Source organism: Lagenorhynchus albirostris, chromosome 21 (genome assembly GCF_949774975.1).
Source record: "Lagenorhynchus albirostris chromosome 21, mLagAlb1.1, whole genome shotgun sequence".
Classification (NCBI taxonomy): Eukaryota; Metazoa; Chordata; class Mammalia; order Artiodactyla; family Delphinidae; genus Lagenorhynchus; species Lagenorhynchus albirostris.
Genome location: NC_083115.1, coordinates 13,391,802 through 13,535,980, shown reverse-complemented (window position 1 = coordinate 13,535,980; position 144,179 = coordinate 13,391,802). Strand labels below are relative to the sequence as shown.

General features: G+C 43.1%; 1 protein-coding gene and 1 non-coding gene across 9 annotated transcripts; one reads left to right on the top strand and one right to left on the bottom strand.

Moving 5' to 3' along the window:
* Positions 1 to 25,566: 25,566 nt before the first annotated feature.
* MFHAS1 (multifunctional ROCO family signaling regulator 1) lies at positions 25,567 to 142,197 on the bottom strand. 8 transcript variants are annotated; one of them, XR_009538259.1, is made up of 6 exons: positions 139,051 to 142,197; positions 45,854 to 45,925; positions 44,508 to 44,634; positions 32,956 to 33,065; positions 28,103 to 28,301; positions 25,567 to 25,999 (listed from the first exon to the last, which is right to left on the bottom strand). XR_009538259.1 is itself a non-coding variant. In XM_060136448.1 (4 exons), exons 1-4 carry the CDS (start codon positions 142,046 to 142,048, stop codon positions 42,279 to 42,281), a joined length of 3,273 nt encoding a protein of 1,090 aa, XP_059992431.1. In that variant the 5' UTR covers positions 142,049 to 142,197; the 3' UTR covers positions 42,040 to 42,278. The 8 variants fall into 8 exon arrangements, 5 of the variants coding, with proteins under 5 accessions (XP_059992431.1, XP_059992432.1, XP_059992433.1 ...); XR_009538258.1 differs by lacking the exon at positions 32,956 to 33,065; XR_009538260.1 differs by lacking the exons at positions 32,956 to 33,065; positions 45,854 to 45,925.
* LOC132512833 (small nucleolar RNA SNORA1) lies at positions 126,652 to 126,786 on the top strand. The gene has a single exon (XR_009538353.1). It is a non-coding gene; the product is annotated as a small nucleolar RNA SNORA1 (small nucleolar RNA).
* Positions 142,198 to 144,179: the final 1,982 nt, after the last annotated feature.

The following is a 144,179-nucleotide window of genomic DNA, read 5'->3' as shown; positions in this document are numbered from 1 at the left end:
TGGTTACCAAATAGCGATTTTCTAATTCCACCATCCCTCATTTGTTAGTTTGTGTTCTACTATAAGGGATCACTTTCTTTCCTCCCCACTTATTTATTTATCCACTTATTTATATCAGTGTAAGATATAAATACTATAAGATATAAGATACTCATAGATTCTCATTTGAGTCTGATTTATAATCTGTTGCTGTCTTGATTTATTTTGATGCTCAGATTGTCCCACAGGTGGTCGGGGGAGCCCCTTTGATATGGCTCTTTTGACAAGTCCCCATCATCCTTTGATCACACCCTTATCTGCATAGCAAGATGCTCCACCAGCCCTGGAACTAGCCAGTTCTCCAAGGAAGTAGTTGCTTTTAGTGGAGGATGATATTTAGACACCAGATCTGGGCACTAAATGCATTCATTGTTACTGGGATGTCATTGCTCTCCAACGTTCTCGGCAAACAGAGCAGGGATATATGTGTATGTCCTGAGGTTCGTGTTGATTTCTATATTTATATATGTAAAACCATATGTTTATGCTAACAGCTTCAATTCCAATTCAACACCACAGGGCACATCCTAGCCTCGTGCTTTGTGTATTTGTAGTTCCATTCTCTGATAGTAAAAGCCTGGATCCCTTTATTTGCTCAATCCAAGAATATACATAAAGTCGTTTCAGAATTGCTAGCGTACACCACTATGGAAAACAAACTTACTAACTGCAATAATTGTTTATAGTTTTCGTCTTTAGCCTAAGGGTATAAAATCAGACTACTGTGTTCAAAAATTACTTGACTGGTTCCCCAAGCTCTCTTTCACTATGGTGGTTATTTTAATTACTAATAGGATTATTTGCTTCTCTTCATATTCTATTTGCAGTTTTTATTCCATATCCTCATTGATTCTGATTATTAATTAATCATTTGTTTACTTATTCACTAAGTATGTGAAACAAATGTGGTTCTAAAAATCAAAACTGTACAAAAAGCTTACTTTAAAAAGTGTCACTTCCTTCATCCATTCTACCCTGTTCCCATCCATCTGCCCTGAAGGTTACCAATCTCAATTATTTATAGTCTATCCTTCTGGGATTCCTTTTGCAAAAATAAGCATATACAAGTATATTTTCTTATTTCCCCCACTTTTTTGTGACATGGAAAATAATGTATGATATTCATTTGCACACTGATTTTTTTTTTTCTGTTCAGCAGTGTGTCTTGGACACTCTCAGTTCAGAGAGACCCTCATTCTTTTTCACAGGTGCAAGGTACTACACTGTATAAATATACCATAGTTGATTCAACTTCTTGTGTACAGGCATTTAGGTTATTTCCAATACTTTGAAATTACAAACAATTCTGCGATAAATATATGTATATGTATGTTCATTTTGCTGGAGTTCTATCTTCAGGGAAAATTCTTAGAAGTGGAATTGTTGGATCAAAAAATAGTTTTAAATAGATGTGCAATTATTAGATATTGCCAAAATCCCCTCCAAAGGTGGTGTACCAGTTTCCATTCCCACCAGCAAAGCATGAGAATATCTATTTCCCACAATTTCTTTAATAGAATGTGTTGCCATGCTTTTTAGTTGTCACCAATCTGATAAGTGAGAAATGGCATCTCAGTGAAGTTGTAATTTGCATTTCCCTAATTGAGTGGGACTGAACATTTTTCACATGTTTAGGCTATTTTTAGATTTCTTTTTTTATTATTAACTATGTTAGTATCATTTTCTATCTAGTTTTTGGTCTTCCTTCCCTTAATTTTAAAGAGTTCTTTATGTATTAGGGACATTATCCATTTATCTGTGATAAATATTGCAAATATTTTCGCTCAGGTTTTTTCATTTGTTCTTTGGGGTTTTTTTCTGGCTGCACCACACAGCATGTGGGATCTTAGTTCCCCAACCAGGGATTGAACCAGCGCCTCTGCATTGGAAGCACAGAGTCTTAACCACTGGACTGCCAGGAAGTCCCCTTTCTCCCAGTTTATCAGGTGTATTTTGATTTTATTCATTTCTTTGGCAAAAGATTTTTATCAAACGATTTTTATCAATCTTTTCTTTTTCTTTCTTTTCTTTTTTGCTTCTGGATTTTCAATCTTAGACAACCTTCCTCATATACATGTTATAATAGAATTCACCTGCTTTCTAATAGTACTTCAATGATTTAAGTTTACAAAATCAAGATAATGAATTTTTTATCCCTTTTCAAAAAGTTAACATTATATATGAAGACTTTCCTGTGTTGATTAAAAATTCTTTGAAAATGTGGTTTTTAAATGCTGCATTTTCTTTGAATGGATTGATTATAATTGCTTGATTTATTTCTTACTGTTGGACATAGCCTCTAATATTTTTGATAATGTAAATAATGCTGTAATATATATCCCTGTATGTAAATGTTTGAACAAATCTCTTATTATTTCCTTAGAATAAACATCTAGAAAAAGATAATGGACAATTTTATGCCAGTTGATATGTGAATGAATAAATTATGGTTATATTCATAAATAGAATATTACTCAGCAAAAAAAAGAAATTAACTAGACACATGCAACAACATGGATAAGTCTCACAATCATTATGTTGAGTGAATAAGCAGAGACCAAAAAAAGGATGTACTGCATTATTTAATGTGTATGAAATTCTAAAAAATGTAAATTAATCTATGGTGACAGAAAGCACAGCAGCATTTACTTGGGGGTGGAGATGGAAAGAGGAATAGATCATAAAGGGACACAAAGAAACATTTGGGGGTCATTTGCTTGATTGTGATGATAGTTTTATGGGTGTATATGTGTATCAAACTTCTCAAACTGTTCACTTAAAATATGTGCAGTTTATGGTATATCAATCATACCCCAATAAATTTGTAAAACCAAAAAGATACAAGGCCAAGGGGACCAGGGGGAAAAAAGGTAATAGGCACCTTTAAGGCACTTAATACTTACTGCCAGTTGCCCACAAAGTCTTATACTTTATATAGTACAGTTGGCCCTCCATATCTGTGGATGAAGAATCTGAAGATATGGAGAGCAAACTATACTGCACTGTTTTATATAAGGGACTTGAGTATCTGCAGATTTTGGTATGGCAAGGGTACTGGAACCAATTCCCCGAGGATGCCAAGGGACAGGTGTGTATGTGTACATCCACTAAACCACACTCATTAGCAGGAATTTTGCATCTTTAAAAATCTTTGCTAGTTGGGTATGCACAATCATAATGTGCATTTCATAAATAATGTAGTCCAAAATTTTCATATGTGTATTTGCTATTTGCATTTCTCCTTTTGTGAATTGTCCAGGTTGTTCAATAATTTTGCTAAATTTAATTGATTTTTACAGTTTCTTTTTATTGTGTACCATCGCTTCATGTATGTTGCAAATATTTTTTTAAATTTGTCTTTCACTTATTTTGTCTATGGTATTTTTAGATGGACAGAACTTTTAAAAGATATACATAATAATCAAATGTGGTGATTTCCTTTATGGCTCTTAGAAAATCCAACCCTATTCTGAAATCAAGTAAATATTCACTGTTTTCCCAGTGTTTGTTTCATTTTAGTTTTTACGTTTAACCTCCTTATTCCTCTTTGGAATTTATTTAGGTGTGTATTGAAAAAAATCTTTTTTTTTTTCTGACAAGTAGTAAAACATATTTCCAGGACCATTTTGGTGGTATTTCTAAAGAACAAATGCCATTTCAAAACAAAGATTTTTATTTATATTGTCCTGGTTTTCCTATCTGTAAACTGGGTATAATAATTTCCACCTCATCTTCCGCTCACCAGGCTAGTTCTTACATGCAAGATAAGCACTTTTAAAAGAGAATCATGAAACTCTGATGCCCTGAATTAATGTACAAACAAGAGCTTAAGTCAACTCTATCCGTAACCTATCTGGAGGTAAAACGTAAAATGAAGCATTTGGGGAAAAACGTTCTCACGGATGGTATTCTCACTGCCCTAAGTAGTATCCTAAGACATAGAGGAATAGAAATCAGATCAGCTGCAAGACAAGGAAAGGGAAAGAAACAACAAGAACAAGTGGGTAGTAATATTCACCAGGTTAAAAGAGAGATCTACAAATCATTTCACCTGCATGAATTTGACTCCAAAATTTCCCCTCTCTATGCTGTTCTCATATTTGGTCCTTAAACACACACATTTGTTCAAGAGAAAAAATGAGGTAATGACATACTGACTCTCTTACAGACGTTCAGATTTGCAGATATAACCCCTGACACCTAATATGTAAAACTCCAAGTTTATATAAAATATAAATTAGAGAGTATGTATACTACTGCAATATTATATGCTCTATGGATCCTTTTAAAGAGTTAGCTGTCCTGGTACATTTAAACTCTGCCCTAGTTGACAAAATACAATGTTCGTGGGTGCAGAAAATGAAGCTTGTGACATTTCTGTTTGGCTTTTAGCCTGTATATAGCTGAACTTCTACCCAGGGAACACTGTAATCATCTTTTTGACCTTCATCCATAAAGTATTTTGTAAGTGGCCTTACTATTTTAATAATATAGGAAGCCTTTGTAACATTTTATGATCACAGGCTTGGATAAACCATTGGTTACATTATGCACTTATAAAACAGAGTCACTACACAGGGTCACTGCATCCTCAGCAAAGGCTTTACCCAACATGGTCAGTTTTATTAGCATTTCCAGTGTTGTGGGTGTTGTTCCTTGTCTTCCTCCCATGCCCAGAAGAGTCTCTGCAGGCCCTAATTGTACTCATATTATTATCAAAGCCTCCTTCTTAAAGGGCTTGAATTTTAGTGATCTGTCTCACTAGTGGCGAGTTTATGCTTTCATGTGTCTAATGGTGTGCCTTAGTCCGTTCAGGCTGCTATAACAAAATACCATAGACTGGGTGCTTATATAAAATAGAAATTTATTTCTCACAGTTCTGGAGGCTTAGCAGTCCAAGATCAAGGTATTGGTAGATTCCGTGTCTGATGATGGTTGGCTTCCTCATGTGGCAGAGAAAGCAAAGGCACTCTCTGGGGACTCTTTATAAGGGCACTAATCCCATTCATGAGGGCTCCACCCTTATGATCTAATCACTTCCCATTGGCCCCCACCTCCTAATACAATCCCATTTGGGGTTAGGTTTCAACACATGCATTCTGGGGGGACACAAACATTCAGCCTACATCATGGCTTCAACACGGTTTTAAGTACTTTGGGATCCTTTTTATTTTGAGGCCAATTTTTAGCCACCTACAGGTGGAAGCCTATCCTTTTTTGAAAGAGGTAGAATATCTGATTTCATTGGAGCCTGGAAAATGTTTTGGGATGAGGTAGGAGAGAAATGGAATTGGGAGAATTCTGTCCCAGAGAGTAGCAGGAAAAGAGTTAATGGCTGTTGTCAGATCCAGAAAGAGGCAGCATGGTAGGCTAGAGATCTACCTGGTAAGGCTTCAAGGATTCCATGGACTAATTGCAAATCCTGCCTTGCGGGCCTGTCCTCTCCCTTTCCCCCCATCCCAACTTTCAAAGCTTTCAATAGGGACGCACCATCTGATGGAGGTGCAACTCAGAGCTCCCAGAGCACCCTACCTACTATCTCTCTTTCAAGCATTTATAATGCAGTGGTCCTCCAAGGGCGAAGCCCAGGTCAACAGCACCAATATCATCTGGGATCAGACTGAGCGACTCAGAAAGTCTGAAGATAGAGCCCAGCAACCTATGATTTAAGAAGTACCCCCTCAGATGATCCTGATGCATGCTAAATTTTAAGAACTACTGCTGTACTATACAGTTGGCTCTCTGTATCCTCCGGTTCTGCATCCTCAGATTCAACCAACTGCAGATCCAAATCTGTGGATGCAGAACCCTCGGATACAGAGCACAAACTGTGCTGCACCATTTTATTTATTTATTTATATTATTATTGCTTTTTCAGCCATGCTGCATGGCATGCAGGATCTTAGTTCCCCAACCAGGGATTGAACCTGTGGCCCCAGCAGTGGAAGCACAGAGTCTTAACTGCTGGACTGCCAAGGAAGTCCCTGCACCATTTTATATAGGGCACGTGAGCATCCTGAGATTTTGGTATGGCATGGGTCAGGGGGCGATCCTGGAACCAAGCCCCCGTGGATATTGAGGAAGGACTATAATAGTTTGTTAACTTATCTATATTCTCAGCAAGACAGAAAGTTTCTTCAGGACAGGCAAACTTAGTTATAAAAATATTTCTGAATGAATGAATGAAGCAAATGAACTCTTGCAAGTCCTAACTATTTAATAAATGCTTAGTAAATAATTTTGACAGCATTGGGCTTTAGGTGGACCGCTAATGAACCAGACCTAACAAATCACTGAGAAAATCCCTCCCCCTCCCACCCTGTTTCATCTTAGCTGTGAAAACAAAACATTTCTCCACAATCCATTGAGGATGCATTTAAAAAACTTTTTTTTTTTTCTGATGGGAAATGGAATGCAGTTTCATTGCAAAACAATTAGAAAATGCAAAGAAAGTATAAAAAAAAACAAAGATTGATCTCTTACTCCACCACCTTCTGAGTCTTTTCTATGGACTTTTATGCATATCCCTCAATTATCATGTTAAAAATAAAAATAACTCTTTTCCTTACAAACACAACACATACAAACATTGGAAAATACAGGATAGCATCACAGGGAAAATAACAACACCAATAATTTCGTCATTCAGAGATGTTAATACTCTGGGGGATCTTCCTCCAGACTCTGGCTTTGAATGTATTTTAAAACCCCTGTGTATGCTCTATAACCTCCTCTTCCTCTGTGATTCCACCCCCAGCTCCAGCATTTCATATGTGATTTCTTCCTGTGCTGTGTAACTTACAAAGCACATTCAGGGTTATCCCACGAGGCAAACTTCCAGGAAAAGCTCCTATGCTGGACATGGCCCAAAGTCCCAAGGCTTGAATCTGCTCTCTGGTTTACCTTAGCACTACCCTGACTTCTTTTATTTTATTTTATTTTTGAATTTTATTTTATTTTTTATACAGCAGGTTCTTATTAGTTATCCATTTAATACATATTAGTGTATACAGGTCAATTCCAAATTCCCAGTTCATCCCACCACCACCACCACACCCCCAAACGCCACTTTCCCCTCTTGGTGTCCATACGTTTGTTCTCTACATCTCTGTCTCTATTTCTGCCCTGCAAACCAGTTCATCTGTACCACTTTTCTAAGTTCCACATATATGCGTTAATATACGATATTTCTTTTTCTCTTTCAGACTTACTTCATTATGTATGACAGTCTCTAGATCCATCCACATCTCTACAAATGACCCAATTTTGTTCCTTTTTATGGCTGAGTAATATTCTGTTGTGTATATATATGTACCACATCTTCTTTACCCATTTGTCTGTCGATGGGCATTTATGTTGCGTCGATGGGCATTTATGTTGCTTCGATGACCTGGCTATTGTAAACAGTGCTGCAGTGAACATTGGGGTGCATGTGTCTTTTTGAATTACAGTTTTCTCTGGGTACATGCCCAGTAGTGGGATTGCTGGGTCATATGGTAGTTCTATTTTTAGTTTTTTAAGGAACCTCCATACTATTCTCTATAGTGGCTGTATCAACTTACATTCCCACCAACAGTGCAAGAGGGTTCCCTTTTCTCCACACCCTCTCCAGCATGCGTTGTTTGTAGATGTTCTGATGATGCCCATTCTAACTGGTGTGAGGTGATACCTCATTGTAGTTTCCAATTGCATTTCTCTAATAATTAGTGATGTTGAGCAGCTTTTCATGTGCTTCTTGGCCATCTGTATGTCTTCTTTGGAGAAATGTCTATTTAGGTCTTCTGCCCATTTTTGGATTGGGTTGCTTTTTTTTTTCAATATTGATCTGCATGAGCTGTTTATGTAGTTTGGAGATTAATCCTTTGTCCGTCGATTCGTTTGCAAATATCTTCTCCCCTTCTGAGGGTTGTCGTTTCGTCTTGTTTGTAGTTTCCTTTGCTTTGCAAAAGCTTTCAAGTTTCATTAGGTCCCATTTGTTTATTTGTTTTTATTTCCACTACTCCAGGAGGTGGATCAAAAAAGATCTTGCTGTGATTTATGTCAAAGAGTGTTCCTCCTATATTTTCCTCTAAGAGTTTTATAGTGTCCGGTCTTACATTTAGGTCTCTAATCCATTTTGAGTTTATTTTTATGTGTGGTGTTAGGGAGTGTTCTAATTTCGTTCTTTTACATGTAGCTGGCCAGTTTTCCCAGCACCACTTATTGAAGAGACTGTCTTTTCTCCATTGTATATCCTTGCCTCGTTTGTCATAGATTACTTGACCATAGGTGAGTGGGTTTATCTCTGGGCTTTCTATCTTGTTCCATTGATCTATATTTCTGTTTTTGTGCCAGTACCATATTGTCTTGATTACTGTAGCTTTGTAGTATAGTCCGAAGTCAGGGAGTCTCATTCCTCCAGCCCTGTTTTTTTCCCTCAAGACTGCTTTGGCTATTTGGGGTCTTTTGTGTCTCCATACAAATTTTAAGATTTTTTTGTTCTAGTTCTCTAAAAAAATGCCATTGGTAATTTGATAGGGATTGGATTGAATCTGTAGATTGGTTTGGGTAATATAGTCATTTTTACAATATTGATTCTTCCAGTCCAAGAACATGGTATATCTCTCCATCTGTTTGTATCATTTTTAATTTCTTTCAGCAGTGTCTTATAGTTTTCTGCATACAGGTCTTTTGTCTCCCTAGGTAGGTTTATTCCTAGGTATTTTATTCTTTTTGTTGCAGTGGTAAATGGAAGTGTTTCCTTAATTTCTCTTTCAGATTTTTCATCATTAGTGTATAGGAATGCAAGAGATTTCTGTGTATTAATTTTGTATCCTGCAACTTTACCAAATTCATTGATTAGCTCTAGTAGTTTTCTGGTGGCATCTTTAGGATTCTTTCTGTATAGTATCATGTCATCTGCGGACAGTGACGGTTTTACTTCTTCTTTTCCAATTTGGATTCCTTTTATTTTTCTTCTCTGATTGCTGTGGCTAGGACTTCCAAAACTATGTTGAATAATAGTGGTGAGAGTAGACATCCTTGTCTTGTTCCTGATCTTAGAGGAAATGCTTTCAGTTTTTCACCATTGAGAATGATGTTTGCTGTGTGTTTGTCATATATGGCCTTTATTATGTTGAGATAGGTTCCCTCTCTGCCCACTTTCTAGAGAGTTGTTTTCATAAATGGGTGTTGTCAATAGCTTTTTCTGCATCTATTGAGATGATCATGTGGTTTTTCTTCATCAGTTTGTTAATATGGTGTATCACATTGATTGATTTGCGTATATTGAAGAATCCTTACACCCCTGGGATAAATCCCACTTGATCATGATGTATGATCCTTTTAATGTGTTGTTGGATTCTGTTTGCTGGTATTTTGTTGAGGATTTTTGCCTCTATATTCATCAGTGATATTGGTCTGTAATTTTCTTTTTTTGTAGTATCTTTGTCTGGTGTTGGTATCAGGTTGATGGTGGCCTCGTAGAATGAGTTTGGGAATGTTCCTTCCTCTGCAATATTTTGGAAGAGTTTGAGAAGGATGGGTGTTAGCGCTTCTCTAAATGTTTGATAAAATTCACCTGTGAAGCCATCTAGTCCTGGGCTTTTGTTTATTGGAAGATTTTTAATCAAAGTTTCAATTTTATTACTTATGATTGGTCTGTTCATATTTTCTATTTCTTCCTCGTTCAGCCTTGGAAGGTTATATACCTTTCTAAGAATTTGTCCATTTCTCTCAGGTTGTTCATTTTATTGGCGTAGAGTTGCTTGTAGTAGTCTCTTAGGATGCTTTGTATTTCTGCGGTTTAACTATGTTGTAACTATGGCGATGTTGTAACGTCTCCTTTTTCATTTCTTATTTTGATTTGAGTCCTCATTTTCTTTATGAGTCTGGCTAATGGTTTATCAATTTTGTTTATCTTCTCAAAGAACCAGCATTTATTTTTATTGATTTTTGCTATTGTGTTCTTTGTTCTATTTCATTTATTTCTGCTCTGATCTTTATGACTTCTTTCCTTCTACTAACTTGGGGTTTTGTTTGTTCTTCTTTCTCTGGCTCCTTTAGGTGTAACGTAGGTTGTTTGAGATGTTTGTTGCTTCCTGCGGTAGGATTGTATAGCTATAAACTTCCCTCTTAGAACTGCTTTTGCTGCATCCCATAGGTTTTGGATCATCGTGTTTTCATTGTCATTTGTCTCTAGGTACTTTTTGATTTCCTCTTTGATTTCTTCAGTGATCTCTTGGTTATTTAGAAATGTATTGTTTAGCCTCCATGTGCTTGTGTCTTTTACGTTTTTTTCCCTGTAATTGATTTCTAATCTCATAGTGTTGTGGTCAGAAAAGATGCTTGATATGATTTCAGTTTACTTAAATTTACCAAGGTTTGATTTGTGACTGAGGCTTGGTCACATAGACAAGATGTGATCTGTCCTGGAGAATGTTCCATGTGCACTTGATAAGAAAGCGTAATCTGCTGTTTTTGGATGGAATGCCCTAATAATATGAATTAAATCTATCTGGTCTCTGTGCCATTTAAAGCTTGTATTTCCTTACTAATTTTCTGTTTCAGTGATCTGTCCATTGGTGTAAGTGAGGTGTTAACGTCGCCCACTATTACCGTGTTACTGTCTATTTCCTCTTTTATAGCTGTTAGCAGTTACCTTATGTATTGAGATGCTCCTATGTTGGGTGCATATATATTTATAATTGTTATGTCTTTTTCTGGGATTGATCCTTTGACCATTATGTATTGTCCTTCCTTGTCTCTTGTACTATTCTTTATTTTAAAGTCTATTTTATCCGATATGAGTATTGCTTCTCCAGCTTTCTTTTGATTTCCATTTGCGTGCAATATCTTTTTCCATCCCCTCACTTTCAGTGTGTATGTGTCCCTAAGTCTGAAGTGGGTCTCTTGTAGACAGCATATGTATGGGTCTTGTTTTTGTATCCATTCAGCAAGCCTGTGTCTTTTGGTTGGAGCAGTTAATCCATTCATGTTTAACGTAATTATCATTATGTATGTTCCTGTTACCATTTTCTTAATTGTTTTCTGTTTGTTTTTGTAGGTCCTTTTCTTCTCTTCTGTTTCCCACTTAGAGAAGGTCCTTTAGCATTTGTTGTAGAGCTGGTTTGGTGGTGCTGAATTCTCTTAGCTTTTGCTTGTCTCTAAAGCTTTTGATTTCTCTCTTGAATCTGAGTGAGATCCTTGCTGGGTAGAGTAATCTTGGTTGTAGGTTCTTCCCTTTCATCACTTTAAGTATATCATCCACTCCCTTCTGGCTTGTAGAGTTTCTGCTGAGAAATCAGCTGTTAACCTTATGGGAGTCCCCTTGTATGGTATTTGTTGTTTTTCCCTTGCTGCTTTTAATAATTTTTCTTTGTCTTTAATTTTTGCCAATTTGATTACTATGTGTCTCGGTGTGTTTCTCTTTGGGTTTATCCTGTATGGGACTCTCTGTGCTTCCTGGACTTGGGTGGCTAGTTCCTTTCCCATGTTAGGGGAGTTTTGACTGTAATCTCTTTAAATATTTTCTCGGGTCCTTTCTCTCTCTTCTCCTCTTGGGACCCCTATAATGCGAATGTTGTTGTGTTTAATGTTGTCCCAGAGGTCTCTTAGGCTGTCTTCATTTCTTTTCATCCTTTTCTCTTTTTTCTGTTCCGCAGCAGTAAGTTCCACCATTGTGTCTTCCAGGTCACTTATCCGTTCTTCTGCCTTAGTTATTCTGCTGTTGATTCCTTCTAGTGTATTTTTTGTTTCAGTTACTGTATTGTTCATCTCTGTTTGTTTGTTCTTTAATTCTTCTAGGTCTTTATTAAACATTTCTTGCATCTTCTCGATCTTTGCCTCCATTCTTTTTCCAAGGACCTGCATCATCTTCACTATCATTATTCTGAATTCTTTTTCTGGAAGGTTGCTTATCTCTACTTCATTTAGTTGTTTTTCTGGGTTTTATCATGTTCCTTCATCTGGTACATAGCTCTCTGCCTTTTCATCTTGTCTATCTTTCTGTGAATGTGGTTTTTGTTCCACAGGCTGCAGGATTGTAGTTCTTCTTGCTTTTGCTATGTGCCCTCCAGTGGTTGAGGCTATCTAAGAGGCTTGTGCAAGTTTTAATGGGAGGGACTGGTGGTGGGTAGAGCTGGGTGTTGCTCTGGTGGGCAGAGCTCAGTAAAACTTTAATCCGCTTGTCTGATGGGTGGGGCTGAGTTCCCTCCCTTTTGGTTGTTTGGCCTGAGGCAACCCAGCACTTTAGGCTACAGGCTCTTTGGTCAGGCTAATGGCGGACTCAGGGAGGGCTTACGCCAAGGAGTACTTCCCAGAACTTCTGCTGCCAGTGTCCTTGTCTCTTGATGAGCCACAGGTGCCCTGCCTCTGCAGGAGACCCTCCAACACTAGCAGGGAGGTCTGGTTCAGTCTCCCCTGGGGTCACTGCTCCTTCCCCTGTGTCCCGATGTGCACACTACTTTGTGTGTGCCCTCCAAGAGTGGAGTCTCTGTTTCCCCCAGTCCTATCGAAGTCCTGCAATCAAATCCCACTAGCCTTCAAAGTCTGATTCTCTAGGAATTCCTCCTCCCATTGCCAGACCCCCAGGTTGGGAAGCCTGACGTGGGGCTCAGAACCTTCACTCCAGTGGGTGGACTTCTGTGGTATAAGTGTTTTCCAGTTTGTGAGTCACCCACCCTGCAGTTACAGGATTTTATTTTATTGTGATTGCGCCCCTCCTGTCATCTCACTGCAGCTTCTCCTTTGTCTTTGGATGTGGGGTACCTTTTTTGGTGAGTTCCAGTGCCTTCCTGTCGATGATTGTTCAGCAGTTAGTTGTGATTCTGGTGCTCTTGCAAGAGGGAGTGAGAGCTCGTCCTTCTACTCCACCATCTTGAACCAATCTCCTACCCTGACTTCTTTTAGGATGATTTAATTTAGGGGACAAAATGCTGGAACCTTCCTGTAGTTCCAGGCTTTCACCAAGTAAAAAGCCTGTTCCAAGAGAAAGTGTGAAGTCGCCAGGGCCTTCCTGGAGGATGGAGATGTGCTGGGTTAGTCTGCGTTCATCTGGCTCTTGGGTGATGCTTAGGGTTTCAGAACTAAGCAGTGGTCCATGGATGCCCATTTTGCCATGTTTCTTCCTGTTGTCTTCAAAATAATGGTTTGAAGATAGATAGGATATCGCCCCCACCCACCCATCTTGGAACTCTCCATCAAACTTGTCAATATGGGCTGTGACATTTATAATCATCACCTGCAGAAGTGAATTCTGTGGCTTTGATTTTCTTGTGTCCATTGCGTCTGCAGGGAGAAAGGCATGGTGGTGATGAACAGGGAAATAAGGTCACCAATGAGGGAAGGGGTTGTCATCTAAGGGACACTCAGTTTTTTGTAATGATATTATAATTTCAAGGTAAAACTTATTGTGGGTAATTTGGAAAGCCGAGTAAAGTGGAAAGGGGGGGGGAACATCATCTGCCCTCCCAAATCTAAAGTAATCTGGTAGCATTTTGTCTTGCATCTTTTTGTCTATTTGTCCTCACAAGTGTTGAAAAAATATTATATATAAAACTTACAGGGCTTACCTGGTGGCGCAGTGGTTGAGAGTCCGTCTGCCGATGCAGGGGACACGTGTTCTTGCCCCGGTCCGGGAAGATCCCACATGCCGCGGAGCGGCTGGGCCCGTGAGCCATGGCCGCTGAGCCTGCGCGTCCGGAGCCTGTGCTCCGCGACGGGAGAGGCCACAACAGTGAGAGGCCTGCATACTGCAAAAAACAAAACAAACAAACAAAAAAACTTACAGCCTCTGTTTTTCACTTAAAATTGTAGCAAAAATTTTTCTATGTTATTATAAAACATTCTTAAGCATCATTTTAATGATATTTACTATCATATATTTCTACTGAATTATTTCCCCATTGTTGCTTTAAATTTTTGCTAGAAACATTCTTATACATAGATCTTTTGCCATATCTTTATGATATTGGGATAGATTGCTGAGAGTGGGATAAAATTTGGACACATTGATGCCTTTTGATAGCTATTCCTAATTGCTCTCCAAAGTGGTCCAGTTTCCACTGCCATGGCCTCAGCATATGTGCAAACTTGAAAAGCACACTGTATGGGAATGTTTATAGCGCCAGATGACACAAGATGTCAAAAATAAGTTGTTTACTGATATGATCCCTCTTAGCAACTTGATTAACATCTGTATTTTACAATCCTCATAATGCAACCCAAGTCTGTTTTGGATCCTGTCTGGGAGTTTGGCCTCAGAAATGCCTCACATTATAGTCCAGTCAGTCCACATTTTCAAAATACAGGTTCCAAGAACAGCGTTCTATAGGGGCCCCAGGTTGTAAACATTTCTGGTGAAGCCAGATTGACTGTTTCCCTTTAGCTGTGTTGAATGCCCTCTCATTTTTACAAGGGATCACCCTTGCACAGAAAATGGATCACTCCTCTAACCTCTCCATTTAAGAACTTGAACATTTAGTTCTTTTCACTTGAATTTAAAAATAACCCAGTGATAAAATCCTGGAAGGCCAGTGATCTCATGAATTGGCTCATTAACTGTCTTTTAGACTCTGTAGCTAAGGAGACGGCGGTTCTGGAGGCCGTTCCCCTAATACCATGTGTGAGTAAGAGGCAAAGTGTCAGCACCCCAGCCAAACCCCATTACCTTAGGCCACCGTGTGGCAGACACACGGTTAGTCACGTGGAGAACCGGGTCAGAACGTGTGCAATGACCCTCGTGTGGATGGGTCAGCTCACTAATTTTGTAGCTGTGGGACAAGAGTCTAATGACCTGGCAAAGACTCAACTCTAACCCTGGAAGGAACTTTAAGCAATTGTTGAGTATGCAGATAAGCAGTTTAAGGCCTAAAGAAGCCCAAGGACATGCCCCAGATCCATGGCTAGTTAGTGCCTCTCTGGGTCTTTAACTAGGCCTCCGATTGCAAGCTCAGGGCTCTTTCTTATGTTGTGTTAGCTGCGTCTCTGGCCTATGTCCATAGAGTCTTGGCAAGGTCAACAGCACTTAGCAGAACTGGTTGAGAGAGAAGCCTGGACACATGAGAAAACCTCCTTTATTATTATTTATGCTGCTGCCACCTGCACGTAGTTAGTGGAATTTCCTGCTGGAGCCCAGATGGAGACAGTCATCCCCTTGCCTTTGTATGCATCTCTCAGGAAGAAATAAAATTCACTTAAGGACTCCCTTCCCCACCCCTTTATTTATAGCAAGCCCCCTGTGCACGAAGGAATAGCTCCAAATCGAGATTCTTTTCCGATGACACGTAAACCAATCTGCAGTGAAACGTGTAAGCAGGGGACTATAATTTCCTGACCCAGCACTATTAAATCTCAGCAATGCCATCACATTAGCTTGTTTGCATGTAATTGTGTAAACACAGTTTTGCCCGTTCAAAGCACTTGGAAGTAGTTCATTATGCCTTCTTCCTGGCTGGGCGATACTGACCATGTGCGAGGGCTGAAAAAATAACTAGCTTGTCTGTGAGCTAGGGATGATTTGGATTCGGAGGAAGGCAGCTGGTCCAAAGTCTCTAGATACATGTCACCAATTATATTGTACTCTAGGAGACAGGGTGACAATGAGGGACTTGTGACCGTATGCTTGGATTGGAAGCTGAGAATCAGCAAAGCGTGTATGTCCTCCTCACTTTCTCTCTCCCTAGCTCCTCACAAGTTGAATTTAGTTTGGTTTAACCAGTATGCATTGGAGAGAGGATTCAGTGATAGGAATCAGGCCCAGTTCCTGTTCTCAACGAGTTCAAGTTGAGAAGATGACAGAGGCGTGTAAATAACTGCAACTCTGAGGCAGAATGGCAGAAGTGCCATGATGGCCACAGAAGGGCTAAGTTGTGTAGAAAAGAGGGGAGTTAATTGTGCCTGAGAGATCCTGGGAGGCTGCAGGGAGGGGGCGGCATTTAGCAGGTGAAGGGATTTCTATGGAGAGGAACCTTGCTAAACAGTGTGAGCCAAAGGCACCTCTCGGGGAGTGTGGGAGTGCAGGGCACAGGGCTGGAGGAGGGTAATGCAGCGTGAGTAGCGAACATAGTGGGCTCTGACCACGAGAAAATAGCTCTGTGCAGAGGCCCAGTCTGCCTTATCTAGTGCCGAACCTCCAGTGCCGCACAGCACCTAGCATGTATTGAGTGCCCAATAATTTTACATTTTTTAAATTGAAGTCTAGTTGATTTACAATGTTGTGTTAGTTTCAGGTGTAAGCAAAGTGATTCAGTTATATATATATATGTATATATATGAAAAAAGAATTTATATAAATTTGTATATATTATAAATAACATTATATAATGTTATTTATAATAGATATTTTATATATATATGTATATACAAATTCTTTTTCAGATTCTTTTCCCTTATAGGTTATTACAAAATATTGAGTATAGTGCCCTGTGCTGTACTGTGGGGTCTTTGTTGGTTTTCTAGAGTGCCCAATAATTGAGTGAAGGAATTCCTAGGAGAGGGATACTGCTGCAGCTGGGTATTTGGGGTGCAAATGCAGGGATCAATTTGAATTACCTCTAGGAATGGGTGGGACTCAGAGGAAGTGTGCCACTTTAGGAATATATTTGGACTGGAACAATGGAGGGGACTCCAGGAACCCCTGTGTCCAGACCCAGTCACAGGGGTGTGGTCCCTGGCATGCTTTTCTGCATTGTTCAGCCAGCTTCCTCTGCTTCAGCCAGCTGTGTGCTCCATCTTAACCTTGGTCTGGAAGTGGCCATAACCACCACCCTGACGAGGCTCTCCATAGCACGACATTCCCTCTGCTCCTGCTGTTGGTTGGCTCAGTCTTCTGCATTTCCAGCAGGACGCTGGTTGGCCTGGACAGTTTTTGCATCCTAGGTGCCCAGTTGCCCATTGCTACTTCAACCAGCGATGCTGGACTGGAAGAGGGGCAGCAGGTGCTGTGGGTACAGGTGTTTCCCTCAGAATTGGGTGTGGTTGCACTGGTTGTCTCAAGCACACCTGTAGAGGGAACAGAGTGACCTGAGATTTATGCCAATTGACCAAGGAATTGGAACTGTATTCAGTAGGCACAGTATTGTGGAAGGGCTTTTGTTAGGGCACAGGCTGCTGGCTCTATATGCTTTCATGTCCTCGGACTCTACCGTGCCACTGGCCGGCTGCCTAACAACTCATTGCCCCCAAATATTTTCCTTTATTTCAGTTCTGTGTCTTCATGAGAAAGACTCATCATTCTATTCTCAATTTGACCCCATCACGCTCTGCCTTTGTTCTCATGGAAGCCCGGGCCCTCGGCTTTTACAACAGCAGATTGCCCTTCATTATGTGGGTGGGCCTCATCTAATCAGGTGAAGGCCTGAGTGGACCAAAAGGCTGACTTTGCCCTGAATAAGACAGAATTCTCCTGATAGATGGCCTTCAAATGGGACATTGGCTCTACAGATTTTGGACTTGCCAGCCTCCATAATCACACAATCCACTTTCTTATAATCTTTCCAATATATGCTACTGGTTCTGTTTCTCTAGAGAACCGTGACCAATACGTTCCTTCAAAAGAAACCCTGTACCCATTAGCAGTTATTTCCTATCCCTCCTCTCTCCAGCCCTAAGCAACCACTGCATATTTGCCTATTCTGGATATTTCATATAAATGGAATCATACCATATGTGGCCTTCTGTCACTGGCTTCTTTTACCCAGCATTAAGTTTCCTCCAAGTGATAACGTGTCAGTACCTTGTTTCTTTTTATTGCCAGATGATATTCCATTGTATGGATATGCCACATCTTAGTTATCCATTCATCAGTAGATGCACATTTGGGTTGTTTCCACTTTTTGGCTATCAGGAGTTGTGCTGCCATAAACATTTGTTGACAAGTTTTGGATGGATGTGTGCTTTTATTTCTCTTGGGTATAAACTTGGAGTAGAGGAGTGGAATGATCCAGTCATAGGTAACTCTATGTTTAACATTTTGAAGAACTGCCAAACTATTTGCCAAAGTGTCTTTACAATTTTACTAGCAATATGTGAGAGTTCCAATTTCTCCACATCTTTGTCAACCCTTGTTATTGTCTATCTTTTTTTTATCATAGCCATCATAGTGGGTGTGAGGCGGTACCTCACTGAGATTTTGATTTGCATTTACTTCATAGCCAGTGATGTTGAGTATCTTTTCATGTACTTATTGACTACTTGCATATGTTCTTTGGAGAAATATCTATTCAAATCCTATCCCCATTTTTAAATTGGGTTATTTATCTTACTGAGTTTTGAGAGTTCTTTATATATTCTGATAGAAGTCCCTTAACAGTTATATGATTTGCAAATATTTTCTCCTATTTTGGGTTGTCTTTTCGCTTTATTGATGGTATTGTTTGCAGCACAAGAGTGCTATTCTATTTTTTGGAAGAATTTGGAAAGGATTAGTATTAGTTCTTTCAAGATTTGGTTTACTTCACTAGTGAAGCCATCTGGTCCTAGTATTTGTGGGAAGGTTTTAAATTACAAATTCAGTCCCTTTTCTTGGATCTAGTCAGATTTCTTATTCCTTCTTGAGATGGTTTTGATAATTTGTGCCTGTAGGAATTTGTCCATTTTGTCTGGGTTATCTAAGTCAGGGGTCCCTAAGCTCCCGGCCGCAGACTGCTACCAGTCTGTGGCCTGTTAGGAACCAGGCCGCACAGCAGGAGGTGAGCAGCGAGTGAGAGAAGCTTCATCTGCCTCTCCCCATCACTCGCATTACCTCCTGAACTACCCCCTACCCCACCCCACCACCAGTCTGTAGAAGAATCGCCTTCCACGAAACCAGTCCCTGGTGCCAAAAAGGTTGGGGACCACTGATCTAAGTTACAGGCATACAGTTGTTCATAGCATTCTCTTACAATCCTTTTTATTTCTATGAGGTCAGTAATGATGTCCTTTTATTCAGGTTTTAGTAATTTGAGTCTTCTCTCAAATTTGAACTTTTCTTGATCAGTCCTGCCAAAGGTTTGTTGATTTCATGAACCTCTCCGAAGTGTCAACTTTTGGTTTTGTTGATTTTTTTTCTGTTTTTCTGTTCTCTTTTTCTGCTCTTTATTATTTCCTCCCTTCTGCTTGTTTTGGGTTTAGTGTGCTTATCTTTTTTCTAGCTTCTGAAGGTGAAGTTTAGGTTATTGATTTGAGATATTTCTTCTTTTGAAAATAGGTATTTACAGCTCTGAATTTCTCTAGCATACTGCTTTAGCTATATCCCATAAATTTCCATATTTTGTGTTTTCAATTTCATTTATCTTAAAGCATTTTCTAATTTCTCTAGTGCTTTCTTCTTTGACCATTGGTTATTTAATCTTTATATTTTTGTGCATGTCTCAAATTTCCTGATGGATTGACCAATGTTCATAATAAAATGTGCCTCTATGTCTTTAGGAGCATTTTGTTTGCTTATTTTAATATCCATCTTGTCTGATATTAGTAGCCACTCCAGCTCTATTGCGGTGGTTGTTCTTTGTTTTGGGTTGTTTGTTTTGGTTTTTTGCCTGGCTTATCTTTTCCCATCCTATTACTGTCCACCTATTTGTATTTTTAAATTAAAATCTGCCTCTTGTAGAAAGCATAATTTTTAATCCAATCAGACAGTCTCTCATTTGGTTGAGTTGCTTAATCCATTCACGTTAGTGTTATTAATGATGTAGGTAGATTTATGTCTACCATATGGATTTTTGTTCTGTGTCTCATAACATTTTGCTCCTCTATTCCTCCTTTTACGGCTTGCTTTTACAGTAAGTGGGTGTTTTCTAGTGTAACATTTTAATTCCTTTAATGGTTTCTTAAATATATTTTTGAATTACTTTCTTAAGGATTGCTGTAAATCTTACAATAAACATGTTAACTTAGCAGAGTCTACCTCAGATTTATACTGGCTTAGTTCCAGTGAAATATAGAAACTTTCCTCCTATATAACTTCATTTCCTCCACCCTTTTCTGTGCTATTATTGTTATACATATTACAAAACAATACATTGTTATAATCATCACTTTAACATGCCTTTTAAAGAAGCAGAGAGAAGAAAGGAGTATACACTATAACTTTTGTTAGAAAAGCTTTCTTATTTACCCTTTTGGCTCACTTTGTTTCTTCCTTTGGATTTCAGTTACCATCTGGTATCATTTCCTTACTTCAGTGCAGCTTAGTCCTACCCACCTCCTTTGTGCTTTTATTATCATTATGTCATGGGACCAACAATACATATTATATATTGTTTTGTGCAATTGTTTTAAACCAGTCAAGAGAAGAAAGGAGAAGATGTATGCAATTATACAGTTTTTATCACTACTTACATAATTTCCTTTATGGGGGGGGTGTTCTTTGATGTCCCTGCTCAGATTTTCCCCCTTATTTTTATCTTTTAGCCTAGTTTCCAAGGGGTTGCTCCAGTTCTGCATAAGTCACTTGTTGGTCAAAAGTTGTGCTTCAGCCCCTTCCTCAGTTAGCTTTTTACCCTTTACTGTTGGGTGTGTGTCTAGCTTGTAGGTTGCTATCACACTTCAGGGAATTTACATTTTTGGCTCCACATTCAGCCAGGGACTAGCAGCTTGGAATTCCCTCTCTGATCACTTCTGAGAGGGCTCCGTCTTGGACATGCAGTCTTCCAGGCTCCCAGGAATAAGTGTGATTTTTAGTTACAAACTTGGCTTCCTAGGAGTAGCCCCCTGGGTTGGAGTAGCTTACTGTTCAGTCAGTATTTTTTCAGAGGTTGTGTTGTGCCAGTGAAGCTTCTGCCGTGTTGGTGGGTCTGTGTTGGTTTGGGAATGCTTTGAAGTCTGTCCCGATCCTGCTCTGATTACTCCTCAGTGGTGCAGCCTGAGCACCCCCAGATTGGGATCCCAGGAGGACGCTTCCTGGGCTCTTTCTCTGGTTCTCTTGAACTTCCGGGCGCTCTGCTGTTTTACTTGCACCGTGGAGCTACCAGCCTCCTTTAATGCTCTCCACCAGATCGCCATTGCTTTTGACAACACGCTTAGGTATGCAGTTCTCTGGGCTCTGTTCCAAAGAAAGCCTCCTCAGGCAGAGCGGTGGAGACCTTCATCTTTATGGCCTGCCTTGCCCCTGGACGAACCCCTGTGCCCTACACTGGAACTGAGGGTGGGGACCCTCTTTTTCTGGGAGTGACACCCCTGCTCTACAAGTGGGCACTGAGGGAGGCAGAAACGGTAGCCCCTTGTCTTCTTGGCCCCTCCTGGGTGGAATCTCCACCCTACTTGAGAGCTGGGGCAGGAGCATTCAAGCCCCCGGTAGCCTTGGCCTGTCCTGCCTGTGGCGGAGCTTCAGCGCTACGAGTGCAAGGAGGCCCTAGTCTCTTGGCCACTCTTGCCTGGAATAGAGCTTCTGCAATAAAGTACTGGGGAGGATGTGAGATGCGGGCAGCCTGTCTCTCCCAAGGTGAAACCATAGCCCCAGATGGGGCATTGACGGGAGAGAGAACCTCCATCTTCTTGGCCACGCCTGTTCAGAAGAGAGGACCCAGGGTAGCGTTTCCAGAACATGGAGCTGTGGGCGGGGAGGGTTTAGGGAGGTCATGGCTCAAAGGTCACAGGTGCTGGCTGAGCTTATACTTCATAGATTTTCTAGAATGACTATTTCTCCATTTGCTGTATGTCCTCAGGACAATTGTCAGAGATTTTTAAAAAAATATATTTATTTATTATTTTTGGCTGTGTTGGGTCTTCGTTGCTGCACGCAGGCTTTCTCTAGTGCGGCGAGCGGGGCTATACTCTTTGTTGCGGTGTGCGGGCTTCTCATTGTGGTGGCTTCTCTTGTTGCGGAGCACAGGCTCTAGGTGCGCGGGCCTCAGTAGTTGTGGTATGTGGGTTCAGTAGTTGTGGCGCACGGGCTCAGTAGTTGTGGCATATGGGCTTAGTTGCTCTGCAGCATGTGGAATCATCCCAGACCAGGGCTCAAACCTGTGTCCCCTGCATTGGCAGGCGGATTCTTAACCACTGCGCCACCAGGGAAGCCCCTTGTCAGAAATTTAAAAATAATTGTTTGTGGTTCTTTTTTTTAAAAAAATAACAATTTTCCCCACTTTGTTTTGCTGGGGAGAATTTCCACTGAGCTCAGCTGCCATCTTGACATACTTTTTGGAGCAGGAGAGAAAAGAAAATGAACGTTACTGGGTTGCCAGGCATTATACATCTACCCCTCAACACTCACTGGGCATGTGGCCTGTACCCAACTTAATTTCATGCCATGATTTCTCAAGGACTGAGTGACTATAAAATGAATCCAAGCAATTTGTTCTGTTTGATGTGTACTAAATCGGTTAGCGAGATTTTGCTTTGATTTCTGATGAGTGAAACATGTGAGTTCACTTTTTCAGTTTGCCTTCAGTAAAATATTCAGAGGAAAAGTGTCATACCTATAAGGGCTTCCGAAAGCACATTAACATTTTCACAAATCAAATTTTCCCCAGTTTCAGAGTTGTATTTGTATGAAAAGTTCGGCTGCACTGAAAGAAACATTTAAGAATGCAGAACTTACTTTCAATTTCAAATTTAAGAAATATTCATTTTCTAATAATCATTCTTCTGTAATCTTTCTGTACAGTTTTCTAGCAGAAATTTTAAAACTGGGGGAAGTAGCTTTAAAAGCTTTTGTGGTGGGGTTGTCCTTCAGACTTCCGGGGAAATTGCCTGGTCCCTCTGTAGCTGGCATTAGGCTGGGTCCCAGATTGGGTCCCTCCATTACGTTACCAAGATGCTCACATACCATCTTGATAATTTTTGCCATATCGTCACCATTTTTTCTATATTTGTGTACCACCTGCACTTATTCACTTAATATTTTTCTTTTTCATACACTTGAAGTATTTCTTTCTCAATGCATTTATTTTTATTTTTTTTGCGTAAATGCATTTATTTTTAAAGCAGCTGTTTTATCACCAGTGCAAATAACCAGTTAGTAAATATGATGAAGACAAACAATGTTAAGAATTCTAGTTAGATACAGTCAAAGACAAAGAACTTGAGACCAGCTTTCCCGGTAAAAAAGAGAACTACGCACATTAATAGAATAACATTAGCTGTATTTGATGACCGGTACTAAGCACTGTCCTAAGTCCTTTACACATAGAGGCTCATTGGATATCCATCACAACTGTATGAGGTAGATGGTTTTCTCCATCCTACACATGAGGACGCTGAGGCACAAGGTAACTAGATGGCATGGTGAGGATTCCAGCGGAGGCAGTCTGGAGGGGTGATCTTCACCACCGTACAATCCCACCTCCTACGAAAGTAAAAGGCCTCCAAAGAAAAGTGATTCTCTATTGGTTGAGCCTACATCTGCCTCACCTACAAGTGCCCCGGGTCTCACTGGCAGTAGACATCCTGTACTTTGGAAATGCTGGTCTCAGAGAATGTCCACAGACATCCCTCCACAGTCCAGCACCTGTGGAAATGCATTCTATGCCCCTTTTGGACACTCACAATTTATCTCAGCATCTAAACGGTTCTGAATCCTGCAGCAAAAATTTAAGCTTTATTTAATGCAGCTTTCTCAAACTTACTAGTTCTCAGAACCCTTTTACAGAGGAACATTTCTTAGTCACTCAGGAGACACGAATGTTTCATGGAGCCGTTTGGGCAATAATGAGTTATTTCTTGTGTATAAAGATGAAGATATTTCTTTCTTGAGCCTAAATACTCAAATAGGGTTTCTGATACCAGGGGAATTTTCTCATGCTGTCAGACCCAGATTTTAAAGGGTCATGTGCTTTCTAAACCTCTTCCAGTAACTCTACATCCCTCCCTACTGGGTGCAGCAGTTCTGGGAGCAGGTTCTGCCAGGTGATGTTCCTCCTTCCCAGCACTGCCGGGTAACTCACGGGCAAGGGAAACCCTGAGCTTTTGAATCCACCACTTGTGGGACACTGTATTCTAAAGCAAACCAGGAATCTACTTCAGAGAGCTCACAATGAAACAGGAGACGTAGCCTTGGGAGGGAAGGATATATGTATGTGATGAATAATGCGTTTCAAAGTGTCACCAGGGACGTCTGCTTGCCTGTGACCTACTTAGCAAGTTTAAAGAACCCCAAGCTTCCTGGTGAAGGGAAACCAAAGAGGCAATTGATGTTCCTTGTGTTCTCTCCAACTCAGGAGGGTTAGTGGTGGCACTGAATCTGAGAACTTTGCTTTACCTGGACACAGCTGTGAGAGCCAGCCCGTCCATGGGGGGCATACCTTTTCTTTCCCTACTTTTTTAAAAACAGTTTTTATTGGAGTATAGTTGATTTACAGTGTTGTGTTAGTTTCAGGTACACAGCAGAGTGAATCAGTTATATACATATATATCCATTCTTCTTCAGATTCTTTTCCCATAAAGGTTATTGCAGAATATTGAGTAGAGTTCCCTGTGCTATATACACAGTAGGTCCTTATTAGTTATCTGTTTTATATATAGTCGTGTGTACATGTCAATCCCAATCTCCTAATCTCTCATTCCCCGCTCCCCTCATTTCCCCTTTGGTAACCATAAGTTTGATTCTGAGATCTGTGAGTCTGTTTCTGTTTTGTAAATAAATTCATTTGTATCATTCTTTATTAGACTGCACATATAAGTGATATCATATGGTATTTGTCTTTCTCTGTCTCACTTCAATTAGTATGATAATCTCTAGGTCCATCCATGTTGCTGCAAGTGGCATTATTTCGATCTTTTTTACGGCTGAGTAATATTCCATCGTCTATAGATACATCTTCTTTATCCATGACTCTGTCGATGGACATTTAGGTTGCTTCCATGTCTTGGCTATTGTAAATAGTGCTGCTATGAACATTGGGATGCTTTGCTACTCTGGAAAATTCTGATCAGCACGTGGTTTCAGCTTTTGCACTGGCAGAGGGAGACATGGATTCAGAGCACACAGTGGCCCCACCTACCTTCTCAGGAGTCTCACAATGAGGCCCCTCCTAGTGGAGGGGGCCCTTTCTTCCGTGTCCCCAATGCCCCAGCGCCTCAGGGCAGGGCTTGTCTGCACCAGGTCCTTCCCCAGAGGCTGTTACCTCTGCAAGAAGCAGCCACATGCTTTTCCTTTCCTTATCCTTATCTCAACAGTCCTTTAGAAACAACAACAAACAAACAAACAAAAAGCTGGGGGTGGGTGGGGCGGGAATCAGTACCCAAGGGTCAGCCCCTTCAGCCAGCAAATACAGACCCCACCCTTCCCCCGGGGCAAAGAAAGGCCAGGAGAAGGGAACTTGCAAACCAATCATAATTTTATAAGCTTTGATAGGAACATAGATCGCTGAAAAAAGGTTCTGATTTAAGAGACGGTCGATATTCAAGACCTGAATCTCCAGCCTGAAGGTGGAGGCAGAGTATGAAACAGATTCATTCGTTTCCTCCCTGGGAGCTCAGTCCACAACCAGAGCTGCCGCCATCTACCTCCTGTGGCTCAAAAGTGCCTTCAGAACTAAAAATGGAATGTAGTGAGTTCCTAACTGATAAAACCGAAACAAACAAAAACAGACAGAAATAACTCAACTCTGGAAATATAACTGCTTAACCATTTCTTTGTGTTTTTATTAAACTTTTTTGTTTTTTTTTTTTAAATTTCTGCCTGGTTATGACAATTAAATAGGAAACCACAATTACAATTCACAAACTGTGGCATGAAAGAGAACACACACCTCATCAGGAATGACACCAAACCCTTTCCATTTTATTCATTCAAGAGAGTCCAGTGCACAAGTGTGAAATACAAGCACTGTCGTTTTTTCTTGCAAGAGGGAAAAACATTTGTTCTGGCAGCGCTTTTACAATTCCAGGAAGTGGTTTTGATACCACAAGATGCAGGAATAGAAACCATAACAAACTTGGAGGGCTTTTGTTTGCGAGGCAGGGACGTCTTGGTTGGAAAAGATTCCCCTTGTGCTTATGAATTGCCTGTCAGCCTCCCCGGCTGAGTCTTCCCAGGTGTTGAAAGAGAAAATGGAATTTCCTGCATAAATGAAGAAAATTCCTATAGAGCAGAATGTTTTCTGTATCTCCGACCCTCCCCCAACCGTGAAGCAAGTTCTCAAGCTTTTCTGGAGCTGCTTTTGGTCACATGACCCTCTATCATGATGACCTTTTTGCTAAAATATATGTGACACCAAACTTTCTTCTTATACTGCTTCTCTAGGGTTCAGATGACAGCACAAAACATCACTTGTCCAAAAATAGCAGATATTAAGAATGTGGGCATCTATGTTCATGACAAGAGCACATACTTTGCAGGGTATGTCACCCAAAGGAGCTTTTTAATTTTCATTTAATATGGTCCCCTGGGGAGTTAGCCTGAAGTCATTTACAAGTCTTTTCCTGGTCAAAGTCGGTTAATTTGACAGTTCAGGAACTGTTTGTGCCGATTGAAAAAACATTTATGCCCAACAATTCAATGGTCCATAAAGCAATTAAATGTTACCATTCAGTTTGCACACACACACACGCACACGCACACACACACACGCACACGCACAGGAGAACTGTGACAAAAGGATTAAGAAGGTGAATCTCGTGACTGTTCCAAAAGAAAATGCAAATTTGAGGTGTCATATTCAAGTATTAAAATGCAGAACTAGTCTGATCCCATTTGATTTTATGATTATAAGAAGTCATACTTGTTTCACTGAGGTTCTGGAGTTAATAAAGTTACCTCCTGGGGCACAAAATAATCTACAAAAATTATTCGCGATTTTTCACAATGCAGCCACTTGCTTGTTACTTCTTTCAAAAATATGTGGGGATGTCGTATACTGTGGCATTCCAAGAGTCAACACTTTATAGAAGAAGTAAAAGAATAATACCAGTTGACTCATTTTTCTTGCCTTACAGGGGTGAGAAACAGTTTTACACATTTTCAGTCAACACGCAGAGGAGGCAGATGTAAACAGAGTCAGGCACACTCTTCAAAGAATGTTGTTACTATTGCAGCAGATGCTGTTTGGCCCCGGTGAGGAGGAGAAGAGAGAGCAGTTTGGTTGGTTGGCTTTTTAAGTTTTACCTCGCAGAGATTTTAAAACCAGGGTTTTACTAGTTCTTGGCAGTAGACCATCCAATCAGAGGCTCTGTATTTATAAAATAACCAATGTGGGCTTATGCTCTCCAGTTAGGCAACTCGCTATCTTTCGGTCTTACACCAGATGTGGAGGCTTTCAGAGTGCTCTACTAAATTTCACAGACTCTTTTCTGGGGGCAGAAAAGAAAGGACTTATTAGCAGAGCTCTTTACATGCTTCAGAACTGACTCCTGGTTATCTGAAGCTATTGCAAAACTCTGCTTTTCCTTGGATTTGTGGATCCCTTAATCCCTGTCCCCCGAAGAATCTTAATCGCCAGGCCTCCGTCAGACTATCACCCAGTAACAACTCACAGTCATCACAAAGCCCGGAGCAAGGAAGACTCTGCCCAACACTAGTGATATGTGGGGGCAAAGAAAAGGAAAAATCCTCCTACGCTGCCCAACAGGTTACAGGCAGGGACCTTTATTTAAAAGGACGGACACCGCCTGACCTGAAATGCATGTTCAAAGTTCTTGCTGATTATCGTCAGACTCTATGAACCAACCCTTAATCCATGGGCAGAGAGATAGGTATCTTTTTTTTAATCTGCAAAGAATTAAAGAATAAACAAAAGGTCCTATACTAAAATAAGAAATCAGCCCCATCTTGGCACAGTTCTCATCAGAATATTGCACCCAGTGTGAACTAACTCTAGAAGCTTCAAACTGTATAAATTTAAATGTATTTGCATATTATAAAAATAAAGATAAACATATACATATTTTACACTAGTTACGGAACAGCAATGAATGGTCAGTCGATCTCTCTTTCACATTTAACAGAACTGAAATCTGAGTGCTCTAAATACTGCCACCTGTACTGGAATTATGGCTTATATGTGCACGGAAAATAAAATCCCTGAGAAGCCATTCGACTTTTTTTTTTTTTCTTCAAGTAGCGCTCTCCTTGGAGGATCACAGTTCTGAGGTTCAGGTTGTAAAACATTTGCTCCACAGTCTCTCTCATCCTCCCCCCCCCCCGCCCCGCCCCGCCTCTCCCCACCTTGTCTAGAGGCTAGGTGTGCTTCCTCCCTGAAAGCACCCTGAACACACATGCACTCAAATTCACAGAACACGCCAGGGAGTGTGGAGGGTTTGCCGGGTACAAAAGATGGTCCAGGTGCGTTCTGATGCTCTTTTCTCCATGGAAATTCCACAGCCATAAAAGTCACTGGTTTCTGTGCTTTTCACCAACGTTCTTCCTATGTGGGTAGATGAGAAGAAAGCACAGAAATGAACAAAGGAAATAGGAAACGATATTCTCAATGATAAGAACAGCAAGTCATACTGGTTTTTTTTTGCACCACTGATTTTCATGTCTACTTCTAGAGCTCCGTATAAAATTGTAAATGCAGGCAACCAATGTTCCTACAAAGGAAAGAGGCTTTTTACTAGAAACCTAGTCAAACATTTCTGTTTATGGCATTAAGATCAGACATAAAGAGAAAACTAGACGAATTAGCTATAACTACCTATTCCATTGTAATTTCACAGCTTAACTAGATTTCTGATTAAGAATCCTGAACTCTACACACCACTGCTTCCTTTCAGGAAACACACATAGACACTAAATAACCCTCTACCAGTAGGAATATATATCAGTACTAAGAAGTGAGAATGAGTGTCTGTCTGGACTAAAGAGCATGATTTTACTTATAGACTGCCAAACTAAAAGCTGGAGTTGGATGAAAATAAAATGAAGAAACTGCTGTATCATCAACTAATTAAACCAAGTGGCATTCAATCCAGACAAAAGGGTTAGACGAAAACATGTCAAATGCGCCCATCCCTTATTTTAGCTTTCCTATAATGACACATGACGTGATATTTTTTAAAGTGTTTTGACAACATTTAATAAAACATACAAAGACATAAAGGGGTTATTACCTGCTTCTCCCACCCTCCACCCCACATCTGTCTTCATGCTGCCTGATTTTTTGGAAACTGATAATTCAGTATCTACCTAAGACATCTCTCTAGCCCACATAAGAACTGGCTGAGCATAATATTAATAACATCACCAAAAATACGCACCTTCCATTTACTAAGTACTTACTATACACTAGGAATCACCTCGTTCACCATGTTGCATTATTTGATTAATCCTAACTCATCACACTCTATCAGGTAAGCTCTGCATTCACCAAGAAAGAAGCTGAGGTTCCAATAGGTTAAATAACTTACCCGAGAGCACACACCAGTGGGCAGCAGGGCCAGGCCTTTAAAGAGGGTTATTTGACTCCGAAGTATGCTTGACAGCTAAAAGCAAGGCTGGAATATTTGGGGCCCTAGGGGTAGTTTCACATTTCTATGGCACTGAGGCATATGGACTTTTGGAAGGCCTATTAATAGAGTAAACTTCCCAGTAGAGAAGGTTTCGAAAACTGCCTCAGACTCAAGTCATCATAAATCTAAGTGTAAAGAGGATGGCAGTGTGAACACTGAACCCAACTAAGCAGTTAACTCTGGTGACGTGTGAGTTCCAGCTTCATGGGGGGGGGGAGGTGCTGCGTTACGCTTTTCTCACTGAATCTAACCTTGAGAAATGCAGGCAGCTGTGTCTGGCTGTCTGCTCCCCTGAGCCGCTAGTAAGACTGAGAAACACAAGGATACGTAATCAAGGGCACCTAGAGGGAATATTCCAGTGTTCAAGGGAGAAAAAGGAAAACTGGTTTGAGCGTTTTTCCACGTGGATATCATTTTTCTTGTGTGGGCGCTTAGGGGAAGAGAAGAGCCATGGAATCACCAACCCTCCCCACCTCTCCCTGCTCTTCCATCTCAAAGTCGCCCTCATCTGTCAAGATCCACCTCAAATGCTACTTCCTGGAGCTTCTCTTGATTGTCCGGCAGAGTTCTTTCTTCTCTGTGTCCACAGGACTTTGTCGATACACCTGTCGCTGCAGGTATCACATTTTAATTGGAATTAGACATTCGCAAGTTTCTCTGGTTGTGTCTTTGGTTCCCATTCTCCCCAAGGAGGCTATTAGATTCTTGCGGATCTCTATTATTTCTCTACCCTCAACAGTTGGCATAATGCATTGTAGAGGGCAAATACTCAACAAAGATCTGCTGAATGAATAAGGAATAAGATGTGATGAAAAAGTCACAGGCAAAAACAGCCAAGCTACTCTGAGATCATTTCGGTAAGGGGGTGGATGAGAAGTATTAAGGAGATGTGAAGGAAAGAGGGTCTGAGTACAGTTAGAAGGACTGGGGGTGGCTTCTCAGAGGAGGTGACACATGTCCTGAGTCTTAGGGAATATGGGCCTTCATCAGGTAGGAGAGAAGGGGTGGCAGCTAGCTGTGGACCGAGAGCCGGCCAGAGGTCAGGTGTGGCTGACCCTCCACAGGAAGGGAGTGTCACAAGTCAGAAGGGTGGCTGGGGTCTGCTGGGGAAGCCTTGTGTGTCATGTCCGGGATTTTGAACTTGCACCATAATCACCAGGAAGCCAGTCAAGGCTTTTCAATAGAAAATTGATGGGGTCTGATGTTGAAAAATCAATTGGTTTCAAGGACAAGAAGACTAGCGAGGAGGAGGCCAGGTGAGACTCAATGACAGGGATCTTGGCAGAGACAGGAGGACCTACAGGAAAGCACGGGCCGAAGAGAAAAGTTCCATGGCCAGATTCGCTCATTCAAGACACACGATGAGGTGGGGTAGCAGGTCGCAGTGGAAGGCTGACTGCGCGTGGGAAGAGGGAGCGGGAAGGGTTGAGTGGGCAGACGCGCGGAGACGGGAGGAGGCACGGGCAGTGAAGAGCTCCGGGGCAGGGGACGAGATGTGCGCTGTGGGGCCACGGCACGTCCAAGGGAGCAGCCGGGCGGGACGATGGAAACAGGCCCGCAGCTGAAGGGAGGGGTCAGCTGGGGGGCTCGCCCCAGAATCCCCTCAGGTTTCGGAGCCTGCTCTTCCTGGGACACAGCAAACGCATTCAGCTTCTTTAGAAGCTCAGGCTGACGGTGAAGCCACACCCTGTTGTATTGACGTTAAGCGGGTCTTTTCTGTCCTCTGATGCTTTGACCTCTGCGGCCTTGCCCACCGTGGAGAGACTGCCCCTCCCAGGGTCAGCCAGTTAGTGCCCACACGTAGTGAACAACTCAGACGCGAGCGTGCTTCTCATGCAAACCAGCGAGTCCGGAGTCCACACGCCTGACCACCCCGTTGACCAGGCTCTCACACTCCAGGCCACTCTCCACCTGCCCTGATCACACCAGGGCCAGGCTCCAGACAACTCGGGACTGTCTTTGTGCCCCAGAGCCCGCAGAAACTACCCAAACTGGCCCATCCTACATGTGTTCCCCTGCCTTGCCCGTACCTTGCCGCAGAGACCACAGCACAGGCCCCTCCCCTCCGCCTCCTGGCCCACAGGTGCTTCCCCACGCAGCCCCGCCCCCCCCAGGGCACGGCGTGCCCCTCCCCGAAGGAACTGTAATAAACTGTCTTTTCTCCGGCAGTCGTTTCCTGATCTGTTGGCCTCATGTATCTCCAATCTTCCATTCCCACGGTATAAGGAGTTTGTCCAGGCACATGGGCACTGGCATCTACAATATGAAAGGAACGATCCCACTCATCTCTTTATCCCAGGAAGATGGGTTTAGGACACTGATGGGTTTAGGAACTCAGGCAACATTGGTTGCCTGCTAAGTAGCTGCAGGTGGCCTCATAAACAGATCTGCATGTACTTCACCTTGACCCCTTCGTGGTGGTGGAGGGGAAGGTGAGCCAGCATGCTCTCCTGCCTACTCAGCACGCACATCTACCTGCCTTGCGCCGGTACCTCAATTAATAAGCAAAACAGTCCTAGGTAAGTCAGTGAGTGGATTTTACTCTAGCATCTATATTTGGATTTTGAAATTTTGTTTTCTATTATTACCTTTATATGTTATGCATGGTGTACATACTAATATTTCTGATAGAAATAACAGCAACTGGATTTATTGAGCGCTACTTAATCTGTGTAAGGAATAATGCTAAATGCTTCCCCTGAAACTGTCTCCAAATGCACAGAACGAGCTCAGGAGATAGTGCTGCTGTGATCTGCACCTGTCACAGCGCTAACACATAGCCGGATTCAAACTCAGAGGGCATAACTGCAGAGCCTGTCAAACTGCCTTGAGAAAATAAATACCAACACTGCTTTTAAAAAGCTGTTTGCTGGGACTTCCCTGGTGGCGCAGTGGTTAAGAATCCGCCTTGCCAATGCAGGGGACACGGGTTCGAGCCCTGGTCCGGGAACATCCCACGTGCTGCGGAGCAACTAAGCTCTTGCACCACAACTACTGAGCCTGTGTTCTAGAGCCCACGAGCCACAACTACTGAGCCCGTTTGCTGCAACTACTGAAGCCCGTGCACCTAGAGCCTGTGCTCTGCAACAAGAGAAGCCACCGCAATGAGAAGCCAGTGCACCACTCGCCACAAGCAGAGAAAAGCCCTCACGCAGCAACAAAGACCCAACGCAGCCAATAAATAAATAAATAGTCAATTAGCTACAAAGTGGGAAACAGGATTTTAAAAAAATGGTTTGCTGTGTTAATCAGCTTGAGCTTTTCCTGATGTTATATTCTTGCGTTACATTAGAATGAGTTTTTTAAAATGACTTTTTTCCAAAAAGGATCTAAGGTGACTGATATATGCATTATAGTAAATTAGGCAAAAGAATTGAGCAGTTTTCTTATTTTTAATTCTCCAATATGTCTTGATTCTGGATAAGTAAAAGATTTGTAATCTTAAAATGTCCTGCTGTATGGAATCTCTCCATCCCAAGCCCATCCTCCCCCTTTTTTCCCCTAAACTCTCCAAGTCCTTAGGAGGCCCTTACCTATTTAAGAAACCCTCTCTGCTTCCCAGAGACTTACCCTTAAAAATTGGTGCTCCTAAAGTCACAGATTGGGTACAGTAAAAATGATGGCATAAGGGAAAGAAGACTATCTTTTCCACTTAATTGTCCAAGAAAGTATGGAGATACCTAAGCAGAGAGGGAACAAATTCCAGTATCAATGTGGCTGCTGGGAGACTAAATAATCAAAGAAACACTATTCCTCCCAGTCGTGAAAGCAACAAGGCAAGGAGCCCTCTTACTCCTTACAAAGAACAAAACAAATCAGTGCAAATCATTGTGATACACCCCACAGGCAACCTCCACATTTAAGCCTCCTTTCCTTCTGAAATTCCATCCCATCCCCACCCTTCATGTTTTACACTTCTGAGATCAGTGAAAAATTCTCCATTGTGATTAAGCCAAATTCATCCATTCCTTAAAAAAAAGGTTTTTTAATCGAGTCCTTACGAATCTGAGTGCAGTTAAACATACTTTGCCTATTTATTTGGTGAGGTAAAGGCCACAGAATCTTCATCCTACTTTTTACAAAAGGCTTAGTTGGTCTTAAATATCCTTATGTCATAACAATGTAACTGCCAAAATTCCTATGCAAAGTAATCACTATGGGTTTGAGAATACTTGCAAACAGTAAGTAGCTGGAATCTTACTTGAATTGGAACGCTATAGTATATACGCAGTAATCCAAGTTTGAAATGCAGTGTGAGCCTTGTCCTTTATTATCGGTAATACTTTCTGGAAAGGAGAAAGCTTTGCCCAGCAATTTTCAAACCAGCCCATTTTTTCTAATTCTGTAACACATGACCTGCCAAAATCAGAATTTGCTTCCTTCTTCAGTTCCACCACTCCACAGACAGGGTAGCACCACAAAAGAAATGGCAACGGCCAGAAGATAAAAATGATACTTTTCTGTTTCCTGCATGTTCAAGGACCAGTCCGTTAAGAAGCCACATGGGAGTGTAAGTTGCATTCCAGTATGTCTTTTAAAAAAATGTTTATATTGGACTGTAGGTGATTTACAGTGTTGGGTTAGTTTCAGGTGTACAGCAAAGTGAAACTGTTATACATATGCATATACTCACCCTGTTTTAGATTCTTTCCCCATACAGACCAATAGAGAGTATTGAATAGAGTTCCCTGTGCTATACAGTAGGTCCTTGTTGGTTATCTATTTTAAATATAGTAGTGTGTATATGTCGACCCCAATCTCCCGATTTATCCCTCCCACCCACCTTTCCCCGTTGGTAACCATAAGTTTGGTTTCTATGTCTGTGAGTCTGTTTCTGTTTCGTAAATAAGTTCATTTGTATCATTTTTTAAAGATTCCACATATAAGCGATATCATGTATTTGTCTTTGTCTGACTTCACTTAATATGATAAACTCCAGGTCCCTCCATGTTGCTGCAAAGGGCATTATTTCATTCTTTTTAATGGCTGAGTAATATTCCATTGTATATATGTAGCACATCTTCTTTATTCATTCATCTGTTGATGGACATTTAGTTTGCTTCCATGGCTTGGCTATAGTATACAGCACTGCAACATTGTGGTGCACGTATCCTTTTGAACCATGGTTTTCTCCAGATATATGCCCAGGAGTGGGATTGCTGGGTCATATGGTAGCTCTTTTTAGTTTTTTAAGGAACCTTCGTACTGTTGTCCATAGTGGCTGTACCAATTTACATTCCTACCAACAGTGCAGGAGGGTTCCCTTTTCTCCACACCTTCTCCAGCATTTATTGTTCGTAGACTTTTTAATGATGGCCATATTCTGACTGGTGTGAGGTGATATCTCATTATAGTTTTGATGTGCATTTCTCTAATAATTAGTGATGTTGAGCATCTTTTCATGTGCCTCTTGGTCATCTGTATGTCTTCTTTGAAGAAATGTCGGTTTAGGTTTTCTGCCCATTTTTTTATTGGGTTGTTGTTTCTTTTGATATTGAGCCACATGAGTTATTTGTAAATTTTGGAAATTAATCACTTGTTGGTCATATCGTTTGCAAATATTTTCTCCCATTCTGTGGGGTTTCTTTTCGTTTTGTTTATGGTTTCCTTTGCTGTGATAAAGCATTTAAGTTTAATTAGGTTCCATTTGTTTATTTTTATTTTCATTACTCTAGGAGGTGGATCCAAAAAGATATTGCTACGATTTATGTCAGAGAGTGTTCTGCCTATGTTTTCCTCTAAGAGTTTTATAGTATCCAGCCTTACATTTAGGTCTTTAATCCATTTTGGGTTTATTTTTGTGTATGGTGTTCGAGAATGTTTTAATTTCATTCTTTTACATGTAGCTGTCCAGTTTTCCCAGCACGACTTATTGAAGAGGCTGTCTTTTCTGCATTGTGTAGTCTTGTCTCTTCTGTCATAGATTAATTGACCATAGGTGTGTGGTTTTATTTCTGGGCTTTCTAGCCTGTTCCATTGATCTGTATTTCTGTTTCAGCACCAGCACCATACTGTTTTGATTACTGTAGCTTTGTAGTATAATCTGAAGTCAGGGAACTGATTCCTCCAGCTCTGTTTTTCTTTCTCAGGATTGCTTTGGCTATTTGGGGCCTTTTGTGTTTCCATACAGTTTGTAAAATTTTTTGTTCTAATTCCGTGAAAAATGCCATTGGTAATTTGATAGGGATTGCATTGAATCTGTAGATTGCTTTGGGTAGTATAGTCATTTTGATAATATTGATTCTTCCAATCCAATAACATGGTATATCTCTCCATCTGTTTGTGTCTTCTTTGATTTCTTTCATCAGTGTCTTATAGTTTTCTGAGTACAGGTCTTTTGCCTCCTTAGGTAGGTTTATTCCTAGGTATTTTATTCTTTTTGATGGGACGATAAATGAGATTTTTCCCTCAATTTCTCTTTCTGATCTTTTGTTGTTAGTGTATAGGAATGCAAGAGATTTCTGTGTATTTCATGCAACTTTACCAAATTCATTGATGAGCTCTAGTAGTTTTCTAGTAGCATCTTTAGGATTTTCTATGTAGTATCATGATGTATCGATCATGGTATATGATCCTTTTAATGCATTGTTGGATTCGGTTTGCTAGTGTTTTGTTGAGGATTTTTGTGTCTATGTTCATCAGTGATATTGGCTTGTAATTTTCTCTTTTTTTGTGGTATCTTTATCTGGTTTTGGTATCAGGGTGATAGTGGCCTCATAGAATGAGTTTGGGAGTGTTCCTTCCTCTGCAAATTTTTGGAAGAGTTTTGGAAGGATAAGTGTTAACTCTTCTCTAAATGTTTGATAGAATTCACCTGTGAGGCCATCAGGTCCTGGACTATTTGTTGGGAGTTTTTCAAGCACAGTTTCAATTTCAGTACTTGTGATTGGTCTGTTCATATTTTCTTTTTCTTCCTGGTTCAGTCTTGGGAGATTCTATCTTTCTAAGAATTTGTCCATTTCTTCCAGGTTGTCCATTTTATTGGCATGTAGTTGCTTGTAGTAGTCTCTTATGATCCTTTGTATTTCTGTGGTGTCAGCTGTAACATCTCCTTTTTCATTTCTAATTTTATTGATTTGAGTTCCTCTGCCTTTTTTTTATCAATTTTGTTTAGGTTTATCAATTTTATCTTTTCAAAGAACGAGCTTTTAGTTTCACTGGTTTTTATTTATTTTTTCCACTGGTTTTTTTTCAATTGTGTTCTTCCTCTCTATTTCATTTATTTCTGCTCTGATTTTTATGATCTCTTTCCTTCTGCTAACTTTGGGTTTTGTTTGTTCTTTCTTTGGCTGCCTTAGGTGTAAGGTTAGGTTGTTTGAGATTTTTCTTGTTTTCTGAGATTGTAAGATTGTAAGATTCTGAGATTGAGTAAGATTGTATTGCAATAAACTTCCCTCTTAGAACTGCTTTTGCTGTGCCCCATAGGTTTTGGATTGTCATGCTTTTGTTGTCATTTGTCTCTAGGTATTTTTTTGATTTTGTCTTTGATTTCTTCAGTGATCCATTGGTTGTTTAGTATCATATTGTTTAGCCTCCACGTATTTGTGCTTTTTACAGTTTTTTCCTTGTAGTTGATTTCTAACCTCATTGTGTTTGGAAAAGATGCTTGATATGATTTCGGTTTTCTTAAATTTACAGAGGCTTGATTTGTGGCCCAGCATATGATCAATCCTCAAGAATGTTCCATGTGCACTGGAAAAGAATGTGTATTCTGCTGCATTTGGATGGATATAAATATCAATAAGTCTATCTGGTCTAATGTGTCATTTAAGGCCTGTGTTTCCTTACTGATTTTCTGTCTGGATGATCTGTCCATGGATGAAAGTGGTGTGTTAAAATCTGCCACTATTATCATGTTACTGTTGATTTCTCCTTTTATGGCTGTTAGTATTTGCCTTATATATTGAGGTGCTCCTATGCTGCGTGCGTTTATATTTACAATTGTTATATCTTCTTTTTGGATTGATCCCTTCATCATTATGTGGTGTCCTTCCTTGTCTCTTGGAACATTTTTATTTTAAAGTCTATTTTGTTTGATATGAGCATTGCTACTCCAGCTTTCTTTTGATTTCCATTTGCCTTTTTCATTCCCCTCACTTTCAGTCTGTATGTGTCCCTAGATCTGAAGTGGGTCACTTGTAGACAGCATATATACAAGTCTTGTTTTTGTATCCATTCAGCCAGTCCATGTCTTTTGGTTGGAGCATTTAGTCTGTTTACGTTTAAGGCAATTATTGATATGTAGGTTCTTATTGCCATTTTATTAATTGTTTTGGGTTTGTTTTTGTAGGTCTTTTTTCTTTCCTCTTTTGTTCTCTTCTCTTGTGATTTGATGACTAACTTTACTGTTGTGTTTGGATTCCTTATTCTTTTTTGTGTGTGCATCTATTGTAGATTTTTGGTTTGTGGTTACTATGAGGTTTTAATACAGCAATCTATATAAAAACAGGATTGTTTTAAGTTGCTGGCCTTTTAATTTCAAATGCATTTCTGATATCCTGCATTTGTATTCTCTTTTCACGACTGCTGGCTTTCATATCATTTTGTGTGTGGATGACTTGCTACCTTTACTGTAATGTTTGCCTTTACCAGTGAGATTTTCCATTTGTAATTTTCTTGTTTCTAGTTGTGGCCTTTTCTTTTCCACTTAGAGAAGTTCCTTTAGCATTTGTTGCAAAGCTGGTCTGGAGGTGCTGAAATCTCTTAGCTTTTGCTTGTCTGTAAAGCTTCTGATTTCTACGTCAAATCTGAATGAGAGCCTTGCTGGATAGAGTATTCCTGGTTGTAGGTTCTTCCCTTTCATCACTTTAAATATATCATGCCATTCCCTTCTGGCCTGCAGTTTCTGCTGAGAAATCAGCTGATTACCTATGGGAATTCCCTTATATGTTTTGTTGCTTTTCCCTTGTTGCTTTTAATTTTTTCTCTTTGTCTTTAATTTTTGTCAGTTTGGTTACTATGTGCCTTTGTGTGTTCCTCCTTGGGTTTATGCTGCCTGGGACTCTCTGTGCTTCCTGGACTTGGGTGACTGTTTCCTTTCCCATGTTAGGGAAGTTTTCAGCTACTATCTCCTTAGATATTTTCTCAGGTCCTTTCTCTCTCTCTTCTCCTTCTGGGACCCCTATAATGTGAGTGTTGGTATGTTTAATGGTGTCCCAGAGTTCTCTTAGATTGTCCTTATTTCTTTCCACTCTTTTTTCTTTATTCTTGTCCACAGCAGTGATTTCCACCATTCTGTCTTCCAGCTCACTTATCCGTTCTTCTGCCTCATTTGTTCTATTGATTCTTTCTAGTGTATTTTTCATTTCAGTTATTGTATTGTTCATCTATGTTTGTTTGTTATTTAGATCTTCTAGCTCTTTGTTAAACATTTCTTGTATCTTCTCGATGTATGCTTCCGTTCTTTTTCCAAGATCTTGGATCATCTTTACCATCATTACTCTGAATTCTTTTTCAGTTAGGTTGCTTATCTCCAATTCACTTAGTTGTTCTTTTGAGGTTTTATCTTGTTCCTTCGTCTGGGACATATTCCTCTGCTGGCTCATTTTGTCTAACTTTCTGTCATTGTGGTTTCCATTCCGTAGGCTGCAGAGTTGTAGTTCTTCTTGGCTTCTGCTGTCTGCCCCCTGGTGGATGAGACTGATCTAAGGGGCTTGTGCAGGCTTCCTGGTGGGAGGGACTAGTTTCTGCCCACTTGTGGGTGGAGCTGGGTCTTGTCCCTCTGGTGGGCAGGGCCCTGTCAAGGGGTGTGTTTAGTGGGCAGCTGTGGGCTCAGGAAGACTTGAGGCAGCCTGTCTGCTGATGGGTGGGGCTGTGTTCCCACCCTGATGCTTGTCTGACCTGAGGCCTCCCAGCACTGGAGCCTACAGGCTGGTGGCTGGGGCCAGGTCTTGGTGAGAAAATGGCAGCCTCCAGGAGGACTTGCACCAATGAGTACTCCCCAGAACTACCGCCACCAGTGTCTTTGTCCCCACAGTGAGCCAAAGTCGTCCCCCCTCCCCCCACCAGTAGGAGACCCTCCAATACCAGCAGATAGGTTTGGCCCAGGCTCTTGTGAGGTCACTGCTTTTTCCCCTGGGTCCTAGTGCACATGAGGCCTTGTGTGCACTCTCCAGGACTGGAGTTTCTGTTTCCCCCAGTCCTGTGGAATTCCTGTGATCAAATGCCACTGGCCTTCAAAGCCAGATGCTCTGGGGGCTCCTCCTCCTGAAACCAGACCCCCGGGCTGGGGAGCCTGATGTGGGGTTCAGAACTCTCACTCCTGTGGGAGAACCTCTATGATACAGTTATGTTCCAGTTGGTGGTTTGCCCACCTGGCAGGTATGGGATTTGATTTTATCGTGATTGCACAGCTCCTACTGTGCTGTTGTGGTTTCTTCTGTCTTTGGATGTAGGATCTTTTTTGGTAGGTTCCATCATTTTTTTATTGATAGTTGTTCAGTAGTTAGTTGTGATTTTGTTGTTTTCATGAGAGGCGGTGAGCTCACGTCCTTCTACTCCGCCATCTTGTCCCCACCCACTGTATGTATCTCCAGTATTTCTTAAGGTAAAACATTTTCATAGCTAACCTTCTGAATCATGTCTTTTAAATGAAAATCAGTAGACAAATTGAGTCAAGTGGCAGTTTTTCAGAATATATATTTTAACTGGTAAAGGAGGAAAATCTCTTTGGAAATGAGAAAGAAATAGTCCATAAGTTATCTACAGATGAAAGGCAAATAGCAAGCTGCAATTTGCCCAAAGAAGTTCACACTTCCCTTCTGAGCTGAAATTTTAAAGTGTCTCAACCTGTAAAGCAACAGGATGAGACAGGAATTCACAAGTAACTTTTTAATGAAAAAAAAAAATCCTTCTATTGTACTTGCTTTGCTTTTCCCACTGAAAGTATATTTTTGCCCTTTATGATCCCTAAAGTCCAAGGCTCAGTATCCCTGTCTATATTAAAGGTCACTTAGGCTGCTGCTCAGAAGTTCTGAAGGATAAATACGTGACAGATGGATGTGTTAATTAACTACATGGTGGGAATCCTTTCACAGTGCATACGGATATCAAATTACCACAGTGTACACTTTAAATATCTTACTTATCTGTCAATTACATCCCAATAAAGCTAAAAAAAGGAAGATCAGTGGGTGCCAAGGGTGAAGAGGGAAGAGGGGAGGGAGGGATAAAGAGGGGGAATGCAGAGGATTTTTTAGGGCAATGAAAATATTGTATAAGATACTGTAATGGTAGATACATGTCATTCTGTATTTGTCCAAACCCATGAAACGTACAACATCAAGTGTGAACCCTAATGTAAAGCGTGGGCTTCGGGTGATAACAAGGTGTCAGTGTAGGTTCATCACCTGTGACAAATGTTCCAGTCTGGTTGGGGAGGCTGTGTGTGGCCAGGGCAGGGGGTAGATGGGGTCTTTCTGCACCTTCTGCTCGATTTTACTGTGAACCTAAAACTGCTCTTAACAACTAAGTCTTTGTTTTTAAAAATTGCTACCTATACTTTAGGTATAGGTAGAGTTCTGAAGGAGGCTGATTTCCCTCCAAGAAACTCCATTTCCCTTCTACTGCTCAGTAAACGGGGCTGGCAGCAGGGGTACACGTCACTCCACTGCCTTCAGACTGCACTGGGCCAAGGATAACAAGTGTTTGTACGAATTTCCTTAAAACTCACAAATCTGTTTAATACCAACACACCAGGGAGCAAAACCATTCCTGAAAGTGGCACTAAAAATTATTTATTTTCTGCATGGGACTAGGTATTGTATTAGACACAGTGACTGCAGGTGGGCATGGGCATGAAATTTCTCTTTGATGAAGATGTTCTAAAATGAGATTGTGGTGATAGCTGCACAACTCTGTAAATATAGGAACCATCACTGACTGGGTAAGTGTGATGGTATGAAAGTATACCAAAGCTTTAAAAAAATGTTTATCAGACAGAATCCATATAGGAACCATCACTGACAAGTGTGATGGTATGAAAGTATACCAAAGCTTTAAAAAAATGTTTATCAGACAGAATCCATATAGGAACCATCACTGACTGGGTAAGTGTGATGGTATGAAAGTATACCAAAGCTTTAAAAAAATGTTTATCATCAGACAGAATCCATATCCTTAAGGAGGTCAGAATTTTTCAAAGCAACCCAGCAAATCTGCTACTAGACGAATTTTCGTCTCATCTCCAAGGCAAATATCCGTGAAAATCAGCCCAGGATTGCCGAAGTATGGAAATGACTCGTATTTCTATCTGATATCAGCCAAGGGACCAAGAAGTCACTCAGTTGATACGTTTCTCCTTGGAGAGCGAGGTGCCGAAGGCCAGGCATTTCATTCACTTCATGTAACCTCTTCCCCGTGGAACGCTGGCAGAGACTTCACCATCATCCAAGGTGAATTAGGAGAATAAGTCACTTTTTTAAAAAAAAAATCACTACTTGCTCTTTATTCTCTGTCTGTAGGTGAATAACACACCTCGAAATTTTAAAAAATGAGAAATAGAGAAGCTTGGAATTCATAAGGAAGATCCAATCAAATAACAGTCATCAATGGTTTTTCCTTATAAAGCTCATAGTAGCACCATTATTTTACACATGGTCAAAGGCAGGCCGTTAATGACAAGTCTCATTTGACCTATAAAGGAGAGTGGTAAACTGGTCAACGAAGAGCTTGGGATGCCTTTTTAAAACCACTGTAAGATCTGGATCAATGACCTAAGAGTAGGGTGATTATTCTGGTTTTCCTGGGATGGCTCTGGTTGCCGCCTATCGTCCTGGCAGAATTATTAAGAATTCTCCTGAAGATGAGACTCACTGGCCTGGGAGCCCTGGAGGGGATCTCAACGAGCGGAATGTCTGGCACACACATGACAATCATCTGAGTGACTCGTTTTCTTAAAGACTAGTGCCTGGCCCTGGAAATTCTGATACACACGTGCCTGATGAAGAAAGTCTGATCTTGACCATCGACCTACATTTTAGAGGAGGAGAGAGCAGTAAAAGGTCACGCCCTAGTGACTTGCCTAAGTTAACTGGGGCTGGAGTTGCAAAACCAGGGCAATAACTCCAGCCTACCAATTTCTACTGTCCGCTGAGACCCTAAGTCTAACTCTCAGAAGCTCTCAGGCTCAGACCCAAGCTGTCTGGACCTAACGACCACCTCCTGGGACAGCTTTCCTCATCGATCCCCAAATCCCACTTCCAATACATTGCCATCCACTTGTAAATTAGAGATTCCACTGGGCTGTGCAGGGCCTGACTGTTTGTTTCCATTTTGTTCTCAAGGATATTCCTTCATTTAGAATTGAGAGTTACCCTCTAAATCTGCCATCCATTGTATGAGACCTTTTCTTAAAAATCCATTTCAAAATAAAACTGTTCACAGAGCTGGGTCAAAAGCAGTTCAGTCCCTAAAGGTATCCCCTCCAGCATCTAGAAGTCTCAGGTCATGTGGCTCTGATTACCCAGGGCTTTAAAGCTGCTTGTTCATTTCAGGTATGATAAACTGGAAGAGAGAGGAGCTGATAGCATTTCTGCAGCTTGGTATAAATGTCGTTCTGTGGCAGTACAACAGAAGCCAGTGAGAAGACACTAACTCTGGCTCGGTGCCACTGTGGTTTCTCGTGCAAGTGGATAGTTTAACTCCAACCTCTATCTCGTCTATTAAATGCCACGTGGCTATGGCAAAACAATAGGTTACCGTCTCTCCTGGCTCAGGAAAATCTACACCCATGCAAAGCCTATTGCACAATTGTTTCCCTCCGTTCCAGACCCTGTTTTTTTATCATATCCCTTTATCCTTACCCTATGTGTAAGAAAGGCACCAGTGTATACCAATTCAGAGAATGGTAACATTTCCGATGTTTGGTATGCTCAGGACAGGGGAATGTTCTGGTTCATATTTAGTTACTGGGTAATCCTAAGAAGCATTTCAAGGTTTCACAATGTCATAGGGTCATATATTAGTGATAAGTTAACCTAAAAAGCATTCTGAATAGAAGAGCATGAGAAAAGACTTTCCCTTGGGTGTTCAGTGACATTTTGCAGCAAAGACGGATTAGGGATGTTCTGTCTAATGAGTCACCCAGTTTGGAGAAAAGGGACAGCTGGCTAATGAATGAGAAATCCCCAGCAGACCCTTGCTCTGCAGACAGCATATCAAGGGCAGGAAAGCTGATACTTGGAGGGTCGGAGACATAAGTTCCTATCACACAAACTCTCAGGAATGCAGCCTGACAGCAAGTTTCTCAAGAGGCCGTAACAGGTCACCATTCTCAAATACGAACTTTCCAACATCCCTATACAAAGCTTAGATATGGAAAAAATATTCTATGTGGTCAACTAGGAAGAAAAATGCTTGAAGTCTCCTTCATGAATACTTTGTTGATATCACCCAGAGGACCAGGGACTACTTACTGCTTTTCAAGATTTGCAGTAGAAAGGTATTTCATCTCAGTCTAAAGTGGCCTGTTCAGTTCTTAACACTACAGAAGAAACCAAACAGACGCGTTTAACCTAAGTTTATCATCTGAGTTTAATGCTAAGCTAACCTTGTATCCAAAAGTTAGTTCACATGGGTACATTCTGTGTCTTTAAGTCCATTTTGGGGAAGGTGGGAAAAAACCACACAGCTTCTGATTGTCGAGGACTGATAGAGAATCAGAGACCCACAAGAAAAAAGGATCTGCTACAGATTTTCTGCCAGCTTTTCTTATTTAATGAGCCCTCGCTGTTTTCTAAAATGAGGGCCCACTTCATGCTACAATGACAGAATTATGACTCTCTATCAAAAAAAAAAATCGCTCTTTTTGGTTGCATATACCTGCAAATATACTAAAAAACAATGAATCATACACTTTAAACAAGTGAGCTGTATAATATGTGAACAAAATCTCAAAAAAGCTGTTTTAAAATGTTCTTTTATCAGCAAAAGTAAAAAAAAAAAAAAACATCACAAATAACAAAAAATGAAAGTTCCTAGTTTGTTGTATAAGCCATAGTTTTGCTGTTGCCCAGATAACTAGGTCTGCCCTGGGGGAGCATTTCCAGGTTTGATGAAAGGTACTTTAACCTGGATTTTTGTTCTCAGGAGTGAGGGACAGGGGCTGCGGGTTCAGAACTCACTTGGAACATGGGCTGATCACAGTCGGTGTGGGTGGGTAAACCAAGGCAACATTCACTCGCTCGCTGCCATTCTTGGGGCAAATGATCTCTGCCACGCCTTCTGGTCTGGGCTGACTCAGCAACTCCCCTGCAGGAGAGAGAAATATGCATTAGTGAGATTTGCCTTCAAAAATGAGGCCACCTTAGAGAGGGGGTAGAGGAAACAGGGAGCAGGGCAGGTAGTGAGGATGACGGGAAGGGTCTGCAGACAGTGGAATCAGAGAACAAATGTGCAACCAGAGCAGAACTGGCTCTGCTCTCACTGGCTCATCTGCATCACTGTGGAGAACATTCTAATGGTGATGGCAGGAAGGCTACCGTTCCGGACAAAGACAGCATCTGCCACTCTTTTCCTCACCTTCCTTTCCCCAGATGGGCTCCAGAGATCTTTATCTAGACGTCACCAGGATCCCTCGAGCCCGAGCCCGGAGAAGCGGGGCTGCCAAGGAGGTGTTCATAATGAGGATGGGGGCAGATGGAATTCACAGCAGCCTTGCAACAAAGCCCCGTATTAATGATCTGGAAATGCAGCTGACTAAAGGTGTGTTATCAAGGTAAACAGGCTGGTTCATGCTGGCAAGAGGATTCCCTGGGTAGGTATGTGTGCGGATTTGTAAAGGACCAACACAATGCTCTCTTATGAGTAATGGGAGCTAGTAAGTCACCCCAAAGGATACCTGCGTACTCTGCCTGCCCCAGATACGATCTCTCCAACCAGATCATCAAATCCCCCAGAGCAGTGATGCCTTCCGTTTCTTGCTTTCCTCCCCACTGTCCGCTTACCCAGTAGCACCCTCTGCCCTTTCTCTGTTTTCATGGCCAGCTCTTGCTCAGAAAATTCAAAAAACAGCTTTTGGTGGACAATGGTGCATTATTGCCTAAATTCCCCTACTTATACCTAGAAAGTAAATAAATGAAACCAAAACATCTGCCAACTGGGGAAAGATGCTACTGGAAATAAAACATCAACAGCCATCACTTGTATTACTGATTTGAAATTCTGGGGACCCCAAAGTATATGCCATTCATGTGAGGATACAAAAAAATCCTTTGACTGAAAATGCCGTGTATCTAAACGTCTCACCTTCAGCGAACTCACATTGATAGAGCCTGCCCTGAGCCAGCACTGAATGGACAGCTTTAAATGTACATCTCCTTTCATCTTTACAATGTTACTATAAGGTTTATCCTCACTTTGCAAATGAGGAAGCTAACGTTCAGGGAGGTTATGTGATGTACCCAGAGTCAAGGCTAGCAAGGGGCAGACTCGGGCTGTGACCTTGGGAACCCATCTCTAGGGCCCTTACCTTTTGCTGCCACCCTCTGATACCCGTCCCCCCAAAGTGGGGACTGCTTCTTTACTCCAGAACACATCTCTCCTAGAAAAGTAATCCAAAAATGCTATTATTCAGTAATGAACTAACCATTGACATCTTTGTACTTTTATGAAAGACAGCTGTTTCCTGGTTTGAACAATTTTATATGGCTTTGCAGAATACAAACCGAATGTAATTTGAGTTCCTTAACCAAACTAATGTAAACACCGAATGACTGCAAAAGTTAATTTAGCATCATTAGCTTGTATCATGGATACATGGGTATCAGAATTCTGCTCCAACACCAGCTAGGAAAAGATCTCAAAATATAAAAAGGCAAATTAAAAACGTAAACATTAAATGCTCTCGAAGTCATAAAATGAACCAAAGTAAGAGCATGTTGCACCAGACTGAGACTTGGAAGTCATCCAGTCCAAATACCACTTTACAAGTCAGAAGGTCTCTGAGTTTAACAGATTTGCTCGGAGTCCCACAGAGAGCTTTAAACCCACCGCCTACCATGGGGCTAGAACTGCACCAAGAGAATGCTCTGAACCACCCAGGCCCGTTAACACCCCCAGTCCGGGACCGCCCTCCACTGCTTCCTCACCTGATACTTTCAGTTTCTACTTTCTGTCCCAAGATTACCCCCAAGGCTTGAACCCAGACTGGGAATCTCTGGCTTCCCCCAAGAACTCTCTCCTGGTGGCAGTTTCACACAGGCCTCTGCTCCTCCTTCCTGCAAGTGCCTGAGGGCCCAGGATAACAAATGTAGATGTCAAGCCGCGACCCCAGGCTCCCGTTCCTGCACCGCTGGCTTCCTTGCTGGGAATAGTGTAGGTTTTGCCAGAGAACCGGAAATAATTTACAGTTGACTATTAAGCATTGGCTATCAATTTCTATTAAACCAAGAGCTTTAGTGCCCCCCACCCTGCCCCAGATGCCCAGAATCACCCAGGTCCAGGGAACTGGTTTTGTGTGGGCCGTACCCCTAGCAGCACTGCCAGCCACTGAAACAGCAGGAAAGTCGAAGGCACTGAGAAATTTCATGCATACGAAAAATTCACTTGGTGCTGTGCAGATGAGCAAGAAACAGAACAGTTCACGAGCTCCAAGACATGCGTGCACTCCGACAAGCTACTGCTTGGGGCCAGATTCTGAGGATTTCGGAAACGTGCCCAGTTGCTAAATTAAGAAAGTAAGAGAAAACAACAAAAAACTATCTTATCAGTAACACAAATAGTGGTTTCTAACGTGTTGGCTACTAAAATAGAAGCTAATTGGCTCCGATTTCCGTAACACAAACTTGATTTTCAAACTAAAGCACAGGCTATTGGTTGAGCACCTAATTAGGGAGATATTACTGTGTGAGGAGCTGCAGGGATACGGGAGTCTAAAGCAAGGCCTGTGATGTGGAGGGCTTCGGCACTGGAGAAAGTCGAGTCCACAAAAAAAAGAACTATGGTACTGTGCAGTGGATGCCCCCTAGGAAGTTATGTGATGCTAGAGAACGACTGATTTCCAGGACTGGAAAAGACCTGGAAATGTGGGGAATTTAGATTTATTACACATCAGTCATCACTAGCAAAAGCTAATAAAAAAGATAAATCCCAAAGTTGGTGGCAGCTGCAAAAAAGATGTTATATTTATAGAAAATGTTACCAATAGAGGAAGGAGAAATATTCACGTGACCTGGTATATTTCCATTTTTAGGAATTCGCTTCAAGGAAGTGGACCTTTCTTACAAAAATTATACAATGATTGCTCATAGCAACACTATTCATAACACAGTGAAAACTTAGTAACCCTCTCAAATATTCAACAAAGGGGAAATGATTAAAACCTATGACACAATTCAGAAGACAGAATTCTCTGTAGTCATTAAAAATTATGAGACCAATATTTCTGTGTAGAAAGTAAATTTGAAAGTATGTTCTCATTAGAAACATAAACTGATAAGGAACACAACTGGATTTGGAGTGAAATGGGTCATTCAAGATTAAATGGTCCTGAGGTTATTTGTTTATTCTTATGCTTGAATCAATTAAAAAAAAAAGGCTAAGAATGCTTCACACTGAAGGGAGATGCCAGCTTTAAATGCTGATGCTTTCTCCTCTGTTGGATATTCTCTATTCATGTGCGGTTTTTACACAGTCTTCCTGAAGTAGCAGAAACTTGGCTGGATGAACAGACCACCGCATCTACTGAGGCTGTATTAGGCCACTACACAGTCTCCCTGTGCCTATGAAAGTTATGAAAAGCTATTCTTACTTGATCACTCTGTCTCAAGATTTCTGGCATTAAAATGCTAGTGAACGCTCATTAGCTGTTTTTCCCCTGTGGAAGAATAGAACACCAAGTTTTATTACGATTTATTTTTAAACTACAGGAGATAAGTGAAATGGCTGGTCTTTTTCTGCTAATCATCAGAATTCACAAATACTGGGCACATTATGCAAAATACTAAAAATGTATCACTCTGACGACCCAAACCACGATATTAAAAGCCTAAAACATGTCTTTTCAGTACAAATAAAACCCACTTCCTGATCCAGGGTAAAGATCTGAGTTATGAACATCCCCCAAAACAGCAAAAGCGGTCTGGAAATTAAAACAAGCAATTATGTAGATTCTATTAAATAAGGAATTATCCAGATTTCTTCAAGGCCTCTTTCAGCTTGAATATTCTGAAGCTCACTCCTCCACCCCGCAAAGTTCACTGCTGTCTTTTAAGTGTGACTCTGGATGAGATGCAATGATACACAAACGCATGTTTCCCACATCCCCTCAGGGCAAAGGCAGCATCCTCAGAACCTGAGGAGCAGGAAGGCTCCCACTTTGCAAGCCCACCGAGTTATCAAAGGCAGCAAAGATGGGAGAACTCCACGGTCCCTTTTATATGAAGACGAACGCCAGACAGAGATAAAAGGACATCTTGTCTTAAAACAAAACAAAGGCCAGAAAGTATATACAAAGGAGAGGTAAACACTGTGAATGTAAGTTAGTGCAGCCACTATGGAAAACAGTATGGAGGTTCCTCAAAAAATTCAGAATAGAACTACCATAGGATCCAGCAATTCCACTCCTGGGTATGTATCTGGGAAAAAATGAAAACACCAATTTAAAAAGATACATGCACCCCAGTGTTTACAGCAGCACTATTTACAATGGCCAAGATATGGAAGCAACCCAAGTGCCCATCAACAGACAACTGGATAATGAAGATGTGGTATATACATATAATGGAATATTACCATTTGCAGCAACATGGATGGACCTAGAGAATATTACGTCTAGTGAAATAAGTCAGAGAGAGAAAAACAAATACTGTATGATACCATTTATATGTGGAATCTAAAAAATAATACAAACAAATGTATATAGCAGAACAGAAACAGACTCACAGAAAACAAACTAGTGGTTACCAAAGGGGAAGAGGGACAGTTTAGGAGTAGGGGATTAACAGATACAAAGTACTATACAGAAAATAGATAAGCAACAAGGATATACTGTATAGCCCAAGGAACTATAGCCATTATCTCATAATAATGTATAATGGAGTATAATCTGCAGAAATGAATCACTGTGCTGTACACCTGAAACTAACATAATACTGTAAATCAAGTACACTTGAATAAAAAATAAGAAAAATGCACCACTGTGCACACTTGAGAGTGTGAGAAAAGGGAGCAGAAGAGATCTCTCAGTACCTACTGGTTCCCACAAAACCGACATTTGCAGACCTGGCCACCTCATGCCGTTTTAGGGGACGGTCCCCACGGCTGAGCTTCAGCACAGCACAGCACAGCACCTCCCTCAGGCCCAGGGCTGGGCAGCTCCAGCTTGGCTGCTGTTCCAAAGAAATAAAATAAATAGACTAGGTTGTACTTTTTGGTAGTCCTGTTTTTTAAAAAAAAATCCATTTTGTGACTATGAATTATGACGTTTTTTTAGAAGAGAAACTGATGTGCAGGAAGTAGCACAGCGAGCCTGTGTCAAGAGCACAAACAGATCTGGTCCTTCCATCTCCGAGACCAGGACTGGGCCCATCTCTGGCCAACATCGTTTTCACAGAGGTAAAAATTATGCACAACTATGGAAGTGTGATCTTCCCAACTTACAAAAGTGTCTTAAAGTACCATTTTATAATAGTCACTTGGAATAAATGGAAACAATTTTAAGTTTAAAAACCAAAGGATATAGGTCATAAAATGTCATTGAATGTGGTATTTTCCAACATATTGAAATAAAAGGTGAAGTTTAAAAGTAAATTTAAAATCAAAATGGATTAAAGGTAATTTGGCTTTGGAATTGTTTTTGGAAATTTTACCATAACCTTTAAGTAAACAGGAGATATCAGTAACTTGGAGCTAGGATAACTTTACTGGCAAAAGACATCCTGGTATAAATTAGATGTGAAACAAAAGAGGAAAATCTTATGTCCTAGGCCTGGGTCTGCCACTGAGTTCACTCACTCATTTAACAGGTACATAACAACCACCAACTAATGTGAGACAGCACCACAGACTCTGAGAGAACAGCAGCGAATAAGGTACACGAAGACCCCTGATTTCGTGGCGCTTACAGTCTAGAAGGAAGATTAGTAAGGAACAAACTACATAACTTATTAAAAACTTGTTACACAGATTATTAAAACAGGCTAATGAGATAGGGAGCGACTGGGTTGCCCAGGATGCTTCTCTGAGGAGGTGACGTTTATGCTGAAAGCTGAACGACAAAGAGAAGCAAGTCATGGGAAGAACATTCCAGGCAGAGGAAACCACTAATGCAAAGTCATGAAAGTAGGAAGATGCTTGGCTGCCCAGAGAAGAATCTAGATCATGGGGTGAAGGGGAAACGGGACAAGACGAAGAGGCAAGACAGTGAGGCCCAGATCATGGACTCTGCAGACAGGGGAAAATGTTTGGTTTTGATTCTAAGTGGTGCGGAGCCATATGGAAGGTTTTGAATGGAGTAATGACATCTGATCTAAGGATCCCTCTGGCTGCTGTGTGGGATGGCAAAATGAAGGCAAGGAAGCCATAAGAAGGCTCACAGAGGAGCCCAGGTGAGAGGTGGGGGAGGCCTGGTCTGGAGAGACTGGCGTTATGTTTCATAGACGGTCAGCAGGACTTGCCAGTGAATTGGATGTGGAGGTAAGATGCAGAGACGAACCAAGGATAACTCCAAACCTTTGGTATGGGAAGAGGGCAGCTGGTGGTACTACTTGCAAGACTAAGCGAGAAGATTGTTAGTGGGAAGGGGAGAAATTAGGAGTTCTGTTTTGGCCAAGTTAGATCTGACTGTTAGACAACAGGGTGATAGATATTAATTGTGGAATTACACATTCAGTTCTGGATTTGCAGGAAAAGGTTAAGACTGGAGGTAGAGATTTGGGAGGAATCAGCAAACACATGATCTGGAAAGGCATACAAGTGAATGACATCACCCAGGAAATTGAGTAGATAAAGAAGAAAAAGAAAACAGACAGCCTGGGGTGCTCCAAGTTTAGAGCACTGAAAGTTTAGAGGCTGAAAAGGAGAAAGGCCAGCCAGGAACTGCCAAGGAGGCAGAAGGAGAACAGGAAGAACGTGGCTTCACAAAGGAAACCAAACTCCTTCAAGAAAAGGGAGTGACCAGCTGTGCTCAACTCTGCTGAGTGGACAAGCAAAGTAACAACGGAGATGGGACCACTGGGCTTGGAGGTGACTGGAGGCTTTGACAGAAGCAGAAAGGTGGGGACGGGTGTGTGACTGAAGAGGGCTGAGGAAAGAATGGAGGCAGAAGTGGGAACCACAGCCAGAGACAGATTTCCACGAAGCGGTGAATTACGTCGTACTTGCCACTTGTACTCTGGGCTGGGTATCCCACACCCGAAAAACACAATTAAGGAGATGGCCTTGTTCCTCTCTGAGTTTTCTCCAGCTCTAAGTCTCCGTGTCTGAACTGCTACAATGAACAGGTGGGTAGATGGAGGAGTGAGTAATAGAATGAGTGAAAGATCACAAGGCTCAGAAGATAAAAAAGAGAAAGGAGGGACTTCCTTGGTGGTCCAGTGGTTAAGAATCTGCCTTCTGGGCTTCCCTGGTGGCGCAGTGGTTGAGAGTCTTCCTGCCAATGTGGGGGACGCGGGTTGGTGCCCTGGTCCGGGAGGATCCCGTGTGCCGCGGGGCAGCTGGGCCTGTGAGCCATGGCTGCTGAGCCTGCACGTCTGGAGCCTGTGCTCCGCAACGGGAGACGCCACAGCAGTGAGAGGCCCGCGTACCACAAAAAAAAAAAAAAAAAAGAATCCGCCTTCCAATGCAGGGGACATGGGTTCGAACCCTGGTCCAGGAAGATCCCACATGCTGTGGAGCAACTAAGCCCATGTGCCACAGCTACTGAGCCCACATGCCATAACTACTGAAACCCGTGTGCCTACAGCCAGTGCTCCACAACGAGAAGCCACCACAATGAGAAGCTCACGCACCACAACAGAGTAGCCCCCACTCACCGCAACTAGAGAAAGCCCGCGTGCAGCAACAAAGATCCAACGCAGCCAAAAAATAAATAAATAATAAAAATAAATTAATTATAAAAAAGAATGTAAAAAAGAGAGAAAGGAGCCCAGCGCAAAGGCCCTGGAGGCCAACGTGATGAACTGCTCTTTTGAAAAGATAAACAGGGGTGTCCACGTCTTTTCCAGAGTGGGTTATGTGGTAAGAAAGCCATCTGTATGGTAGACATTTCCACTAAAAAAAACAACAATGGTGAAATAACATGTGCTTGCTATTGAAAACAGATTTTTATCAAAAGTCAGTCTATGCAATACTTAGCAAATTACCAATGCCATTTTTTACAGAAACTAGAACAAAAAAGTTTACAATTTGTATGGAAGCACAAAAGACCCCGAATAGCCAAAGTCATCTTGAGAAAGAAAAACGGAGCTGGAGGAATCAGGCTCCCTGACTTCAGACTATACTACAAAGCTACAGTCATCAAAACAGTATGGTACTGGCACAAAAACAGAAATATAGATCAGTGGAACAGGACAGAAAGCCCAGAAATAAACCTACACACCTATGATCAACTAATCCATGACAAAGGAGGCAAGAATATACAATGGAGAAAAGACAGTCACTTCAGTAAGTGGTGCTGGGAGAACAGGACAACTACATGTAAAAGAATGAAATTAGAACACTAACACCATATGCAAAAATAAACTCAAAATGGATTAAAGACCTAAATGTAAGGCCGGATACTATAAAACTCTTAGAGGAAAACATAGGCAGAACACTCTCCGACATAAATTGCAGCAAGATTATTTTTGACCCACCTCCTAGAGTAATGAAAATACAAACAAAAATAAACAAATGGGACATAATGAAACTTAAAATCTTTTGCACAGCAAAGGAAACCATAAAACAAAAAGACAATCCACAGAATGGGAGAAAACATTTGCAAATGATGCGGCTGACAAGGGATTCATCTCCAAGATATAAACAGCTCCTGCAGCTCAATACAAAAAAAGAAAAAGAAAAAAAAGCAAAAAATGGGTGGATGATCTAAATAAACATTTCTCCAAAGAAGACATACACAGATGGCCAAAAGCACATGAATTATTAGAGAAATGCAGATGAAAACTACAATGAGATATCACCTCACACCAGTCAGAATGGCCATCATCAAGACGTCTACCAACAATAAAAGCTGGAGAGGGTGTGGAGAAAAGGGAACCCTCCTACACTGTTGGTGGGAATGTAAATTGGTACAACCATTATGGAGAACCGTATGAAGGTTCCTTAAAAGACTTATAGAGCTACCATATGATCCAAAATCCCACTCCTGGGCATATGTCTGGAGAAAACCATAATTCGAAAAGATACATACACCCCAATGTTCATTGCAGCACTATTTACAATAGCCAAGACATGAAAGCAACCTAAATGTCCATTGACAGAGGAGTGGATAACGAAGATATGGTACATATATACAATGGAATATTACTCAGCCATAACAAAGAATGATGACATTTAACATGGATGGACCTAGAGATTGTCATACTGAGTGAAGTAAGTCAGACAGAGAAAGACACATATCATATGATCATTTATATGTGTAATCTAAAAAAATGTTACAGGGCTTCCCTGGTGGCACAGTGGTTGAGAGTCCGCCTGCCGATGCAGGGGACACGGGTTCGTGCCCCGGTCTGGGAAGATCCCACATGCCGCGGAGCGGCTGGGCCCATGAGCCATGGCCGCTGACCCTGCGCGTCCGGAGCCTGTGCTCCGCAACGGGAGAGGCCACAACAGTGAGAGGCCCACGTACCGCAAAAAAAAAAAAAAAAAAAAAAAAGGTACAGAACAGAAATAGAGCCACAGATGTAGAAGACAAACTTATGGTTACCAGGTGGAAGGGGCAGGGAGGGATAAATTGGGAGACTGGGATTGACGTGTACACACGATTATATACAAAATAGATAACTAACAAGGACCTACTGTATAGCACAGGGAACTCTACTCAATACTCTGTAATGACCCACATGGGAAAAGAATCTAAAAAAGAGTGGATAGATGTATATGTATTACTGATTCACTTTGCTGTACAACTGAAACTAACACAACATTGTAAATCAACTATACTCCAATAAAAATTTAAAAAACAAAAAATTAGTCTAAAGCACTTTAATCACAACAATCAATGTATATGAAACTGCTGGTCATAGAGAAACAATACCAATTAGTTTGGTTCTGGAATCAGACAGCCTTAGCTGCAATCCTGGCTAAGATTTACTGGCTGTGTGGATCAGTCAGGGTCTCCTCAGGAGACAGAACCACAGAGTAAGCTTTAATAGAAATAATTATTAACCTATTCCAGTGAATTTACTACCAAGAGGAAAGAAAACTCTAAAGGATAACGCCAAGGCTGAGGGAGAACTGCCCAGGAAGAAGAACCCGGGCGTGGGAGAGCTCTGGGCAAAGCTGAGATTCAGGCCTTGTTGGTTAGATGGGGTGTGGTACAGCCTCTGAGTAGGGGAAAAGCCTGCCGGGCTGCCCAGGCCAGACCAGTCCACAGCTGGCTAAAGCCAGCAGGGCACTGTCCCCTGGGTGCTGACAGAATTCCCCAGGAAGCTGTCTTTGGGGGGAAGGTGGGGATCATGCTGTTGAACTGAGGCTAGATGGGCACCAACTAGAGTCCCTGAAAAGCTACCCCCCACCCCCCGCCCCGGGTTGCTGCCGAATCAATGAGGAAGCCAGCTAGGCCACCCTCGAAACTCTCTGGGGATGTGCCCTGGGGGATACTGCTGAACTCGCCAGGAAATTGGCTGGGGTACCCCTAGATTCTCAGGCATCTTCCTGCTGGGCCACAGGGAGGTCAGCTCGGGTGCCCACAGATACCATCCAGCACTTGGGCCTCACCATATACTCTTAGGGAGCTCTGGGACTCCGAGAGGGGTCCCCCACACTGCAGGGATGCTGTGTTCTCCCTGTGAGCAGTTTGCTTTTGGCTCAATCTGTTCCTCTTGGGAAGAAGTCAAGCTGATAGGGCCACTTAATCGGATACATCCTAAGTTATGAAGTGCAAAGGTAGCTGCAAAAACTTACACCCTCAGACATTGTGACTGTCTTCCAGAACTGTTTTCACTTTTGCCATATAGCCCTGCAGTTCTTCACCGTGTAGGAATCCACTGGGTTCCAGGCAATTTAACAGTGCAGAGGTATTTCTGTCTCCCAGATTTGTTCAATTCTCAAGTCCAGTTTTGATTCTAAAGGCTGGAACTTTGTTTTTTTAAAAAAAAATCACTCAGAAATGCCCTTCTGTGCCTTGAAGCTTTGGGGACAATTTGTAAAGTCTTATCATTAAGAGAGGACAACCTGTAAGCAAAACAGAAGCAGGCCAGTTGGGGTTCTTAGAGATGACCTTGAACCAAGGGTATAACTCAGTACCTATCTTCAGTGAGTCTTCATGGCTTGTCATTAGGCTGCACTGAACAAACGAAATTTCAACACTTCAGCGTCTTCCCAACATCCTCCAAGGTGGTGACAGTGGTGACAGTTACAGGCAGAAGGAAAGACAAAGGCCACACTCTTGATTTCTTCTCTGACTCATTCCATGATGCTAACCTGTGAAGCACTCAGACTTTACTGATGAGTAACTCAGTGGAAGCCAAGCGTCCCCGCAAGCCGGGCACACACGATGGACACTTTGAAATTTTTTCTTTTATGGCAGGTGCCCATCTGGAGCAGACAAGCCTAGCTTTTCCTTGTTTAACCCAATTCCTGACAGAAGATGACTGTCCTCATAGTAATGTTTGCTTTTAATTTCAGAAAGCTTTTTGTTTGTTTGAGGAACAGGAGGTGACTGAACATCTCAGGTATGCTAAACTGAGAATAGTGGCATTTGGTCCAGGGCCCCTCCTGGATGGATCATCACATAGGTCTCTTCTGGATCAAAAGAGCTGGGACCTCAGATCAAGCACTTGGCAAAAGTTCAACCAAGGCGGTGGGGGGGGAACTGCTGACAAAATTTCTTTGTAAATCTTCTTCCCTCACATTACAAGCTTACACTTCCTTTTCCTAATGTCGTTTTTTTCTTTTTTGTGTTTTTATTTGACCACATGCAACCCTCTGTACCATTCTTCCCCACCACTTCCTCATAACTCAGTGCTTTGAAATTCCCCTTCTACAGCCCCCCTATTTCCATCACCTGCGGTGGAACAAAAGTCCCCATCTTCTCCTCCTCCTCCAGGCTGCTTTTCCGCCTGGATTCTCTCCACCTGCTGAAAGAGTCCCAGGGTGCCCAAGGAGTTTCCTTCCCCAAGTGTCCATCACAGAACTGGGATGAGATGCCAGGGAGAAACTTTGGGAAGATTCCCTGCTGAAGTATAAGACCCCAACAGACACAAAATAAACATTCCTGGAGACCAGGATAAACACCCCGAGACAGCAGGTAAACGTGGCTCCTGTGGTGTTTATTAATATGTAGCAGAATTACTCCAGGGAAGTTGCCAGAAACTGGGGTGCCTACACTGGGTTTGCTTTTGGTTCTAAAAGAGTCAAAAATAGCAAAATAATAGATTGCTTTATATCAACGTTCTACACACTGGCTGTTGTCAGCACCTTTATCAGTCCCAGACTAGCCCAGATAATATACAAATCGCGATATCACAAGAACAAGAGAGCCTGTCTTTAGATTCTGTACAAGATTCCTCGAGAATATCTGAAAGCGAATCATGCTATATCCTAGAAATGTAGAACAGTGAGGTACCACTTCAACAAGGTGGTTTTAGGACAAGAAAGCCTTCATATCGATGGTAAGCAGGCTTTAAAAATTCACCACCCTGGACTTCCCTGGTGGTCCAGTGGTTAAGACACAGTGCTTCCAATGCAAGGGGCACGGATTCAATCCCTGGTCAGGGGAACTAAGCTCCCACATGCTGTGCAGCACGGCCAAAAGAATAAAAAAAATTAAAAAAATTAAATTCATCACCCTGAAAGAAGTCAGATGGAGAAAGACAAATACAGTCTGATGTCACTCATATGTGGAATATAAAAAACTAATAATAACTAAATGAACAAACCAAACTAAACAAAAACAGGTAGATGCAAAGAACAGAATAGTGATTCCCAGAGGGGAAGGGATGGGGGGAGGGTAAAAAGGAGGAAATAGATGGTGATGGATAGAAACTGAATTTTTGGTGGTGAGCACACTGTAGGGTGTACAGATGTAGAAATATAATGTACACCTGAAACTTATATAATGTTATAAATCAATGTTACCTCAATAAAACAAGAGTAAAAACTCACTACCCATGAGAAACGGCAAGGGCTTGACCAAAAAGATGTAGACAAATTCATGCAAGTAAAATCAATAACGGGACACACTGTGAAAAGGTCAAGCTTCCGAGGTTAAAGTTTCAGAGGACAGCTAAGGCCTTCCACAACCCTATACTCTTAGTGATGACAAAAGAGATAAAGTGACCGAATCATTCATACACATACAGGTGTCTCACTGGAGTTACGACCTGGAGTTAACTAATCAGTTGCTGGCTCAGCTCAAGCCATTGCATAAACGGCCTTACGAACAAGCACATCCTTCAGCAAAATGCACGTGAAGACTTATACCACCCTCTCCTGACCTTCAGTAGGCCTGACCCGTGTCAAAGCTGACCAGGGACAGAGGGACACGCTGCCCTGCCTGTTCCCGCCACTCAGTCATTCCAGCTCCTCAGACGTGTGTGCCGGCCACTTGGCTCCATCAGCATTGCTAAGGGTTTATATAAATACAAATCCACCCAAGAAAGGAAAAATATTTCCCCTTTTCCGGCTCTGGATAAAGTTCTAGCAGACTTGGCCGACGATTAGACATGCTTCACAGATCAAAGTACGCTAAGGGGGGGCGGGGGGAGGAACAGAGCCCAAACCCAGCGCTGGCCTGCCCCCTTCTCAAGACGCAAGTCAGGATCATCAAAAGCCCCCATGCTGCTGGGCTGGAGTGCTTTCAAAAGGTGACTCTTTATTTGGAGAGCCTGTCACCTCCTTCTTACTGGAAACGGCTCCAGGCTCAGAGGAGTGAGTGAATACAGACAGTTTCATAAAAGCCTTCAGACTAAAACTGTCTCCCTCCAACCTGAGTTCTCCTTTCAACTGAAAAACGGGAGGAACTTTTAGGACCTGAACTGAAATTTGAAACACTGGCCAGGCAGCCTTGTCAAAATCGACCTGGTTTTGAAGGACTAAGGGAGGCACCTGAAGTCCTGAAGGATGATCAGAAACTGTATCTTGGCTTCAGGTCTCAGAACGAAGCTAAGAATTCCTGCGGATCGGTTTTCTTGGAGGAAGGGAGGGGGCAGGAGAAATGAATTCCTCTGGGTGAGGGGTTGCTGAGAGACCCCACAGACTTAGGGTCAGACCCACAGAGCCTTGAGGCTGGAGGCTGGAAGAAAGCTTGAGACGGTTCAGCCGCCTTATTTTGCACATGAATAATATCTCCCACTTGCATAAACAGACACTACTGGGACCGTGTTCCAGCCAGGACCCTCTTCCAACACCAGCTTTTCTTTATCTACTCCCCCCACCCAAGTTTCATTCCCAGAAGATCCAGCCTGGACTTGAGGCCATTTTAAACAAAAAGCATCCCTGGCGTCCTGAAAAATGTTACATTGCACGACCAATGGAAACCGAGCCCTCCTTAGACTCTCCAGCCTCTGCAAAGTTGTAACTGTGAACAAGAAAGAATTCTTATTTAATTATTTAAGTCTATTTTTTCTTATTTTTCAGGTACACCTTCCTGCGGGCAGGTGCAGCTGGCTTTCAAATGAAGCCTCAGTGCAAAGAAAATGTAATCATGAAAAGTGTTGACACCCGTTAGAAAGTATGGGACCCCCAAACAGGACTGGCTTCCTCAGGGGAAAGAACCATTTCTCGGGGTAGCTCAGTCCACTCCCCTGGCCGTGGTCTCAGGTCACCTCCAGTCCTGACTTCCGGCCTGAATATCAACTGAGATCTCATTGCCTATTAAACACTGATTAAACACCAAAATCAAACTCCTGATTCCCACTGGCCTCACGCCCCACCAGGCTACTCCTTTCCCAGGCTTCCCGTGTCTGTGAGTGTCCACTCTGTCCTTCAGTTACTTTGGACAAAACACATGGGGTCATTTTTTATGCCCTTCTTCTCTCACACCACACACTGAATACATCGGCACGTCCCACTGCTCCAGCTTCAAACCCATCGGCATCCGACCACTTCCTCAGCTCCCTGGTCCATGCCACCATCAACCCGGATGTATGGCGGTCTCCTGACCCCACAGTCTATTCCCCACTGAAGCCAGAGCAATTCCCTCCCAGGGCACGTCAGACCATGTCACTCATCTCCTTAGATCCTCTGCCACCTCCTTTGTCACTCACACATCTGCAGGGTCCGGTGTCATCTGCTCCATTCTCCTGCCCCTCCCTCCTTCCTCATCCTGCTCTAGCCCCACTGGCCTCCCACCTCAGGACCCCGTTTTCACCACTTAGGTCCCCATCCCCCTCCCCATACAAGCTTCATTCAAGTCTCTGCTCAGATGTCACCACCTCAGAAAGAACTCCCTGACCACCCCCAACCTCCTGGTCACCCACATCCCATCACCTGCTTTATTTTTCTTATGGTACTTCTGTGCACCTGACATATACTGGTTGATGGTGTGTCTCCTCTACTAGAATGTAAGAGTCACAAGTGTGGGGACTTCTCATGCTCACTGTTGGATCCAAGCATCCAGCACAGTGCCCGGACCATAGCAGGCCTGAGACAGATGGTGAAGAAGAATCGATCGTTTGATGAGTCCATAAGTGGATGGCATATACAAGGCGGCTTCTCGAGCTCCCTCAGGTCTGTGGTTCCAAATCTGACACTGGTGTGGCGCACAGTCAGGCCGTCAGGGCCACAGTCTACACCCTCTTCTTCCCAAGGGCACACGAAGGCCCAGCTGGGCAGGTGTCAGACTTCTCGGCGTATCATTGCTTCTTCCACACGCCAGGCCTGGCACACAACCCAGGAGTGCTCCACTCTGGAACTCACTCTGCTTTTCTGTCCTACCTGGTTCTCGCATCTTTTACAAACTAAAAGTCATGCCAAACTCAAGACCCATTTGGGAAGATTCTAATGCCAACATCTTGAAAGGTATTCTAAATTCTGAGAATTACAAGACTCAGAGACTCTTTAGGAAGACCTGTTAAGTGTAGCTAAAAATGCCCTCTTCTTAACTATCGTTGGAAATGGGTTAGAGAGTGGGGGTGGGGAATAGGGAACAGAGATGCCACAAGTTACTTAGCGCTCTGGGGGTGGGTAGGAGGAGCTGAAATGAGACCTTAGCACCACCCACTTTCCCCAGTCTCAGAGAGTTTGCTCACACACATGCGCTGATCAGCACCCTGCTGGCTTCTCCAGGGAACCCTCTGGAGGTCTCTTCTCTCCGGTCCTGTGTCCTGCAAACTCTGGTCACCCTGGGCTCCTTAATTCAGAGGGTCTGTCTCAGCTCTGCCCTCTGCACCGCAGCCTGGACACTCTCAAGGCACTACGCTGGGCCAATTATGGGACTCACCTCATTTGTTTCCCATATCTCGGGATCATTGTCCTTTGTCACCTGATGCTCAGGGTCTTGAAAATCATTATTTTATATACTTTGCTGGAGTTTTTTCCCAGGTGCAAGAGTAAATACAGTCTCTGTTACTCTATCTTAGCTGAAGTGGAAGTGTTTTTATAAGTCTTAAAGTACTTTTGATATTGTGAATAAAAGAGTTTCTTTCTAAATGATAAGCCCGTCATCAAAGTTAAAAACTTATGTTCCTCCAAAGACAATGAATGAAAAGACACAGACTAGGAGGAAAGATTTGCAAAGCATGTATCTGATAAAAGGGTTTGTATACAGAATATATACAGAACTCTAAAAACTCAGTAAGAAGAAAAAAACCCAATAAAAAGGGGGCAGCAAAAGTTTGAACAGGGCTTCCCTGGTGGTGCAGTGGTTGAGAGTCCGCCTGATGATGCAGGGGACACGGTTCGTACCCCGGTCCGGGAAGATCCCACATGCCGAGGAGCGGCTGGGCCCGTGAGCCATGGCCGCTGAGCCTGCGCGTCCGGAGCCTGTGCTCTGCAACGGAAGAGGCCACGGCAGTGAGAGGCCCGCGTACCACCAAAAAAAAAAAAAAAAAAAAGTTTGAACAGACATTTCTCCAATCAAGGTGTACCAATGGTAAATAAGCACTTGAAAAGATGCTCAACATCATTACTCATTAGGGAAATGCAACCACAACCAGACGAGATACCCTTCACATCTATTAGAGTGTCTAAACGAAAAAGGCTGACCACACCCAGAGTTAGTGAGGACTGGAGGAACTGGAACTCTCAACACTGCTGGTGGCATTTCTTGAAAAGTGGAAACATACACCTGCCATGTGATCCAGCTAGTCACTCTTAAACTTTTACCCAAGAGAAGAGAACGCATAAATCCAATCAAAGATCTATATGTAAATGTTCATAGCAGTTTCATCCGAAGTAGCGAAAATCCAGGAGCAACCCAAATGTCCATTAAAAGGTGAGCAGATGATAAACTGTGGTATATCCATACAATGGAATACAGACCAGCAATAAAAGGGAATGAACCATGGGTATACACAACACAGATGAAGCCAAAAATAACTATGCTGAGGAAACGAAGCCAGACCAGAAAGGAGTGCATACTGTATGATCCCATTATATAGAATTCCAGAAAATGGAAACTGATCTATAGTAAATCAGTGGTTATCTGGGGTGGAGGTGGCAGACAGGAAGGGATCGGAGTGACCCAGAGGAAGCTCCCGAGGGAGGGGGATTTGTTCATTTTCTTGATTGTGGTGATGGCTTTATGGGTAAATACACAGCTCAAAACTTACCAAATTGTGTACTTTCAGACTGTGCGCCAATTACATCTCAACTATATCTCAATTAGAAACAAACCCTATAGTTAACTAAAACCCCAAACTATCAGCAAGAAACACCAACTGGTGTTACAGCATGACCACCCTCCCCACCAAAATGAAATGCTTGACATATTTGGGAAGGATACATTTCATTTACCATATCCCATGACTTCCAAACTGAAAAATTAGGGAATCTCAGATCAAAGCCCTAGAAGGCAGAAATGTCACATAAGCATGCATCTTTTTTGCTGAGATTCTTTTTTCAGCTTTTATTTATGATTATTTCATGTGTGTCTCACGTGATATTTGTAAAACAAAAAAAGTATATTCTGTTAGATGAAACTCAAACTGAAGCTATACTCAATCATATAGAAAGTTCTAATAATAATAATAGTAGATACTATCTAATACCTAATAATAATTGGCAGGTGACACTACCTACCAATGGCTATTAAATTAATAGATCAAAGTGGTTAAACATAGTTGATGGTTATAAACTTTCAGGGCATAGCAGTAATATGGAAACACACCAGCGTCTGCTGCTGAGGGATAGACGTGTAAGAGCTGACACCTATGGCAGGGTAAGTCCAGGTAAACATACTCCCTTCCATCTCTAACCATCTAGAGACCTGTAAGCTTGGCTTCCTCTTCCATCTCAGGGAATTACTGTCTGCCTATTGTAAGCTGAAGAGTATCATCACTTAGAGGTGAGACATAAGCTTCAATTCATCCAACACTATCCCCCAGAACTACCCGGAGAAGACAAGGCTAAGGGCAAGAAGACATGAGGACAATGGCTTCTTTCAGTCTTGAAGCACAAAGTAGTCTAGTGACTGACTCACAACATTAGCTCAAAAGAGCACCATCTAATCTCCATCAAGTGGAAATTGCACCAATTTTGATTAAATGAACAGAAAAAATGAGTAAGTACCATAATAACCTCTACCACTTACGAGAAAATTTACCCTGGCTTTTATGGGAGGAAAAATCTCCTTATTTCTTGAGCTGAGATATTACACCAAATTATATCCAAGCTTTTTAATTGAAGCCCATTTGTATCAGAGGTTATTAGTCTAATGAAGCCATTTGAAACAAAAAGTATAGACAGTTGCCAATCTACAAACATTTGACTTTCAAAAATACTAAATGGCCCTATTCCTCTTAGCAGTGACACTTTTAACAATTCCACCTAAGCAAGCTTCCTGTTGCCCTGTATTTTGGTGTCAGCTCTCATCCTCGCTGCAGCCATGCCCCCGAACCCCACCCCAGCTCACCGATGTAGGAGCTATCGCCCTCCCATTTTCCTCCTCACTGTGGCTCTAGCCTTTATCTAGCCGTACATCCTTCACCTATGCATCCTGCTATGGACTGCAAGTGCCAAGTCATTATGGCCAATACTGTTCCAGAACGTTGTAGGATTACACGGGCTTTGTGCTTCAGTCAGAGCATCACTGCCGAGGAGACACCCAGCCTACCTGAATCACAAGGACTTCTCCAAAGGAAAAATGAGGTTCTGATGCCAGAAGTGGAAGGAATGGATTACGAAGAAAAAGAACAATGGTAAACTATAATCTAGATACACATCAGGTTCCCTGGGGTTGTGATATGGTACAAAGAAAAAAAGATGAGACGCATAGTAGAGGCTGCTAGAGTCTGCTGAGGAAAATGTCCAGGGAAGGAAGAGTTTATTTAGTTATTTTTTTAGAGTCCACATATAAGTGATATCATGCACTATTTGTCTTATTTCACTTGGCATAGTGTCCTCCAGTTTTATCCATGTTGTCTTAAATGATAGGATTGTCTTCTTTTTAAAGGTTGAATAATATTCCATTGTATGTATATGTCTCTGTGTGTGTGTGTGTGTGTGTGTGTGTATATATATATATATACACCATATTTCCTTTATCTATTCATCTACTATGGACACTTAGGTTGTTTCCATACCTTGGCTCTTGTGAATAATGCTACAATGACCATGGGAGTACAGATATCTCTTCAAATAATGATGATGTCTCCTTTGGATATAGACTCAGAGTGGGAGGGAGGAAGAGCTTATGACACAAATTGACCATGTGTAAAAGATGTTGTAGGAATGAAAAACTCCGAACACCTAGGAAGAAAGGGGGAGCATGGAGTATTTGGAAAGGTCATTGTCCAAGGTCATACATAGTTTAAAATTATGACATTTCAGTGAGCCTGTGTGCATGAAGACTTGCTTATATTTCTGGATTTGAATACAGTGCGGAGAAGTGTTGCTAAATTTTCGATCAACATCAAAAAAAGGGTGGAAATGTTTTTTCTTTTATTATGAAACTGGAGGAAAGGCAAGCCTTATAAGTAGCATGCGGCCCACTAGAATTTTCCCTGATGATAGTGCTAATTTAGGAGAAGAAGAAGGATGCAAGGCCATAGAACAATTGTGAAAGCAAGATAAGGCTGCTGAGTCTTCACTCAGTGTATGAGATTAGGTTTTAATGGCATATGATGAAGTGGCCGTGACACAGCCGGCAGAGCTCACTGAGTTGTTGAAAATGGCTCTTGAAGCTACAGGAAATGGACAGTAGACGTAGAAAAAGAACAAGGTAAATCCAAAAGAGTGGGAGGACAAAATTAATCAAGAGAAAGTCAAAAATAGAGAAGAAAAGCAGTCAACTTGACAAATAAAACCAAAAGAAAGACCAGTAAAATAAGCAATATTTGGCAAATATGATAGAGATGGGACTAGCTATAAAACAGAGAGAATTTGTTTTTTTGATTACAAAAGAATACTATGCTAGCTTTATACCAACACACTTGAAAATCTGGACAAAATGGCTGATTACTGATAAGTTTTATGCAGCCAATATTTACTCATATTTTGAGTAGAGAATACAAGTAGCTTTATGAAATTAGAAAATATAATCAAAGATATACACCTTAGAAAGACATCAGTTATTTTCCAATGTATTAAAAAAGCTAGAGTCCTAATACAAAAATCAGATATGGAAAATTTACCCAAAAAGTAACTAGAAGCACATTTCTTTTAAGATCTTAAGTTCTAACTAATATTAGCAAATAGATTCCAGCAACGTATTTTTAAGAAGTCATTATGATCAAGAGGGATTTATCACCATAAAGCAGATATTTTAAAGTAGGGTAAAGTTGTAATGAGGAAAGAAATGTCCTTATCCAATATCAAAACACACTCCAAATTTCAGTAGTTTAAAAAAAATCTAATAAGCTATAACAGTACATCAGTATATTATTAAACCAGAATAGGAACCCATGTATATATGAGAAATAAAATATAGGGTAAATAAAATACAGGCTGTCCTCACTGTGGAACTACAAAAATGATCATACAAGCTGAACTGTGCAAAGTTGATCTTAATGATCGACTGGGAAAATATTATTGTTCTATGACCTTAAAATCTTTCTGACAAAAGCACTAGAAACTTTCTTGTTGGTTATAAAGTTATAGATAGACTTAAAATTTAGTAATCCTTATATTCAGTTAATACAGTGCAACCTAAAACATTAGAAATATTGAGAATTAACATGTTTTATTCCATTGTAAAAAGACTTATGAGACTTCTGGTTTTGAGTCCAGCATGGAAGGAGCTTGGAAGTTGCCACTCTGTCCTAACAGGTAAATATCTGAACTGAAAAATCAACAATTCTTCTTAGATTCATTAGAGAAGTGAGGTCACAGGAAAAATCACTGTGCCCAAAACTGGAGAGGCAGAATAGCAGATACAGAGAATAACAACTTACCGGAACAGAAACCCAAGAGCAGAAATCTCTGTGGAAACCAATAGTGAGGTAGGAAAACCTGAACTGTATTTGACGGATTGCTGGAGGCTTGTGTGGAAAAGTCTGTGACGTCAAAACTCCAGGGAAGCCCCTATCCTTTTACGAGTTTTGTCTCTTGAGCTCTAGCAGGTTGTGACTACCAGGTGAAGGTCAAAGGCAAGTCCCCTTGGAATTCTGGCAGGGGGAGGGTGAAAGGAGCAATTTTGAAAACACCAGAGCATTCTGCTATTCTTCATAAGGCCTGCCCTCAGGAGAAACTGTTTTACCAGAGGCCTAACCTATGGGGTTTTGTCAGAGCCTAACTGACCTGGGGGAAGGGAAATATCCAGCCACTGCGTTTCACCTAAGGTGAGGGAAAATACTGAGAGGCAATTGTGACATTCATAGCTGAGGAGCACATGCTCATTATAGGACTGAGACCTAATCATAAGACTATGCAATGCTTCTGTAACACTACATCACTAAAGGACTATGCACTGCAGTTAATTTCACCAGTCCATCGTGTCTGGATTTTCAAGGAAGAGAAAAGTGAATCATATAAAATGCTTGATTAAAACCAGAAATGGCAGAAAAAGAGTGGAATATAAAAAAGGAACAAAGAACAATGGCAATAAATATGAAACAGTAACAAATATGGTAGATATTAATCCAATGATATCAGTAATCATTTTAAACACCAATGGTATAAATACACCAATTAAAAGACAGAGATTGTCACAGAGGATCGGTAAACAAGATCCAAATATAAGAAATCTACTTTAGATATGAAGGCACATATAGCTTAAAAGTAAAGGGCTGGGGAAAGATACATCATGCTAACACTAATTAAAAGAAAGTTTAAGAAGCTGTATCAATTTCAGACAAAGCAGAGCAAAGAAAATTATCAGGCACAAAAAGGGGCATTCCATAATGAAAAAGGGATCAATTCTCCAAGAAGACATAACAATTCTTAATGCTTATGTGCCTAACAAGAAAGCATCAAAATCCATGAGACAAAAACTGATAGAACTGCAAGGAGAAAGAGATAAATCCACTATCATAGTTGGAGATTTCTACACCCCTCTATCATCAATGGACAAATCCATCAGGCAGAAAATCAGTACAGACATAGCTGAATTCAACAACGCCATCAACCAAATGGATATAATAAATGTCTACAGACTACTTCATCCAACAAGAGTAGAATACACATTGTCTCAACCTCACATGAAGTATACACCAAGAAAGACCACGTTCTAGGCCATAAAACACACTCTAACAAATTTCAAACATCAGAAATCATATAAAGTCTGTTCTCAGACCACAGTGAGGTCAAACTGGAAATCAATAACAAAAACAAAGCTGGAAAATTCCAAAATACTTGAAGATTAAACGGTTCAATTCCAAGCAATACATGGATCTTGCTGTCTATACGTGAACTGAATAACATGCACAGTGACCAAGCACCTACAGACTTTGAAAGAAGGGGCCTGACTGTTCACTGATCATGATACACATCTGTTATATCCAGGGAGATTTGTGGACTTAAGAACTAGCTGTGAAGTTTGTACTTTATGCACTTCCTCAGTTAATATGGCAGTAACTGAAATTTGATTGTTTTGTTGGGGTCCTGGGATTATTTCACTAAATCATGGTAACTGAAATTCATGCATGGGCAAACTGTTCAGAGCAAGGACTGCATGTGCAGCATACATTTGGTAATATTCTATTGCAAGATACAAATACCTAGAAGAATGTAAAATAGGATAAGAAATCATATTCTTGTTATGAGGAAGTCTGTCCCTAAGCAGAACATGAAACTGAGATATCATAAAGAAAAAGAGTTGATTTGACTTCATAAAAATTAAAGAATTCTGCACGACAAAAGGCAATCCAAACATAAAGATAACTGACAAACTAGGAAACATAATACAAACATTTGACCACGGATTTGGCCAACGATGCTTTTCTTCACAATAGTATGAGGAGGGGAAATCTCAGTGAGTCAAACTTCATGAATCAGTAGATGAGAAGTTAGACTAAAGTTCTCATATGGTGTGGATTTAGTTTTATGGAATGCAAAGTACCTTCCAACAGAAAATGTGGAGTACTCCCAGTCTTATCCAGATCCTTGGCAATGCGAGTACAGAAACCTTGAGTAACTGTGTGAAAGATGAGTCTCTTTTCTGTTCTATAAGAGAAGGAGAACAATTGACAGAAGGTCTATTTCTCCAGGGCAGAATTCCAATATTGTCTCTGTACCACTGAGCTTTGCAAAACATCGAAACGCACAGTCTTTAGCAAATCACTTTTTTTTTTTGCGGTACGCGGTCCTCTCACTGCTGTGGCCTCTCCCGTTGCAGAGCACAGGCTCCGGATGCGCAGGCCCAGCGGCCACGGCTCACGGGCCCAGCCGCTCCGCCACATGTGGGATCTTCCCGGACCGGGGCACGAACCGTGTCCCCTGCATCGGCAGGTGGGCTCTCAACCACTGCGCCACCAGGGAAGCCCGCAAATCACTCTTAAACAACCAAGAGGGAAAGAAATGGAAAGGCTAATGAACTTGCCAATTACCTTTGTAGCCCTGACTGCTGAAAATAGCGATGATGGGAAATACGTGATGCCACGTATGTGAAACTTAAAGAGCACAGAGATTCAAATGGAGTAGAGGAGGAAAGAATGCCTCCGATAACCCACCCAAGGTGAATTATTTATAGCCTTAACTGGGAAACGTTGATTAAGAAATGAGAGGATACAGGCAAGAGCAGCTCCTGAAGTTGTGCGTAAATACCGCAAATATTCCTAAGGAGTCCCACGGACAACTGTGTCAGAGAGGAGCCGACAGATGGAGTATAGTAAGCGCAGAGATCATGCCCTTGCCAGCCAGCATACGGAGAGCATTACTGATCCTCAGCAAAGCATTACTGATCCTCAGAAAAATGTACTGTGACTGGGTCTAAAACCTGACTGGAATTTTCCATAGATGTGTGATACTGGAGATGGGTTTGCAGCTGCACTCGCCACATCACCTTTGCAAAGCACGGTAGGTCACAGCCAGAGGAGCAAAGGCTGCTCTGCTCTTTCTCAACCAGAAAAGGATCTTAGAAGTGCCAAGTTCTGTCCCACAAAGGATGGGGATAGAAGATTATGAGTTAGTGGTCAGTACAGTATTTCCGTCTTGAAGCGGGGATATAAAGACTCAGGTGTTGGGTGATGAGTCACAATCTCTCTGAACAGGTGCTTAATCAGGACTGGACAGGATGAATTCAGACCTGGGCATCTGGCATCTGGTACCAGCCCTTTTTCTGGCAGGCTGCCTTTAGACACGTCCCTGACACCTTTGCATCTGTAGCTTTTCGTTGTCGTCTAGTTGTTTAAATATGTAAAATGGTGATAACACTACTTGCTGGCATATTCTATTTTAAAAAAGCCTTCCATTACTCAGTGCATATCAAACAGTAAATGCTTTCTCTTAGTAAACCTGCATAACAATTTTCTGAACTCTTCTGCGCTGGGCAAGATTCATAAATACACCAGACAAACAAAGTGAAAGAGGAGACAGTACATAGTGTTTTATTCAATTGGGTCTTGATACCTAAGTGTGACTCTTAACCAAGGATTATGCAGTAGTTAAGGACACAGATTAAAGTTGTTTAGAGTGTGTCCTGAAGTCTCACTGCCGGAATTTAAATCTCTGCTCTGGAAATTATAGACCTGAGACAAATTACTTCCCTAAACTTCATTTCCTGCATCTGAGAAAGATAATAGCATCTACTTTGTAGTAGACTGAATGATACCATTGCCCCCAAATGTCCACATTCTAATCCCCAGAACCTGTGAATGTCACCTTAAATGGCAGAAGGGACTTTGCCAATGGAATGAAAGTAAGGGTCTTGAGATGGGGAGATTCTCCTGGACTACCTGGATGGACCCAGATGTAACCACTGGTGTTCTCGTAAGAGAGAGGCAGAGGGAGTTTCTACTCCAGAGAGAATGTGATGATGAAGTTGGAGTTGGATTGATGTGGCCAGAAGTCAAGGAATGCTGGCAAGGAAACAGATTCTCGCTTAGAGCCCCTAGGAGGAGGATGGATGGCCTTGTCAACTCCTGGTTCCAGCCCAGGGAAACTGGTTTTGGACCTCTGTCTTCCAGAACCATAAGAAAATAAGTGTGTTGTAAGCAACCACATTTATAGTAATTTGTTACAGCAGCCATAGGGAACTAATGCGTACCTCACAGGAACTATTTCTCCAATTAAAATGTTGGAGAAACTGGAAACACAGTGCCATGTCTGACACACGGTAGGTTTGCTACCATTTGCCATTCTTGGAAACTGAAGCCTTGGTTTTGAGGGATCATGAAAACCGGTACAATGGCTGCCATTTTTCTCCTTGTTTGTCCTGGCTAACAAACCTGGTAGAGAGAGCTCCATCCTTTCCCACAGGACCTCCACCCCTATTACTTAGAGGGAAGAGGTTATGTCTCACTTAAGGCACTTATTCTTTTCCTTTCTACTTTTTTTTCATTAATCTTCATCCAACTGGCCTTTCTAAATTTTAAAGAAAACAAAAGCATTTCTCAATGGATTCAGATACTACCCCAAGTTAATATTCCAACCAAGTTCTTGTTCTTCTGGGTCTCATCACCAGAAATTTCTGAGTCTAAATCCTCTCTAGTTTCTAGGATCACTCATTTTCTCATTTCTCCCTTCTCCTTTTAGTTCAGAGTCTTGTCAACTTAGCCCCTTCCCTAAACACAACTTATAATAAGGTGACACAGCAACGTGATGAAAGTCTAGACGGTCTGGTTTTAATCCTGGGTTTTTGCCACCTACTTACTGTGTGACATTAGACAAGCTATTCAACCTCTCTGGGCCTCAGTTTCCCAAAAAAAAAAGGTGAATATTACGAATAATACCTACCTATAGGGTTGCAATTATGAGGATTGAGTTAATATTTGCTAAGCACTTAGCATAGTACTTGTCTTCTGGGTGCTCAGGAAGGAGGTCCAGAGGCTCAGCGTTGCACTTGAGGGAAGTGAGGACTCCACTGGCCTCCTGGGGCCTGGATGCCAATGGTATATCCCCACTGCTACGGCGGCCCCTCTTCCGATCGTCCTCTCCTTCGGTCTCTGTGTGATCCTCCATCTTTGCCATGCCTCTTCGGGGCTCTTCTTGGACCTTCACCTCACTCTCCTTTGGGCAAGGAAGTGGGAGGTGACTGGATGGTACCGGCTTCCTAACCTTGACTGCCCGCTCAGGTGGTGAACACAGGAGGGTAAATTTGCGCCCCGGTGGAGGAATCTTGATGGTTCTCGAGTGGCGGAACATCATGGAATTATGAGCAGACAGCAAGGGCTTCTTTGGCGAGTCCCTCCAGTTCACCGAGGGAAGCATCCCCAGACGGGAGTACCTGGCCTGCTGGATGGGATCCTGCCTTTTTGGAGCGTGTAAAAGCCAGACGATAAAGGCACTCGATCCCAGTAGGACAGCCCGGGACCAGGGCAGAAGGCAGGCGCTGGAGCAGCGGGGTGGTCCCAGTCAGATGTGGCAGCCTCCCGGGAGGGCAAAACCAGCTGGTGACAGCCCACCAGAGCCCCACGGCGGGGCGGCGGAGCCGGGTACGAAATTGACAAAGTAAATTGCCCACGTAGAACCGGTTGTGCGCTGAGCCATCTTAGAGTGTGAAACTGGGAGAGCTTCTCCCTAGCTTCTAACTCCTCTCGAGGTCTAGCACGCACTGGACGCTGGATGGCTCAGCCTGGCGCTTATGACATGTCCATTGTACACGTCACAAAGGGTGGGGGGGGCACACGCAAGCCCAGCCCGTGTAGAAACCTGGGCAAAGGGCGGGGCCCCAGAGCCCGACCCCTTCTGGACTTTCTAGCGGCTGGGACTTCTTGCTGTGGGTGGCAGGTGTTTGGCACTGGATGGGCCACCATGTGGAGACTGTTTGGGACTGTGGAAGCCTTCTCCTCCAGAGCTCACCCTGCCTGGGCACCGGCTCTGCAGGCCCTTCAGCACCTGGGTATGTATCGGCCAGCCCTTCCCCCGCAGGGGGCTCAGAGTCCAGAGCCTGCTCAGGGCTGAGCACAGGAGCCACCCAGATCTTGCCAGGGTGTGGCCGCCTCCTCCGGGGACCTCCCCAGCTTGTCCGCGAGCCCTGGAGACAGGAGCGCCTTCTCCAGGGCTGCTCAGCTGCCAGCATCACCATGAGCCAGGTGGCGAAGGTTTCTGAGCAGGGGATGCAGAGCCCTGACGCGACTGGATGCTGCACCCCATGATGTCCCTTCCCGGCAGATAGGTTCTTTCTTCACTTCTTTTTCGAAATTTGGTAAAACAGCATTTAAACCTTCGACTGTTCTTCAGGGTATACAGATGGTAGTGGCTTAGCCGGGATTCGCACCAAGCCTGTGTGATTCCAGAGCTCGTGCTCTGGACTGTGGTGCCTCCTTATCATATATGCTTCATGTGTTACCTTTTTTTTTCTTGAAGTCCTTATGGTACTTAGCCCTAAGTGCCATACCTGTAACGAACAGCTACACTGCCCTGTAGGAGGTGTTCATTTGTTCAACGCGTGAATTGGTCATCCACCACACTGGGTTCTAGTCTCAGAAGATAGGTCAGGGACCACCAGCTGTCAGCATAGCACCATCCCACATTTCTAACTGAGGCTTGCAGCCCAGATTTTCCCTTTGGTCTAGTTTGAAGGATCCAGATATGTAAAGATTATATTCTAGATAAATCATGGGCTATCCTGAAAGAAATTCACCAGTGAATTATTCCGTATGGATTAGAAGCCAGTTTCTCTGGCCTTCCTGGAGTATATCCAATAAGGCATCTCATTCATGTCTAGAAAGCAAATATATCATTTATTGCAACTTCATCGTGGAGCAATGTATTAAAGTACGAGCAACACAATGTGGTCATTGTGAGTATGCCAGCTGGGTCCACTCTTTACTACACATATGTAACTCTAGAGATTCTTATGCCCAAGAGAGGAGACATACTCTTGGGTGTCTAGGACAAGGGAAACGTGTTGTTATTCACGAGCTGGAAGCTTCAGCATGACAGGAAAGAACTGAAAAATCCTGGTCTACACATCACTTGACCTTGTTTGAATCTTGTTTCTTTGGCTTGCTTCACTGGAGTGTTTTCTGTCTCCTGGGGCTGACACTGTGTGTTATGTATGAGGCATGTGACATGTAGAAGTTTCAGAACCCAGAATCATATAGATCAGTAAAACTTTATTTATATATTTTAGTTTAAAATCTCTTTAAAGGGCTTCCCTGGTGGCGCAGTGGTTGACATTCCGCCTGTCGATGCAGGGGACACGGGTTCGTGCCCCGGTCCGGGAAGATCCCACATGCCGCAGAGCGGCTGGGCCCGTGAGCCATGGCCGGTGAGCCTGCGCGTCCGGAGCCTGTGCTCCGCAACGGGAGAGGCCACAACAGTGAGAGGTACCACCAAAAAAAAAAAAAAAAAAAAAATCTATTTAAAATAACACTGGGCATAATTCATATATTACAAAACTAGTTTGACCCTCTGCTCATGAGATTCTTTTTAGGGTATGTCAAAGCAAATTTGGACTCCCATCCCCAATAAACTTTGAGGTTGGAGGACACAAAAGGTTTTGCTCAGACCTAAATTCTGTCTGAAAAAAAAAGGGTAAATATTATAAGCCCTTTCTAACCCCACCAGGAGCAGAAATGATTTACAGCTGTGGCATTTCACCATAATTCCTTGATCTCATTTGAGAAGAGTTCAGTAAGAAACAATCTCTTGATTTTTGTTTGTTTTGTTTGTTCCCTGGTTTCTTGTCTTGCTTACCAACAATCCACTGTAACTCATCAGTTAGTATGGCAGCAGGCTGAGTGTTCCCTAGAGCTCATTAAATGGACTTTTTTTCCTAAAATGACTTTTGTCTCCTTGTTTTCAGCCCCTCTTCTTTCCTCTGCCCTTTACTATAACCAGAGCTCAGCAAAAGCTGACTGGCTTTGTGCAGACCCTACTTAGGCTGTGTCGTCTCCTTCAGGGTTAAAGAATTTTTGCCACACAGCCCTTTGTACATTAAGGACCATCCATATAATCCAACAGCAGACTTCCTCTGTACACCCCACAAATCTACTTAAAAGACTCCTGAGACACAAACAGTGACACGTATTCCTAGTTCAACCATGTGACACCAGTCTTCTATACACCTAGTTCATCGTTCAGTGCATCCCTAGATTTTCTGCAATGCTAGAGCTACAGAGATTGCTAAATTTCTGAGAGAGAGAGAAGGAGAAAGATGAAAACATGAGCACTCGGACAAAGTCGGAAAGCTGGCTCTGCCACGTATCCACTGTGTGACCCTGGGGAAGTTACCTAGCCTCTCTGAGCCTCATTTTTTTTCATCTGTGAACTGTGGATAGTAAACGTCAAATACATACCTCATGGGAATGCTACAAGGATTAAATGATATTTGCAACTGACCTAACCCAATGTCTGGCACGTAATAGCAGCTCGCTATATGTTTATTTCTTCCTCACGACTTTATTAATCTGAAACAAAAACCAAGGTTTGAGCAAAAATAACTTCTGGAAAGAGAAGTACCTTAGAGGAGCAGTTGAAAAGGTCCTGACTCTCCTAATGCCTTCCCTAAAATCCCTATTGCTGCCTTTATATTATACCCACCTCCAAGGCAGCACTGTTCTCTAAAGAATATCTAGTACTTTTACACATTTCTGAAGGAAGTGTCAATTTGTCCCTCCTCTCTGGAGAGAAATTTAGCAATCCACTTCACAATACTTATTCTACGGATATACCCATAAATGTCAAAGGATACAGTCGCAGGTATTTACTTCAGCATTGTTTCCGAAGTAGGAGACTGAAAACAACTGAAATGCCTGTTCAGCAGCAGGCTGGTTAAATAAGACCAGTTTATAGAATGGAATATCATACAACCAGTGTAAAAGGAGTCAGACAGCTCTATATGTAGCTGTCCATGTCCAACAAAAAGACCCAACCAGTGTTTACATTACGCTGCTGTTTTTTTTTGCGGGGGCAGGACTCTCTCTTGCCCTATTTTTACAAATGTATGTTTGTAAAAACACAGAGCATCTTGAAAGGACGTGCAGGAATCTGGCAAAACTGGCTGCCTTCAGGAGAGACAGATGGCTGTGGAGAGGAGACTTTCCTTTCCCCATAGAGCCTTATGTACCCTTTGAGTTTTACACCATTTACACAGACTGCCCATTAGGCATAAAACTTAAAATAATCTACCCCCAGTGTAAATTAATTTTTGCCCTGTTTCCCGCCTAGAACGGCTTTCTTGTTTTTTAAAGATTTCTTTAAATGTATTGTTTTGAATTACGAAAGTTACCATGTGCTGGTTTTAATAAGCAAATTAACATAAAATATATAAAGAAGAGGCTATAATCCCTTTCCCCCCTTACCCACCTCCCAAGTATCCAGGGATGGATTGGTGTGGACCCTTCCTTCCCTTTCTCCTGGCTCAGACATGCAGATAAAACACATACACACAGCAGGGATTTCTGGGACTGATTTCTCTTCCACCAGGCAAAATCAAACCATAAGCATGAGTGCAACATTCCTTTCTTTCATCTGACAGTCGTGTTAAGAGTGAGAACTATATTTGTTCCCAATTTCCTTATTCATCACATCTCAACGTCTTTCTCTTCCTTGCCCCTCCCTCACTCCCACAAACAATTTTACACAAACGGACTCATGTCACACATTCATTCTTTTAATGGGGTTCTTTTGTTTTGGCCACCCCCATTTCCTAAACAATCTCACGGCCCCTTGGGGGGTGGGTCTGTGTGCCCACAAGGGACCCTGTGGTCTCCCCAGGCCCAGCCGTGGGGCTGATTCCTGTTCTGGGGGCACCTCCAACTCGGGGGCGCCCTGTGGCAAACCTCAGCCTGCTGGACAGTCGGGGAATCTGGGCCCTGGCCAAGTGTCAAGTGTGATTCCAGACTCCAGCCGAGGCGCCACTTGCATCATGGCATTAAACAATCTAGTAGGAGAAGCTACTGGAAGCTTTCACAAACCCAAAGCACACATTTGATTAAGAAAAAGCAGCACAAGTGACAGAGAAAAGCTCTCCAGCAAGGAAAGGCCTCTAGTTTCAGCATCCTTCCCTAGCTCTCCTCCCTTGAGGAGAGGCGAGAACACGCTGAGTCAGGACAGGACCGGATCTGGGCGTCAGTCACACATGCGTTCACGCTGGCCGCCCATCGAGGTCCGAGGCCACTGCCTGCCTGGCCTTGGGTGTGAGAGGAAGCAGCTGCCAGATGGAGCCGGAATGCACTGCTGGGGGATTAGGGGTTTCCCTTACGGGATGCCTCCAAGGTCCCTGTGGCAGGAGGTCAAATAACGAGGAGGAAGTGGAAATGGAAGGTCACTTACTACTAAGTCTCTCCTCACCGGCACCGCTTGGTTCTTAGATTTCATCACAGCAAATTTCACGGAATGCAGCAAAGTACTTACAACCCTTGTTCAGCAAGGAGGATAGTCCAGGAATGTTCACCTCGCTGCAGACAGGCCGTACAGTTTTCATGTCCATATGAAATCTTTCCTGATGCCAGCGGTTATGAAGAGACAAGTCAATCACCACTCATTATTCAAATTTGATTTACACGAGCTTCACACTTTCTTTAAAAGGGATGGAGGAGCTTTTAAAACTTCTGCAAACCTGGGCTTCCCTGGTGGCGCAGTGGTTGAGAATCTGCCTGCTAATGCAGGGGACATGGGTTCGAGCCCTGGTCTGGGAGGATCCCACATGCCGCAGAGCAACTAGACCCGTGAGCCACAACTACTGAGCCTGTGCTTCTGGAGCCTGTGCTCCGTAACAAGAGAGACCGCGATAGCGAGAGGCCCGCGCACCACGATGAAGAGTGGCCCCCGCTCGCTGCAACTAGAGAAAGACCTCGCACAGGAACGAAGACCCAACACAGCAAAAATAAATAAAATAAAATTAATAAAAATGCTGCAAACCAGCGAGTGATGTTTAAACCTTACTTAGGTGTTTCTACAAGGACTTGATCTAGATCAAAGAAATCCTCCTGGATCCCAAGCATGTGAAGCTGTTGGTAGATACCACAAGGGGCTCAAGTGAGGTTTTTATAAAATCCTATCGATATCAAGCCCGTACTGATAACTCAGAAGCCTTAGGAGTAACATCCAAACTCATGCAAAAGACAGTGCGTTTACTTAGCATCAGAGCGTTTTGACTTATTAAGGATCCACTGAGTAACTTCAGGACAGCCCAGCACGAGGAGAAGGAGGGTGCAGGACGGCCTTTGGAGGCTGCCTGTCAGCCGTGGGTCCCCAGGCAATGGGTTTACCGGTGCTGGGCCCGAGTTTCCACATCCCTGCTGGGGATGATACGTCAAAGGGTCGCTGTGAGGACTGAATGAGGTCACATATGCACAAGTGTTTAGCACGAGGCCGGCTTCCTTCCCCAGAGCTCCTGAGGCCCCCAGGACCCCGGCCCCAGAACTAGACCAGGGCCGGCCACCTGGCCACAGGCAGTCCATTCCTGAGTGAGGCAGCAACACGCCGCCCGGTGAGAAAAGCTGGAGGAGGTGTGTCGGAGGGCTCCCTGGGAACTGGAAAGTGGGGTGAGAGACAGAACTGGTCTGTGGGGAGGGGTGACTGAAGCAGAGTGAGGCGGGCACAGTCACTCAGATCACGTGTGAGCTGCAGAGCAAGCTGGTCTGAGGGCAGAAGGGAAAACGGGGCAAGTCCATAGCGAGAGACGGAGCTGGCACTGAGGGGCGACCACACCTGAGGTGGGGGGCAGAAGATGCGAGGGAACCCAAGAGGGGAGACGGGGGATGGAGGTGGGGAGAGGGGACCAAGTCGGGGGCAGGGGGGGCCGGAGACGGGAGACAGGGTGACGGACGAAGAGAATGACGGGCCGCGGGTACCAACAGACTGGGCGGCGGGATGACGGAGACACAGAGAGAGCCTGGTACACAGGGGCTTCCCTGGATCCTGGGGATGGCTCTACTCTTCACATAATCCTGCCTTTTCCCCCTTAAGTTAGCTCAAGAGCTCTTACCAGAACATAATAATTATATAAGTACTGCGCGCTAACTGACTGCGCCACGGGAGCTCCAGAGCATAATAATTAATAACTGGCTTTTATTGAGAGTATCCATTTTGTGCATTAACTATGTTATTATTTGCCACGAATTATGTAGCTCTAATAAATTATTATAAAAAACACTTTTGAAACCTTGGCTTTAAGATTAACAACATATCCCTCTGGTATCCAGGGAAACACTTTTGCGAAGGCCGGGTGAGCATCCCTGCTGGAAGGGAAGGCGCCAGGAGCCTGGCATCGAGCCCTGGGTTCTGACCCTGGTGCTGTGCTAAGTCCCTGCCAGTTCCTGGCAAACCCCGACTCCTCTGGGCCTCAGGCCTTCAGCTTCAAAAGGAAGAAGCTGAAATGGTTCATCTCCAGGGTCTGTTCAGCTTAAAATAGTCTGTTCCAGCTTAAAATACTGTGAAAATGTATTTTCTACTGAATTTTCTAGGCTTCTCAAGTTAAACGCCTCGCAAATGCAGCATGAAGTAGAACAATCTCTTAAATAAGGCAAACAAACACGTCCCGGGCTCTCCACAGCCACTCTCCATCACCTCCCCAGTTCATCCACCCCCTGCTTCCACACGAGGTACTGAATCCCACCGGCACCAAGAGGAGTGTTATCTGCGAGCTCAGCCTCACGCTTAGCACGGAGCAGAGTGAGGGCTGATGAAATTATACGGCCAGAAAAACGCTCCACCCAGAGATGCGTCTGCCTCCCTGGGCGTCAAAGAGCTCAGCAGTGGCAGGCACAATGGAAAGCTGAGCGCTTGCACGAAAGGCCTGTTACTCTGTCCTCATCACGGCAAATCTCCCTGGCGTGAGAAAACAACGGTAAATCATAGAAAAAGTGGTGAGATTTGATTTTCCATATAAATAAAAGTCCTTTTCATTCCCCACTGAGCCACAATCAGTACAGTGTCCTCCAGGATCTCACAGCTACATGCCACTTGGCCGGACCTAAATATTTCCATCTGTGCGGGCTCTCTGCTCCGACACCACCAGTGTGTCTGCAAGGTGGACACGCTGCCCATCCAGGCTGCCCCATCCTACCCATGCTCTCTGCTTCCGGGAGAAGAAACTGGTAAGCAGGCTGGCAAAGACTCACAAATGAGGCCTCCTCCTGAGGGGCTCGGCAGGGAGCAGAGTGCCCCGAGGCCAGCCTCTGCTCACCTTCAGTCACCCAGGCATCTCCTAGAAACGCGGGCCTGAGAGTCCCTCCCAGGGCACGCCTGGGTGCCTGGCAGTCGCTGCCCACTCCGGCTCAGAAAGTTGGCCCTCATCGAGCCCCAGGAAAGATCGAGTCTCCCTTAAACTGGAAGACTGCAGGCCATTTCAGAGTCCTTCGGCCCCCGTCAAGGCCAAGATCCGGCTCAGACAGAGTGCTGGGCTGGAGAAGGTGTGAGACCCCAGTGGGTGGGTGTGGGTGTGTGTGTGTGTGTCACTCACACACACTCCTTCCTGCTTCATCAAAAGTAGAATATATTCTTGCTAATTGGTATCATAAGGTAACTCTAAACACAGGATTCGCCCTCGAATCTCACCAGCTGCACAGGTGCAGATCTTCCCTAAAAGGCAAAACTATTTGTGGTCAAGATGGACTTCTCAGCCAGAGGCCATGCAAAAAATCAAGAGCGCAGGAGAGCATCCATTGGTTTTGAAGGTCAAGGATAGAAGATGGATCAGAAAAGAGGCGAGCAAGCTGAAGGAGGGGTTCCAAGTAACCCAGAAGCGAGGTGTGCGTGGCAATGAGGCCCTGGGGAGAGGCTGGCGCTGGCCTCACGGTAACAGACACGTGCTTCTTCCTGCCAGAGACCCAGCTCTGCTCCCAGCCCATGTTCCGTACTTCCAGGTTCCCTGGGGACAGGACTAGATGAAGTAACCAAGTCCAGCGCAATCTCAAGCTATCCTGGCGATTCTGCAAAATACAAAACTATCCCCATAAAAGTTTAAAGGGACAGAAGACTGTATTTGTTTGCCAGGGCTGCCGTAACAAAGTACCACAGACTGGGTGGCTTAAAGAACAGAAAGGATTATCTCGCAATGCTGGAGGGTAGAAGCCTGAAATCCAAGTGTCAACAGGGTTGGTTTCTTCTCTGGCTTGTAGGTGGCTGTCTTCTCCCTGTGTCTTCCCATGGTCCTCTCTGTGTGTGTGTCTGTGTCCAGATCTCCTCTTCTTATAAAGACACAGTCATACTGGATTAGGGCCCAACCTCATGACCTCATTTAACCTTCTCACCTCTCTCCAGATACAGTCACATTCTGGGGTAGTGCGGGTTAGGACTTCAACATATGAATTTGGGGATTGGGGGGACTCAATTCAGCCCATAACAAAGTCTCAATAAGAACCTGTTCAAGATGCTAGGTTTCTTTTGTGGCTCAAGGAGCTGACTCTTAATCCCCTTCTCTGGTTCCTGGAGATTGTGTAATTAACTGGAAGAGGCTCAGACCCAGGAGTCCAAGATAGGATCTAATCTAACCTTTCATCTCACAGCTGAGGCTGACGCCCCCAGGCTCTGAGGAACTGGTTGGACAGCTGTACCCAAGGGGTTCTGTCAACTTCCTGTCAACTTCCTTTCTTCAAAGTTAACACACATTGTTTTTTTACCAAAAAAAAAAAAAAAAAAAATCTCAGCAGGAAAGAACAATATAAAGTGAAAAATAAATGTCCCTCTTACTTCTGACTGCCAGCCTGTTCCGAAGAGGTAACTACTGTTGTTCATTTCTCAGGCACCTTCCAGAAACACTGTAACACAGACTTGCACACTACAGGACCCTGGGGGATGTGTCAGGGAAGACCATGTGCCTCGTTCTTGCCTACACAGATCCCCCTGAAGGTCTGGGGAGCCGTGGGACAGTTAGTCTCGTCGATGAAATGTAAGCAGAAGTCTGCTGAGGATTTCTGGAAATGTTTTGACTTTCACAATATAGGAACCATCCCTTCTTTCTACTTTTCTCTATCTTTTCCTACTTGGAAATGCAGATGAGAGGCCTGATGGAGATTAAGAGAAAAAAGAAACTTGAACAGAACTATCCACAAATGGAACAGATGTTCTCTAATGGGCTTACACCCTCAGAGGTGTCCCGAGGCCAGACGGTCTGGAGCGAAGGCCACAGAGACAATGCTCACCGCCCAGCCTGATCAGTGCTTCTCAACCTTGAAGGTACATACCTGTGCACACCTGGTTCAGGAGGTCTGGGGTGCAACCTGATATTCTGCTTTTCTAACAAAATGATGCCAAGGCTGCTGGTCCGAGGACCACACTTTGAAGATCAGGGGGTGAGACCACCTCTAGCTCCCTCCAATCCTGGGATTTATCCATGGACCCTGATAGGTGAGGCAGCCCCACAGCCTCTGGTCTGCGGACCCAATAACCAAGAGCTAATGACTTGGGAAACACCAAGATAAAAGGCCTAAGGAAGGAATGACTGTAGAAGCTCCTAAAATAAATGAAAGCGTCCCAAGGGCATCAAGATTCTCCTGAAGCACTTCGACTAAGAGCGCACTAAGTTATCATTTAGTGTCAGGCACTGCTCCCACGAAGCTATCTGGTTTTCAGTATTGTTTATGCTTGGCTATTTTAAAACCTGAATCACAGCAAAGCACACAAGTAGAAGAGGAAATCGCTTATGATCCATCTAAGATGACAGGTTATTAGATTCAAATGGGACATTGCGGGGGACTATTCCGGAGTCAAAAGCTTCTCACTGACAGGCAGGAAAACTGAGGCCAAAGGTCATCAAAGTTGGTGCTGAAGCAGGATCACTGTGCTATATTCTCAGTGTACTTCCCTTGCCTTTAACGTCACTTTAATGTCCAAGACTAAAAAGAAATGTGCTTACTTCGTTTTCAGAAGCAATTAGAATAAAGTATTTGAGAAAACAGTTTGATAAAAGAAATCCAACTTAAAAATACATCTTTCTCCATAACTTGATTTCAAAACTCATTGTAAATCTACAATAATCAAGGTATCATGAATAGACATAGATAAATGGGACAGAACAGAGTTCAGAAGCAGACAAGCACATCCATGGTCAACTGATTTTTGGCAAAAGGGTTTAGTTAATTCCAAAGGGAAAGACAGTTTTCTCAACAAGTGCTAGTGAAACAACCAGAAATCTGTATGGAAAAAATCCAAACCTCTACGTTCATTTCATGGCATACACAAAAAATAGCTTGAAGTGGATCCTAGACCAAAATGTAAAAGTCAAAATTATAAAACTTATAGAAAAAAATTTAGGTGAAAAAAAATTTTTCTTTTTTTAACAAATTTATTTATTTTTGGCTGTGTTGGGTCTTCATTGCTACGTGCGGGCTTTCTCTAGTTGCGGCGAGCGGGGGCTATTCTTTGTTGCGGTGCACAGGCTTCTCATTGTGGTGGCTTCTCTTGTTGCGGAGCATGGGCTTTAGGCGCGTGTGCTTCAGTAGTTGTGGCACGTGGCCTCTAGAGCGCAGGCTCAGTGGTTGTGGCGCACGGGCTTAGTTGCTCTGCGGCATGTGGGATCTTCCCAGACCAGGGGTCGAACCCGTGTCCCCTGCACTGGCAGGCGGATTCTTAACCACTGCACCACCAGGGAAGCCCTAGGTGAAAGTCTTAACCTTGAGATAGCCAAAAAATAAAAAAGTACTAACTAGAAAAAAAACAAAAAACACTGATAAATTGTAATTTTAAACTATTCTTCTTCAAAAGATACTGTTAAGAAAATGAAAAGGAGAGCCACCAACTGGGAGAAACTCTTTGTAAAACATATATCTGGCAAAGGACTTGTACCCAGAATATGTTAAAAAAAGAAAAAAATCTTACAACTCAGTAATAAGAAGACAAGCAACCCAATTGAATAACAGGCAAAAGATCTGAATAGACACCACTCACGTGCAGGCGCACGCGCACACACACACGCAAATGGCAAATAAGCACACTTGCAAACATGCTCATCATTAGTCTTCAGGGAAACGCAAATTGAAACGATGCTAAGATATACAACATACTCAGTAGAATGGCTAAAATTTTTAAAAACTGACAATACCGAGTATTGGCAAGAACTGGAGCAGCTAGAATTTTCATACATTGTTGGCAGGAATGCAATGGTACGATCACTTGGAAAAGGTTGGCAGTTTCTCATAAAGTTAGACATGCATTTATCATATGGCCCAAAAATTCTATTCCTAGAGAAATGACAATACGCTTCTGCCTTCACAAAGACTCACACACGAATGCTTATTTGGTTTTGTTCACAGTAGCCAAGAAGTGGAAACAACTCAAATGCCCCCATCAAGTGAATGAATATACCGTGGTATTTTCCGAAATGGACTACTACTCAGCAATAAGGGAACAAACTACTAACACACATAACAACATGAATATATCTCAAAAAGCTAGGCTGAGTTAAAGAAGTTAGACATCGGGTTCCCAAACTCTGCACTATGTCACCCAAGGGCCCCACGGTGAACTCACAGGTACCAGAGGGTATTTTAAATTTTGGAGGGAAACGCAGCAACAACTGAACACCATGCCACGTACTTCTACTGTGTTCTCTGGACCTATTGGAACTGTTAGGTATTGCTTTTGACTTGTGGCTCCATGAAAAATTACTGATTCTCTAAAGGTCTTGTGAGCCAAGAAAGTTTGGCAACCTCTAAGCCAGATGCAGGGGAGTACATACTCTGTGATTCCATTTACATGAATTCTAGAACAGGCAATCCTAGTCTACGGTGACAGGAAGCAGATCAATGGTTGTCTGGGGTTTGGCAGGGGGAGGGTTGGGACACCTTTTGAGAAGACGTAAATGTTCCATATCTTGATTGGGATGGTGGCTGCATGTCAAAACTCATGGAATTTATCATACGCTTAAAATAGGTGCATTTTTCCTATATGTAAATTGTACCTCAAAAATGGGTTTATTTTAAAATAAAATACCCCAAAAAAGTTAAAACACATTTTAAAAAATATCCTCTCCCACGGGCCTTGAGCATCTTTCCAAGATGGTAAGTGCCTTCGAGCATGAAGTATGTGACAGCCGTCCCAGTAGATGCCCTCAGGCCCCAGTTAAACACCACAGTTCTTGCTCAGGAAACATTTGTTCATTAATTCCCTAATTTTCCTCACAATGAAGATGTTTCCACAAGGAAATGAAAATTGAGAGCGAATTCCAAACTTGTTATATAATTATCTTTTCATGAGAACAAAATTTTATCTCAGCAATTTAATTTTTAGCATTTATAAATATTTATAAAGCTTTTATCTCTTACTCCCTCAAGATTCTAGTCACTGAATAAGGTTTCAAATTAAAAATTTAAAAGATCATTTAACCCTCTAAGAATATTTGGGGGGCTTCCCTGGTGGCACAGTGGTTGAGAATCCGCCTGCCGATGCAGGGGACACGGGTTCGTGCCCCAGTCAGGGAAGATCCCACATGCCGCGGAGCGGCTGGGCCCGTGAGCCATGGCCACTGAGCCTGCGCGTCCGAAGCCTGTGCTCTGCAACGAGAGAGGCCACAACAGTGAGAGGCCTGCGTACCGCAAAAAAAAAAAAAAAAATTTGGGACCCCAAAAATACCAGAGAAGAGACATTTAATCTCAACGCATGGTTAATGAGAGCTGTCTCCAAATGTCTCAACATTTGGAGACAGCTCTCATTAACCATGCGTTGAGATTAGACTTCCCATGGCCTCCTGAAATTAGTTAGAACAGGGATCACCAAACTAGGGCCACTGCCTGCTCTTGTAAATAAAGTTTTATTGGAATATAACCATGGCCAGTCTTTTAACGATTATCCATGGCTGCCTTCCAAGATGGTACAACTCTGCTTTTCCACTTTGGTACAACAGCAGAGTTGGGTAGTTGCCAGAGAGACTCTGACCTACAAAGCTGAAAATATTTACTATGTAGCTCTTTACAGAAAAAGTTTGCTGAACTCTGACCTAAGATGTACCTGCTCTAAAACAACATATACAAGTCAGGGAGGAAGAGGCGGAGGAGAAAACCAAACACCTAAGTAAGGGATTTCTTTTTAAACACAATTGAACAATTCTGTGCAGGCTCTGGTGCAGGAGGGAGTTTATTGTTTCAAATGCAAATTTCAGGCTACTCTGTTGTTTCCCACAAAAGGTGTAGCTTGAGTAGTACCAGACTCTGGATTGTGTCTCACTCAAAAAAGTCTACTTCTCTGGGTTGTTTCAAGTTGTTACTATCAATGGCTCTAGACTTCTTAGAAAAAAGTACCCAGCTTTCTATTTTAAACACTTCCTGGGTGTAGAGATTCGTCTATCCATGAACTCGAAATTTTTACGTGCAAGATTAATTCAGGAGAGAAAAAATAAAGTGGAGCTGGCTTTCTTTTGTCCCTCTTTCTCCTCACATGGGTCTGAAAAATCTGACTGCTTTTCTCCTCTGAATTTTATCATTTTTCTGTAGGTGAACCAATCTTTCTTCCTTTTTCTTCCCCACAGTAATAGTCGTCTCCTTGTTTATCTATTGCCTCTTTACATGTGTATGAGTTTCATTCTGCCTAATGTAGAGAGTAAGAATAGTTCCATGTAAATTTTTTTAGATGTTTTTGTACAAGTTGGACTGAGTTAGGAACAGCAATGCGGGAACAGTGGCCTGTAACTCTGGCAAAACATAACTAAGTTCTGCGTCTCTAAATATTCATGTGGCATTTTGACACAGAAACTGTTATCAATATGTAATCAGCAACCAGATGTTCGTAACACTGCAGTTCTTAAACGATGATGCAAGTGCTCTGCTAATTTGGGCAAGCTCTTCATATATATATATATATATATATATATATATATATATATAAAACATCTTTATTGGAGTATAATTGCTTTACAATGTTGTTAGTTTCTCCTGTATAACAATCTTTATATATTCTTGATGCAGATGACCAAATAAGTTATCCTGCTACGCATTCAGGACAAAATATTTTAAATAGCAGTTAAGCAAATACTTGATTTTCTCCAAAGAAGATATATAAATAGCCAATAGCACATGAAAAGATGCTCAACATCACTAATCATTAAGGAAATACAAATCAAAACCACAGTGAGATACCACTTCACACCCATTAGGATGGCTACTATCAAAAAACCAGAAAATAACAAGTATTGGTGGGAATGTAAAGTGGTATAGCTGCTGTGGAAAACACTATGGCAGTTCCTTAAGAAATTAAAGACAGAATGACTATATGACCCAGCAATTTCACTTCTGGGTATATACTCAAAAGAATGGAAAGCAAGATCTCAAAGAACTATTTCTATGCCCATGTTGATAACAGCATTATTCACAAGAGCTAAAATGTGGAAGCAACCCAAGTGTCCACTGACAGATGAATGAATAAGCAAAATGTGGTATAGGGCTTCCCTGGTGGCGCAGTGGTTGGCAGTCCGCCTGCCGATGCAGGGGACACGGGTTCGTGCCCCAGTCTGGGAAGATCCCACATGCCGCAGAGCGGGTAGGCCCGTGAGCCATGGCTGCTAAGCCTGCACGTCCGGAGCCTGTGCTCCGCAACGGGAGAGGCCACAGCAGTAAGAAGCCCGTGTACCGCAAAAAAAAAAAAAAAAAAGAGGAAATTCTGACACATGAAACAACATGGATGAACTTCGAGAATATTATACCAAGTGAAATAAGCCAGAAGAATACTGCATGCCCCTCCATGTTATCTCTACTATGTCTTTGTGGTTTGGCAATTTGGATTTACAACAGCATGGTTTTAACCAACGTGAAAACAAACAAAAATAGGTTTGCACATAAGAATGTGAGAGAGAAAAAGAGGGGGGTCTGTGTGAGAGAGAAAGAATTAGAGTGAAAGATGGATGGATACAGGGTGGATGGGGCAAGGCAGGGAAGGGGAAAAGGAGAGAGAAGGGAAGGTAGAGACACGGTCATTTCTCCCCTGGATGTCACCCTGTGCCCCCTTCCCCATCAACACTAGCAAATCCACTCATATCTTATAGTCTGAAAACGAGAGACTAGCATTTCTTTTAAATTCAGCTTTTATGCTAAGGTCAAAACTAAGGTTTGGTAAAAACAAACCAAAAATGGCAAAGTAGAAACTGAAGAATTATTTCTCTGTTTTATCATTATCTGGGGCAGAATTATGCATAAAGAGGACAAACTATAAACAGCAGAGACATTTTATAAATAATTGTAGGATCAATTTAAAATAACTGAAAATCTGTTCTTCTCTGGGGCCCTAACTGCATGGACATCTTGCTGAAAGGCATAGAGACACAGATTTTAATCACACGGAAAAGCATGGTAGATGGAGAAGAAAAGAACCCTGGACCATGGTGTCAGCCCCTCCACTAACCTGCAGGGAAACCCGGGGCGGAGCTTGTCCTTTTCAGCTTTGTCATTCAAAGAAATGAGAGACATCAGACTACACAGTCTCTAAAAGTTCCTCCATTTCAGACCTAAAAATGATGATTCTAAGTCATACGATCACTGTCCCAATATGACTACCTCTCTTAAAAATGGTAAAAATAACCCACAGATGTTCTCACCAGAGGCTGGCTTCAAATGTGCTATTTGTTCCCTTTGGGAAACAGTACCACTTTCTTCAAATACCGCTCTATTCGCACTTAACCAGGTTTCTTTACAAAAATACAAATAAAATATGCACGGGCACATACATCACTCCTGTCGTTGTTAAAAATTAGCAGGATCCTTGCACCGGCTTCTCATCTGAGAAGATCTAAAACTACATAGTTAAAATGCTTTAATTCTGCAGAGGCAGGGCTGGCTTCCATCCACCTTCTCTGTCGTAAACCAGGAGGCTGGTGCAAGATCAGATCTCAGGTTCAGATGCCTCCTCAGATAATCCCACGCACTGCCCATCGCTCTCTATGTCCTGACTCTCCTTATATTCACTCAAAGCTTAACGTGTATATTTGCATACTGGGTTACTGATCACCTACCCATCCCCCCAACACACACACCAAGCTAGATCTTCAGCTCCTGGACAGCCGGGGTGTTGACTGTCACTGCTGCATTCCAGCCCTTCAAAGAGTGCCTGGCGCACAGGATGCTCCATCAACACGGCTAAATAAGCAAATTTAAGTTCTAATCCTGGGCGCTTAGGTTGTTGCTTTATTTTTAAAAGAAGGCCCAAATACTATCAGCATTAATGAAGCAACTCTTGGGTGAGGTTGAACGACAACAACAATAAAAGATGAAGAAGGAAGGAAAAAACCTCATTTGAGCTGGAATAAAGACTATGAGGACATTTAAAACCAAGTAAGCTGTAACCTCCCTTGGTATTTTAAATGAACATATGTTCTTTTGCCCTTAAAGATTTAAACAAGCTTGCTTTGAGCCATATGCAACGATAATAAAGTGGCTTAAAAAAAAAAAGATTCTGCTTCAAAATTGCCATTCTTTACCGCAAAAAAATAAATAAATACATAAAAATTGCCATTCTTTCTCAGGCATGATCAGAACAAATAATGGAGTTTTCTAGGTTAGTTCATGTAAAAGGCAGAGACAGTTCCATTAAAAAGAAAAACAAAAAACGACTTTCACAGTGCAAACCAATATTGGAAAGATGATTAGAACTGATCTATGATGCATGGGAAAATCCATACTTCGTTTTAGTAATAACAGCCCCATCACACAGCATGTCAGGTAACAAAGTCCAAACCTGGAACAAACCTGGAAACACACCCAGTTAGAGCCTAACGCACGAACAAAAGATCATAAAGGGCTTCTGTGAGGCTGGCTGGAGAACGACTCTCAGTTAGACGCCTACAGTTTAATTAAATTGCCTTTTACAAGACCCTCCTGCTGGGGCCGCTATCAGGTGCCTGGGGATGCTTCTCCTCACTGGCCTTTTCTGATCTTTATCTGGAATTTTTCCTTCCTTGATTTAAAGTTTCCATACCTTAAGCTTAGTGTTGCCTTGAGATTTATTAATAAAAGCACACTTATCCCTGTGGAAAAGCACCAGGGAGACCGAATGAGACAAAGTTTTGAATAAGTACCGTAATAAAAAACTACACGGGCGCACACTCAACTTTTGATTTTTCCCATCAAAATTTCCCCCTCTCCCTGCCTTTCCCAGCTCAATAAGTGGCAACTCCATCATTCTGGCTGTTCAGGACAAAACTCTTTGTCTTTCTTTACTTCTTTTTCTCATAACCCAGAGCCTATCAATAAACCCTTCAGTTCCATCTTCCCATCAGATCTAGAATTTGACCACTGCTCACCAGCTCCACTGCTAGGATGCATTCCAAGCTACCATTGTTTCCTGCCCAGACTACTGCAACAGTCCTACCTCCCCTTCCTGCTTTCCCCCTTGCGTATTCACCACATCCCCTCTGTGGTCCTTTAAAAATATTTAATTAAAAATTTCCTTAAATTTTTTTTTTTCTCAGCTCCAATACCCCCATTGGCTTCCCAGCTCTCATAGAGTTGGTGAGATTACAAGTGATTTTTATTTTCTTCTTTCTACTTTCATGCATTGACAATAAATGTATTTTATCATCCCTGGAAGGAACAACCACAGGGTTTTTGTTTCCAATAAACTAGTCAGAAATGTCTTGAGAGAGAAAGATTCTCAGAAGCAGATAGGATTCACTTAAATTGTAGAAAGATAATATGGAATAGAATAGGAATTCATTATTGATAAGACAGTGAGTGGTTACACACTAAGAAATACAAACACCCTATCTTTAAAATTGTCATGAGTTAACTGCCTGAATAAAGACACCTCACGGCATACATTTTGCAGTAACTTCCCCTTACATTCTAGCCCTTCAGAAAACGTGTACTGACTAAAGTTCTTCCTGATCATGAATGGTGAAAGGAATATTTTTGTTCCCAACCACTTCAAATAGGAGGCATCTAAAGTCAAATCATTCTTTGATGGCATATCCTGCTTAGTATAAGCAATACTCAGCACAGCCTGCAGAGCTGAATAACCTCAATTTCCTACCACATCCGTGCTTAAGAGCAACGCCCACAGACGTTGGAGGGGGGGTACATTTGGTACGGCACACACAGGTTGGATAAAGCGGTACACAAATATCGCTCCCTATTTTGGGATATCTTCCCCATCCTATGATAAAAGGTGAGAAAAGACAGAACGCAACATAGACATTGATGTAAGTGGGCTGCTTGTACATTCACCTGGCGACTAGTGTTTTATCCCCACGGCCAGGGCTGCACTGGCTGATCCCTTTCTTCTCAGTCTCTTTTAGCTGGACTCAGAGGGTGTCCCACCTGCCACCAAAAGGCTTGAAACAGCCACTTGTGTCCTGCTGTATTTTACCTTTAATCATTTCCAGCGTGTTTATCATAATAGCACTCCTCCTATTCTTCAAAGAAAGGACTATGACCCCAATTTACACACAGTTGAACTCATTAGCCATTTTGAGGGAGTGACTCTACTCCCCATTTTATAAAGAGCCAATCGGGCTGAAGCATAAAAAAAAAAAAAAGTCATCCAATTTCATTTCCTTCTCCATCTCAAGCAAAGAAATAAACATGAAAGCCATTAATATAAAGAGACACAAGTGAAACACCAAACAGAACTCCCAGGGAACTCAAAATCCCCTCACCATTGAACCGAAAACTGAGATACTGAAACACTTCATGAATTGATGGGAAGCCCTCTGACTAATAACAGAGCTGGATACTCATTTTTAACCAATAAGTAAAATATTCAACAGAGAAATGAGAAAGCTTTTTGTCCTAATATTAGGACTTTTAAAAAATGCAGACAACTAGAGAAAGCCGCCAACCTACAGTTTACTTAACACAAATAAACACAACTACTTTTATCAAACACAGTCAGTGTGGGCCTCCCCACATGAAACCGGCTGGGGAAAAAAGTGGTTAAATCAAACAACCTTTTTTTTTTTTTTGGAAGTGGGAGGGAGACTTACTTCTGATTTCAAAGCACCATTACACTTACTTTCCTCTTATACTGCAAACTGACTGAGTTTAGCATTTCTTCCCCAAATATCATGGTAAAGATACACAGCCGAAAACACAGCATTCTGAAACAATTACCTCTGAAAGTTTACAGTTCACTGACTTTTATTCCTTCATCCACCCACATGTGTATGTGTGTGTAACTATATATACCTACAGATGTATATATAATTCTATGTCAGTAACATTTATTACTATAATGATATAGCATAATATATAATATATAGTAATAATATATATTGATCATTTATATATATAATAATATATATTACTATCTAGGAATATGTAACATATAGTAATACATATTACTATATAGGAATATTTTACATATTTTTTTATTCGATATATATATATAAAATGTGGGGTTATTATAAAGATATTTACCCAGCCACACATTTGTACCTTTATTGTTCCCTCAGAATTCTGCCCAAATCTGGTACCAAAAGAGCCTTCCATGGGCTGAAAAATGCATCTGTGTCTCCTGGACACAAAATGAGAAGCCTAAGTGCTGCTTTATTGTGGTCAAGGGTGCTAGGCTTTTGTATAAACCACTCCTTTTTAAAAACTGCAAACACACAGGGGTAGACAAGCTTTACTCTCTAGCAAGGGTGAAAGTTTCCCCTTTCCCTCTCTCTCAGAGGGAACCAAACCCTAGGAGATGGTTTATGGCTCAAAGCCCTGATTGCCTGGTGTGACCCAGGAAAAATTCCATTTTGAGAAAATGCACTTTCCTTAAATACTCTGAGACAGAAAGCAGCCAGGTCTCTGAAGAAACCACTAGACTTTCTCAGGATGGTAGAGACTTTTAGAAAAGCAAAGGAAATTAAGTTACTTCAACCTAACAGTTTAAAATCTTTCCCTTGAGCAGCAATGAAAAGCCAATATTATATGCCTGTTCTTATGAAGATGATTTTACGTGAATCATCTATTCTTGACTCGGTGTGGAGCTACCAAAACTAAAAATCAGACTGCAAACTTGTAAATCCTGTGGCAACTACCAGCTAGTAAACTAGTTAGCCCTTACAAACTGTTAACTCTGAGCTGCACCCCTTGGTAAAAGTTAACAGTCACTTAAAGTTCTCTTCCATTAACTGAAACACAAATAGCTAAACCCAGGTGCCACAGTACACTCGAATAACTTCCCACTTTATACATTTTAGAAAATATTAGCAATAGTAATTTTTGCTGATAACCAATCCAAATATACTTCCCATATTAGAAAAGCATACTTCGGTGCTGGTATTTTCCTAACACTGTGTTTCCAAGTGAGAGCAGAATTTTTAACCTGGAAGAGACTTTAAAAATCATTTAATCCAGCCCCTCATTTTAAAGATTAGGAGACAGGACCAGAGAGTTGAGATGTCCAAAGTCACAAAGTTTATTAGTAGAAATAATATCACAAGACCCTGAATTCCCAGGCCCCTGCAATACATATCAGTCTGGCCCTTCAACACGCATGTGATCTCCTTCTCTCCTCTCCTTCTCTCCCTCCCTGACTGGCTCCACCCAGCCCCACCCTCCTCCAGCGGGTCCCATACCCACCCCGACAGCTCCATCAACCGTTTTACCATGCTTGGAACCAATCACCTCTAGCCAATCAGCTTCTCCTTCAGAGAGCCTTTGCACTTCAGAGTCCAAAAGTCCCACCCAGGGTTATGTGTGTAAGTTTCTCTTTTAGCAAACTAAAAGTACCAGGTTTGCTTTCCTTTTTCACTAAGCTTTTGGTTGTTTTCAGGATGCCCAATTCTGCTGACAAGACTCTGTACTTCTCATTTGTGCTATGATTTTGACTTGGGTGTCTGATTAACAGGAACTAGATTTTATTGTCTGATCTCAAATACTGATATGCAGTATTCTTCCGGCGCTTAATATTTGCCAAGTTTCTGTCACTGAAACGAGTAGTATGCTGGCAGGTGAGGACACTGGGTCTCAGGGGACACGATGGACAGTCAGCAAATAAATGCCCCACGAATGCATAGGTGCACGTGAACCCTCCTAAAAGTGAGGTCTGGATTCCACCAAAGAGCCTCTGCAAACTCTCCATGTGGAGCTGCCATCTAATGTTTAACCATATTCATTAAAAAATGGAGTTTTAATGTGTTGTGAAACAACGAAGAATAGAAAGTGGAAAACACTTAGCTACTGTTGCAAACAGAACTGGAAACAAAACTGTATTCTTGAATAATGTACCCCTTCCCCTTGCCTTATTTTCCTCTTCCCATTCACTTCGTAACACTTTAACCAAAGAATGCGCTTAAAATAAAAACAAATGCAGGAAGTCAATCTGAGTGAAAACACTAGCAGGAATGTTAAAACTAAGGTAAATGGAAAAATAGGAAGTTTTGATGCCTCCCATAAAACAAAGGTTTTCAGGCCTGTGAGACTTCAAGTGATCACCATGTCCTCCATTCCCAGTAAGTCCTCGGTGATGGAGAGAAAATATTTACTATGGGCAAAGTGGAAGCTTAGTGTAAATTCCAGGTCATCAAGATCCCTCCTAAGGGCTGAATGTTCTTCAGAAACACCTCTGCAGAGACCAGTTGTAGAGATGCAGGTAGTGGGGGTGGGATGCCAGCTTCCTGTCAAGGAGAGCCAGCTCCGGCAACCACGTGACCCCCCCCATACCCTTTCCTCCAGAGCACTGAGGATTCAGGAGTGCCTGATGTGTTACATGCGTCATTAGCATGACTAATGAAAACATACCACACCCAGTTTTCTTTCTTTAACAACTTTATTGGAGTATAATTGCTTTACAATAGTGTGTTAGTTTCTGCTTTATAACAAAGTGAATCAGTTATACATATACATATGTCCTCATATCTCTTCCCTCTTGCGTCTCCCTCCCTCCCACCCTCCCTATTCCACCCCTCTAGGTGGTCACAAAGCACCGAGCTGATCGCCCTGTGCTATGCAGCTGCTTCCCACTAGCTATCTACCTTACGTTTGGTAGTGTATATGTGTCCATACCACTCTCTCACTTTGTCCCAGCTTACCCTTCCCCCTCCCCGTATCCTCAAGTCATTCTCTAGAAGGTCTGCATCTTTATTCCCGTCTTGCCCCTAGGTTCTTCTGATCTTTTTTTCTTTTCTTTTTTTTTAGATTCCATATATATGTGTTAGCATACGGTATTTTTTTTTCTCTTTCTGACTTACTTCACTCTGTATGACAGTCTCAGGTCTATCCACCTCACTACAAATAACTCAGTTTCATTCCTTTTTATGGCTGAGTAATATTCCATTGTATATATGTGCAACATCTTCTTTATCCATTCATCTGTTGATGGACACTTAGGTTACTTCCATGTCCTGGCTATTGTAAATAGAGCTGCAAAGAACATTTTGGTACATAACTTTTTTTTTTTTTTGCGGTACGCAGGCCTCTCACTGCTGTGGCCTCTCCCGTTGCGGAGCACAGGCTCTGGACGCGCAGGCTCAGCGGCCATGGCTCACGGGCCCAGCCGCTCCGTGGTATGTGGGATCTTCCCGGACTCGGGCACGAACCCATGTCCCCTGCATCGGCAGGCAGACTCTCAACCACTGTGCCACCAGGGAAGCCACATGACTCTTTCTGAATGATGGTTTTCTCAGGATATATGTCCAGTAGCAGGATTGCTGGGTCATATGGTAGTTCTATTTTTAGTTTTTTAAGGAACTTCCACACTGTTCGCCATAGTGTCTGTACCAATTTACATTCCCACCAACACTGCAAGAGGGTTCTCTTTTCTCCACATCCTCTTCAGCATTTACTGTTTGTAGATGTTTTGATGATGGCCATGATGGCCATTCTGACCGGTGTGAGATGATATCTCATTGTAGTTTTGATTTGCATTTCTCTAGAGAAGTTCCTTTAGCATTTGTTGTAAAGCTGGTTTGGTGGTGCTGAATTCTCTTAGCTTTTGCTTGTCTGTAAAGCTTTTAATTTCTCCATCAAATCTTAATGAGATCCTTGCTAGGTAGAGTAATCTTGGTTGTAGATTCTTCTCTTTCATCACTTTAAATATGTCCTGCCACTCCCTTTTGGCTTCCAGAGTTTCTGCTGAAAGCTGTTAACCTTATGGGGATTCCCTTATGTGTTACTTGTTGTTTTTCCCTTGCTGCCTTTAATATTTTCAGAAAGCAAACCCGAAGTCTACAGCTGCTTCCAAAGTCTACCGCCTCAATTTTGGGATGATTCGTTGTCTATGCAGGTATTCCACAGATGCAGGGTACGTCAAGTAGACTGTGGAGATTTAATCCACTGCTCCTGAGGCTGCTGGGAGAGATTTCCCTTTCTCTTCTTTGTTCGCACAGCTCCCGGGGTTAAGCCTTGGATTGGGCCCCGCCTCTGCGTGTAGGTCGCCTGAGGGCATCTGTTCTTCGCTCAGACAGGACGGGGTTAAAGGAGCAGCTATTTCAGGGGCTCTGGCTCACTCAGGCCTGGGGGAGGGAGGGGTACAGAATGCGGGGCGGGCCTGCGGCGGCAGAGGCCACTGGGACCTTGCACCAGCCTGAGGCGCGCCGTGTGTTCTCCCGGGGAAGTTGTCCCTGGATCCCGGGACCCTGGCAGTGGCGGGCTGCACAGGCTCCCGGGAGGGGAGGTGTGGAGAGTGACCTGTGCTCGCACACAGGCTTCTTGGTGGCGGCAGCAGCAGCCTTAGCGTCTCATGCCCGTCTCTGGGGTCTGCGCTTTTAGCCGCGGCTCACGCCCGTCTCTGGAGCTCCTTTAAGCAGCGCTCTGAATCCCCTCTCCTCGCGCACCAGGAAACAAAGAGGCAAGAAAAAGCCTCTTGCCTCTTCGGCAGCTCCAGACTTTTTCCCGAGCTCCCTCCCGGCTAGCCGTGGCGCACTAGCCCCCTGCAGGCAGTGTTCACGCCGCCAACCTCAGTCCTCTCCCTGCGCTCCGACTGAAGCCCGAGCCTCAGCTCCCAGCCCCGCCTGCCCTGGCGGGTGAGCAGAAAAGCCTCTCGGGCTGGTGAGTGCTGGTCGGCACCGATCATCTGTGCAGGAATCTCCCCGCTTTGCCCTCCGCACCCCTGTTGCTGCGCTCTCCTCCGCGGCCCCGAAGCTTCCCCCCTCCGCCACCCGCGAAGGGGCTTCTAGTGTGTGGAAACCTCTCCTTCTTCATAGCTTCCTCCCACTGGCGCAGGTCCCATCCCTATTCTTTAGTCTTTGTTTATTCTTTTTCCTTTTGCCCTACCCAGGTACGTGGGGAGTTTCTTGCCTTTTGGGAGGTCTGAGGTCTTCTGCCAGCATTCAGTAGGTGTTCTGTAGGAGTTGTTCCATGTAGATGTATTTCTGATGTATTTGTGGGGAGGAAGGTGTGTCTTACTCTTCCGCCATCTTGAAGCTCCTCCTCCTCCTAGGGACCACACCCAGTTTTCTATCTGGCATTTGCGGGTCTCCATGGCTTCAAAACCAATGGGAGCGTTTTGCTTCTTTGCAAATGCGGCGTTATCAGGACACTATCGCCCTTCATTAAGTCTGAGATTCTAACTGTCATGGCCATTTGTCACTGATGCTTTTAATAACCATACATTGATTTGGTGCTCAAGTCTAGAGAAAAAGCTTCCTATTTTTGCTCTCCCTAATAGGGTAGAGCCAACATAGCGCCCCCCACCGTGCAAAGCTCTAATGTGGCTGACAGCAGAACTAAGTCTGTTAACCGTCTCGTATATTAGGCTACAATTGCTTTTAGCCCTAATGAGTCAAATTTACATTCTGGGAGAAGGGCATGAATCCTCACTTCCAAATACTTTAGGTCAGAACTGTTTATATTTCCACAAAAACATTTATACCCAGACCTATTTCAGAGCCTTACTTTGCGGATGGGAAGATAGCCTAAAAAAACCCATTTAACCCAAAGGAGGCAGGAGGTCCCAATTCTATTCTCAGCAACAGCAGCTGCCTGACTCAGCCTATATGTCTGCTTCTCAAGCTGCTGACTTCACCCCTACCTGCTCTACTTTCTCCTCCTATAAAAATGGGGATTTAACACCCACTCGTGCTTATTTACTTATACCATGGATATACACCAACCCACACACACACACTCACACATCCCATGAAGTGATCCCATGAAGTGATGTCCCTCTAGCTCAACAAATGACAAACTCCTGTCCTGCCTGCCCCTTCCCATCTTCCGGGAAGGAAGGGGAGCATTGGAGAGCTGTACTCAGAAGAACAGAAACAGCAGAAAGAGAGGAAGAGGCCAGTACCTCTTAACCACAGTTCCATAAACCCAGACAAATATTTTATTAGTTAATATGCACAATCTCCCAAAATGGCTGCTCATTATTACCATAAAAAACTTGGGTTAGGGGGCTTCCCTGGTGGCACAGTGGTTGAGAGTCCGCCTGCCAATGCAGGGGACACGGGTTCGTGCCCCGGTCCGGGAAGATCCCACATGCCGCGGAGCGGCTGGGCCTGTGAGCCATGGCCGCTGAGCCTGTGCGTCCGGAGCCTGTGCTCCGCAATGGGAGAGGCCATAACAGTGAGAGGCCCGCGTACCGCAAAAAAAACCAAAAAAAACAACAACAAAAAAAAACAAAACTTGGGTTAGGACTGCCTGGCTCAGAGAAGGCCAGAAGCACTAGAAAACTCATTAATTCAGGTCCTAGCTACATTTTTCTACCATCAAGGCTATGCAGTTGTAGTAGGTAAAATGGTTCATCTTCCCAAATGCTATTTGTGAAGGAGGGAATTACTCCTATTTGCAGTTCCCATCCTACAAGCCCAGTGAACACCTTGATTGGCCTTAGTTGGGGTCACATTATAGAATTATACCTATTTGGGTTAAAAAACTGTTTCTAAGTAAGGGACATTACATAGGGTTGCCTGATTTAGCAAGTTTACAGGATCGCCAATTAAATATGAATATTGCATGAGACATATTTATACTAAAAATTATTTGTTTATCTAAAACTCAAATTTAACAATATATGTATATATGGGACATACTTAGAATAAAATTTGCTTGCTGTTGATCTGAAATTCAAATTTCATTAAGCATCCTACATTTTATCTGGCGACCCTGACACTGCACTACGGCTTGTAAGAGCAAAGATGAATAAGACATGGCATCTGACCCCAAGGAGCTCACAGTCTGGTGAGAACCAGAACAATACAGCTTACCACAGAGGATTAGAGGCACTTACCACGTGCTTTCGGAAACACAGGCAAAGGAGCCACTAAATCCTAACGTAGCACACAAATATTCCTATTTTTTGCAATGAAAGTAAACATTTTTTTATTCTAGAATTCTCTATATTCTACAATCCTGACACATGAACTTGCTAAGTGTTCTAAGTGTTCTTCCCTGACTGGACATCACCCACCATTCCTCCTTTAGGAGTAACATCCAGAGGAAGAAGCAAACCCCGAGCTAAGCGGAAGCTTCCGAAACTTCCAGGAGTTACGAACTTCTCTCCTTGACCCAGAGCTGTGTTGCTAACCTCACAGGAACCTGCATAAAAGCAGAGAGTAGCGTGGCTTGAATTTGGTTCCTCACTAAGGGTCATGTGGATGAGGAAACCGAACGTTACCAAATGCACACCGTCTCCAAGTGGGAACCCGGAAAGCTGAACAATTGTGAAGATCATTCATTCCGCTTTCTGCCATTATTTACACCTGAAGCAAGTTACTGTCGAGGTAATCTGGAGAGAGTTAGAGGATACTGGCCATAAAACAGATTTGAAAAGACAGATTAGAGAATAAACTGAGTTGTTAACAGAGCCAAATACTCTTCATCCTGGAGCCTGGGGAGCTCCCACAGGCTGGGAGTCTGTCTGTTTCGAACACAGTGTAGAGGACAGTCTTCCCCATTTCCGCTGAGAGCAGGGATTCCCCACATACAACTCATGCGCACAGCTCTGCAAGGAAGATTTTGGGCCCATATTTGGAAAACTAGCTCTCCTTTTATCTCGAGCTGTCTTTGGCTCCAGCAGCCACGGGTGCTGGGCAAGGCACAGAATCCACTGGTCAGGTGGGGTCAGGCAAGGACGTGCCAGAGAGACCTGCCCACCTCATGTCGTCCTCAGAGGGTGCCCAGGAGGTGTGATGTGCACCGCCTGGCACAGAAACGTCTCTGGCCTAGAAGTCTCCTGCGCCTTCTCGTGAAGAGCCACTTCATTACCCCTTGATTTCGAGATCACAGGAGAGAAAGCCAAAGGCAAGTTGGGAGAAAAGGAAGCTAAGCAAAAGGTGGTGTGTATGTATTTCCTGCTGGAATTGCCTTAGATCACAGAAAAGAGGGCGTGATCATTGCCAAGGGCATTAGGTAAGGCTCTGGGGTCCACTGGTGGGAAACCAAGGACATATATTACACAAAAGACAATAATTCAAAGACTTATAATTGGGTAATTAGCTTTGTATCACTTTACTCACAAGGTCTCATAGTTCAGTGTTAAAAACACTAATACTTTAAAAAATGAAATTGGCCTCTTATTCCGAGCCTATTCATCTTTGCATCCGCAGAACAGAGCATCGTCATGGCACTTAGCACACACCTTGTAATGTTGATGAGTTAACGGATGGTGTTCATGAAGCTTCAACCCTATGAGCCAGATTCCCTACCACGGGCATGCATTCGGTTATTACTGCAAGCAGGGAACCCTGCAGCCACACGGTTCTGCTCATACACTTTCCTAACAACAAACACGGTTCTCTAGGTGCTAAAGAGAAATGAGTAGAACTCAAGTTCTCATCTTTCAAGGCCTAACGTTAAAACTTACTCCAAACCAGACACGTTTACAAGTCAGAAAAGTAAAAACACTATTTCATACTATATCAAAAAAGAAGCCAACCTGTTTATAATTTTGTTTCGGAGGCAGTGCAGAAGGAAACACTTTGGAAAGCACTGCCAAATTCTAGAAAAGGAAGGAAGGAAGGAAGGGAGGGAGGGAGGGAGGGAGGGAGGGAAAAAAAAATCATAAAAAAGCCAAAACCAAATTTAGCCCATTAAACAAAGCAGGAAAAAAAGGAAACAAAACAAACAAACAAACAAAAACTTTATCGATTCAAAGCAATAGAGGTTGAAACAGAAAGTTCACGAAAGGTAAATAAATTCCAGATGTGCCCCCACTGTTTATCTATTAAATAGTCAACCCAACTTTTATCAGTTAACCAACCCAGGATAGGCTTACTTCTAATTTAATAGCCCTTTCAGATCTCTGACTCCATAATTGAGATATTGTTCAAGCCAACATATGCAAACATTTTCTGCCTTAAAATAAACACGTGAATCTTCTGGGCCTAGATATTTTCTTCTTCCTCTTATTCAGCCACAGATGGTCTAGTCACCTCAACCACATTTAATAATATACATAAGTAATGTATAATTAAAAACATAATATAGATACACATAAGTGGTGTATGTATAATATATAGTTAGTGCATATATAAAATTAAAAACAAAAGTGAGTACAGATAACTGTTAAGTGAGATGAATTAAAATGAAATTAATTCTAAGAATAATTTAGTTAAAAATGAGTTCAAAATTAGTCTTCTGTTTTGTGAACTCAATAGACGTATATGACTTTTAACTATCTTTAACCCAACAAAAACTGACTGTTACAAACTAGTTTTAAAAATGCCTAAAACAAGGCATTCCCTGGTGGTCCAGTGGTTAAAACTTGGTGCTTTCACTACCATGGGCCCAGATTCAATCCCTGGTTGGGGAAATAAGATCCCACAAGCCACACAGTGCAGCCAAAAAAAAAAAAAAAAAAAAGCCTAAAACCTAAGGTAAGTTTTCCTCTACAGTCAGGAAAGTTCCATCTGAACTGCACCATTTGTTGACACATACACATTGTCATCAAGAACCCACCAACACCAACTTTTGGTAAAACATTTTCTAAACACTGAGAAAAACCAAGACGATTCCAATACCTGAGCTGCATCAAACAAATCTAATACAATGACCTGGGTCATTTCCCCACCTTTGAGCCTGACAACCCAAGCTAGAGCAATAGCCATGTGAACTCAAACTAGAAGGGGGTAGGGAGTGGTTAAAGAACCAAGAAGGGAAGGAAATGGTTAGTAAGTGCCTACAATGTGCCAGCCATAATAATGCACTTTTGCACTTTTTAGTGTCGTATTTAATCCTTTCAATAGCTCTATGGAATAGACTTAGCTTTTGTATAGTGAAGGAAATACACTGAGATGTCCCCATGTCATCTAAATATAAACATATCAAAGTACTTTTTTTCTTAACATCTTTTTATTATGCTTTGATATATGAGAAAACTGTTTAAATGGCCCATCCTGGGACTTCCCTGGTGGAGCAGTGGATAAAAATCCGCCTGCCAATCCAATGCAGGGGACACGGGTTCGATCCCTGGTCCAGGAAGATCCACATACCTCGGAGCAACTAAGCCTGCGTGCCACAACTCCTGAAGCCCCGTGCCTAGAGCCCGTGCTCCACAACAAGAGAAGCCACTGCAACGAGAGCCCACGAACCACAACAAAGAGAAGCCCCCGCTCACCGCAAGTAGAGAAAACTGACACACAGCAACGAAGACCCAACGCAGCCAAAAAAAAAAAAAAGGCCCATCCAGTTTTGGAGGCTAAGAGGGTTCAATATTGAGTTATTTATTTTACTGGAACCTAAAGCTACAGACTAGGTCAGTGCTACTTAAAGTGATTATGTGATACTATGATTACAACTATATTAAAAATGCTCATGCCTTTCGGGTGGATACTTTCATTATCTTGATTGTGGTGATGATCTCATGGGGATACACATAGGTCAAAACTTATCAAACTGTACACTTGAAATATGTGCAGTTTACTGTATGTCAATTACACTTCCATAAAACTGTAAAAAAAAAAAAAGTTTATGCTCATGGATCAGACCCAAATAGGTAAAAGAAAAGTGAAAATATCCATAACTGATAAAGTATTCTGAGTCAAAAAAGCCATACAATGGGGCTTCTCTGGTGGCGCAGTGGTTAAGAATCCACCTGCCAATGCAGGGGACATGGGTTCGAGCCCTGGTCCGGGAAGATCCCAGATACCGCGAAGCAACTAAGACCGTGCGCCACAACTACTGAACCCGCACTCTAGAGCCCATAAGCCACAACTACTGAGCCTGTGTGACACAACTACTGAAGCCCGCGCGCCTAGGGCCCATGCTCCACAACAAGAGAAGCCACCGCAATAAGAAGCCCGTGCACCGCAATGAAGAGCAGCCCCTGCTCGCCACAACTAGAGAAAGCCCGCGCACAGCAGCGAAGACCCAACGCAGACAAAAAAAAGCCATACGATGAACGTGAGCAAGATTTTTCTATCAGCATTTCTCAAAGTATTGAATATATTCTATATAACACCAGCTCTGGGGGATATACACAAGTGTTTTATGCACACACACACACACACAGGCTCTGTGGTCACATAAGTTTGAAGAATACTTGCTTAAACTAGGCTCATAACATTTCTTAACTGTGGAACTTCTCAGAAGCTTCCTCATATGCTAAGATACTTGGTGTTTTTCAAAAACAGCTCTACAAAATACAGTTTTTCTGAAATTAAATTGACCAGAAACCCTTTTTCAGAGGATCTCCCGGGACTGATAATCTACACTCCATACTTTGGGAACCACAGCTCTAATTCACAGACTCCTAGGGTTTGCACTGGCTGGGTGTTTAGAGATCAGTGAATCTGGGGACCTCAGAACTTAGCCCAGAGAGTAACTGCAGCTCTGAACTCATGACATGACCCTCTTTCGTCAGTAGCGATACGGGGCAGGGTGCACAACTTAGAGGCACTGAAAAACAACTGCGAGTGTTAGTAGAGATTGTAAGTCAAGCCAATGAAGCCAAGCTAATGAAGTCTACCTGATCCTTCCTATATCGGTGCCCAAGCTAATGAAGTCTACCATGAAGTCTACCTGATCCTTCCTGTATCAGTGCCCCACGGCAGCTGCCATAACAAAGGACCACAAATTGAGTGGCTTAAACCACAGAAATGTATTGTATCAGTTCTGGAAGCTAGAAGTCCAAAATCAAGGTGTCCGCTGGGTTGGTTCCTTCTGAGGGTTTCAAAGGAGAATCTGAATCGGGCCCCCTCCTTGGCTTGGAGATGTCCGTGTTTTCCCTGTTTGCTTGTCTGTCTCCAGATTTCTCCTTTTTAAGATGAGGATGCCAGACAGATTGAAATAGGCCCATCTAAGGAATTCTTTCTAACTTAATTATCTCTGTCAAGACTGTCTCCAAATAAGGTCACACTCTGAGGTAGCAGGACTTAGGACTTCAGTATATGAATTTGAGGAGGACACAATTCAACCCATAGCATCCTCCAACAGAGCTAAACTGGCCAGAGGTTCATGAGACGTCCAGTTTTCAGGCTTGCCCTAGCTGTGCAAGTTGGAAACTGATCGATTATTTTACCTATCTGAATGTCCGTTTTCTCTAATTTATACTCTGCTTTGGTAAGCTGTCTTTATTCTATTATGTAAATAAACTATAAAAATTTTCTCCATCTGATATCTACATATAGGTGGCTTCTTACTGTAGTTTCTATGATCTACTGAGCCTATTATAGGTCAGGCACAGTATTCGCCATCCTCGCATGCCTTTAAAGTAGGTCTTTTTCATATTTCAAGAGAGGGAGAAGGCAGGTAACTTTCTCAAGGTCCCATAGCTAGCAAGGAGCAGAATGTTGGAATTTGAACACACGTCTGACTCCAGAATCCCTACCCTTCCTTTCCACCACAATCTGGGATGGCTGCATTACCCGTGTACTTTTACTAAAGTTGAACCCACTCAGAGAAGTAGCTTTGAGAGGGGAGAAAAAAAACAAGAGCTCTGTTTTAGACATGAGATGCCTATTGGACATTCAAGTGGAGATATAACACAGGGAGCTGAATATGTTAGTCTGAAATTCAAGGAATAGTTAGAGCTGAAAGTATACATTCTTCATTTATCTACGTATGTGTGATACAGTAACACCAAGGTTGGATGACATCACTTTGTGATGTAGAGCAGGTATCAGCAAACTACGGCTGATTTTTGTATGACAGGCTACAGCCTATTTTTACATGACCTGTGAGCTAAGAATGGTTTTTACATTTTTGAAATGGTAAAAAAGTAGTATTTCTTGATGCATAAAAACAATATGAAATTAAAATATGAGAGTCGATGAATAGTTTCACTGGAACACAGTCGCACTCATTTATTTACGTAATATCTAGGGCTGTCTGGGTGCCACAGTTGAATAACTGTGACAGACTATGTGGCCCACAACACTTAAAAGATCTGTTGAAAAAAGACTTTTTTCAGAAAATTCTGCCAATCTCTCCTAGAGGAGAGAGAGCAGAAGTCTGAGGCCGGAGCCATCCCTGGTGGCCTGGGACACTTCATGCTGGGATGAGGAAGCACATCCAGCAAAGGGGACTAAGCACCCAGTTAGATAAGAAGCCAGCTGGGCAAATGATGTCCCCAAAGCAGTGAAGAAACAGGATGCCTGGGGCAGGCAGTATCTCCAGAAGAACAGAGGGAACAACAGCGGGGTCAAGTGGAGGGCACGCTGAGAACTGACAGCTGACCACACGCACATCACTGGAGACCACGGCAAGAGCGGCTCTGGATCAACCGTGGGGACAAAGTTGGACTGAAAGAGATTCAGAGAAGGAATGGGAAGTACGGACACAAATGTGGAGGATGAACAACATTTTCAAGGAACTTTACTATAAACAGGATAGAGACAACAGCTAGCATGGACCATAAAGTGAAAACATGCTTTGATTGTTTGTTTTAAGAAAGGACATGCTACAGTCTGATGATCTGCTGAAGGATTGATCAAGTAGAGGGGAAACTGGTGAAGCAGGAGAGAGGGGGCAGCACTCACTGTAGGATGAAGGGCTTCTGAGTAGAGAGAGTAGAAGGTGTCCTACGAATAACTGGCCAGGGCAGGGATGGTTCATGTATCACAACAGGCAAGGCGGAGCAGGCATATGGGTGTGCACACAAGTCAGCTGGTAAATGTAGTGGTGGGAAGGTGAGAAAGTTTCTTCCTATGCCTGCTTTTTTCCTTGGTTGTTTTTCTGCAGCTGAGTTCAAATACATGAACACAGAATGGAACCTGGGCTAAGGGAACTGAGGTGAATAGTCAGTAATGGGCCACGCAGTTTAAACTGGGTGAGGAAGTGAGGACATGAGTGGGGCTGGAAGAAAATATAAAAGTGGAAAGGTCAGGAGGTCTCAGTGGGATCAGAGAATTTTTAAGTAGATTATGTAAATATGCCCTATGAATTTGGACCTTCAAATACCACATTTTTAAAAAATGTAAAGCAGAGGGCTTCCCTGGTGGCGCAGTGGTTGACACTCCGCCTGCCGATGCAGGAGACGCGGGTTCGTGCCCTGGTCCGGGAGGATCCCACGTGGCACGGAGCGGCTGGGCCCGTGAGCCATGGCCGCTGAGCCTGCGCGTCTGGAGCCTGTGCTCCGCAACGGGAGAGGCCACAGCAGTGAGAGGCCCGCGCACCGCAAAAAAAAAAAAAAAAAAAAAAAGAGTCAAGAAAATACTGTGTTCTACACATGGAGGTGTCAGCACCAGGAAACGTCCACATCATATACTGAGTGGTCATCAGCACTGACACTCCAAATTTACCAAATACCAGTGTCCTTTCTTCCTAGACACCAAGAAACCGCCATTGAAAATTGGCAGTTTTTATTAAGGACAGTGTATTAATGTCCTAGAGCTGCCATACAAAATACCACCAGCTGGACTCTTAAACAACAGAAATGTATTTTCTCACAGTTCCGGAGGCTGGAAGTTCAAGATCAAGGCGTTTGGCAGGGTGGTTTCTTCCGAGAGTCGTGAAGGAGAATCTGGTCCGTGCCCCTCCCCCAGCTTCTGCACTGTGCTGGCTATCTTTGGTTCTTTGGCATTTCTCGGCTTATAGATGCAGCACCCCAATCTCTGCCTTTCGCTTCACATGGTACCTTCCCCTGTGTGCGTGTCTCTGAGTCCACATTTCCCCTTTTTATCAAGACATGGAGTCATACTGGATTAGGGCCCACCCTAATGGCCCCTAATGATTTCATTTTTACTTACTTCTATAATGACTCTATCTCCAAGTAAGATCACATTCTGAGGTACTGGGGGTTAAGACTCCAATATGTCTTTTTTTTTTTTTTGAGGCGGGGTACAATTCAACTCACAAGGGACAGGAAGGCTTGTCTTAGTTTTGTCTCTTAAATTAGACTGCAAGTAACTTAGGGCAGATACCATTTTTCAAAGAACTCTGACTGCCTCAAAAGATGGAAGGATTTTATAGACAAAGTGTATATTTTACAACCTTGTTGGAGCTGATGTTAAATGTGGTACCAAACACGATTTTGTTAAATTTCATGTTAATGTATGATTTCATTAGAAAGAATCTCAAAGCAGAGGACATCGTTTGGGAATTAGACTTTTCTGGAGTTTAGCTTCTCCAATGTGCAGGATTATGTAAGTATTTCCTAAGAAAGGGGTGAAGGGAGAAGAAAAAAATTCCATGTTGCTCTTTTTGTGCATCACACGCGTGTGCACACACACGCACGTTCTCCTGTCACAAATAGAAAAGTGATTCCTGACATATGCGTTTTTTTCGTCATAAGCTAAAGATTTCCGTAAGTTTAGAGTGATATGAAATATAAATTAAGCATGATTTGTACCCCATGACCCTTTTCAAGAACAAGTCTTTGTGAAGGAGGAAGGATGTGATTATAAAGGGTCAGCAGGAGGGAGTTTTCGGGGGGTAATAGGATTTTCCTGTACCTAGATTGTAGTGGTGATTACATGAATCTATACATGAGTTAAAAGTCATAGGATTATATGCTGAAAAAAGTCAATTTTACTATATGATAATTTTTTTTTCTGTATGATAATTTTTAAAAGACTATTTTAAAAAGAATATTGGCAGTTAGTGTCTATTTTTCAACAGTTTTAAGTGACAGCAGCATTAATCCCACTTTTCAGATAAGGAAAGTGGCAGCTCAAAATTAAACAACTTGCCCAGGATTATACACCTTAGGGTGGAGGGTCTAGGACTGAGCCACATCTGGCTGCTCCAAACCATGGACTCTCTTCCACTGCCCCACAATGGCACCAAAAAAACGACTGCAGTACTTAATTTGAGTATGCCTGCTCCCTCTGAGAACTGCAAATCCTTGATCAAAAGTAAAGGCTATTGTCAGAGGTAACACACACAAACAGCTGTGAGACGCCACAAAGAGAGCACAGAACAAAACATGGAAACCCATCCCACTTATGTAACATCATTTCTTGGGTACATGCTCTTCTGGGGCAGAGGTCCAAAAATAACAGCCTATGTGCTATGTGTCAACTATCAACAATCTCATCTGACCGCTAGAATAGCTTCCCTCCACATAAAAAGAATAGCCCTCTCAGTCCCCTGGACTTATTTAGGAAAAGAGAAGGAGGAAATACACCAGAGTTAGGAGGCATAAATTTAGCATGCATTCTGTTGTTTTCCATTTTGCTCAGATGGGTCTCCACTCAGAAACCTAAGAAAACTGGGCATCGAGTTGACCAGCCTGGACACAGTGTTGTACTGAATGCTCTAGAATACGTCTTTAGAAGTTTCCCAGGGTTCTTCATTTGATGCGTAGTGTGGCCCCTGTCACCAACTCAACGAACAATGAAATTTAGTCTTAGGATGAAGTGACAGCCACTTTCCCCACATCTTCTGCACACCAAACAAAAGGCCACAAAGACACCCAGAAGCAAACCTTCTTAAGCAGTGCTCACCTCACTTATGACCAACAGCTCAATACAGTCAATGGATAACTAAAGAAAGAGTCAGTGTGAGGTCATCCACTAAGTAACGGCAAACAATACAGACTTTTCTTGAAAAAGGTTAAGAGATGCTTGCTCTTGGCAGACTCGAATATTATGCAAATTGCTGACCTTGTTTCTAGTTTTTCTTTAGGCTCATACGCACATAGATTTATATATACACATCCACAGCACTTATTTCTTCAGTAAGAAAATCCAAATACCCTTCTATAATTACTACAATGGAGACAGCAGTGACTAAGAGCTGTGTTTCACAGTCGTGATTATGGCCAAGTCTATACATGTCTTTTAATTTCATCACCTAAATTCTTCCGGGCAAGGGCAACAAACTCATCTTTATATCCATCCACTGTAATTCCAAGTGTAATGCCCTAAGAGCGATAGATACATGAAACATCTACTGAATTGAAAAAGCAAAATGAGGGAAAAGAAAATGCATAACTTAGAACAAAAATTTAGGCTTTTTGGCTTACAAAACTCTTGAAATTTGACCACTGCCACATAATCTTGAGCTGTAACCACTGCCAAAAGTCTTTCCAATGAATTAGAAAACAAACAAAATTTCTCCTCTTAGTTGAACAGGAAATTGCCACTTTTACAGTTCAAAAATTACTGGATATCAACAATTTCATATGGTTCAACATAATAGAATATAACCAATCACACAAACATAGGTGGGAAATCTGGATGTATCTTCATAACATGTTCCACTTATCAAAATATTCATATACAGGACTTCCCTGGTGGCGCAGTGGTTAAGAATCCGCCTGCCAATGCAGGGGACACGGGTTCAATCTCTGGTCCAGGAAGATCCCACATGCCACAGAGCAACTAAGCCCGTGCACCACAGCTACTGAGCCTGCGCTCTAGAGCCTGTGAGCCACAACTACTGAGCCTGCGTGCCACAACTACTGAAGCCTGTGCACCCTAGAGCCTGCGTGCTGTAACTACTGAGCCCAGGTGCTGCAACTACTGAAGCCCGTGCACCTAGAGCCTGTGCTCCACAACGAGAAGCCACCACAATGAGAGGCCCTCGCACCGCAACGAAGAGTAGCCCCCGCTCGCCGCAACTAGAGAAAGCCCGCGCGCAGCAACGAAGGCCCAATGCAGACAAAAATAAATAAAAATAATTTTAAAAAATTAATTTAAAAAAATTCATATACAAAGGATAGGATCACAAGGCACATACCACGTTAATGTGAAAAAATGTGTTTCAGGATATCGAAGGAATTATTTTAACCAGAACTTATTTTAAAATTAGCTTTAATGAGGTATAATTTACATATAATAAAATTCCCTAATTTTAAGTGTAATAGTTGATGCAGTTCGACAAACGTATCCAGTCTTGTCATCCCCACCACAATCATGATGTGGAATATTTCCATCACCCACAAAAGTTCCCTTGTAGTCCATCCCCTGGGCACACCATCAACCCCTGATTTGCTTTCTGTCACCACAGCAGTTTTGCCTTTCTAGAATTTCCTATAATTGGATTCAAGCCCAAAAGTACATACATTTTTGTGTTTGGCTTCTTTCACTTAGCACAATGCTCTTGACATTCATCTACACTGTTTCATCAGTAGTTCACTTCTTTTTATTGCTAAGTAATATACCACAATTTATCTATTTAGCAGACAAGTTGTTTCCAGTATTTGGCCATTATGAAAAAAGCTATTATAAACATTTGTGTATAAATCTTTTTATAAACACAGATTTTCATTTCTCTTGGGTGAATACCAAGGAATGAAATTGCTAAATTGTATGGTAAATGCATGTTTAAATTTATTAGAAACTACCAAACTGTTTTCCAATGGTTACACCACTTTACATTCCCAGCAGCAATGAGGAGAACCCCAGTTGTTACAAATCCTCACCAGCACTTTGTCTGGTCAGTCTTTTCAATCTTTGCCATTCTAGCGGGTGGGTAGCTAGCTATATCTCCTACGGGTTTTAATTTGTGTTTCTCTAATGACTAGTGATGCTACTATCTTTTAATATGCTTATTTGCCATTCATATACTCTGTTTGGGGAAATGTTTATTCAAATCTTCTGCCCAGTTTTTAATGTGGTTTTATAATTAATGACTTGTAAGAGTTCTGTTTTGGTTTTTATCAGGTATACGTTTTGCAAATATTTTCTCCTGAACTATGGATGGCCTCTTCATTTTCTTAACAGGTCTTTTGAAGACCAAAAGTTTTGCATTTTGATTAAGTCCTATATAGCAAAATTTTCGTAAGCACAGGAGTTTCTCCTATGCTTTCTTCATAAGCATAGGAGTCTCCTACGCTTTCTTCATAAGATTTTACAGTCTTAGCTCTCACATTTAGACCTATGATTCATTTCAAGTGAATTTGTGTGTATGGTACAAGGTAGAAGTCAAGGTTCATTTTTATGAATACAGATAACTAATTGTTTCAGCACTATTTTTGAAAATATTATCTCTCCCTCACTGAATTATTTTGTATCTTTGTCAAAAATCAATTAACCATATATATGGGTCTATTCTGTTCTACTGATTGATTTATCTGTCCTTACACCAATACAACACTGTCTTGATTACTGTAGCTTCAAAGGAAGTTTTGAAGTCAGGCAGTATAAATCCCTCAACTTAGAATCCAGTCTTGTCATCCCCACCACAATCATGATGTGGAACATTCCATCACCCACAAAAGTTCCCTTGTAGTCCATCCCCTGCCCACACCATCAGCCCCTGATTTGCTTTCTGTCACCACAGCAGTTCCTTCCTTCAAAGGAAGTCAGGTAGTATAAATCCCTCAACTTAGAATACCTATTTTTAAATAATTTAATAACTGGTGATTGATCCTCTATGGGACAATTCACTCCCCATGGATACAGCATAAGACCTCCAATTGATGCTGTTGCCCACTCCATCCCCCCCATCCCTTTCTGAAATTAACAGTGGCTCCTTCTACACATTCCAGGGAGCTTCAAAGCCCTTCATCTACTTCCTGCTTAGGTGGGGGCATAAAGAATTCCTACCCAGTTGACCTCACCAACAACAGGCTCTCACTTATGCTCTTGTTCTACCAGCCATGACCCCCTGGACTCTTGGTCTCTACTCCTTAGATTTCTCCAGACCACATCAACAAAACGTTGCTAACCTCTGTGTTGACCATCTGATTCCTACCCCTATGGCCAGCCTTAGAGACCGATTTCCCTGGGGTGCTATGACCTGGTTCATTCTGAGTTTGGACTTCACCCCTAACCAGCTATAACCACAAATGAATAAATGAGTGAACAAAGATATTTCTACCCACAAGCCAACCAGGCCTGTTGCCAATGGCCAAGAGGGCTGTTCAGGGCATGATGCCAGGGGCACTGCTCATGCTGCCTGCAGTGGAACTGTGCAACAAGATGGCCCTGCCCCCACTCCTCCGCCCCTTCTTCCCTCCAGCTCACACATTAGTGACACAGTGCCTTCATACGGAAAATGACATAGCAAAAATATGTTCAACATTCCTTGGACCAAATTCACATTCCCAATATTCTTCTGTTGACTTGGATGTGTTTCAGACAGGTCCAAATGCAGAAGACCACAAATAACTGTTTGGGTGAAATCACTTTTTACATTTCTTTCCCCTAAAATATTCAAACATATTTACATCATCTTATAGAACTACAGTCAGCATAAAATTAGCTATTCCCTTCCTGTAATGTGTACCAGCTATCTACCAGATGCTTTTGAAGTTTATTTTCTTTATCAGGTAAAGTGAATTTTCCCAGTTGCATCCCAAGATAAACTCAACTACAGGCTCTAGGCTCTGTTTAAAAAAAAAAAAAAGAAAGAAAGAAAGAGAAGAAAACAGGAATAAAGGAAGGAAGGAGGGAGGGAGGGAAGAAAAACAGGAACTAAGATGAGATATCATAAAGTTATATAACACAGCACTGAAATGTTCTCATCCGAAAGATTACTTGAGATTTCTTTTGCCTTTATGTGTGAATTAGCTACTAAAAAGGATATCTAGGTCCCAAACAAGTCAATTAAGAGTCCACCTAAGTTAAAAAAAAAAAAAAAGTTTCAAAAAATGAGAAGCTTAGAAATTCTTTCCTCATAAAAACCTAGCTCTCCTTGAAGAAACTAAACTCAAAAGGCAGAATTGGAAACTCCTGGATACAATGATTAAAAATGGGCAGGGAACTTCAGACTATACTACAAAGCTACAGTAATGAAGACAGTATGGTACTGGCACAAAAACAGAAAGATAGATCGATGAAACAGGATAGAAAGTCCAGAGATAAACCTACACACATATGGTCACCTTATCTTTGATAAAGGAGGCAAGAGTATATAATGGAGAAAAGACAGCCTCTTCAATAAGTGGTGCTGGGAAAACCGGACAGCTACATGTGAAAGAATGAAATTAGAACACTCCCTAACACCATACACAAAAATAAACTCAAAATGGATTAAAGACCGAAATGTAAGGCCAGACACTATAAAACTCTTAGAGGAAAACATAAGTGGAACACTCTATGACGTAAATCACAGCAAGATCCTTTCTGACCCACCTCCTGGAGAAATGGAAATAAACACAAAAATAAACAAATGGGACTTAATGAAACTTAAAAGCTTCTGCACATCAAAGGAAACCATAAAAAAAGATGAGAAGACAACCCTCAGAATGGGAGAAAGTATTTGCAAATGAAGCAACGGACAAAGGATTAATTACAAGCAGCTCATGCAGCTCAATATCAAAAAAACAACCCAATCCAAAAAAGGGCAGAAGATCTAAATAGACATTTCTCCAAAGAAGATATACAGATTGCCAACAAACACATGAAAAGATGCTCAACATCACTAATCATTAGAGAAATGCAAATCAAAACTACAATGAGGTTATCACCTCATACCGGTCAGAATGGCCATCATCAAAAAATCTACAAACAATAAATGCTGGAGAGGGTGTGGAGAAAAGGGAACCCTCCTGCATTGTTGGTAGGAATGTAAATTGATACAGCCACTATGGAGAACAGTATGGAGGTTCCTTTAAAAACTAAAAATAGAACTACCATATGACCCAGCAATCCCACTACTGGGCATATACCCTGAGAAAACCATAATTTGAAAAGAGTCATGTACCAAAATGTTCATTGCAGCACTATTTACAATAGCCAGGATATGGAAGCAACCTAAGTGTCCATCGACAGATGAATGGTTAAAGAAGATGTGGCACATATATACAATGGAATATTACTCAGCCGTAAAGGAAATGAAATCGAGTTATTTGTAGTGAGGTGGATGGACCTAGAGTCTGTCATACAGAGTGAAGTAAGTCAGAAAGAGAAAATCAAATACCGTATGCTAACACATATATATGGAATCTAAAATAAAATGGTTCTGATGAACCTAGGGGCAGGACAGGAATAAAGACACAGACGTAGAGAATGGACTTGAGGACACGGGGAGGGGGAAGGGTAAGCTGGGACGAAGTGAGAGAATAACATTGACATATATACACTACCAAACGTAAAATAGCTAGCTAGTGGGAAGCAGCTGCATAGCACAGGGCGATCAGCTCGGTGCTTTGTGACCACCTAGAGGGGTGGGATAGGGAGGGTGGGAGGGAGATGCAAGAGGAAGGGGATATGGGGATATACGTATGCATGTAGCTGCTTCACTTTATTATACAGCAGAAACTAACACAACATTGTAAAGCAATCATACTCAAATAAAGATGTTTAAAAAAAAAAAGGGAAGGCAGACAAACGGTATAAGCTGGTAAGGGCAGGGATTACGAGTTACCTTAACTCAGAAGGACTGCTAACTCAACAAGGGTCACGGTCCAGGAAAGCCCTGCAGGGGGGGAGTCATGCCAAAAAACAGCAGATGACACATGATATCAATGACTCTCTGGACACCTTCTCTTCGTTTTAGAAAGTGGCTGCTGAGTGCAATTTAAGTCACTCAGGTGTCAAATCTTAGGCTGCTCCAGGTTGAGCTACCTGTGACTCCTCTGAAATTCCTAGTAATTACATATAAAAATTGAGTCTGGGATAAACCATAATGGAAAAGACCAGAAAAAAGAATGTATATGTGTAACTGAGTCACTTGGCTGTACAGCAGAAATTAACACAACATTGTAAATCAATTATACATCAATAAAAAAAAAATCCAGTTACCACTATTAAACTATAGCCCCTTAATCCAACTACTTTTTGTTCCCAAAATTGACATTCAGTATCTTAGAAAAACTAAATTTTCATAGTCCAAAAAGGCCAAAAAAGGGTCAGAAGCCTGGTTATTATAGAGAGCTGGGGTCCTCTTAGTTTACTGGGGAACACAGGGCAATAAGGACAGGGACCACTTCCACTGCAGAGCTGGCGTCCTCCACGCCCTGCTGAGCTCACTTTTGCAAGGAAGCACCGACGTGTCAGCCTCAAAAGGAGCTGATAGCGAAGATGCTCCAATCCTGGGTCTCCCGGGACTTAGCAATTTGGGGAGAGCTTTACTTCCTGCTGAAGTATTTTTATTATGCTCTTTCTTGAAGCAGGAAAATAGAAAAATATTCCCAAGGAACCTGGGGAAGCTCTTTACCCACTTCCAGGTAAAGTGCCTTTGCCTGCCCCAAGCGCTCTCCTACCTGATCATTGTTTTTTCAGAGGATAAAACTGAGGCATTTAAATGGGGACCTAGAAGAGGGCTCTGTGATTACCCAGCAAAGATCACTCTTAGAGTTGGGAAAAAGGAACAGTGATCCTAAATGACCACTGATTGATCTTCTTTCTCCAGTCTCCAACATATTGTCACAGTGATTGCTTCATTGATTTTCTGCGGAAGATAGAACTGCCTTTATGTGATGGAAAATGTTCACTGTATGACTTGGATCTCTCCCGTCTTCTGAACCACCCAAGTAAGCGATTACCTCGAGGAATCCCCAAATAAAATCACGATATGAATTCATGAATCAAGAAAATGCATCTAATTTGCATAATAAGGCTTCTTTAGAGAATGGGGAGCTACATATCTGATACAAGACAATCCTGAAAGTATAATCCCATCATTTGCAAATAACTATAAATTTAGAAGGTGATACTGAGCAAAAAGAGGGAGAGAGAGAGAAATGGCTGGGTATGATCTACTTTCAGCATACGGTTCAGCTTCACATAATACAGTCACAATATTTCCTGTATTACTAAGACGCATTCGTATAGTAGAGAAGGGGAAACAAAACAGGACTCGATAGAAGGAAACGACAATAAAGCAGATGGATTGAGCTCTTCAAGTCTGTGCTAGCAGAGAATGCAATTAAACAAAGGCTATGGTTTATTAAAATCACAATGGTCAATAGTGTAGGTAGACCCACTGAATTCTTCACCATATAAACCGTTCCACGTTTATAGCACAAATTAAAAATGTAATCTCACACTACTGGAAGTACGCCTTTAACTGTTCCTAGGATAGCAAAGAAAATAAACGTTCCAAAAATAGCGTAAAAATAAAAGGAGGTACATCATGTCCCCTGTATGTATCGCATAGAAAAAAAATTTAAATAATCAGTGTTCCTACTCTTTTATTATTATTTCAATCCCAGGATTTGAAAAGCAATGCAAAGTATCATGACATGAGAACGGGCTAATAGTAATTCAGAAATTATGAATTACTGCACTTTTTTAGCTAACAGGTTAAAAGCCCAGGGATTTGATTGATGAAAAAGACCTAGAAGAAAAAAGGACCATTTGTAAATTCTTTGTTCACAACATGCCTTTCCCACCACCTGTAAGTGGAATTCTAGTTTCTCCATGACCCACTCAGTTGGAAGGAGTCTCTTTCTCTACCGAATTCTCATGGCACAGGGTCTAGACCCATTTTACAATGTCTCATAGTGGTGCCTAAGCCTCATCTCCCTTTCTGGACCAAGGTCCTTGAGGACAGGCCCTGAGCGTGATTCCTGCTGGAAGTCCCCTGGTGCCCGGCCCTTGCTGGGAGGCCTCCGTGAATTTCTGCTGAATGAATACAGGATTAAGTGGATGCGTATGCAGACAAATTTCTACCTATGTGGAACCTCCAGGCGTTATCCCATTTCTCTACATTGCATGCACACTGTGTTATGTCTTTTAGTTAATAATATAGACAAACTGAGTTAAATAGTTTTTCCTGCAAAGATTTTTTTTTTTAATTTTAGTATGAGCTAAAACCGTAATTAACCACTGAAATCAGAATAGCCCCAACGTTTTGCATCTGACTACACTGGAACTCTGATGAATACACAGACCGGCCCTCGGTAGATGTGCACTTCCAGAGGCAGCCGTGGGCCCTGGAGCCACTCCCAACTATTCCGATGTTTGCCTCTGAGCATCCCACAATCGATCGTCTTAGGGCAGATGAGACGGCTCACCTAACCACAAACGAAATGCGGTGGGTAGACCTTTTCTAATTGATTCTGGATGAGCCAGGCCTGATATCTGTGTCTGGGAGGCTCGGCCCTCACAAAGTAGGTAGCGCTTTCACTACAGAAAGGAGATATGAATGACCAAAATAAGCAATGTGACCACCAGCTTCCACTTACAGTCATCATGACTTCATGTATGAAATTTAAATGGTACCTTGGATAGCATACTCAGATTCTAAAGGAATCTTGGCCAGGGGAGGGGAGAGGAGGGGGAAAAAAGAGCACCAACTAATTTTCTGCTGTGTTTCATGTTTTTTTAATCCTCTCTAATTGCATTGAGAGTCTAGAGAAAATTAGTGGGAGAAAAGATCATGGGCATGTGAATAATTTATTCCAATTTATTTTATTTTACTATTATCAGGTTATAAAGTGCTTAAGGCCTCACCTGCTTTTATACGGAGCATAAACCCGTTTTTACTTCGTGGCGGCCCACTGCCTTGAAGAATTTAAAGAGGGTGCAGCTCAGAGAAAGAAGGCAGCAGGAAGAGAATTGCTTTAGAGACGCAGGGAACCAACAAGGGGTGTGCGAGCCCCCGCTCTATCATTAGCCTGACCCGCAGCTGTTAACTCCACAGGGGGTCCTCCTCCACTGTCCCCAGATCCCACCCTACTGGGGACCAATTTGATAATGAATAAACAAAGCGCCAACGAAAGCAACTAACAGAACAGGATGGCAAAAAACGATCATCCTGCCCCAAACAGATCTCTTTAATGCATTGGCTTTGACCTCTTCTTTTACAAGCACCCCAATGAAAATAAGCTAGAACAAAAGATGATTCGTCATGCACAGCCATAAAGAGCTCCAGGGCACGCCACATCCATAATTCATGATGCCCGGCCAGCCGCCATCAGCATCATTTGTCCTTTCAATATTTTAAAGTGGTGAAAGGTTGCTGGGTATTTTTAAAGTTGCTGATTTCTACACGATCCTTCCAAATTGAGGAACAAATGGGGAACTTTACTCTTCTGCAAATGACATTACTTACAAACCTAAGACGACACATCTACTAGAATTCACTTGGTTTCCGTCATAGGGAGGAAGCCCTAATAAAACTATTAAGCCAGCAGGCAACATGTATCAGTTCTGTTGAAATTAATCTTATCAAATCACTTCTGCTTTCTGTTTTAAAAATAAACGCCCCAGTTTTCTTCTCACTGTGGTTAAAATCCATCCCATCCCGTACACCCGATCAAAGAGACATGGCAGGCAAGTGAGGCCCCAAGAGGTACTTAGCTTGACAGGAAAGTGAGGCCCAGAGACGTACTTAGCTCGCCCAAGAGCTCCCAGCCAGGCGGAGAGGCCCTCATTCACATCCGGGACTGTTTCCTTCATTCCTAGGGACTTGCCTGGGGTCCCATATCATATAACGCCTGAATGACCTCAGAGTGATCCCCTGACTCTATTCCCACTCCATTCACGTCCATCTTCCATGCCGCTGCCCTGAGTGGTCTTACAAAAGGTACACTTGACACTTCCCCCATCTGACCCTTCTCACCCTAGGGGAAAAAAAAAAAATCATCAAATCAACTAAAAATATTTTAGCTTTATATCATGCTGCCAAGAATTCTGCCAAGAATTTTAGCTTATCAGGTAGATAGGCTAAAAAATATTGACATGGCATGTGCACTGATAAGTACAAGAACTGGCTCCTGATAATCTGTGCGACCCCCTTCCCCGTCCCAGCTCCATCGCACTTCAGGGGACCTGGTGGTTTGCAGAAAGTCCTCTAGCATCACCTCCACTCAGCTAGAGACCTGCTCCCATCCATCCAACCCCACCCATGGGGTTCCAGAGAGCTCCCCTCCTCAGGCCTCTCCTGGCCCCTGGAGATCTTTTTTAACTTGGCATTTATTACACAGCACTGCAACTGTACATTTACTGTGTGCACCACTTCCCTAAACTGCAGCTTCCTGGGATCAAGGCCTACTGACCCCGGACTCCCCATCACCCGCCCTATCGTCACTGTAGATTCCCAGTTAACGCTTACAGTCTGTCACTGCAGAGTTAAACACACGTCTTTCGCACATGTTATTCCATTTTTCATTCAACCAACCACCCGTTCATGGCAGGTGGAAAGCTATCATCCTCCTGAGAGACAGTATAGGGTGGTGGCAGAGAACGTAGGTTCTGGAGGACAGCCTGGGCCCTGCCACACGTACCCAACCAAGTTCCTCCCCTGGAAACAGGGATCATGAGCTAACATGTAGTGGGCTGGCCAAGAAGTTCGTTCGGGTTTTTCATCGCATCTTAAGGAAAACCCTGAACGAACTTTTTGGCCAACCCAATACTATGTGGTTAAAAACTACTCTGGACCCTTGGCGTGCATGAATTCGTTTAAATACTCATAACATCTGAGGAGGCTGTGATAGCAAGAGCGAATGCTTAGGAAGTGTTAGAATTATTTCTCCTCATTCACAGATGAAGAAACTGAGGTTCAGGGTGGCTTTCCAGAGATCCAGGCTTCTTTCCTCCCTAATCCACTGGCTTGGAAAGATAAAAGATGTAAGGCCTCTTGCTCTGATGCTGGTTTAGCATAACACAAGAAATGGCAATATTCATCTCTAGCTATAGTTAAAGGGACATTTTTTCCAATATCACCCTCCGTAGGAAACTATGTAGACTCCTTGGGATAAAGATCTGTCCCATTACAGAAATTAGCTAAGTCAGAGGAGTAGGAAGCAGAAAGGTATTCGTACTTTCAGTAGCACACACCCAGATTCCAAGCATTATCAGATTGCGCCCGGTGTGCACCTGAGTCCTTAGAAGGCGAGAGAGCGTGCTTGTCGCATGGATGCGAACAAAGGCACCGACACACCACTAGATTCTGCAAAAGCAAATATTTGTCTACAACCAAAGAACGAGGGTCCTTTTCTAACAAAGAACAATGTACACCATTCTAATTCCTGATTCTTTCTCCTGCTTGACAGCGGGCTCTGATTTCAATGGAAATCCCCCCACGAATAAAAATGTCTTGAATCCCAGATGGCAAAATAAATCAGAAGATTTATGGACTGTAAAAAGGGATGACATGAGTGATCCAACCTTCACGGAACACCTGGGACCGGGTGTGCAGCAGCTTTTCAATTCCTGGAAACAGTCACCTGTTTTTTTCGGCTCAGCAAAAAAATTTTAACAGCCCTGGTAATCAACAAGACGCCATCATTTGGGACGTTATTTGGGTGAGATTTTAATGCTACGCCCTGTCACACAGTCAAGGCTCAGCGGCATCAACAGTTTTCAAGAAGTGGTTGAGAGGCTAACACAGACCCAATAAACTCTGTGTGGCTACAGGAAAGCCTGGTCCAAGAGCCCCAGAGGCAAATTCCTGAAATGACCAAACAGAAAATTAGTGAATTTTCCTTCTCCCTACACCAAGAATAAAAAGATGGAAACGAGGTACTAGCCAGTGGGAATGCACATTACATTAACAGTAACCAGAGGGTGAGCATGTGTGTTTTTCTCGGGGAGGGGAGAAGGCATACATAGCCGCAGAGGCTTAATAAAAGAAAGAAATTCAAAAGAACACCTGCCCCAAACTAGAGGGGGGCACAACCAGGGCCATGCCACTCACTAGCCATCTGGGGGTGAGTAGTGTCAGTAAAGGAGACAGATGCATCCTCCTACAGGGGCTTCGCATCTCATTTTTTGTTTCTGTAACCTGGACACGAAATGACCCAGCTCTCAGGAGACCAGTGAGCTGTTTGGGGCATCACAGCGTTCTAGAAAATTCCCATCTCTCTTTTTAGCTCTTCCCCATGTGATTCACCTGTAACAAGCCCCCTGAATCAAAGGCACCTCAGCTATGCCATGTCGATGTACAGCTAAGGTGAGTCAAGAATCCCAGCCAATATTTGCTTTAATAACATGTTCAGAAAACGTGGCTTCCTCTTTCCCTCCATGCTGTCTGAACCAATTTGGACATTTACTATAAGAAGGAGGATTTTAAAGACCAAACACTTCATTGGACCCTGTGAACAATCTCTTTTCTCCAAGAACCTGAGTGATGATGATTTTGTTTGCTTTAAGCAAAATACACAACTAAGTAGCTTTTAAACACACAAGCCACTTCATTCCAGGATTTAATTGTTTACTGTTCTTCCAGGTCAAACACATTTTAGTGGGCTGGGTTAGACCCATTCTTTATTCATGACACACACACAGAGAAGCAGACAGTTCGGATAATCTCTTAAATTTTGACCCCTACTGGTCCCAGGATAAAATATCCAGGGCACATCTGTGCATAACACACGAAGCTGAGGTCTAGAAAATACAATGGTGTGGAACTCTGGGGCTAGTTACGGGGCAGAAGTGAAAATGGCCCCGCTGGCTCAGGGGGACTGGCCTCTACATGACAGTTGGGATAGAAAGGCATGTTTCTACCAAGCAATGTTTTGAGCCAATGAGATACGGTTCATTATCAATTATTTTTCATTAGTGTCTCCCATGGACACAGCACTATTCGTGCTGCCACTGTCTTCTTTTGATCAGTGGTATATTTATCTGAAGATATGCGAGATTTGTAATTATTGCTATGTATGTCTAAACATTACATCATGTTATAATGGATGAATTAAGCTGGGAAATGCATAATTATGCTGCAAACAATGGTATTCCACTAGGCATCACAGAAGCCAATTAAAAAGATTACCCTTATTTTAAATGACAGAGTTAAGCTTTTATCATTCCCAAGCCCCTTTTTAAGTCCCATCATTTGACTCAGAGATTTGTCTTTTTCTAATTGCATCTCGACAGTGTCCTGAACACAAAGAGGGATCACCAACCCTGAAGGAAATAAAATTGAGTATTTCTCAAAATTCTGGAAGGTGGAGAACTTAGTTTAAAATCTATAAAATAGGGCTTCCCTGGTGGCGCAGTGGTTGAGAGTCCGCCTGCCGATGCAGGGGACACGGGTTCGTGCCCCAGTCCGGGATGATCCCACATGCCGCGGAGCGGCTGGGCCCATGAGCCATGGCCGCCGAGCCTGCGCGTCCGGAGCCTGTGCTCCGCAATGGGAGAGGCCACAACAGTGAGAGGCCCGCGTACCAAGAGAAAAAAAAAAAAAAAATCTATAAAATAATCTGGAAAGAACCAAAGGTCTGTCAATATAGGACTAACTAAACAGTACATCCATTGGTAGAATATTATGCTATATATGTATGTACACACACACAATAGGTTTATAACTGCTCATATGGAAACATCTCCAAAATATATTTTACGTGACCAAAAGCAAGGTGCTGAGCAATGACTACAGCATGATCTCTTTCAGGTTAAAATATTTGCAAATACATGTTTTATTTTCCTTGAAAGCAATAACAAGAAACAGTTTACTGAGGAGAAAGGGGCCTCGGGGAGGGGGGTGAGAGGGGTTTTTGCTGTTGAATATACCATCCACGTACAGGTATTACTTTTTTATGGTCAGTAGACGTTATATGGGTAAAGAATTATGGTTCACTGTGTGATCCCTTCTGTTACTTCTCTATATTCAGAAAAATAGTAATGGTATTTCATTCAATCACAAAGGAAGCTATCAATACATTGTATCAAATGAAATTTAAAACTTCAAAACATCCTAAGTTTTTTAAACATCGAAAAGGCAAAAACACCTTAAGGATGATGGGGGTCAGGGCAGGCCACCCCAAAATATGCCACTTTGACATACTATTTTGAATTAAAGTTAAACAGCCACTACAAGAAGGACACTCTGACCCTCCTTTGTCCCAACCCCGAAAGTAGAGATATTCTAATCGCCAGAGATAGGGAACTCAAGGTAGAGAAGGCTGTATAAACAAACTCTGCTTAGCTTCTTCATTAATTAGTACCCAAGCCTAAGTTTATCTTGTCAGTTCTTCACAAATTTATTGTTTCTTTGTCTAAAAGGTATACAAACAGCCTGCTTTGGTCAGTTCTTAGGTCCCCTATCTATAGCACCCCCATCCGTATGAAATTAAATTTGTTTTTTTTCCTCCTTTTAATCTGCCTTGTGTCAACTTAATTATTAGACCAGCCAAAAGAACCAAAATGGGTAGAGGGAAGTGTTCCCCTCCCTGACAGTTTGATAGTCAAAAGGTTATCATCTTTCATATATAAAGTGTTAACGTAAACTGAACTCTATGATTATAAGAAATCACTGTGATTAAAAAAAAAATACCAATAAGATGATCCCAAAAGACATGATCAGACAATTCACAAAAGAAGCAACACAATTAGGCAACATTCATAGAGGAAAACATGCATGTTCCCTAATTAAAATTTGATCTATCAGTGATATATTGTTTTCCATTCATTGTTAGTGCATTTTTAAGATGATACCCAATGCTGAGGAAATGCAGTGAAATCATTCTAGAATCCTATGCAGGTAGCACAGTGTTCCTCAAATGAAAAGCAACATAAGCACGTACTGAACCTTAGACATTCTTTGCCTTTGACTCAATGAGTCTGTTTCTAGGATTACTGCCCAAATAAGAGCTTTTATAAAGAAGTACAGTCATCACAGAATTACTCATAACAACAAAACCTGAAACTACTCAAGTGTCTAATGTTTAAATAAACAAAGGTAAACATTTCCTTGAGGTACTATTATGCAAGCATTTATAATTACTGTGTAGCTACTAATAACATGAAACCATACTCATGGTAGCTTAGGTTAAAAATTTTTTAATTATTTATAAAATATGATTATCACATTTTAATAAACCTAAACTTAAAGGGAAAAAAGCTGAAAAGAAATAGAGCAAAATGTGTAATTATGTTAGATACCAACTATGAGTATTTTTTTCCCCTTTATACTCCAAGTTTGCAAATGTTTTAATAACGGGAAAAATGCATTTTGAAAAAAGCATAAGGTATTCATGAATAGGAATCACACTGTACTATACTCCTATGAAAAAAGACTTTTATCCATAAGCTTATCAGATTTCCAAATAGATCTTTAGACTTGTGCTTTCTGGAATAATGGTAGAAACATCCGCTGCAGCAGCTAATACCTAAGGGAGCCCTGCCATACGTCAAGCATTGTTCAAAGCATTTTACTTGTATTAACTCAACATGCAGGGCCAGCCTATGAGACAGAAACTATTATGACAACCAAAGTCACACAGCTAACAAGTGGAACAGGGATTCGAACCCAGCAGAATCTCAAGAGCCCTCGCAAATAACCACTATATTATAATGCTTCCGTTTTCAAATGCAACACAAAATTCCAAGTGTTTCAAGTCAAACTATTAAGCAAATATAAACAAAACAAAGTTTTTTAATATCTTGCACCTCCTAGGATTTCAACTAAAATGTAACTAAGTATATTTTGATAAATTGAGAGGCCGGGGAAGACAAACTCCAGTGGTGATATGATGAAAGGTGCAAGAAGACGCCATCACAGCGTGGTAAGTGGAGTCCAAACAAAGTGCACAAAATATCCTGTTCCATCGGTGCAAAATTAATTAAAAGAACAGTATTTGCAGTCAGTCTGTGGTGTCACAAGAAAGCCCAAAGTAAAGACAGGGAAACCCAGTCCAGAATAAAATGCTAATTGTGTTACAGCTAAATTCGCCTTTATTGCAGGATCTGTTACGGTAAGATTTCAAGTCAGGAAAATCGATGTTCTGGATACATTCCTAGTGATCGCAGAGGCATGCAGCCATCTGGCTGGGGGAGCAGCCAACGTGCGTGTTCTCTCTGGACTCAGACCAGAGAACCGGACCAGGGGCACGCTTAGCCAGGGATCACACAGGACAGGTGCTCTGTCAGCCCGACAGTAACTTGATCGCGAGTCTGAGCAAATCATCTGAAACCACCCTCCAGCTCTCTGAGCCGTAAATCCCCTCCATGGTCTCGACAGAGCCCTGCCTGATGGACAAGGAATGAGCTCCGATAGAGCTCCCAAAACTCTAGCTCACGGGGCAGCAGTGGCCACTGGCAAACTCTGACCAGTCCATAAATGATACTTACCATCAAGAAGCCTCTTCTTTATGACAACTGCTAACTGCTTTTGTGCACACACACCCATCCCCAGGCACGGCCTGCTGATCTATCTGAACGCCCTCCGCCTTTTTAAGAGACATTCTAATCTGAAATACCCTTCCCCACTTCTCCATGTGATTGACTGGGACTGGAAATCACACTCAGTTGCAATGCAGCCCTTTCAGGAACCCCTCTCTGAGACCATACCTCTCACTGGCACCTGACCATGACCTCTGCTGACCTCTGCGTGGGCAGGTCCCATGCCTTACCAGACCCTGTATGTCCAACACTGAGACAGTGAACAGCACGCAGTGACACAGAATGGATGTCTAGGAAAGAGGGGGACAGAGGTGAGTTTGTGTACCCTGGAGGGCAGTGGGCAACCTGACCCCGAGGGGCAGAGCAGGACAGAGGGTAGAAGCAGAGGGTCGGGGCTGAAATCCCAGAGTGTTCTAATTCTGGGGGACTCACTTAACTTTCTGATACTCAATTTCTCCCCCTGAAAGTCAGGACAGTGACAATATCGACCCCCTAGGGTTGCTGGGGGGATTCAGTGAGCTCACCCATAAGAAGCACTTAGCACTGTCTCTAGAACATGACAGGAACTCAACAGTGTCACCGATTATCTTATTTTCTCCCAACCCTATACCCTTAGAATGACTGATGTGATGATTAATACAATAATAACCTCTATGGCATGAAAAATAAGAATCTCATGGGAACAGTAATAAAGTTCATAAAACAACAGTACCTAGGAGAAATATTGTTTTGATTTCATATTTTCCTTCTCCATTACCTTTTTTCTAAACATCCACTTTTCAAAAAAAAAGGAAACAAAGAAAGGGAGGCGTGTTCTACTACCTCCAAATTCACTACTACTGTAACACAGTACTGATACAATGTTCAGATCACATGCTTCATTTTAGGAGCGGGGAGGACCCAAGAAAATTAACTCTTTAATTCTCTCAACATTTAATATGCTAAGAATAGTAAACCACCCCAACAAAGTGTCCCTCAACAAAGACATCTCTAAACAGCAGCCATATCTTTTTTTTTTTTTGCGGTACGCGGGCCTCTCACTGTTGTGGCCTCTCTCGTTGCGGAGCACAGGCTCCGGACGCGCAGGCTCAGCGGCCATGGCTCACGGGCCCAGCTGCTCCGCGGCATGTGGGATCTTCCCGCACCGGGGCACGAACCCACGTCCCCTGCATCGGCAGGTGGACTCTCAACCACTGCGCCACCAGGGAAGCCCAGCCATATCTTTTTAATATGGCAGTACCCGATTTAATTTAGACTGTCTTTGGAGGCAGTGTTCACGCAGTCTTTGGGGTTCAGAAGTCACTGCTGATGGCAATCCCTCTCAAAACAGAAGCAAATCCATAAACGACTCTGAAACATGTAAAAGATTCCTGAAGAGGAGGCACTTCCCTCCTCTTAAAAGGCTGATTAGTTTTGGAAGTTTTGAGAAATCCTCAGAAACAATGCCTTTTCCTTTTTCAGCATCCTCTCGAGATCTGCCCGAGATTTCTTGCAAACAAATGATCTAAACTGTAGATAACTGAAAAGAATGACTATGTCAAGCAAATTCAAAATTATACCTGATTTTTTTCCATATGACATTTTCTTCTAGAAAATCAAAAGCCAGTTTTTTCCAGTCATTCCTCAAACATGCAATGAATTTCTCCATATATAGTCAGATTCCATATGTACCAGAGTCAACAACTACATCAACCAAAATCCCATCTCAGCTCCTCATGACCACAGCCAGGTATTTTATTTTATTCTCCTAAAAATCCCAGTTTGGTACAGACTTCTGTTTACAGAAGGTACCCAACAGTGATTGATGACAGCATCCAGCTCATAAACGTATGGTACACGTGTCTGCCTAATCTGGTAACAACCTAATTTTGAATCAATGCAACCCCATCCCCTTAACCCTCATACCTGCCTATGGCCTTGCCAATCATTCCAGAACTCCACTCAAAATCTATATGGGAAAAAAGCACCGTACAGAAGATAGTAATTACACAGTACTTATTTGTGCTTCTCTCCTTCATGTCCTTTGTGTGTCAGCCCCCAATTAAGTCACATATGCACAGCACAGACCAGAAGTCTCCATGTCCTACTTTCTGTCCTCTCATCAACACTAAGGAAGAGGATTCTCATGGCAGCTGTGCTAAAAGATGTTCATCAACGTGGCATCTCAAGGCCTAGCTTAAAAATCCCTTCTCAAGTCATGTCTTAGAAGGAAAGTTGCCACAAAGAGTCTGGCAAAAGAATTCCAGAACATTCGCCCCAGGAAGAAAGCCACCAACCTGATTGGCTCCTTCCCTCCAGAAGCACCTGACTTACAGCTGTGGCTGCATAGCACTGTGAGTACACTAAACGCCAGGGAACTGTTCACTGTAAAATGGTTCATTTCAAGCTTCTTTCTAGATGCAAATGGGAACTGTCATGCATGGTGTCCAGATATTACTGATGTGGCCACACTGAGACACAGGATTTGTTTCCATCACAGTAAGTTTATTGCAGTGGTGACAAGGAGACCTGTAACATGTTTTGCTAGGCTCGTGAGTGAAAACTGGATGTCACAAACCTTTTCAATATTAGAAATGATGAAGGAACAATATATTTTAGATCATCTGCCAAAATATTAATGTACTTCCTACAATTTAACTTCCAGGGCCCTAAAGTAAATTGCTTGAAGAAACTGGAACCCAAAGATTACAGGTGGGGAATTTTTGAAGCATCTCCTATTCAAGTAGAGATCAAAGAATCCCAACTAAACACAATTGTGGACTTACTAATATGACAACTGTGGTCTGAGCAAAAGTTCTTTTTAAAAGGACTATCTTGAAGATTATGACTCAAACATTGAGGAACTAAGGTGATTGGCAGTGGAGGGAATCATAACGTGAATTCTTTAAATAAAATTTTGACTTTAATTTTGCCTATGTTACTCATTAAAAAAAACAAAAAACTTTACATTAAAAGAAAACGGTTGGGGGCTTCCCTGGTGGCGCAGTGGTTGAGAGTCCAGCTGCCAATGCAGGGGACATGGGTTCGTGCCCCGGTCCGGGAAGATCCCACATGCTGCGGAGCGGCTGGGCTCGTGAGCCATGGCGGCTGAGCCTGCGCGTCCGGAGCCTGTGCTCCGCAACTGGAGAGGCCACGGCAGTGAGAGGCCCGCGTACCGCAAAAAAAAAAAAAAAAAAAAGGTTAATTTCATGTATGTGAATTTCACCTGGATAAAAAGGAGGAAGAGGGGGAAGAAAGCAGCAGGGCTAGACTCGGTAAGCCACCCCACCCGAAAAGCAGAAAGGCAGGCACAAAACAGGGAACCCTCAAAGAGCAGTCTTGATACAACTTAACACAACAACTTACACAACTTAACACAACTTCCTTTCCTCCTTGCCCTTCTCCTAAGCACCCTTGTGCACAGATTTGCAAAAGCGAAGGAAACAGCTGGGACAGCCCGGGTGCCTAGGGCTGCCAGTCCAGGGCAGGAAGTTCCTTCCTGAGGCGGTCAAACAGGCTCCAGGCTCGCGATGGCCATGCGAACCCACCTCAGTAACTCACCAGGACCCGAACGCCTCTCCCCTGCTCCCATGCTCCCCACTCCCACTTTCTCTCGCCTTCAGTATTCCTTGCCATCTGTAAACCGACAGCTAAAGAGAAAGAAGTTTGCTGATGGTTTTTCGCTAATTTACTCTTTAAGAAACAAGGCATCACTATTTGCAGCTAAGAGATTAGGTCGAGGAAGGAAAAATGAGAAAATGTTTTCTTGCGTTCTGCGCCAAAAATAAAAATAACTGAAAATGTTTTCTCCTTGCTCTCCATGAATAAGTCAGGCCCGCTGGCAGTGGTGTCTGGGAGTTGTTACCACAGAGCATAGCACACACGAACCATCGCTGCGTTCGTTCCCGCCAGCAACTCTTCTACGGTCTCCCCTGAACTCAAACCAGCAAGAAACCTGGAAGGAGCTTCTGGAAAGCAACAGCACTTGGAAGAAGGCAAAACAGCTGGGACACACCACGGAAAACACCTTCTTTCCTGCATTGCCACCATCAGACCTTCACTCTCCTTACCATTTATACTTTCCCACTTCTTAAGGCCAATGTCAAGGAAGGGTAGGGGGCTAGTTAGAAAGAAAGAGCTATGACATGGAACAGAATAAAGAAAAATGAGTGAAAAGAAAGGAAGACAGCCTAAGAGACCTCTGGGACAACATTAAACACAACAACATTCGCATTATAGGGGTCCCAGAAGGAAGAGAGAGAAAGGACCAGAGAAAATATTTGAAGAGATTACAGTCGAAAACTTCCCTAACATGGGAAAGGAAATAGCCACCCAAGTTCAGGAAGGGCACAGAGTCCCAGGCAGGATAAACCCAAGGAGAAACATGCCGAGACACATAGTACTCAAATTGGCAAAAATTAAAGACAAAGAAACACTATTGAAAGCAACAAGGGAAAAACAACAAATAACATACAAGGGAACTCCCATAAGGTTAACAGCTGATTTCTCAGCAGAAACTCTACAATCCAGAAGGGAGTGGCATGACATACTTAAAGTGATGAAAGGGAAGAACCTACAACCAAGATTACTCTACCCAGCAAGGATCTCATTCAGATTCGATAGAGAAATCAAAAGCTTTACAGACAAGCAAAAGCTAAGAGAATTCAGCACCACCAAACCAGCTCTACAACAAATGCTAAAGGAACTTCTCTAAGTGGGAAACAAAAGAGAAGAAAAGGACCTACAAAAACAATCCCAAAACAATTAAGAAAATGGTTAACAGGAACATGCATCCAATAATGACCTTGAATGTAAATGGATTAAATGCCCCAGCCAAAAGACACAGACGGGCTGAATGGATATAAAAACAAGACGCATATATATGCCGTCTACAATAGACCCACTTCAGACCTAGGGACACATACAGGCTGAAAGTGAGGGGATGGAAAAAGATATTCCATGAAAATGGAAATCAAAAGAAAGCTGGAGTTGCAATACTATCAGGTAAAATAGACTTTAAAATAAAGAATGTTACAAGAGACAAGGAAGGGGACTTCCCTGGTGGCGCAGTGGTTAAGAATCTGCCTGCCAATGCAGGGGATACGGGTTCGAGCCCTGGTTCGGGAAGATCCCACATGCCGCGGAGCAACTAAGCCCGTGTGCCACAACTACTGAACCTGAGCTCTTGAGCCCACGAGCCACAACTACTGAGCCCACGTGCCACAACTGCTGAAGCCCATACGCCTAGAGCCCATGCTCCGCAACGAGAAGCCACTGCAGTGAGAAACCCACACACCGCAACAAAGAATAGCCCCCACTCGCCGCAACTAGAGAAAGCCCACACACAGCAACGAAGACCCAACACAGCCAAAAATAAATAAATAAATAAATAAATTTATTAAAAAAAGAGACAAGGAAGGACACTACATAATGATCAAGGGATCAATCCAAGAAGAAGATATAACAATTATAAATATATATGCACCCAACATAGGAGGACCTCAATACATAAGGCAACTGCTAACAGGTATAAGAGAGGAAATCACAACAATAGTGGGGGACTTGAACACCTCACTTACACCAATGGACAGACCATCCAAACAGAAAATTAATAAGGAAACACAAGCTTTAAATGACACAGTAGACCAGATAGATTTAATTGATATTTACAGGACATTCCATCCAAAGATAGCAGATTACACTTTCTTCTCAAGTGCACACAGAACATTCTCCAGGATAGATCACATCTTGGGTCACAAATCAAGCCTTGGTAAATTTAAGAAAACTGAAACCATTTCAAACATCTTTTCTGACCACAACACTAGGCAATTAGAAATCAGTTACAGGGGAAAACACGTAAAAAACACAAACACATGGAGGCTAAACTATATGTTACTAAATAACCAAGAGATCACTGAAGAAATCAAAGAGGAAAGCAAGAAATAACTAGAGATAAATTACAACGAAAACACCATGATCCAAAACCTACGGGATGCAGCAAAAGCGGTGCTAAGAGGGAACTTTATAGCAATACAAGCCTACCTCAAGAAACAAGAAAAACCTCAAATACACAATCTAACCTTACATCTAAAGGAACTAGGGAAAGAAGAACAAACAAAACCCAAAGTTAGTAGATGGAAAGAAATCATAAAGAACAGAGCAGAAATAAATGAAATAGAAACAAAGAAAACAATAGCAAAGATCAGAAAAACTAAAAGCTGGTTCTTTGAGAAGATAAACAAAATGGATAAACCATTAGCCAGACTCATCAAGAAAAAGAGGAAGAGGACTCAACTCAATAAAATTAGAAATGAAAAAGGAGAAGTTACAACAGACACTGCAGAAGTACAAAGCATCCTAAGAGACTACTACAAGCAACTCTATGCCAGTAAAATGGACAACCTGGAAGAAATGGACAAATTCTTAGAAAGGTATAACCTTCCTAGACTGAACCAGGAAGAAATAGAAAATATGAACAGACCAGTCACAAGTAATAAAATTGAAACTGTGATTAAAAATCTTCCAACAAACAAAAGTCCAGGACCAGATGGCTTCACAGGTGAATTCTATCAAACATTTAGAAAAGAGCTAACACCCATCCTTCTTAAACTCTTTCAAAATTGCAGAGGAAGGAACACTCCCAAACTCATTCTACGAGGCCACCATCACCCTGATACCAAAACCAGACAAAGATACTACAAAAAAAGAAAATTACAGACCAATATTACTGATGAATATAGATGCAAAAATCCTCAAAATAATGCTAGCAAACAGAATCCAAAAACACATTAAAAAGATCATACACCACGATCAAGTGAAATTTATCCCAGGGATGCAAGGATTCATCAATATACGCAAATCAATCAATGTGATACACCATATTAACAAATTGAAGGAAAACCATGCGATCATCTCAATAGATGCAGAAAAAGCTTTTGACAAAATTCAACATCCATTTATGATAAAAACTCTCCAGAAAGTGAGCATAGAGGGAACCTACCTCAACATAATAAAAGCCATATATGACAAACGCACAGCAAACATCATTCTCAATGGTAGAAAACTGAAAGCATTTCCTCTAAGATCAGGAACAAGACAAGGATGTCCACTCTCACCACTATTATTCAACATAGTTTTGGAAGTCCTAGCCACGGCAATCAAAGAAGAAAAAGAAATAAAAGGAATACAAATTGGAAAAGAAGTAAAACTATCACTGTTTGCAGATGACATGAAACTATACATAGAGAATCCTAAAGATGCCACCAGACAACTACTAGAGCTAATCAATGAATTTGGTAAAGTAGCAGGACACAAAATTAATGCACAGAAATCTCTTGCATTACTATACACTAATGATGAAAAATCTGAAAGAGAAATTAAGGAAACACTCCCATTTACCATTGCAACAAAAAGAATAAAATACCAAGAATAAACCTACCTAGGGAGACAAAAGACCTGTATGCAGAAAACTATAACACACTGATGAAATAAAGATGATACAAACAGATGGAGAGATACACCATGTTCTTGGATTGGAAGAATCAATATTGTGAAAATGACTATACTACCCAAAGCAATCTACGGATAAATTACCAATGGCATTTTTCACAGAGCTAGAACAAAAAAATCTTAAAATTTGTATGGAGACACAAAAGACCCCGAATAGCCAAAGCAGTCTTGAGGGAAAAAAACGGAGCTGGAGGAATCAGACTTCCTGACTTCCGACTATACTACAAAGCTACAGTAATCAACACAATATGGTGCTGGCACAAAAACAGAAATATAGATCAATGGAAGAGGATAGAAAGCCCAGAGATAAACCCACGCACCTATGGTCAACTAATCTATGACAAAGGAGGCAAGGATATTCAGTGGAGAAAAGACAGTCTCTTCAATAAGTGGTGCTGGGAAAACTGGACAGCTACATGTAAAAGAATGAAATTAGAACACTACCTAACACCATAAACAAATAAACTCCAGATGGATTAGAGACCTAAATGTAAGACTGGACACTATAAAACTCTTAGAGGAAAACACAGGAAGAACACGCTGACATAAATCGCAGCAAGGTCTTTTTTGATCCACCTCCTAGAGTAATGGAAATAAAAACAAAAATAAACAAATGGGACCTAATGAAACTTAAAAGCTTTTGCAAAGCAAAGGAAACTACAAACAAGATGAAAAGAAAACCCTCAGAATGGGAGAAAATATTTGCAAATGAACCAATGGACAAAGGATTAATCTCCACAATATATAAACAGCTTATGCAGCTCAATATTAAAAGGACAAACAATCAATCCAAAAATGGGCAGAAGACCTAAATAGACATTTCTCCAAAAGACATACAGATGGCCAAGAAGCACATGAAAAGCTGCTCAACATCACTAATTATTAGAGAAATGCAAATCAAAACTACAATGATGTATCACCTCACACTAGTTAGAATGGGCATCATCAGAAAATCTACAAACAACAAATGTTGGAGAGGGTGTGGAGAAAAGGGAACCCTCTTGCACTGTTGGTGGGGAATCTAAATTGATACAGCCACTATGGAGAAGAGTATGGAGGTTTCTTAAAAAACTAAAACTACAATTACCATATGATCCAGCAATCCCACTACTGGGCATATACTCCGAGAAAACCATAATTCAAAATGACACATGCACCCCAATGTTCACTGAAGCACTATTTACAATAGCCAGGTCATGGAAGCAACCTAAATGCCCATCGACAGATGAATGGATAAAGAAGATGTGGTACATATATACAATGGAATATTACTCAGCCATAAAAAGGAACAAAATTGGTCATTTGTTGAGATGTGGATGGATCTAGAGACTGTCATACAGAGTGAAGTAACTCAGAAAAAACCAATATCGTATATTAACGCATATATGTGGAACCTAGAAAAACGGTACAGATGAACCGGTTTGCAGGCCAGAAATAGAGACACAGATGTAGAGAACAAACCTATGGACACCAAGGGGGGAAAGTGGACAATGGTGGCGGGGGGTAGGCGGGTATGGTGTGATGAATTGGGAGATTGGGATTGACATGTACACACTAATATGTATAAAATGGATAACAAATAAGAACCTGCTGTATAAAAAAAATTCAAAAATTCCCAAAAAAATAAAAGAAAAAGGAAAGAAAAAAAGAGCTATGAGACAGGAGGGAGGGGAGTGCCCACTGCCTCAAGGAGAGTGACTGTGATGTCAGGTGGTGGAAGCTTTCCGTAGCCAACTCCCACCCTTCACTCACCTTCATCCTGATAAGCTGCCCGTCGCCCACTCCTCCCCCATCCCTGTAAGAGTCAGGAGGATGTACCCAGAGGGCAGGGATTGATGTGGCAGAAAAATCCCATGGGAAAATTATACATGCTTCTCTTAAAGTACACACTTTGAGGGCTTCCCTGGTGGCGCAGTGGTTGAGAGTCCGCCTGCCGATGCAGGGGACACGGGTTCGTGCCCCGGTGCGGGAAGATCCCACATGCTGCGGAGCGGCTGGGCCCGTGAGCCATGGCCGCTGGGCCTGCGTGTCCGGAGCCTGTGCTCCGCAACGGGAGAGGCCACAACAGTGAGAGGCCCGCGTACCACAAAAAAAAAAAAAAAAAAAGTACACACTTTGAGATAAAAAACATCACAAGCAACCTAAAAAACACCACTCTGCCAAGGAATCAATTAAGAAACACTAGAATTTTTTGAGTTCTTCAAAAATAACCAATCCGCTTTGAATCCCTTCTACCTGCTCGGCCCTGAGCCAGGCACCGTCCAGGGCGCGGCGTGCCGTCACATGAGACATCAGAACTCAGAGAAGTGAGGGTACAACCGCCGAGCAAACTGCCACACCTTTCACGGAGAGGGCCTTGGTGGTTCAAGAAAGACACGTCATCGTACGTATGCTGTGGCTGTCTGAGATGCCTGTCAATCACTCTGGGTTCTACAGGCCTTGCAGACTCGAGGCACTAAACGGGGATCCGAAGGGTCAGCTTCACCAGTGCCAGAGCTCGTCTGTGGAAGGCAGGCCAAAATGAGGCCCCACAGCCCTCGCCACTGACGCGAAGGCAGCCGGCCCCCAGAGGACAGTAAACCTGACAGCAACCTGACACCTGGTTTTGCAATCAGAGCAGCTGAACCAGGGGAACAGAGACCCGGCTGGGTCTGCCCCAAGCAGAGCCTGAAACACAAACAACTCTCCTCTCCAGCCCCGAAGGGCCTCGGCTGCAGCAGACAAGAGAGGGCAAGAGATGAGACCAGCACTACTGGTCCCCTGCGTTTTAAAAAAAAAAAAAAAAGCTCCCTGATGGATGGATGGTCAGATCCTTAATCAAAACAGACTCCCATAGAGAGAAGCAAGTTGGTGGGTGAAGGGAGAAATCAACCAGAAATGCTCACTCCCATATCAGCCATCCCCACCCTCACTTCCTCCAGACACGGGGGGGGGGGGGGGGGGGGGGGGGGGACGACTGCTTTCCCGACACAGTCTCTCACCTAATGCTCAAAACAACCCTGTGAAGTACACCCTATACGTGTTCTAGGTGTTCAGATGAAGAAAATGAGTAAGAACTAAAATAGGTGAGGTTTCCTGGAGGATGAGACGAGCAGGTGGCAGAGGACGACACAAGATGTCTGTTAACAAATTAAAAAATACTTTCTCTAGGAAATTCTAAACTTGTGCAGGGATGGACTTGAGAGTTTATTCTAGAGTTGAAAGAAGAGGCACCTAATATTCAAAACAATCTGAACACTCCAAAGGCCTTTCAAGTCTTTGAATTCTGTTACGCAGGGAGTTTCTTTCATCCACTGCTTGATGAAGGTTTTGATGTTTCTATGAAACAAAGCCCAAGAGAGTTCAAAGAGGACTCTCCACAAAAACAAAAGCCGAGCAGCGTCAGTATTAATAAAGCCAAACCAGAAAGATATTTAATAACCTTTGCAAAATTAAAAACAATGACTAATTCAATCTAAGCAACTAGGTCATGCTCAAATTCCAGGAACTCTAAAACTGAGATAGAACAAGGCAAGAATTTTGCTTTGCTTCAGTGGTCAAAGTGAAGGGCCCATTCAAGGGCAAGGCCAGGAATACAGTGACGATGAGAACACCAGAGGGACAAGTGTGGGGGAGGGAAGCTGGGACACAGGACAAAGCGAGATGACTGCAAGAGTACCACCTGGGAATCTGACAGAGTGTGTGACTACCAAAGAAAACAAAAAAGAGATTTCTCACAAAGACCAGTCATCCAGCAGACAGTTGAGAGGCTCTTACAGAAGCCACAAAGCCTCAGGCATGTTTCCTGCTTGGAGGAAGCAAGTGAACAAGCTAATCAAAGAGATATTATGACCTACACAAACAGCTACAGAACAAGGCAAAATTCACTGAGGGCTTCAGAGAGGTACAGAGTGTGTAAGAAATTAAACAAGGACAAAAGGCACTTGACTAGGGAGAAGCGGCAGGGTGCTGAGCAACTGAGTGAATGAAAGGGATCAAATATATAAAAGATCATCTACCAATTCTCTGCCTACTGCTCTGGGTTGCTTTCTAATTATTCTTAAGAGTGACCTTGAATAATTTGGAGAGTAGGATATTTCATGAAAAATCACACGCGGCCCAAGTTCAACTCACCAAGATGCACTCTTCCAATTTAAAAACACACAGCATCCTTTCAAATACTGAAATAGCAAAGCACTAGAATCTCGCTGTGGACCTCCGTCCTTACCTCCACATCTTACATCCGTAGGCCACACATTATCCAACCTCAGGAGCAGTCAGCTCTCCTGGTTTAGATGTCATGTTGGTGGAAAAGAACGAGAGCATAGATAAATATCCCGCAAGAAGAAACTTACTCAAGGCCAAGAACATTCCACAGAGTTCCCTCGTTAAGGAGGAGGCAACCTGCCTGTCAGGTGCTGGCAGTAAAGTTGCAGAAAGCAATAAAGACTCACACCTGACATGTAGGCTGCGTCATGGGCCTTCTCTGAGTTTCTGAAAGCCTCTCTGATCACCCAACCCATTTATCTCAAATGAAACAAACAGGTGACCTCTCTGACACAGTGCTTAGATCTTTTTTACAAGAACTTTTCGAAACAAGTGGCCTGGTGACTAAGGATTTTCCAAAACATTGCATTTCTTTTGTAAATCAAAATAAGAAAAGAGAAATCTAGCGTTATACTTCCCTAGGCCAACTACCTCAGTGCAGCTCAGGCCAGAAAATTCAATGTCCCATCCACAGACACAGGGCCAAAATGGGCTTTTCTCACACACAGACACACAGACACATAGACACACAGACACACAGACACACACACACACACACACACACTTTTTAAGATAATAATGCAACTTTGTTTCTTCCATATAAAATCAAAGGAGACACTTTAATTTCCTATTTAATCTTAATGTCTTGAAGCTGAAACAAATTTAACAGTGTTTTTTCACCACTGTATATAAAATTGCTAATTTACAAGATAAACCTGACACTTTAATAAAATGTAAAACTAAGTAACCAACTTTTTTCATGTCTCTAAAAAGCAAAATGACTTCTTAAAGAAACAAAAGGCTACCAAGAGATTCAAAGGTTTCTGCTGAGTTACAATATATTTTAATAATCCAGGGACTCATTGAGCATATTTTTAAATGTATGCCCTCACTAACTGAACACCGAACGTTATATGTTTGTTCCTACATCACCTTCTAGCTTTTCATTATTTTAGCTCTTCTCAAATCTTTCAGAATTGTGACAAATACTAACAAATGATGGCTATCACAGAAAATTATGAAAGAGGAAAATGTGGTTTTTTCTTTGTCTTCTTAATGTAATAAATGTACTATAATCATCTTTTCCCGCTACTCTGTACCCTCTGCTGCTTTTGACAGAAATCAATCCTGAACGAAGCAAAAAAGATAATTTCTTTCTCTGACCATGAACAAGACAGAAACCTACAGTCCATATTATAAAAACAGCTGATGAGTTATTCCTACTCACTACATAAGATAATTTGACAATTTTCAATCATTTAATTGCTTTTAACGTTGAAAAAGCCACCTCTTCCCTATAGCCTGGATCGCAAACCAGGTGACCTCCTTGAAAGACAAAAAGGCAAAACAGTAACAAGAGAATGGGGTTGTCTCTGCATCTGAAGACAGCTTGTTTGTGGAATTTATGACTGTTAAAAAATAAAGAGCTGAGATTAGAAAAAAAAAAATCAGCCTCATTGTTTACTCTTCAAAGTTCTTCGAATTCCTCTGCACAGATCCTTACTTGTTCAATAACCTATGTGTTCCCCTTTGTTGTTAATAACACCAGTTTTATTAATGCTCCATCTTTGTGTTAAGAACTGGCTTTAAGTAGCTCCTTCAATAATATGCTCTGTGAATATGTAATTCTCAACCACTTTCTTCAATTTAGTGGCACAATAGAGAAGAATTTTGCTTTCATGAATAAAGACAATGGCAAATATAAAACAAACTGAAAGGGCTACCAAGTCACGAACTGTGAGGAGACACCAGATAATAATACAGAATGGACAGCTTAATTGACTGGTAACTGGATATGGTGGCTTTTTTCAGCTGATGAATTAAACTCAGCCCAGATCTAGGGCAACGGGGAGATGTTACCTTCGGAAATATTGGTGTCCAATTCCTTCCCGATACTATTACGAGCAGCATTCAGACCAGGACAAAGATGACAGTGGCATACAGTCTTCCATTTCATCACCCCCCTCAATGTACCCAGAGGTGGGGGACCGAGGGGAGAAACTGGCAGTGATGCTATTATTGGGTTTGTCCTTAGGACACTTGGAATGTTAACTAAGCCTGCTTCACAAAAATCAGAGCTGTTTAGAGAAGAGTTCCAAAGGGTGAAGAAATGGACCCGTTCCCAAATAGACACTTAGATACCAATTAACCAGGCTTGAAAAGTCCTACCAGTCCTGGAATTCTCCCACTCACCTGAAACAGTTTAAAAATAAAAAAAAAAAAGTCTGCTGGAAAACACTCCCCAAAAGAGGAAAAAAAACCAACAAAAACCCAAAAACTCGCGTCAGTTTCTTGTCCCTTCCATCTCTTACAAAGCACCTCCATAAAGCTCCACTCTCTAACACTTAACCAAAACCCGGGCCTTAAGATGTTGGTAAAGCACAAAATTACCCAGAAATACCCAAAAAACTCCCCTTAGAGATTTCAGTAATCGCTCTTTCATACCCTAGAGTGCAGTGGGTGAAACAGTGATCCCAGGATTGAGTCATGCCTTACAGACTGACATTTTTGTCTTTACTAATCCATCATTCACCCCGATTACGAAACATTCTTCTCTGGAATTTCTTAAGAAAAAGGAGCAATAATTTCTGCACTATGGTCACACTCTGAACTTAAACAAAAGAATATGAGACTAGACATCTCAAACTCAGAGCACCCCTTCGACATGTGTCTAATAAGCATTATAGCCCAGGGCTCGGCATCAGACACCACTCATCTTCTGTTCAACCATCTGAAATTTCCTTCCAGGAAAGGCGGGCTGAATTGGGAAGAGGGAAAAGGAGATCCGAAATGTTTTGACTGGAACCCACCTTGGAAGTTTGAGTCTTTCTATTAGAAGAGTATGATACATGATACTGGGGACTGTATTCATATAGCTAACGTACTTACTGCCTTTTGCTTGTCCCCAAATCCTCCTCTATTTTCCTTGAAAAGCTTTCCTGGGGAGCCAGTGAGGTTAAGCAAACAGTCTGCCAAAGGAGAAACAAATATCTTCCCAAAATGCATCTTAAAACATACCGCAAGGGAGACACATCCCTCTCCCCTCTTACCTGGGAAAGCGTGTGGATTCGGTGACCCTCTCTTAAGGCACTTAGAACAAAGAATGTGCACAGTGTAGTGCAGTCCAGGCCATTCCTGAAGTAGGACATTCAGTTCCTCTACTAAGGGGGTTATGGCTTGCCATGCCGTCCATATGTTCGGTAAGGATGCGTGGCTGGCAATGGACAGGGTGTCCGGCTGCAGGACCCCCTTGGCAGGTCTGTAACTCACCACCACAGGGACTTTCCCTCTGTATGCAAAGATCTGAAGTTTGCCATCCGACCTGTGCACCACATGGCTGTTGATCTGGACGCTGTAGCGTGCAAACAAGCTGGGTGGAAAGGTGAAGGGAAAACTATATTCAATCTGCAACTGCTCAGCCACAAAGGACTGCCCGGCCAGGTTGGTCCCGTTAATCCAGGCCTCCGCGTGGGGCACCTCGTTCTGCACATAGCACGGGAACTTGTACCAGGCCGTGGACCCATTCAGAGGCTTGCCCTTGGCTTTGTTGAGGCAGTAACAGAGTCCCATCTTCTCCAGCAGCTCCAGCAGGAGCTGCAGGTCCTGCTGAGCCTGGATGTGAGGCTTCAGCAGCAGCCGGATGACGTGGGCCGGCAGGAGCCCATGCAGCAGAAAGCCTTCCACATAATGATGGAGCTGGGTGGCCCGGAGCGCATCCTGGCTTGGGGCGGGCGGCGCCATCAGCCGGGAGCTTCCACCCCGGCTCTCAGCCTCGCCCTCGCCGCTGGTCCCCAGGAGCAGCTTATGCAGCAGCAAGGAAGGATCCCTCTGGAAGAAGACGTTGAGGATGTCGATGAGGCGGGAGAGGTTGTGGAAGACGTGCTCCTTGAGGGCCGGGCTGTCCTCAAAGTAGAGCAGCTTGCCGCTCTCGTGCAGGTAGGAGAGGGCGCTCTGCAGCCGGTCCTCGGTCAGGCCGGCCTGCAGGCCCAGGCGAGCCGAGTCCCACCAGCTGAGCCAGAGCCGCTGCGCCTGAGGGGGCTGGAAGTGCAGCTCCTCCAGCACCTGCCAGGACCGAGGCAGTACTCTGTGGAGGTTGGGGAAGATTTCCCGGTGCTCGGCCACTGAGAGCAGTTTGTCCCGCAGGCGCTGTATATGGCGTGGGTCCCTGCAGCTCACGGGCAGCACAGGGGAGAGGATCTGCAGCCGGTGGTTGAGCAGGTACTGAAAGTGGGCCTTGCGCCGCCGAAGGTTCTTGTCGGACACACCGTAGTAGGCTGCATGGGGGCTGGCGGAGCGGAGCTCAAAGTCCCGGGCCAGTGCCTCATCCACCACCTGGGCCAGCCGGCTCAGCCCCTCAGCGTCATGCTTCTCCTGGAGGGCGATCTGGCGGTGGATGTCCAGACACTTCTCCTCCAGCTCCTGCTCCCCGCAGAGGTCGGCGTGCGTGCCCACAACGCACACCACGGCGTGAGGCACCCGGGCCCCTACCCGATGCAGGAAGGAGCCCACGGTGGTGGGAAAGCGGAGCGGCTCATAGGTGGCCAAGTTCACCACCAGCACATAAAGGGCCCCCGGGGAGAGGAAGAAGGGCTGAATCACCTCATAACTGTCATCCCCAGCTAAGTCATACACGATGAACCGCAGGCCCCGGGAGGCATCCGCTGTCCAGCTGGTCACCTCGATGCCCTTGCTCACGGGAGGAGGTGAAGGCGGGTGGCTCTTCTCCTTGTCCCCTCCTCCTTGGTTCCCCTCCACTCTGTCCTCGGTGAGGCAGCGACGGAGCAGGGTCTTTCCTGCAGCTTTATGGCCCATCAGGAGCAGCTTGAGGCGGGGCTGGACTGCCGGCTGGGAATGAGCCAGCTCCTTCTGGTAAGCTGCGATGTAGGGGATCCCCTTCATACAGACCTCGTAGGGGGGCTGGATCAGCGGGTTGTCCCTGATCTTCCACAGGCCCACCCGGGAGAGCCGGCCAAAGTTGTCTGGCAGCACAGCGATCTGGTTCCCCTGCAGGACCAGCTCCTCCAGGCCCGTGAGCTCCACGATGGAGTCAGGCAGGTAGCGGAGCCGGTTATTATCCAGCCACAGGGTGAGAAGACGGCCCAGGCCCGAGATCAGGGACGGCACGGAAGTGAGCTGGTTGCGACTAAGGTAGAGCTCCTCCAGACCAGCCAGGGGCAGCAGCGCGGCAGGGAACTCCTCCAAGAGGTTGGAAGAGAGGTTGAGCATCTTGAGTCGCTGCAGGCGGCTGAACTGGGCGGGTAAAGCCTGCAGCCCGTTGTTGTCCAGCATGAGGCTCTCCAGGCTGGCCAGCTCGCAGAAGCCGCTGGGCAGGGTGCCAAGCTCGGTCCCGCTCAGCCAGAGGATCTTGAGGGCACGCAGGGCACTGATATCCTCAGGTAGGCCCCGCAGCCGGTTGCTGGACACGTCGAGCTCCTCCAGGGCCGCCAGCTGCAGCAGCTGCCACGGAAAAGCCGTGAGCTGGTTGTGGTCCACGTCGAGGGTGCGCAGGCGGGAGAGGCAGGAGAGGGAGTCGGGCAGGTGCGCCAGGCGGTTAAAGCTGACGTCCAGCTCCTCCAGGTGGACCAGCGCACCCAGCTGGGCGGGCAGGGCGGGCAGCTGGTTGTGGCTGAGGTTGAGCTTCCTCAGCTCGCGCAGGGCGCTCACCACCTCGGCGCTTAGGACGCTCAGCCGGTTGTGGCTCACGTCCAGCTCGGTTAGGTGATGGCCCAGCTCGGCCACCGCTGGGGGCAGCCGGGCGAAGCGGTTCCGGCGCAGGACCAGGACGCGGAGGCTGCCCAGCGCCGAGCCCAGCCCGTCGGGCACCTCCTCCAGGCCGTTGTTCCCCAGGTTCAGCACCTCAATGTCCCCGATGTTGGCCGGCAGCACAAGCTGGGGCGCGTCGGGAGAGTCGAGCTGGTCGGTCCCCGGGCAGCCCCCGGCCGCGCTGAGGCTGAGCTGGCGCAGGTTGCTCCGCAGCTTCCTGGCGCGCAGGGCGGCGTCCCGCCACAGCCTCACCGTCTTCAGGTTCCCGCTGTCCGTCCCAGCCATGGCGGGGCCGGGCCGACACCCTCGCGCGGGAGCCCGCAGCTACATGCCGCGCTGCGCCCCGGCGGGCGCCAGTCTCCGGGGCCCTTTCGCTCCCGCTCCTCCCTTCCTACCAGCCCTCGGCGACCGGCGGCGGCGGGTCCTAGCGCAGCCAGCGGCCGGGCGCCCGCAGCTGGGGGGCGGCGGCGACGCGAGCAGCTCCGGGGGTCGCCGGGCGCACGGCGCGGGGGGAGGCGGCGGCCGGCGGGGAGCGCAGCTCGCATTCTCCGGGCTCCCGGGCCAGGGGCGCGCCGGGGCAGCAGGGCCGCCGCCCGCCCGCCGCGCCGCGGAGGATGCCTGCCGCTCCTCCTCCCACTCCGCCCGCCTTCGGCGCCTCGGGGCCAACTCCAGCCCCGCTACCCTTGCCGCCGTGGCCCCGCGGCTCGCAGCGTCGTCGCCTCCGCCTGCTCCACGAGGACGGCGGCGCCCGGCTCCGCGGCGGGCATCCTGTGGACGCAGGGCCGGGCCGCCTCCTGCTCTCCGCTTCCCCAGGCTCCGGCGGGAGCACGAACGCCGCGTCCCCGGCACTGGGAGGGTGCGACCGGGAAGCAGCAGCGCCGCCCGGCGGAGCGGCCCCCACGTGACCGCCGGAGGCGCCGCATGTTCCCGGCACCGCCCCGGGGGCGGGGGCCACTGACCCGCCTCGGGTGCGGGCTGGGGGCGCCTCGCCCGGTGCAGGCCGGCGGCGTGGACTGCGCTGGGCTGGAGGCGCGCCTGGGGCCCGTCCCGGGTGCAGAGCGCTTGGGTTCGCCTGCGTCTGGCTCTTTGTTGGCCCTGCGCCTCTAATCATATCTTTCCCTTCCTCCCTCTCGTTTCGGATCCCTGGCCTCCCTTACTGATTCCTCATCCCCCTTCCTCTACATCCTCTACACCCACACCCTAGTGGAACTGGCAGCATGCAGGGCCCTGGGTTTCTTTGTAGGAGCTTAAAAGGAGAGTGTGACTAAACAAAAGGAGAAAAGCAGGCAACCGTTCATGCACTTGGTAAATATTTATTGAGGCCCTATTTTGTGCCAGGCCGACAGAGACAGAAGGCTCTGAGCAGGCTCCTCACCGGCCTGATTGGGGGTGGGGGGGGGCCACGCACCCTTTTATCTGGGGTATCCCATTCATCCTCCCAACAGCCCCGGAAAACAAATACCATAGCCCCAACTCTATGGTACTTGTTATGCTGTAGGTTTAAGAAAATGGCAGCTATTTCAAGCAAAATTTGCAGCCCAATGCTCAACTTGAAGGTTTATTTTATTTATTTGTTTGTTTGTTTACTAGTTGAGGAAGTTTCTTTGAAATCACATCTATACTAAGTAAATAATTTCTTCAGAATTTACCCAAACCTTGAAATCTATCAGGCCTCCGAATATCACCTCCATCATTGCTTCCAGCTTGGTTAATAATGAAGCAAATTGTTTTGAGACACAAAGCCGAATTTAATTGGTTAAATGCACCAGTTAACAGTCGTGGCTCTCCCCTACACATGATGTTGCTGTCATTTGGGGACCCAAATTCAGTGCAGTAGTAATCATTTGCCTCTTCAAAGAGAGTGACTGAGCACCTCAAGCTGGAAATATGCCCCAGTGATGGTTATCCAGCCTGGGATGGTACATCCTGTAACTGGAGGACGCTCCCGGGGCCAGGTGAATCCCAGATATTCCAAGTACGTTAACAGGGTACAGGTGAGCTGTGTTCACCCTGCAGGGCTTCCTAGAAGATCAAATTGCTCAAGGGTTCCCCAGACCCTCCTGCCCCAAGGAAAATTCTAAATCATCTAGGCTGGCCCTTTTATTCTCAGCGGTGGCAACAGGCCCAGAAGAAGCAACCGCCCAACTGACCAGCCAGGTAAAGAGAAGAGCCAGGTGTGCTAACTCCCCTTGTGGGGTTATTCCCCTGAGAGCATCACCTTCAAGGTATTCTTGAGTCAGATGCCACCTCCTCCAGGCTTTAGTTCCTGGGGAAGAAGACTGGAGAAGGCATCAGCTCCCTACCCCACGTAGGGTAAAACTGAAGTGGTTTGTGTTTGATCTAAATAACCCAGGCTAAACTGCTCCCTTTCAGAAGCTGTCAGAAGATTATATTTCCATCTCAAATGTATTTAAAA

Excerpts from the sequence above, each read along its gene's own strand:
- MFHAS1 (XM_060136448.1), bottom strand. The coding sequence starts at position 142,048 with ATGGCTGGGACGGACAGCGGGAACCTGAAGACGGTGAGGCTGTGGCGG. Across the intron at positions 45,926-139,050 it reads GAATCCACACGCTTTCCCAG|GAGAGATGTGTTCTGGAGTA; the intron begins GTAAGAGGGGAG and ends TTACTTTTCTAG. Across the intron at positions 42,355-44,507 it reads GTGATCAGCCCATGTTCCAA|GTCGATGGTCAAGATCAGAC; the intron begins GTGAGTTCTGAA and ends TCTAAAATGTAG.